Below are 144,179 nucleotides of genomic sequence, written 5' to 3'. Positions count from 1 at the left end.
CCAAGCTAATGCCATCAAAGAAAAGTGAGTCAGTACAGGTAATTGGAATGAACCTCCAGGGGGTATCCCATAAATAAAGTGGGAAAACCACGCAAACCATCTCTGCAAGAGTCTGTGAGCCCTCACAAAAACTCAACAAAAGGGTTAGTGAAACACGATAAGCATTTTTTTTCATGAATAACAGTATGGTTTCAGAAACCTCAAACCCTGTGGCATACATTTCAGAAATCATGTGATTAAACATTCAAGGCATAGGTTTCACCCATTCATGCATAATTAAACCCGTGGGCAAAAACATAATGAAATTCATCCATCATACCTCATACATTCAGATGATCCAAATTAAGAGCATAAAATCATGGGAATGAGGCAAACCTGATGGGAGAGACCGGTTGAAATCAAATGGCACGGCTGGGTTTGCAAGGCAATGAAAGTGTGTGAGTCGGATTGAATTTTTCAGAGCTGCCTGGGGGTTACTCTGAGTTCTCTGTCAGGTTTCTCTCCAGGTTTTGTCAAGGGTTTTGTTTCAAGGAAACCTCAGAGTATTTTGCTTCTCTTCCTTTTTCTCAAGTGAAGCCTTGGTATTTATAGACTGAATTTCATGGTTTTGTGGGCTCAAATGAGAGAGACCCAAGTCCAAAATTTTTTATTATATTTTATTTATTTTTTATTATTATTTTTATTTATTTATTTTTTTTGTAATTTTTTTTTTCGTTTTTTTCGTTTTTTTTTTCGTTTTTCGTTTTTTTTTTCTTTTCGGATCTAATTCTGATTGACATGATGAAATGCAATATGAAATGAATGCATGAATGAGGAGGGCAAATTTTGGGGTGTGACAGCTGCCCCTATTCAATCATCAGCTAAACCGAGTAGGATGAAAGCGAACAGCTTATCAGACAAACGGGGTGAGCTCTGATTGAATACCAAAGATAGACCGAAAATTTGCGCTCCGAGAATACCACAAAAACGCGGAAATACACCGTGTTGTTTATTTTTCTTCCGATCCTCTGGCTTAATCTGGAGTTTCGATCCTCTGGCTGGATATTGATTTTGATCCTCGGGCTGGATATAATTTTGATCTTCTGGCTAGATCTCCTTCGTTTCGATTCTCTGGTTGAATCTATTTCCTTTGATTCTCTGGCTGAATCTACTTCGATCTTCTGGCTAGATCTGAATTGTTTTGATTCTCTGGCTGAATCTATTTCCGGTCTTCGGGCTAGACCTGACTTCGATCTTCTGGCTAGATCTTCTTCGATCTTCTGGATAGATCTCCTTTGTTTCGATTCTCTGGCTGAATCTATTTCCTTTGATTCTCTGGCTGAATCTACTTCGATCTTCTGGCTAGATCTGAATTGTTTCGATTCTCTGGCTGAATCTATTTCGATCTTCTGGCTAGATCTGGATTGTTTTGATGATAAATTCCCATCATTAGGATCCCGCATCTGAGGCATGCGCTGGTTGACCCTCTTTTGAAATCTACACCCAACCTTCATATTAGATATGCAGCTTCGAGCATATTCCACTTTTGGGCTTCGTACATATTCTTCGGGCTAGAACATGTTGTAATGACTCCTCAATTAGACTTGCTGGGGAAATAAAGCTTGTAGGCGACTTCACTGGGAAATCTTCGAAATGACCCTCAGGATGGATCACTGGAACACGATTCTCAGGCTGAATCTTCGAAATGACCCTCAGGCTGGATCACTCACGCTTGATCCTCTGGCTGGATCTCATGACCTTGGTTGTAAAGTAATTCTTCAGTCTGCTTGGAAGAACCTGTTTATCAGCTTATGTGTATGCTTGATATGATATGCATGCAAATGCAAATGTTATGCATGGTGTAAAAAGAAATCTGCTTGGGGAAGCAAACTCCGGTAGGGAACAGATCGCTGTATCAATCCTTGAATGCTTTGTGGGGAATGATCCGTCTACCGGGACCAATGAACCACCAAAAATAAATTGGCTGCTTGAAAAGTTGACCTTGCGGGGGGAGTATCAACTATGGAAACTTTTCTCGGCGAGGCTCTGTGAGGAGAGTCTGTGGGGAAAACACTTCCTGGGGAAATGTCGTAGGAAACGACCTTTGCTGGGGATATGAACTTGCTAATCGTCCTCAAGCTGGGGATTAGAACAAATCTGTTAGAAATAATCTGCTGGGGATGAGATGAACACTGAGAACACCACCCTCTTGTCCGTTGGGTATGCAACCACTCCGCTGTTGCTAGGAAGATACAGTCTGACACTGTCAACTCCGCTGGGGATATATAGTCTGGATACTGTCAACTCTACTGGGGATAGACAGTTTGGATACTGTCAACTCTGTTGGGGGAACATGCTCTGCTGAGGAGAGACTTTGTCAACCGCTTGGGGATGAGGATTCATGACTTGGCATCCGGTTCCTGTGACCTGCAACCAAAAATACACGTATGCCTCGGGGGAATTACTCGGTTTGAATTCACCGTTCGGGATTAAGCATATTCAAAGCAATTTTAAATGTTTTCCTGTGCAAATCATCTGCAAAAGCCACCATTATGTTCATATGCAATATGTTTTATCAAAAATTCGGACACTTTTGCAAACAAACTGATAAATGAAAAATAAAGAGGCTCTTTAACTGAATTATTCGACTCTTAATGGGGAGAAAATTTGTGCCAGGAATAGGCGAGGGTATCAGGAAGCTGATCCCTGAAAAGAGGTGATCGCTATAAAAAGAGAACTATCCTAATGGCAATGGGGATACGGGGTCCCACCGAGTTTCGACTCTGCTATGGCTCGTATGTCCTCAAGACGCTCTGCTCATCTTGCTTTCTGAAGTGGATGATTAGTCGATCTTTAATCTTCGAAGATTGCCGGATTGAATCAAACGGTGATATAACACTGATGAACTCAGATCACAGTCATTCGCTTATTCCCTAACTTTTGCGTGGATCGCCCCTTTTTCGGGTTTTCAATCCACCGGGATATCCCTTTTTGCCTGAGCCGCCCTTTTGGGTTTTCGACTCACCGGGTGTACTCTTTCTTATATCCCTAATTTTTGCCCGAACCTCTTTATTCTTTTTTTTTGGTTCGTCGGGATGCCCTTTTTTTTGCCTGGACTATTCTTTTTATCGTCCAGCGGGTCTATTTTATGCGAAGTATTTTTTTTAACTGCGTCTGAGTTGACAGGGGACGGGAAGTCTTCGCCATCCATGGTTGTTAGCATCAGAGCTTCGCCAGGGAAACTCTTTTAACCACGTATGGACCTTCGTTGTTCGGTGTCCATTTGCCCTTGTGATCTGTGTTGGGAGGAAGAAATATTTTGAGTACCAATTCACCGACTTGATACCCCCGAGGGCGCACTTTCTGACCAAATGCTTTCTTCATTCGTCTCTGACCGAGATACGTCAATTCTGGGTACGTAGTTCCAGCATAGCACCATTTCCTGTTGGTTTGATTGATGACCAAAGCTGAATCCCCGTATACATCCAGGGTTTTAATCTGTATATTGACGGCTTCCTCAAGTCTTAGGATACAAGCTTCGTATTCGGCTTCATTGTTGGTGCAGGGAAAAGTTATTCTGGCACCAAATGGCATATGAACCCCCTTCCGGTGTGATCAACACTATACCAACTCCGCGACCATTGACGTGGACCGCCCCATCAAACATCATAACCCATTTGGATTCAGGGTTAGGCCCCTCCTCCGGGAGTGGTTCCTCTCAATCTTTCGATTTGAGAAACATGATGTCCTCATCAGGAAAGTCAAACCTCATAGGTTGGTAATCATCAATCGGTTGCTCTGCAAGATAGTCTGACAAGACACTTCCCTTGATGGCTTTTTGTGAAGTGTATTGGATGTCATACTCTGTCAGTATCATTTGTCACCTAGTAACCTTTCCGGTAAGTGCTGGCTTTTCAAAAATATACTTGACTGGATCCATTTTTGATATCAATAGAGTCGTGTGAGTCGACATATACTGTCTTAGTCGGCGAGCAGCCCATGCCAAAGCGCGGCAAGTTTTCTCGAGCAATGAGTATCTTTGTTCACAGTCGGTAAACTTTTGCTAAGGTAGTATATTGCATGCTCTTTTCGACCTGACTCGTCATGCTGACCGAGCACACAACCCATTGACCTTTCTAACACAGTCAAGTACATGATCAACGGTTTTTTTCTCTCGGCCTGTAGACTGGCCTCGATCTTGATTTCTTTCTTGTCGTCTGCGGTACCGATGTTGACGGTCTCAATCACCTCCTGATAAGGTGTAATAGCTCGGTCCTCCTGTTTCAACAATCTGGCTAACCCTTCAGGCAATTCACAATCTTCCTCAGCCCCTTCTTCGGCTTGATAGATAGGATTGTCGAAGTCATAGTTGGCCATAGTAGTGTCGTTAGCAGTGAGATCCGAGTGGTCGGCTCTGCATGATGGAGGATCATGCTTTACCTTAGAATGAGAGATTTTTTTTTGAAAGAAAGGAAAAACGAAAAAAGAAACATTGCCATTTTTTTTGTAAAAAGTAAAAAAAACTGAAAGAAAGAGAACACAAAATTGTTTGCAAAAGCCGTCCTTTATTGATGATGAAAATAATTGCGAAACGTAACTAAATGGATGGCCCTACAAATGAGCCGTTACATCTTGGGCAAAGTGTAAGACTTTATTATGCATGTAATAAAGGAAAACAATAAAAATCACTCTTTCAGTAGAGTAACCCGGACGGTTTTTTCAGACGACCAATTGTCGAGCTTTTCTCCTGGGACACACGGGCGAATCCAGCTATCAAAGTCACAGTCGCTGTCAGCCTTGTCTTCATCTGCAGCATTGACGATGTGGGGGGAAACCAAACCCCCGCTGGAGAGAGTACCAGTTTCATTCTTCTGAGATCCCGGAGCATACCCCAATCCAAACTTGTCTTCTTTGATGACTGGCTCCACAAATTTGCCCCAGCCTTGGGCATTACCAGCTTTAACCACTTCGACAGCTTGCTTGTATGAAGAGATAGAAGTCCCGACCTTCTCAAACTCAGGTGAAAAGATAGATTCGGGCGCAACCTCATTGATGTTTGTAGTTTCGAAGCCCTGACACAACATCTCATGCATCTCGCCGTCCAACTCTACATACTTAAATGTAGACAGGTGGCTAACAAAAATATCCTCTTCACCACAGACAGTGACGACCTGACCTTCTAGTTCATATTTGAGCTTCTGGTGGAGGGTAGAAGTAACAACACCGGCAACATGAATCTAAGGCCGACCTAGCAGACAGTTGTAGGCAGGCTGGATATCCATCACATAAAAGGTGCTCTTGAACACCTGCGGTCCAATCTTAACTGGCAACTCAACTTCGCCAAAGACAACTCTCTTAGAGCCATCAAAAGCCCTCACAACTAAGTTACTTGGCCTCAGGATGATGCCATCGCAATCCAACTTCATTAAGGCTTTCTTTGGAAGAACATTCAGAGAAGAGCCTGTATCAACCAAAACATGGGAAAGCATCACCCCTTTGCACTCCATTGTGATATGCAAGGCTTTGTTGTGATTCCTGCCCTCAGGCGTCAGGTCATTATCGGTGAAACCTAGTCCTCGGCTAGCGTTTACATTGGAAACTACCGACTCCAGCTGGTTAACAGTTATCTCTGGTGGAACATAGGCCATATTCAGTACTTTCAACAAGGCTGCTCTGTGCGCCTCAGAGCACAACAATAGTGAGAGAATGGAGATCTTTGAGGGTGTCTGATTTAGCTGGTCGACTACCTTGTAGTCACTTTTCTTGATAATCCTCATAAACTCATCCACTTCCTTCTCGAATGCGGTCTTAGGAGGATCTTCCTCAATAGTAACCTCTTCGGTGGATACCTGTTTCCCTTTAGCCTTGGAAGCTGCCTCGGCTTCAGTATTCGCGCGTAATGTTGATGGTGCGAATAGGCGTCCACTGCGAGTGAAGCCACCAACCCCTCCAACATTGTCTACAGCGGAGCTACCAATGTCAATGTCTTCTTCGTTAACTTTCTGCCCCCGGCAGTAGATATCAGCCCCATAGTGCCACGGGATAACACTGTCTTTCTCATACGGAACAGGTCCTGGTACCGTGATGGTGACTGGACCAATCAAAGTCGGTTGAGGGTTGTCAGAGTAAATTGGTGCTGGACTTTCTGGGAAATATATTGTCATCGGAGCGGGTCTCTCGGGAACATATATTTCTTCAGGAGTGAAATAAAACGTCACCGTCGATACATCATTCTTCACCGGACGGGCCTGATCGAACTGAAGACAACCTTCATCTATCAGCTGCTGAATACCCCTTCTCAAACTGTCACATCCGTTTTCGGCAGCTTGACAATTTCTGCATTCTTCCCCACAGCCCGGGAAAATCTGTCCTTTCAGAAGTCGATCTTTAACCACCGATAGCGAAGTCTTCACCTTAGTCACATCAGAAACCAAATTCAAAGTTTCCCCACTATCAACAGCATTAATCCTCTGCCCGCCGTGAGCCGACATCAGGTTCTGGATAACATTAGGCACCGGAGCAAAATTGATAGCCTGGGCATCTCTCAAATCTTGTACCTTTAACTAGAGAGCCTTGCAATTATCTGTAGTATGGCCAGGTGCGTTGGAGTGAAAAGCACATCTGGCGTTGACATCATAACCTCTAGGCAAATTATTGGGATCGATTGGTGGGGCCAGAGTTCTCAACGTAACCAGATTCATGTCAATCAGCTTGGGAAGTAATACTGAATAAGGCATTGGGATTGGCTCGATGACCCGGTCCGTCTGCCTTGGACGTTGTTGATAGTGTCTCTGCTGACCCGAATTACCTCCTTGTTGTTGATTGTTGTACCTGGGTTGTGGTTGCGGATGATATTGCGGTTGAGGACCAGGTGTTGGAATAGTGACTGCGGCCACTTGATCTTGATAATAATTAGGGCGTCCTCTACCCCTGCCTCTGCCGGCATACACAACGCTTGCCTCGCCTTCTTTTCTTCGCTGACCGTTACCAGCAAACGGTCTCTTGGGACCTGATGGGTTGGAAACACTATTGTCTTGAATTCGGCCCATCTTCAACAGACTCTCGATTCTTTCTCCAGCAATTACTATCTCTGCAAAGCTGATTGACGGGCAAGCAGCCAATCTCTCAATATAATTGCCTTGAAGAGTGTTCATGAACATGTCCGCCATCTCCCTTTCAGACATAGGGGGTTGGACGGACGCAGCAATCTGTCTCCAACGCTGAGCATATTCTCTAAAGGTCTCCTTGGCAGTCTGGGACATACCTTGCAACAAGGTCCGATTCGGAGCCATGTCCAAGTTGTATTGATATTGCTTGACAAAAGCCTCTGCCAAGTCTTTCCAGCTCTTGATGGTAGTACGAGACAAATGAGAATACCATTCACGAGAAGCTCCAGTTAGACTGTCTTCAAAATAGTACATCCACAGCTTTTCATCTTCCGTGTGAGCTCCCAACCTTCCCAAATAAGATTGGAGATGAGTGCGTGGGCAAGAAGCCCCGTTGTATTTCTCAAAAGTAGGGGGTTTGAACTTGTGAGGAATCTTTACTCCCTGAACCAGACCAAGATTTGTGACATCAAAGCCTAAGGAATTTTGGGACTCCAAAGATTTGAGCTTCTCAGCAAGCTCATCCATACGGCGAGTGGTCTCGAGGGCCTCGTCGTGCAAAGAAAATTGATCACACTGATAATCTTCAGTAACGGGGCGCCCGTTAATCCGAATTCCTTGATTCACATCGTACCTTCCGCCAATACCATTCCCAACATTCCCTGTGTTGCCAACATTACCCGGGTTTCCATCAGCATTTGCGTTACCCGCGTTACCAGTGTTCACAGGGTTATCAGCGTTCCCAGGGTTACCAGGGTTTCCCTCAGCATTTGGTATCTCCACCTTCGGATCGGGTCTCGGTTGCTCAACCAATTCCCTCAGCTTCGTTTGGCCTTCTGCCATACCAGTCATCAATGTCATGAACTGATCCATCCTTTCACGCATATCAGCCATCTCTTTCTGTACTTGGTCCATCGCTAGCTGTGGACGATTTTCCTTTGTCGGGTACCTGTGGACTCGCTTGGGACCAATAACTGCCTGATACAGGGAACAAACATTAGACACTGCGGTGACACCTGCAAAACAGACAAGGGTTAATATGCATGGTATGCGATGCACTGCTTGTTCAGTTTTAAGGCACCCCCGTTTTGAAAGGGAATACCCTGCAAATGAATAAGCATGAGATGTTGGATGCAAATATGCAGATGATGTTATGCAATGCAAAGGCATGTCAATCAGAATTGATGGATCCGCTTGAACATCTGTCAGGTTGCACTGCCTGGAGAGAAATTCACTGAGGAATATAATACAAGACCAAAACTCTGCTCTAGAAAACCGGGTTGGTTGGAGGTTAAGGTTTCCTGAATTTAGCCCACCCCTCACTGGTAGGTTCTAAGAACAGAAGTTCGTCAGCTTCAGCCCTTCAGTCGCGAATAATACGTTTACCACTGAAGGTTTGGCATTATTACGGGATAAAAGACCTCCACTGACTCCCCTCAACAGGACATCCTAAAGCAAGTTCCCAGTCTCGGGGTCCTCGGATTGATCAGCGAGAATGCGCCCACCAGAGCTAACATAATCACGTCTCGGAGGAGAGGCCTCGACTGAGTTCTCAGGAAATGGTCACCAGAGTCGACGATTTCTAAAGGAACACCATGTCGTTACGGAACATCCGTAGGACATAATATATCCAAAAGAAACCTCGTCTGGGTGTGGTTCTTCACGAACGACTTAACGTAGCAACACGCCACGCAAGCATCATGATCATCCACTCGAAAACCTGTGTGTACACTCAAGCCTGGGTAATGGGCTTATCTCTCATAGAACATCCCATCCCAACAAACAAACAAACAGATCCAATAGATACAACAGATGCATGCAAGCAGGTAAGCAAATAAATGTACAAAAGCATGAACACCCAATAAACAAGAAATCACACAAGCTAGGAGGGACTCGCTTAGGGAAGATGGACCAGCAAGAGGTCAACTTCTTATTCCCCAGCAGAGTCGCCAGCTGTCGCAACCTGAAAAATACAGTGCGCGAAAAAAACAACCGGCGAAAGAAAATGACAGAAGAGTCGCCACCGTGCGTTATTCATCCCAAAGGAGGGAAAGGAAACGCTCGAAGTAAACCTGAAAAAGGAAAGGACAAGACGGGGTCTCGCAACCAAATCTTGGGTTCGGGAGTCCGTTATGCGAAGGGAAGGTATTAGCACCCCTACGCATCCGTAGTACTCTACGGGATCCACTTTTGTAGTTCTTGTCTAAAAGGTGTGGGTTTATCTTGTGCTGTTTGCCAAAAAAAAGGGTTAAATGAAAATGACTCGCGCGGATGTCGCATCCACTGCATACGTATCTCATCTGAATATGAGAATCAGAGTCTTCGTAGCTCGGCTACCTATGGGTTGGGGGGATGTGTGCTCGCTAAGACATCATGTCTTATGCCTACGTATCTCATCTGGCCTGAGAATCAGAGCAAAACGTAGTTCGGCTAACTATGGGGTTATGGATTGGGTTTTGGACGAACGACGTCACTACGCAATCTACCGGATGCTCGACCTTTTGAGACTTACTCGCCTGTAGTAGAAGGAGTTAACGTGTTGCTTTGGGTTTTAGGGTTTGGGATGCTCAAGGGCAAAAAGGCAGTCCTTGATGAAGGAACCGCGCTACCTGCAGGGATACAAACACATACAAAACAAACATGTATAAAGTAAATGTGCCAACAAGGGGCTCAGAAGTAAATAAACAAAAGAAAACAAATGCCTCCTATCGAGGTCTTCCAGCTAAGAAAGCGATAAAATGCGGAAAAGAGGTAAAAGTACCACACGGATGAAGATCCGAAGTAACAGCAATTAAAGGAGTAAGAAACCCAGGGACCTCCCAAGCTAATGCCATCAAAGAAAAGTGAGTCAGTACAGGTAATCGGAATGAACCTCCAGGGGTATCCCACAAATAAAGTGGGAAAACCACGCAAACCATCTCTGCAAGAGTCTGTGAGCCCTCACAAAAACTCAACAAAAGGGTTAGTGAAACACGATAAGCATTTTTTTCATGAATAACAGTATGGTTTCAGAAACCTCAAACCCTGTGGCATACATTTCAGAAATCATGTGATTAAACATTCAAGGCATAGGTTTCACCCATTCATGCATAATTAAACCCGTGGGCAAAAACATAATGAAATTCATCCATCATACCTCATACATTCAAATGATCCAAATTAAGAGCATAAAATCATGGGAATGAGGCAAACCTGATGGGAGAGACCGGTTGAAATCAAATGGCACGGCTGGGTTTGCAAGGCAATGAAAGAGTGTGAGTCGGATTGAATTTTTCAGAGCTGCCTGGGGGTTACTCTGAGTTCTCTGTCAGGTTTCTCTCCAGGTTTTGTCAAGGGTTTTGTTTCAAGGAAACCTGAGAGTATTTTGCTTCTCTTCCTTTTTCTCAAGTGAAGCCTTGGTATTTATAGACTGAATTTCATGGTTTTGTGGGCTCAAATGAGAGAGACCCAAGTCCAAAATTTTTTATTATATTTTATTTATTTTTTATTATTATTTTTATTTATTTATTTTTTTTGTAAAAAATTATTTATTTATTTATTTATTTTTTACTTATTTTTTTTTTCGTTTTTTTTTTTTCGTTTTTCGTTTTTTTTTCTTTTTTTCGGATCTAATTCTGATTGACATGATGAAATGCAATATGAAATGAATGCATGAATGAGGAGGGCAAATTTTGGGGTGTTACAATCAGTAATGATTTTTTCGGTAATCCCATAACGACAAATGATTTCTTTCTTAATGAATCGGGCAACCACATGTCTGGTGACCTTCGCAAGTGACGCTGCTTCGACCCACTTGGTGAAATAGTCGATGGCAACAAGGATGAAGCGATGCCCATTGGAAGCAGTCGGCTCAATCCTTCCAATCATATCAATGCCCCACATAGCAAACGGCCACGGCGAAGACATCACATTCAGAGGATTTAGCGGCACATGCACCTTATCAGCATAAATCTGGCATTTATGACATTTCCGAGCATATTTGAAACAATCAGATTCCATGGTCATCCAGTAATAACCCGCTCTCAACAATTTCTTAACCATTGCATGTCCGCCGGCGTGAGTACCGAAGGAGCCTTCATGAACTTCCTGCATCAACATGTCCGCTTCGTGTCTGTCCACGCATCTGAGCAAAACCATGTCGAAGTTCCTCTTATACAGCACATCGTCTTTGTTCAAGAAGAAACTGCCTGCCAATCTTCTCAAAGTCTTTCTATCATTGTTGGATGCCTCTGTAGGGTACTCTTGATTCTTCAGAAAGCACTTGATGTCGTGGTACCAGGGTTTGTCATCAACTACCAGCTCAGCAACAAACACATACGCGACCCTGTCAAGGCGCATAACATCGATCCTGGGAGCATGGTTCCGTCTAATCACCTTGATCATGAAGGATAGAGTAGCAAGAGCGTCTGCCATCTGGTTCTCATCAAGAGGTATATGATACAACTTTACTACTGTGAAGAAAGTCAACAGTCTTCTCGTGTAATCTCTGTAGGGGACCAGAGTAGGCTGGAGAGTATTCCAATCACCATTCACTTGATTGATCACCAGAGCAGAATCTCCGAAGATATCCAAAGTCTTGATTCTCAAATCAATGGCTTGCTCAATACCCAAGATACAAGCCTCATATTCAGCTTCGTTATTGGTGCACTCGAAGGTCAGACGAGCGGTGAAAGGCATGTGGGCACCTTTCGGAGTAGTAAGGACAACACCAATTCCACTTCCTCTGGCATTGACAGCCCTATCAAACGTTAACGTCCACTTTTCATCAGGATCAGGTCCCTCCTCAATAACTGGCTCTTCACAGTCTCTCATCTTGGGGAACATGATGTCTTCATCTGGAAAATCAAACTTCATTGGCTCATAATCATCAATCGGCTGCTGAGCAAGATAGTCTGACAGAATACTCCCCTTGATGGCCTTCTGAGATGTATACTGGATGTCGTACTCTGTAAGTACCATTTGCCAACGAGCAACCCTTCCAGTGAGAGCTGGCTTCTCAATTATATACTTGACTGGATCCATCTTGGAGATCAGCAAGGTTGTGTGAGTCAGCATGTATTGTCTTAATCGCTTAGCAGCCCATGCAAGTGCACAACATGTCTTCTCAAGCATTTGATATCTCAACTCGCAATCTGTGAATTTCTTACTCAGGTAGTAGATGGCATGCTCTTTCCTACCTGTTTCGTCGTGTTGACCGAGAACACAACCCATGGAATTATCAAGTACTGTCAAGTACATAATCAGCGGTCTCCCTGGGACTGGAGGCATAAGGATATGAGGATTCTGCAAATACTCTTTTATCTTTTCAAAAGCCCTTTGGCAATCATCATTCCACCTGATAGCCTGATCTTTTCTCAACAACTTGAAAATTGGCTCACACGTGGCTGTTAGGTGAGAGATGAACCTTGCAATGTAGTTCAACCTTCCTAAGAAACCACAAACTTGTTTTTCTGTTCTTGGCTCAGGCATTTCCTATATTGCTTTTACTTTGTCAGGATCCACCTCAATCCCTTTTTCGATAACAATAAAACCTAGAAGTTTTTCCAGATCTCACTCCGAAAGTGCACTTGTTCGGATTAAGCCACAGCTTGAACTTCCTCAACCGTTCAAACAGTTTCCGCAGATTCACCAAATGTTCTTCTTCTGTCTGAGATTTGGCAATCATATCATCAACATAAACCTCGATTTCATGATGAATTATATCATGGAAAAGAGTTACCATAGCTCGTTGATATGTTGCCCCAACATTTTTTAGACCAAACAACATCACCTTGTAACAGAAGGTGCCCCATGGGGTTATGAAAGTTGTCTTCTCCATGTCTTCTGGTGCCATCTTAATTTGATTATAACCAGAAAAACCATCCATGAAGGAGAATACCGAGAACTGAGCCGTGTTATCCACCAAAACATCGATGTGAGGTAATGGGAAATCATCTTTAGGACTAGCTCTGTTCAGATCCCGATAGTCAACGCACATCCGTACCTTTCCATCCTTCTTAGGTACCGGAACGATGTTTGCAACCCATGGCGGATAATTGGTAACTGCTAGAAAACCCGCGTCCAACTGTTTCTGCACTTCTTCCTTTATCTTGACAGCCATCTCTGGTCTTGTTCTTCTGAGCTTCTGCTTGACCGGCGGACAATCCTCTTTGAGAGGCAAACGGTGCACCACAATGTCTGTGTCAAGCCCTGGCATATCCTGATAAGACCAAGCGAAGACGTCAACATACTCTTGCAGCAGTTCAATCAACCCCTTCTTCACATCATCTTCCAAAGCAACCCCTATCTTGATTTCTCTCTTGGCGTCCTCGGTGCCGAGATTAATCACTTCAGGAGACTCTAAATGCGGTTGAATGACCCTTTCCTCGTGTTTTAACAGCCTGACAAGTTCTTCAGGGAGTTCACAGTCTTCATCACCCTCTTCTTCAGCTTGAGATATTGGATTTTCGAAGTCGAAGCGAGCCATAGCAGAACTGCTATCAATAGGATCCGGTGACGTGCATCTGCATGAGTGATGGTATGTGCTTATGAGTGTGAAAAAAAGTGAAAACTAAACAAACATTGCCAAATATTATTATTTATTTATTTTTTTGAAAACTGCAAAAATAGAAAGACAGTGAACAAAATATTTGAATGCAAAAAGACGTCCTTTATTTATGATAAAAATGCAGGTAATCACATAGATGAACCCTACAATGAGTCATTACGCCCTGGGCGGAACGTAAGACTTGGACATGCATGAACAAACAAGAAAAATTACTCTTCAAGAAGAGTGACTTGGACAATCTCTTCAGAAGACCAGTTGTTGATGACTTCACCCGGGACCCTCGGACGCACCCAGTTGTCGATGTCGCAATCACTATCCCCATCTTCTTCATTGATTGCAGAGATCTGGCCATACTGAATGATGCCAACACTGGAGAAAGTAATCGGCCCCTGACGAGTCTAAGGCGCTGAAGTTGTAGAAGTCAGAGCTGGCTGATACCCAATCCCGAACTTGTCTTCTTTCATCGGTAACTCCAACAGACATCCCCAACCGGGAGCAACACTTGAATTCACCACGGCTTGTGCCTGCTTGAAGGACAAAATAGAGGCACCCGCTTTAACCTCTTTCACTGGAGCTGGATATATGTAATAATCCCCATTATCCTCTCCGAACACCTCTTCAAGTTTAGACCTCTTCAAACCCGCCAGCACCTTGAGTTCTTCAATCTGTTCTTGAGCCTTGTCGAGTAGATCTCTGATGTAACCATTGGTCGAACGGGCGCACAGAAGCTCATTGTTCTTCTCCTTCAGCAGAATCTTCAATTTCTCCATCTAACAAGTCAGTTGGGCTACCATCTCCTCCTCTTTTGCCTTCCGAGAAGCTGAAAATACATCCCATTGCTCTTGCCACCCAGCTAACTTACCATGGGCATCTGTTATTTGCTGCTTGACTCGCCTCAACTCAGAACTGGATGACCCCAAGGCTTTGTCTGTCTTCCTGAAGAAGTTCACCTCCACAGCCAATTTCTTCTCTGCTTCCTCTTGCAATTTGATAGCTTCCCTCCTATGATATTCCGCCTCATGGCACAGATGCATACAGTCTTGCAATTTCACACTCAACTCCGAGTTTTCAGTTTGAAGTTCCTTCATGGCATTCTTCAATTTGTCATACTCCTCTCGGCTCACCATCGTTGACTGCTCAGGAGTTGGTGGATACAGAGGTTCTTCAATAGGAAATGGAAAACCAAACTCTTCGACTCTTCTCTAAAGCCACTCTTCATACTGAGGATAAGTCCTGTAATCTCCTTTTCCAAGCACGGTCCTTCCTCTCTTGATCACCTTGAGCCAGGCCTCAACTGCCTTGTGGGATACAGTCATATCAGATGAAGAATGAAAAAATAGAGATTCTTCCACATCCTTTTCCAAAGGCGGAGTTCTTAAAGCATATCCAAACAGTCTGACTGCTAGAGAAGGATTGTAGTTGATTCCTCATCTTCTTCCTACCAACGGTACATTCGGGAAGTTCCCACAATTGTGAATGATATCTGTCTGAAGCAAGTTCTGGTCAACCCACCAAGAAATATCTTTAACTCTTAAACCCATCAACCTCTTCGACCAACTCAACGGGTCCTTGAGATCAACAAACGCTCCTGACTTGGGTAGGTGAGAACTGAACCACTTATAAAATAAGGGTGCACAACAAATCACGAATCCTCCTTTTCTATTCTCATTCCTGTGATGCACTGAATGAAAGAAATCTCCCAACAAGGTCGGCACTGGATTACCCAACACAAAGAGGCGTAAGGCATCTACGTCCACGAATTTCGCAACATTAGGGAACAAGACAATCCCATACACACAAAGGGCCAACACATCATTGAAACCCTTCTGATCACCATCTTCAAGCTTCTCCTTGGCTTCTCCCACTAAGAAACTCAAATGAAAACCACTGACTCCTCCCTTCTGACACATATTAGACTTCAAGACTGATTTCCCCAAATATGTGGCTGAAGCAACCATGCTGAGATCGGGCAGAAACTCTGAGCTGTAGAATAGCAACTGCGGCTTGATAGGAACTTTGAGAAAACTAGCAACCTCCTCCAAAGTAGGGACCAAGATATAATCCGGGAATGTGAAACACCTCAATGGAGGGTCATAGAACTGCAGCAATGTAAAGAGAGCATCGTGTTGATCTTTGGAGAGAACCGTGACGAAACTTAGAATCAAACCGTACTCCTTCCGTACTCCTTCTATAGAATCATGATCCATTAACTTCATCAATTGTTGAATAGGCTCCAAACAAACCACAGGAAACTTGTAGGCGACATGTCTCTTTCTACCAATGTCCATCTTAGGAGAACCAGAGAACCCCGACCGAAATCAAGAAGAAGATATAGACCCCTAGTAATGGATAAACATGTGTTAAATGATATGAATGCAAAATGATGTGATGCAATGCAGTGACATGGAAATCAGGATTGTTGTATCTGCTTGAACATATGTTGGGTTGCACTGTCTGAAGAGAAACCCACTGAGGAATATAATACAAGATGAAAGCTCTAATCCAGAAAACCGGGTTGGTTGAAGGTTAAGGTTTCCTGAATTTAGCCCGCCCCTCACTGGTAGGTTCTAAGAACAGAAGTTCGTCAGCTTCAGCCCTTCAGTCGGGAGTAATACGTTTACCACTGAAGGTTTGGCATTATTACGGGATAAAAGACCTCCACTGACTCCCCTCAACAGGATATCCTAAAGCAAGTTCTCAACCTCGGGGTCCTCGGATTGAGCAGCGAGAATGCGCCCATCAGAGCTAACATAAACGCGTCTCGGAGGAGAGGCCTCAGATGAGTCCTCGGGAAATGGTCACCAGAGTCGACGATTTCTAAAGGAACATATGTCGTTATGGAACACCCATATGACATAATATATCCAAAGAAACCTCGTCTGGATGTGGGTCTCATGAACGACTTAACGTAGCAACATGCTATGCATGCCTCATGACTATCCATTCTAAAACCTGTGTGTACACTCAAGCCTGGGTAGTGGGCTTATCTCTCATAGAGCATCCCACCCCAACAAACAAACAACCCAACAGCAGAGCCAACAGATACAAGCAATGATATGTACACAAAATGCAATAAGATAAAGCAAATAAATGCTGAAAAATAAATAATTGTACAAAATAATAGACACCCAACAGACAAAGAACTACAAAATCTAGGAGGGACTCGCTTAGGGAAATCGGGTCCCCAGTAGAGTCGCCAGCTGTCGCAACCTGCGAAAAAATAGAATGCGAAAAAACAACCGGCGAAAAAGAAATGACAGAAGAGTCGCCACCGTGCGTTATTTATCCCAAAGGAGGGAAAGGAAACACTCGAAGTAAACCTGGAGAAAGGAAAGGAAAAGACAAGGTCTCGCAACTAAATCTTGGGTTCGGGAGTCGATTATGCGAAGGGAAGGTATTAGCACCCCTACGCATCCGTAGCACTCTATGGGATCCACTCTTGTTGTTCTTGTCTAAAAGGTGTGTGTGTATCTAATGTATTATTTACTAAAAGAAATGGTCAAAATAAAATGACTCGCACGGATGTCGCATCCACTGCATACGTATCTCATATGAATATGAGAATCAGAGTCTTCGTAGCTCGGCTACCTATGGGTGAAAAAGATGTGTGATCGCTAAGACATCGCGTCTTATGCCTACGTATCTCATCGGGAATGAGAATCAGAGCAAAATGTAGTTCAGCTAACTACGGGAATAAGGGTCTCGATTGCAACTAGGGCAAGAGAAAGGGAAAGTCTCGATCGCAACGAGGGAGAGAGAAAAAGAATCACAACGAGGGCAAAAGCAAACAAGAATTAGTTGTTAGTTGTCAATCAAACTCGGCAAGACATCGCATCTCGTGCCTACGTATCTCATCTGAACATGAGAATCAGAGTTGTCGTAGTTCGGCTACATAGGGATTGCCATCTGAACATGGACTTACAAAGGAGGACACCAGTTGTGTCAAAGGAGAGTGGGCAATGTGTTCACGTCCTAGCAGCAGGTGTCGCAGCTCGCTGAATCGAGTCTTAGGCATTACCTCTTTGCAATAGAACGGAGTGACATGCCACAGGATCGGAGACGCACGGAAGGTCTAAAAAATGGGGAAGCTTTATCCTAGAGTTGTCATGCGATGTGGACCTAAGTGTTAGGATTTATAAATGGGAATATCTACCTAATGTTAGCATGCAAAGAATAAGGGAATTCTACCTATGTAATCATACAAAAGAATATAGAAATTCTACCTATGTTATCATACAAAGGAATGAGGGAATTCTACCTATGTTATCATACAAAGGGTTCTACCTAATGGGTGTTACCTAACCGAAACAAGAATCGACGAATGGAGCAAGGAGAGGAACCAGGGGTAAGGGTAGATGGCGATGCATGAAGCAATCGACTTACAGGTGGTAGATGGCGATGCATGAAGCAATCGACTTACAAGAGAAATGACGATGCCTGAAGCAATCGACTTACAAAAGAATGGATGAATACGTGCTGGTTATGTTAAGTTTGGAAAATGATTACTCGACATTGGATTGAGGTTTTGATCTTGTTTTGAAATGGTTATCGGATGTTTGTTTTAACTCTGGTATTAACAGATGAATAAAGATTGAAAGAATAAACATTATACACTTCATGGGAGATGGGTACATTTGTTATGAATGGGGGTTGTTCATGGCAATCAAACAATAGTAATATATGCCTCATACACCATACAAGTAGGCCACAATTATCAAATAATCAGATAAGCAATCAAGTATATGATCAAGTCAAAGAATTAAAGAATGATATAATGAAGCATTAGACAATGCATGAGAAGTATAAACATGTTAAGCAATCAAACAATAGAAGCATGGATGAAAGAAACAAGTATAAAAAATATCAAATGAGTCAAACAGGTGAAACTATGCACACAAAGGATCACTGAATAATTTAATCGGGAAATGATGCAAGGATCAAATAAAATCAAGGTGAGAGGCCTCTAATACATGACCTATGAGATGAACAAGGGAGGATCAAAAGATCTCTTCAATTGCCCTAAGCAATCCCTATGTCAAACATCAATCATAGAAAAGTCAACTGAAAAGTCGAGTCAACTTGAAAATTATCAAATAAATAGTAAATTAATCAAGAAATTTATGAAAAATTAAACTAAGGTGGGGTCAGGACATCATCATCCCCCAAAAAGATTTCAAAAATAATGAAAATTGGTTATTGAATTAATTGAATCAAAATAAAGGTCAAACCAAAAGTCAAACAACAAGACTAGGTTAGAAATAAATCAAGAATAAATAGTAAATTAATCACAAAAATTATGAAAAATTAAACTAAGTTAGGTGGGATAAGGACATCATCATCCCCCAAAAAGATTTCAAACATAATGAAAATTGGTGTATAAATTAATTGAAATAAAATAGAAGTCAAATGAAAAGTCAACCAAACAAACTAGGTCGAAAATAAATCCAAAATAAATTGAAAATGGGAAATAAAATTCCAATAAAAGGTCAAGTTGACCATGAGACATTGGTCAACCCTCATCCCAAAAATCAGAAGTTAAAAAAAATTCTAAGTCATGAAAATAAAATTAATGAAAAAATGTGTGTCAAAATGAACCATTTGAAATAAATAATTGAAATAAAATATTAACATTAAATAAAATATGAAAATAAAAATTAAATAAATTAAATAAAATATTAAGAAATGTGAAAAATATTTTTTGGTATTTTTATGAACAAATAAAATTTTTTTATTGATTAAAAAGCAAAACAGAAAAATAAAATAAGAATTAAAAAAAAGAATGAAAATAAATGGAATGGACAATGGGCCTGAGTGTGAGGGGCGGATAGCAGCAACGCATAGGCCCGGTCCACAATAAACAGTCAGCGTGACATATTTAAATGAAATGAACAAAATTAATTAAATATGCTATGCAACAAGGTATCAACCGGTCAAGGGATTTTTAAGTCATATATGACAAAATAAACAGCGGATGGTTGAGATCATAAAACATGCGCACGATCCAAGGGTCGCTGGCGTGACACATGGACGTCTCTTCCATGCAAAATGAAAAAAACCTAACAGCATGCAGCACACGCGAAAACGTGGCCAGATTTTCTCCAACTTCCAATCAAAATATCTCATGCTATGGTGCTCCAAATGAGATGATATAAAAAGCAAAGTTTAAGTTTGAAATGAGTAGAACACAATGGTGCTTTGTCTCGATGAAAATAATGGCTTTAGCATGTAGAAAAGCAAACAACAAGGGGGCCTCGTGCACACAGATTCAACCGAAAATAAAGTCACAAGCTCAAAGCTTAATGAACATGCCTCATGTTGAGGGCTTTACAAACAATCATGGCATGGTATTAACATGGAAAATAAACATGGAACAAGAATGGCATAAATGAAAAATAACATGAAGTATGGATGGTAAGCATGAAATGAACATGGAAAATATGATGAGCAAGCATAGCATGAGCATGGAAGAGAGTGATAAAATGTTTACCTAGTGGATGCAAGGTCCAATGCCTCTTGATTTTGGAGAGGATGGAAGAAAAATGGAAGCTTTGAAATTTCAAGAAACTTGTGAAAATGGAAGGGAATGCAACTTGGTCTTTTTCCTCTTGCATTGCCTAGCTCGAAATACAGCAACCTCTATCTTTCAGATTAGGGTTTCTGAGCTTATATATATAGGGTTTAAAATGTTTAATGGGCTTGAAATATTTGTTTGGATTCATGAACAACATGTGTGAAAATGAGGTGTGAAAAGAAATGGCTAAATGTGGCAAAACTTAAGTGAGTGAACATAAAGAAAATGGTCAAATGAGGTAAAAAGTGTGTTGGTTAGTTTTGTGGTCTGACTTGGTTTTCTTGTGCAGCACAAAAACAGTCCAACATGGTGACTTTGAGGCTTTGTATCTTGATGAATACATGTCCAAATGGCAAGACAATGCAAACAGTAGAAAGAGGGCATGGAGCTTAACATCTTTCATGTTGAACACAAATTGAAATTATGAGTGGAAAGAGGTGAAAAATGGCCATAAAGTGCAGGTCTCACAACTGCAGAATGGTTGGGCCAGTTTGGCCTAAATGCTGTCAAAAAAATCAACCCATGAGGCCAACTTTAGATGAGTGTATCTTTCAAACCAATGATCCAAATGGGATGATTCCAAAAGGATGTGAAAGAGGAAATAGAAAGGTACAATTGTCATGAAGAAAGTATTTTCAAAAGATGCCTTGAAGTGCATGAAATCCGGCCCATAAATCTTGACAAATTTTACAAATTTTGGACTTAGAAAATTTTCTAAGTGTCCTAAAATAATGTCCCACTTTAACCAAGCATAACTTTTTAAATTTTAATCCAAATGAAACAAACTTTATATCTTTAGAAAGCTTGGAACAAGAGGGACGACTTTCATGTTGGAGAAATGTTCAAATGGAGCTTTCATCTTGGTGGAAAATGGGCTTAAAGTGGGTGCAAAAACCATAAAAACTTGCCCAAAATGGAAAGTCAACTATTTCCAAATTTGATAACTTTTCCAACTCCTGATTAAATGATGAATCCATGATCCAACCTTGATCAAATTTCACATGTAGGCTCCTTTAGGCATGAATTTTGAGATTCCACTTTCAAAATGTCAGGAGTTGACTTTTCTGGCCCCACAGTTGACTTTTCCCAAACTGTCTGATTCCCGATTCCATTGATCAATTGAAGCACCTCTGGCTCAAATAAAGAGCTGATTTTTTGTATGTATACCCTTATGGACATATGGAGGGCCATTGAAAAGAGTTTTACCCAAGGAATCAGAAATAAACCGATTTTATATCAAACCGTAGTTTTAGGGCAAAATGGTCAAGAACTACTTGCACTGATTGCCAATGGATCTTTCTGAGATAATTGTGGATCTTCTTAGGCCAAGATGCCTCTATAGTAATTACATGAATGAGACCCTTCACTTCCAACCAAACCTTGCCCGTTGAAGATAGCCATGAAACCCTAGTTTTTGATTAAATCCAAATGCACACTCTAAGAGCCCTGAATCTTCCACTGATGAACTGGGGACCATAATAAGACATATGGAACCCCTTGAGACCCTTGAGACTTGTATATTTGGAGAATAAAGTCCAATTCTCAATCTTGCTTTGTGTGGGCTCCTTCTGGTAAGGAGTGATCAATCAAACCCTGATTTCCCAAGTCACTAATGCAGTATGCAATGAGTATGACCTAGTATGATGCTAATGCAGTGTGAAACATAATCCCATGCTTCCAAGAAAAAGTGAAGGGTAAATTTTGGGGTATTACAGCTACGAATGAAGGCTTTGAGTGAGAGAGTGAGAGAGAGAAACGAAATTGCAACTGCTAAATGCTTCTACACAAGGTTTCTATTTATAGAACCACTTGTGTGGGCTTCAAGCTAAAAAGCCCACTTAAGTGTATGTGACCCATATCTTATAATATGCCAAATTCACTTAAGCGCGTGGTACCTTACCATATTTCGTATTCTACTTAAGTACATTGTACCTTACGATGTTCTACAATTCACTTAAGTGCACCGTACCTTACGGTGTTCCTTAGTTACTCTATCTCTCATCAATCCATCCTTTGCGTGTGACCCTGTAGGTTTTCGCGGCATTAACAATTATATTAAATCACGTATTTAACATAATAAACAGTGAGCAGTATCTAGCAACACATCACTATTACCCAAGACACGAAAATATTATGTGATATGACAAATCCTTCTGTGATAATAATAATGTGCACAATTACCCTTTTTGCCCTTATGTCTATATTGAACACAAGGCATAGACCGTGTCATCCTTGTCCAGTTCAATATTGGGCCCATAGACATTTATCCTGTTACGCAGGATGGGCAAATTCCATCTAGGTCACTCATGTCCCTTAGCATGCTTCGTGGAGTACCCATCAACTGTCTTTATGGTCATCCAATTACGGACAACGTTTGATCAGTAATAAGGCACTCGACTCTACATCTAGGGTCCATAGTGGTTTCAGGTCGAAGGGTGGTATACACCATTATCACCATGAGAATAACTTATGACACTTTGCATAACATTCTATATAGTATTCTCATAGCGGGTCAATCCAGGTAAATATTACTCCTAATATTCATACCTATGTTTAAGACTTGATAACTCCTTATCCATGATCCATGAGATGTGATCATCGGTCTATAAACATAATAGTCTTCATGCTTTAATGTTATCCCACTTCACAATAAAGCTCGACTACGGATACTTTAAGATTAATGTCCTTATGTTTAATGTGATCTCATGATTAAGTCATGCTTGATACATTAAACGGACTTGCTATTCTAGGGACTTTATTAAACAAACATAATAAAGAAAAAGCCTTTTATTATTAATAAATAATTCGATACAAGTACCAAAAGTATTGGCCTCTAGGGCTTACACCAACAATCTCCCACTAGCACTAGAGCCAATCAGGCATTCCCCTAATGCCCATAGATCTAGTATGGCCATCATGCTTCTGCTGCGCAAGAGGCTTTGTCAGTGGGTCAACAATATTGTCAAGTGTAGGTACTCTGCATATTTTCACATCTCCTCTATCTATTATCTCTCGAATGAGGTGATAACGCCTAAGTATGTGTTTGGATCGTTGGTGAGATCTAGGCTCCTTAGCTTGTGCGACAGCACCATTGTTATCACAATAGAGACCAATGGGATCCACAATGCTAGGAACTATGCCAAGTTCACTAATGAACTTTTTGATCCAAACAACTTCCTTTGTTGTACTTGAGGCAGCAATATACTCGGCCTCGGTTGTAGAATCAACAACTGTATCTTACTTTGAACTTTTTCAGCTCACAGTGCCACCGTTTAAGCAAAACACATAACCAAATTGCGATCTAAAGTCATCCTTATCTGTCTGGAAGCTAGCATCGGTGTATCCAATTACAACCAACTCTTCCTGACCTCCATATATCAAGAATGAGTCCTTAGTCCTTCTCAAATACTTAAGGATATTCTTGACAGCTACCCAATGAGCATCACCAGGATCAGATTGGTACCTACTCATTGCACTTAAAGCATACGAGTCATCTGGTCGAGTACATAACATGGCATACATGATAGATCCTATTGCATATGCATACGGAATTTTATTCATGAGATCCATTTCTTCTTTAGTTGAAGGGGATTGTGTTTTTGATAGACACATGCCATGTTGCATAGGTATGAATCCTTTCTTGGAGTCATGCATATTAAAGTGTCTCAGCACTTTATCTATGTACGTACTCTGACTCAGGCCAAGCAGTTTTTATGATCTATCTCTATAGATTCTGATTCCTAATATATAGGTTGCTTCACCTAGGTCCTTCATAGAAAAGCATTTCCCCAACCAAGACTTTACTTGTTGCAGGGTAGGGACATCGTTTCCAATGAGTAATATGTCATCTACATATAATACCAGGAAAACGATCGTGCTCCCACTAACCTTCTTGTAGACACAAGGCTCATCTTCGTTCTTGATGAATCCATATTGTTTTACCGTTTCATCAAAACAAAGATTCCAGCTTCTGGAAGCTTGCTTCAATCCATAGATTGATCTTTGTAACTTACATATCTTTTGGGATTCTTCTGGTATGTCAAATCCTTCAGGCTGTGTCATGTACACATCCTCAAGAAGATTCCCATTAAGGAAAGCAGTTTTGACATCCATCTGCCATATTTCATAATCATGATATGCAGCGATAGCAAGTAAAATCCGAACAGATTTAAGCATTGCAACTGGTGAAAAGGTTTCATCATAGTCAACCCCATGAATTTGTTTATATCCTTTTGCAACCAGTCTTGCCTTATAGGTATGTACCTTACCATCCATGTCAGTCTTCTTTTTGAAGACCCACTTGCATCCTATAGGGTTAACTCCTACAGGAGGCTCTACCAAGGTCCAAACTTGGTTTGTTTACATGGAATCCATTTCAGATTTCATGGCTTCTAGCCACTTCTCAGACTCGGGACTAGTTATGGCCTCTTGGTAGGTCACAGGCTCATCTTGATCCATGAGTAATACATCACCTTGATCAGTTATGAGATATACATATCTTTCAGGTATGTGACGTATCCTGCTTGACCTACGCTGGTCTTGTTCTACTTGAGCAGGTTGCTCTTCCATAACTACTTGTGTTTCCTGCTCTAATTCCTCCATAGGTGTGTCGATGCTTTGTGATTCTTGAATTTCTTCAAGCTTTACTTTCCTCCCACTGATTCCTTTGGAAATAAAATCTTTTTCAAGGAAAACTCCAGTTTGAGCGACAAACACTTTGCCCTCAGAAGGATTGTAGAAGTAATACCCTCTTGTTTCTTTAGGATACCCCACAAATAAGCATTTGTCAGATTTGGGCTCAAGCTTAGTTGAAATTTATCGTTTCACATAAACTTTGCAACCCCAAATCTTCATGTAAGACATATGTGGTTTCTTACCACTCCATATCTCATATGGTGTCTTCTCAACCTTTTTAGATGGAACACAGTAAAGTGTGTAAGCTGCTGTCAATAGTGCATGTCCCCAAAAGGAGTTCGGAAGATCGGCGTGACTCATCATGGATCGGACCATGTCTAACAGGGTTCAATTTCTTCTCTCAAATACACCATTCCATTAGGGTGTTCCAGGAGGAGTAAGTTGGGATAGGATCCCACACTCTTTCAGATGGTCATCAAACTCTAGGCTTAAATACTCACCACCTCGATCTGATCGAAGAGTTTTGATATTCTTTCCTAGTTGGTTTTGTACTTCATTCTTGAATTCCTTGAACTTTTCAAAGGACTCTGATTTGTGTTTCATTAAATACACATAACCATATCTACTGAAATCATCAGTAAATGTGATGAAGTATTGAAAACCTCCTCTGGCTGGTATGTTCAGTGGTCCACATACATCAGTATGTATGAGGGCCAAAAGACCATTAGCTCTTTCACCTTTTCCTGTGAATGGAGACTTTGTCATCTTTCCAATTAAACAAGATCTGCATGTCTCATATGATTCATAATTAAAAGAGTCCAAGAGTCCATCTTTATGGAGTTTGGAAATGCGTTTCTCATTTATGTGGCCTAATCGACAATGCCAAAGGTAAGTTGGATTTAACTCATTAGGTTTCATCCTTTTAGTATTAATGTTATAAATAGGCATTTCAAGATCAATGACATATAGTCCATTGTTCATTTGTGCAGTAGCATAGAATATATCATTCAAATAAATTGAGCAACAATTGTTCTTTATTAAAAATGAAAAACCAAACTTGTCCAAACAAGAAACGGAAATAATATTCCTGCTAATTGCAGGTACATAATAATAGTTCTCTAACTGAATTATTAAACCACTAGGTAAAGTCAATACATAAGTTCCTACGGCTAAAGCAACAACCTTTGCTCCATTGCCAACTCGTAGGTCAACTTCACCTTTTGCCAAATCTTTACTCCTTTTTAGTCCCTGCACATTGGTACAAATGTGAGAACCGCATCCAGTATCTAATACCCTTGATGCAAAAGTAGATAAATTAATTTCAATAACAAAAATACCTGAAGTTGAAGTCTCTACTCCATTCTTCTTATCTTCCAGGTACTTTAGGCAGTTTCTCTTCCAGTGTCTGGTCTTACCGCAATGGAAGCAAGTGCCTTCTTTTGTTATGCCTCCACTAGGCTTCAAAATAGCAACAGTGGGTTTGGGCTTGGCAACTTCCTTGCCTTTCCCTTTATCACCCTGCTTGGTGGGCCTTTTGTTCTGTCTCTTTCCATTTCCGACCATCAGAATGGACTTCCCTTTTGACTTCAGATTCTGCTCAGCAGTTCTTAACATGGCTAGCAGTTCAGGAAGAGATTTGTCCATATCATTCATATTGAAATTTAGGACAAATTGACTGAATCTATCTGGCAACGATTGCAAGATCAAATCAGTCGCAAGTTCCTTTCCGAGGGGAAAACCCAACCTCTCAAGGTTTTCCACATACCCAATCATCTTGAGCACATGGGGACCTACAGGGGCTCCCTCAGCTAACTTGCCTTGAAAAAGGGCTTTTGAAACTTCAAACCTTTCATGCCTTGCTTGCTCTTGATAGAGCATCTTCAGGTGTTCGATCATATCGAATGCTGCCATGTTCTCATGTTGCTTTTGCAACTCTGAGTTCATGGTAGCTAGCATGAGACAAGCAGTTTCATTGGCATCATCGACATGCTTCTTATAAGCATCTCTTTCTGCCTTAGGTGCAGAACTAGGAGGTTCCTCTTCAGGAACAAGTTTCTCCAAGACATACAGCTTTCTATCATGTTTGAGGATAATCCTCAGATTTCGGTGCCAATCCAGAAAATTTGTCCCAGACAATTTTTCCTTGTCAAGGATTGATCGCAAAATGTTGTTAGAGGTGTTTGTTGTCATGGTAATCTACATGAAAATAATGAAAATATAAGTATCAATAACATATTTAATTAGGCCTTTAATTAAATATGCTCCCACTATTTTACTCAAAACAAATGACCCTCACCATTTGATTCGGAAAATCCCGTTGGAAGATTTTCTAGTGGGTCGAGATCCATATTTCACTTTGTTTTAAGTCCGCATAGGCGGATTACACAAAACTAGGCTATTTAGGTAGGAGCTCCTTCCAATTGTATCTAATACAACTCTCGAATATTTTAGTTGGGTGAATAACTCCTTATTCTAATCCATCACATGGATCATTTCCAACTCTTGCTTCTAAACATATATAATCTTATTATAATTTGTTTAGTTAAGTTTGACCCATTGTTTTAACAATTGGATATTACAATTATCCCATCGCACCTTACTAATATAGAACATGCACCTCGCGTAGGCGAAACCTACATTATCCGATATTAGTCTTGATGAGTGTTATAACTTGGAAAGCATAAACTTAATATTTAATTTAAGGGAATTTGCAATTATACTGATCTCACCGACTTATTTATCATATAAATCGTCTCTCACATGCATCAGCATACATTCACATGCATCAACATACATACATAATGAAACAATTATGGCCCCTAGCGCAATTGTTCTCCCAAGCCAATGAGAGAACCTAAGCTAACCTAATAACGATCTAAGCTTCTCCAAGGAAGATCTTCAAGGTTGTCCTCCTTTGGTATTGAATTCTTCTCTTTCTTCATAACATTACATTACATAAAAGAAACTCATTTTACATACGAGGGAGTGAGATGAGAAAAGAAGTTACATTAAGAGATTAAAAGAGAGGCACGACACGCAGGTTGTATTTTGAAACCCAAAACAAAATAAAGGAAAACTAAGGCCATAACCGATCACCACAAGACAATTATAATAAACACATTATTATTATTAATTTTAATTCTTTTAATTAATTAAAACCAAATTAAATTTCGGCGACCGATCACACTACGCAGAGTTAGCCGGGGGTCCGCTGCCCGGTCAACACTTGATACTTTAAAGCACAACTCTTGCGCAATCACAACCCTAATCGCATAAATCTTTGATAACACAACCCTTGTGCCGTCATTAACCCTAATGCACCAATTTCAGACCGTCAAACACATCTCGATTATTGATTCAGTATGATTGATCAATACGTCATTGCTTCACCATACTAATGTCGGATCAAGAAGCAAACGACCATTGATCGCTCAAAGGAAAACAACCATTAAGTGTTTGAATGAACGAAACTGAAACAGTATATCATCTATAACGTATTTTGCATCAGGACTACTTATATCATATATATAACTTGATCAATCTCAATTTAATTACTCGTTTATTCAATGATTCATTTTGTCTTTTAATCGTATTAATATAGAAAATACAGAAAATAATCAGCTATCAGATGCATGGTTTCGTAAGTGGCTCTGATACCACTGAAGGAGAAGGGCGATCCAAAATGCAACGGAATTTAAAATTTCTCCTTTAATGATCCTTACGAATGGGCATGATCAGTGATAGAATCATTACCTCTTGTGGCGATTGTAACCTTTGATGCAGATCTACGGAGCGATCACGAACGTTGAACATTGACAACGCCTCTACTCAGTCCACACGAACTGATTCCTTCAATCTCAGTGCTAGCTGCTACGAATGAAGGCTTTGAGTGAGTGAAAGAGAGAGAGAAACGAAATTTGCAATTGCTAAATACTTCTACACAAGGGTTCTATTTATAGAACCACTTGTGTGGGCTTCGAGCTAAAAAGCCCACTTAAGTGTATGTGACCCATATCTTATAATATGCCAAATTCACTTAAGCGCGTGGTACCTTACCATATTTCGTATTCTACTTAAGTACACCGTACCTTACGATGTTCTACAATTCACTTAAGTGCACCGTACCTTACGGTGTTCCTTAGTTACTCTATCTCTCATCAATCCGTCCTTTGTGTGTGACCCTGTAGGTTTTCGCAACATTGACAATTATATTAAATCACGTATTTAACATAATAAACAGTGAGCGGTATCTAGCAACACATCGCTGCTACCCAAGACACGAAAATGTCATGTGATCTGACAAATTCTTCTATGATAATACTAATATGCACAATTATCCTTTTTGCCCTTATGTCTATATCGAACACAAGGCATAAACCGTGTCATCCTTGTCCAGTTCAATATTGGGCCCATAGACATTTATTTTGTTACGCAGGATGGGCAAATTCCATCTAGGTCACTCATGTCCCTTAGCATGCTTTGCGGAGTACCCATCAACTGTCTTTATGGTCATCCAATTACGGACAACGTTTGATCAGCAATAAGGCACTCGACTCTACATCTAGGGTCTATAGTGGTTTCAGGTCGAAGGGTGATATACACCATTATCACCATGAGAATAACTTATGACACTTTGCATAACATTCTATATAGTATTCTCATAGCGGGTCAATCCAGTATAAATATTACTCTTAATATTCATACATATGTTTAAGACTTGATAACTCCTTATCCATGATCCATGAGATGTGATCATCAGTCTATAAACATAATAGTCTTCATGCTTTAATGTTATCCCACTTCACAATAAAGCTCGACTACAGATACTTTAAGAATAATGTCCTTATGTTTAATGTGATCTCATGATTAAGTCATACTTGATACATTAAACGGACTTGCTATTCTAGGGACTTTATTAAACAAACATAATAAAGAAAAAGCCTTTTATTATTAATAAATGATTCGTTTAAATTTCCTGAGGATGCATCTTGATTGATATCACCACTGTTTTGTTCATCATTTTGTGCGGGTCCTTGGTCTTCACTACCTTCTTCGTTTTCTTCTTCTTCCCAATCTAGAACATCAACTTTGCATTCTTCTTCAGTTCTTCCCTAGTCCCAACTCTTTTCTTCTTCAAACACTACATCTCTGTTCATAATGACTTTCTTTGCAATAGGATCAAATAATTTGTAAGCTTTTGACTCATCACTAACTCCCAAAAATACACACCTTTTACTTTTGTCGTCTAGCTTGCTTCTCTTTTGGTCTGGTACATGAGCATGAGCTACGCATCCAAAAATCATAAAATAGTCAACTCTTGGTCTTACACCAGTCCATGCTTCTTCAGGGGTTCTGTGATCTACTGCTGAAGTTGGACTTCTATTTTGTACGTGAACACACCATCTAACAACTTCAGGCAAAAGACTCTCGGAACTTGTCTCTCATTCAGTACAACTCTTACTGCATTCATGATCGTCCTGTTTTTTCACTTGGAGACTCCATTTTGTTGAGGAGTATATGTAGCCGTCAATTGCCTACAGATTCCTTGATCCTTACAGAATTTTTCAAACTCATTCGAGGTAAATTCACCACCTCTATCAGTCCTTAAACAAGTGATGAATGCACCCACTTCTTTCTCAACATATGCCTTAAAAATTTTGAACATACCAAATGCTTCTGATTTTTTATGTAAGAAATAAATCCAAGCTTTACGAGTAAAGTCATCAATAAAGCTTAACATATATATCTTGTTACTGTTTGAAGATGGCGTGATCGGACCACAAATATCAGCATGAACTACCTGAAGCTTTTTTGAGGCCCTCCATGAGCTTTTCTTTGGTATTGACTCTCTATGTTGTTTTCCAATTAGGCTCGTAGTGCATATCTTCTTTGGAGACTTCAGGGAAGGTAATCCAATGACCATCTTCTTGCCCGAAAGTGTATTGAGCCCCTTGTAGTTAAGGTGTCCAAAGCGACAATGCCACAATTGAGTTTCTTTCTCCGACACCATTTCAGCTTATAGACACATGGCATTTTTGTTTGGTGCTGCAGAAGCTGTCAAATAGAACATCTTATTTCCCTTCATATTAGTGTGCATAATTAAACCTTTATCCGGATGAAATACTTTGCAGGTGCCATTTTGAATTAAAATTGCCAACCCTTTTTTCTTGGAGTTGTCCTAAGCTTAGCAAATTGTTCTTAAGCTCAGGAACAAAGTAAACATCGGATATTACCTGAGTAATGCCATTCATTTGCCCATGTATGCTTCCTTTTTCCACAACATTCATTGTTGTATCATTTCCAAGCTTCACAATTCTGCAAAATCCTTCCTCCATTTCTGAAAACCATTTTTTGTTTCCCGTCATATGATTGCTGCAGCCGGAGTCTAAGAACCAAGCTTCTTCTTGTGTGGGTTGACACATCTCTTCATACGCCATTAATAAGAGTTCTTCTTCTTCCTCCAGCTCCGCATAATTGGCCTTCTTCTCCCAATTAGGGCACTCATACTGAAAGTGACCCAACTTGTGACATTTAAAGCACTCAACAATTGCTTTGTTTAGAGATAGTCTTCCTCTTCCTCTGCCACGTCCTCCTTTGAATACACCTCTACCTCCTCTGCCTCTGATTGATCTATCATCACTGGTTATTTTCAATATATGTTCTTTTGTCTGAAATCCCTGCATTCTTTGCTCATGAACAAGGAGGCTGCCATGCAGTTCATCAATACTCAAGGTACTCAAATCATTTGATTCCTCTATTAAGCACACAACATAATTGAATTTAGAGGTCAAATATCTGAGTATCTTGCTCACCACCGTACTTTGCTCCATTGTTTCACCATTTGATTTCATCTTGTTTACCACATTGAGAGTCCGTCCCAAGAAGCTATCGACCTTCTCACCTTCTTTCATGGTCAATAGCTCGAATTCTCTTCTCAACGCTTGAAGTTGTGCTCTTTTCACCTTTGTGGATCCTTGATACTTCTGTTGCATGGACCTCCATATTGCCTTTGAAGTTCCCTTGTCAAGAATCATTTCAAGAATTTCTTTGTCAATAGCTTGAAACAGATAACTTTTGACCTCCAGATCTTTAAGCTTTGCCTCTTCCACACTCTTTCTTTGCGCTTCACTTGTTGATGAAGTTCCAATTACCGGTGTTGGGACTCCTTCTTCTACGAGGTTCCACATCTCTTTACTTCGTAGAAAATTCTCCATCGTCATTGCCCAAAAATCATAATGACCATCGAACCTTGGAATGGCCGGCTGTACGAACTTTTCAGATGTAGACATGTTGATCCTTTGGTGTTTCTTCTCTCTCTCTCTCACACACACACACACACACTTTTACTCCCTTAGTGTTTCCCCTCTCACACACACACTCCCAAACAATATCAGGCCCCTTGTGGAGCTCTGATACCAATTGTAAGAACTAGAAATAATAGAAACATTGAGAGGAAAGTTGTGTTATTCATTAGAAATTGAAAGCAGGCTTATATAGCCTTTACAAATGGAATTAGTCAAAAGCCAGTACTGCATGGCAATAAAATAGGAATAAAAGAAACTGATCCTAAAATATAAGACTTCCTCCTAAAGAATCTAACTTCCCTTAGGACTAGGATTTATTAGTAAACATGGACTGAATTAAAAAATAACTTTAACTAACAGTTTTGCCCCAGTAACTCTGCAATCTCTTCCGTTTTATTCCTTTTAATTCTTTTATGTGCTTTACTTCACAATTCACATCACCTAGTCTGACTCGTTTGCACCTGCCGCGAACCTGTGAAGCACGGGTACTCCATTTTAAATAAAGTAATGATATCGGGCACGGTACTCGTACGGTACGCACCGAAGCCGTATCAATTTTTTTAAGTTGGTACACCAACCGGTACACATTTGGTACCACATGCTCAATTTTTTTAAAAAAATCGATGGTATAAATAAAAATTAGATTAATTATTATATTTAGAAATAAAAAAGATCTTTCACAGTCAAATTCTTTATCTTATGTGGAGAGAAAGTGGAACACAATTAGATTTATTCACTCATTGAAAAAGAATAGACTCAATCCAAAGAGGATTTAGAATTTAAGTTTTGTTCATACAAATCTTTGTATTATCATATTAAGGTTTATAATGAAGGAGCAACAAAAATGTGGGATACTGATGTAGCAGATATTTTTGAAGTTGTTAATCTTTCTCTCGATGAACCTGAACTAGAAACCATTCTTTTTAATGATACTGAAGAGAAAAATATTGATATTCAGCAATGATTTCATGATTTATGGATACTTTTTAAGTGTAATTTATTTATGTTATTGCGCATATATTAACTTTTTTTTAACAAATTGTTTTATAATTTTAATGTTTGGTTGTCATTTAAACAATATAACTCCTTTGTTATTTTTATAATTGTATTTTAAAAAATTATACTAACGATTTAAAAAAATTATACTATCATATCTGTATCTTAGATTTTCTAAAAATGTCATACTCTATAACAGTATCCGATAGGGATACTGGGTACATACCCGTACCTATGCAACACAGCCGCAAACCCCTTTCATCTTTGTATTTCCATTGGAAAAAAATGCAAAGATGACCCTGCTTGTTGATGGGATTTTTTCTAGGAAATTAACTCCCGCCACACTGGTATGTTCGTGACATAACTTTATATCCAAAGATGATTTAGAGGTGGGATTTGGGGAACTCTTGGTATGTCGGAGGTTTATTTGGTGATGCTATGTGGGTGTTTGCTGGGGGCGGTTTATTTGGCGATGCTATGAGGCTGTTTCATGATGTCGCCGTGCGATGCAATTGAAACTGAGAGCTTAAGTTTTCCGTACTTTGGAACTCTATGTACCACAGTTCCAAACACACCATTTAGATGGTGGAAACACAGAGCTTGGAATGCAGGGGTTATGGAAGGCATTTTAGTGAGGAATGCTCTGGGAGTAGTTGTTGAGACTATTGTTGTCTTTGATATGCGGAGAGATAAAACATATGTTCAGTTTCACCTTTTCAAAGGGGGTAAAATGTATTTCCTTATTTAGCTTATATTCTGATCTATTGAATTTTAACTTGTTCACTGTTTTAACTTATCTATCAACACTCGAAATGTCATTCCTGTTAGACGATAGTACCGATCTAGAAAGGGGTTTGAATAGATCAGTTTTAACTTTAGCGCTTTTTAAAAAAGTTTTCAACGGTTGCGGAAGCACCCTAGATTGTAATCGTCTAAACAATCCATTAATGGAAATATCGTATATACGTGAAGCAAAATGAAATAACTTAAGATAGAGAATATCAACCCCTATCTAAATCAATCGATTAACCACTATGATCCTTGATATTGTTACCTCTAATAATGCTTAACACAATAAGAGATCAAGGAAAATATTACTAAGTTTATTTGAGATTAATTTTATCGAACACTTGGTGTGCACATCACACCAAGTTTCAATTTCACTCAAATTGAATGTGCAGAATTTTACTCAGTTGCAATCAAAGTGATTGCAATAATTTATCGAACAGTTGCTATGCACACCAATCAAGCGATATTGATTTTACAATTAATTTCACACAAACCATAATTAATGCATAATTTAAAGAGTTAAGGGATAAAGAGAACAAGACCGGATTTGTTGAGGCAGTTCCCCTATCGTCCTCGCTTAAGGTACGTCTGCCCTCAATTCTAAATCTAGAATTCAGATGTTTTTATTAACATGTTGTAAAGTCAATACAAGAGAACAAATGATCACCACCAATCAACCCCTAGAGTTATTGCAGATCTTATTCTATTCTCTCCCCTTGATTCGAGTTGAACCAAGTTCTTCAAGCGCTTCGAACAAACCTCTGGTTACCACTACCTTATTGCAAGAACGCCACGTTCTCCAAAACTTCAGCTCGGCTAATTTCGAATGCAAGTCGCTTGAACCCTAAGCTTTCTTCACAATCCCCCGTTTGCTGCTACTTGTTTGACTGAACCTTCCATTCTTCAAACGTTTCACTCGGCTGAATCTGCGAAGCAAAGGTTAATGCAAAACCCCTAATTCTTGGAGGACAAAACCTCAAGGGTTTTATTCAAGAAAACCCCACACAAAGTCTCAACCCAAACTAAGATAATCCAATCTTATTTGAACGTCATCACAGTTGCAATGCAAAATGATTAACAATGATTATTTTGTGTGATTATTGAGAAATGCAATAAAGAATGAAGATGATGAGCACTTTGGTGTATATCTTTCACTTTTCTTGTTGTTTTCCTGAAGAAGAGACATTTGAATATTTATATGATGCATGGACAAATAACTAATATAACAGAAATATTTTACAAAGTTACACAGCAGAAAATTAAGTAAAACAGACGATGAGTCGACTCAAACAGGGGATGAGTCGACTCAAACAGAGTTTATTTCAGGGTTGAGTCGACCTATGACTCAACCTGTTCGGACCCGTGGCAATATGGTTCAAATGAAAGTGGAAAATGAGTTGACGTAAGTAGTGGATAAGTCGACTCATTCAGGTTTTCCAGGAATGAGTCGACCTGTGACTCGACCTGTTCGGACCCGAAGGTTTTGCTCCGAGTCATGAGTCATCTCACATCGCTTAAACTTCCAAAAATGAGTTTTGCAACGTATTATGACCAATTTAAATCGATCTCCTATGAACCTAGGATATTTACTATGATTAAGTGCATGATTCACATATAAGATAAGCATCTATATGCTTGGCACACTTAACCTATATTTCGAACATGTTAAAGGATGAATGCTTTCTATGCTATGATGATATTATCCAAAGACACGTTGTGGGCGACTAGAGAGGTTTGAAATCATTAAAATAAGGATTAGGCATATTTTCCCTCACACACTCCCCCTTTTTGATGATGGAAAACCGTGGCACAAACGCGTACTTTGATGGATATCCTCCCCCTGATTTTATGCATGCCTTTGAACATTCTGCTACTATCCATCTACTAAATCTGCTGTTTTGTTTGTTTCCATTGCTTCTCCCCCTTTGACAACATCAAAAAGAGACAATGAAACGGTCAACATGAAACAAAAATATTCATAATCACTTAGACAACGACTTTGCAACATATATTCATCAACAACCATGCACATAACAGGCAGTCAATGGAATAAGTATAGGCATAATTATCTCACGGAGCAAAACACAATAAGTAAATAATATTACAATAAGTGTTCAATGGATACAATAAGACAAATAAGTAATTAGAATAACATGCACACATAAGAAAATAGAAATGCGTTGAATTTGAAAAATCATCTAAGGTCGTCATCCACGAAACGGTTCATGTTTGCCTCTAGTACCGGAAGGTGGACGCGAAAGTTTGTCTTCTTCATAGAGGCTGGTTAATTCAATGATGTTCATGTTCAGTGTGGTTACGGAGCCTGCAAGAACGCGATTTGAGCCATCAATCCTTTGTAGGATGATGGAGAAAAAGGAGTTGAAGTTGTCACTGTGAGTTTGAATTTGACTCCTTAGGTCCGCATACCGTTCCTCTTAGATGGAAGCAAAAGGTGCAAAGTTGTCACCTTGAATCTGAATTTGTTCTTGCAAGGCTGTGAACCTCTCCTCTTGAAGTGTAGCGAAGTTTTGCTGCTGGATTTGCATGGTTCTTAACATTTCCATTACTTCAGAATTTTCCGATTGAGAAGAGGGTGTAGGCATATAGGATGAACGATTTCTGGTCCATCCGGTGTGTTGCCATTCACCCCATCCTTGATTATTGGATGGATGTTGTCCAGGAGTAGGACCAAGCCAATCACCATGGTCAGTGACTTGATGGAAGTGCTTCATAGGTTGAGAGTTGTCTTCATTATTCTCTTCCTCTTCTTCACCTTCATCATCATCATCATCATCATCATCATCATCATCATCATCACCCTCACATTCTTCCACAGGCCGAGCATTTGTGCCTGAAACTGGTTGACGGGTTTTGTATAGTCGCGCTGAGTGATCCCAAGTGTAGCCCATCAAACTCAAAGTTTTCTGACAAAATTCTTGATGTACAGTTATGGATTTGTATGGAATTCCTTGAACTGAAACATTTGTTCTATGAAGTATACTTTGAATAAACGAGGGATAACAGAGAGCAGTGCCTCTACCTGACTCTTTCAGAGCAAAGATCCTACTTGCAACGTAGTGCAGCCAATTTACTTTTATTTTGTGTTTCAGCACATAGACCAGGTGTACTTCGGCCTTGTCCACTCGGGAGTAACCGCCTTGTTTAGGGTGCAGAATATGCGTCACAATCCAGTGTAAAATCCTGTCAAGAGGCTTCAACTGACCGTAGTCACATTAATAGGGAATAGAGTGCTCTGGACAACATCTAGAGAAAACGGTTTCCTCAGCATTTGGTTTAAGGCAGTCCTAAAATCATAGTCGGAAGCATACACACTGTCGGTAATCTTGAGGTCATTTGGAGACGATAGTGGAGAGATCTCAAATAGAGATTTCCACACGTCATCATTCACTTCAACAACATTATTACCAATGTTGCATGTAAACTTAAAGCCCTCGAATTTTTCAGCCACGCCGGTATAAAACAATTTGACTAAATCCTCATTATACTCAGTGATGTAGTTTAAGAATAAATCAATTCCTTGAAAACTAATACATTCAACAACGTTTGGAATGTGCATGCGTCCAACCACTAACGGTGACTAAACGTATTGCTTTATAACAATTCTTTTTTTGAACTTCTTTTCATAGATTTCAGCAGGATCATCAGAGAGTAAGGATAAAACGGTTACCGGAACATGTGATCGAGATGGTGCATTCCCAGTGTGAGAAGAGGATCCTCTAGAAGATCTTTTTCTAGATGCTCTTGAAACCATTGGAGTGTTGTTAGTAAGAAGATCTTAGGGCTTTTGTGTGAAGGAGAGTGATATAGAAAGGGAGAAGATTGATTAAACAACTGAATTAATGATGCAGAAAAAGTGAATTCTTGATAACTGAGTCGACCAGATGGAGAGATATATGTGCTATATCCAACAATGAAGAGTCGGCACATGGGTCAACGTAGTGGGACCCGAAATAAATGTAGTCTCTGTATTGGGCAGAGAAGAGTCGACTCACACGTGTGATGAGTCGACACATTGATGTTTGAAATCCCAAAAAGTAGATATGGGTAGCGATGAGTCGACGTATAGGTCGACCTGTTGGGACTCGAAGAAAAAACAAAGATTGATGAGTCGACTCATAGGTCGACCTGTTGGGACCCGAGGAAAACGCAGAGATTGATGAGTCGACTCACTGGTCGACCTGTTGGAACCCGTGTTACTAGTTAGATGATATGAGGTTCAAACTAATTTTCTTAATGCATAATGCATGATAAATGAGATACCTAAGCAAGTTCAAGCATAATTCAAGAATATAAATGGATCACACCTAGTTCAAATCAATCAATCATGAATATCAAAACTTAACAAGTATATATACATACATAATTGACCAATATAGGTCAAATGGATAGGAACAAAATTATCTCCAATGTTGATAGACGACAAGTGCCCTCATATAGCCCTCACTTATAAATCACGAAATGGACAGGCATGATATATATATATATATATATATATATATATATATATATATATATATATATATATATATATATATATATATATATATATATATATATATATATATATATATATATAAACGTGATCTGAGATATCGAGAACACCAAGTTCCCTACGAATGTGGAAGAAAGGCTCTGTTCCAAGTGGTTTTGTGAAAATATCGACAAGTTGATTTTTGCTATCAACATGCTCGAAGACAACATCCCCTTTCTCAACACGATCCATAAGGAAGTGACGTCGAATTTCAATATGTTTAGTGCGCGAATGTATTATAGGATTTTTGGTTAAATTGATGGCGCTTGTGTTGTCACAAAAAATGGGAATACGCTCAAGTTGAACATCAAAGTCGAGTAATTGTTTTTTGAGCCACAAAATTTGAGCGCAACAATTACCCGCATCAACGTATTCCGCCTCGGCGGTTGACAAAGCAACTGAAACTTTCTTTTTGCTGTGCCAACTTACCAAGGAATTTGAATAAAAATGACAAGTGCCACTGGTGCTTTTCCTATCCGATTCGCAACCGGCAAAGTCCGAATCGGAGTAACCAACCAAAGAGAAATCACTTCCCTTAGAGAACCAAAGCCCATACTTTGAAGTACCACATATGTATCTAAGTATGCGCTTGACGACTTTTAAATGTGATTCCTTGGGACATGATTGATACCTAGCACACATACATACACTAAACATAATGTCTGGTCGAGATGCAGTAAGATAGAGGAGAGATCCGATCATACCTCTATACCTTTTGATATCTACGACCTTACCATTTTCATCCAGATCCATGTTAATAGCGGTAGGCATTGGAGTGTCGATCACTTTGGAGTTTGCCATATCGAAGCGTTTAAGTAGCTCATTACGATACTTCATTTGGCTCACGAAAGTTCCTTCTTCAAGTTGCTTGATTTGAAGTCCGAGGAAGTGATTTAGCTCCCCCATCATGCTCATTTTGAATTCTCCCTGCATCAACTTAGAGAACTCCTTGACCAAATTAATTTTAGTAGATTCAAAAATAATATCATCTACATAGACTTGAACTAAGATGGAGTGTTTTCCTTGACGCCTAATAAAAAGGGTAGTATCAACCTTCCCTCTTGAGAATCCTTGCTCTAGTAGGAATTTTCTAAGACGCTCATACCATGCCCTATGGGCTTGTTTGAGGCCGTACAAAGCCCGCTTGAGCTTACAAACATAGTTTGGATGCTCATGGTTTTCAAAGCCGGGAGGTTGAGATACATAAACCTCTTCATTTATGTGACCATTAAGGAAAACGCTTTTGACATCCATTTGAAATAATTTGAAATTTTGAGAACACGCATAGGCAAGCAAAAGGCGTATAGCCTCGAGTCGGGCAACCAGAGCATAAGTTTCCTTATAGTCTATGCCTTCCTCTTGGTTATACCCTTGAGCAACAAGGCGAGCCTTGTTGCGAGTTATGACCCTGTTTTCATCTAACTTGTTCCTAAACACCCATTTAGTGTCGATTACTCGATGGTCTCGCGGAGGGGGAACAAGATCCCACCCCTCATTTCTTTTAAATTGATTAAGTTCCTCTTGCATAGCTAGAAACCAATTTTCATCGAGTAATACATCTTTGGAGTTTTTAGGCTCATTTTGATAGACGAAAGCGAAATGATAACAAAAGTTACTTATCTTTGACCGTGTGGTAACTCCCTTTGAGATATCTCCTAGAATATTATCAATGGGATGATCCTTGGAAGATTTTCATTCCAAAGGAAGATCATTGTTATTGATGGAATGATCCTCCTCTTTCTTTTCGGAATTAAGATTCGGCTCCTCCTCAGTCAGCTTTTTCTGGATGGGTTTAAACATGATTTTCTTCTTGATCTTTTATTATGTATTCCGAAGGAACACCTGCACCATCAACAATACTACCTTCTCCGACAGCTTTCGGATAAGACTCATCGAAGGAAACATGCACGGATTCTTCAACAATAAGTAACCTTTTGTTGTATACTCTATATGTTTTACTAGATTGAAAGTATCCAAGAAAGATACCTTCATCAACTTTTGAGTCAAATTTACCAAGGTTTTCTTTACCATTGTTTAATACAAAACACTTACATCCAAAGATATGAAGATGTGAAACATTTGGCTTCCTTCCCTTTAGCAATTCATAATGGGTTTTGTTTATAATAGGGCGAATGAGTATCCTATTCAATACATAGCAGGCCGTGTTTATGGCATCGACCCAAAACTATTTATGAAGGTTGTTTTCATTGATCATAATCTTCCAAGCTCTTCTAAAATTCGATTTTTACGTTCTACAACTCCATTTTATTGTGGAGTTCTTGGAGCAAAAAAATTATGATCAATGTCGTTTGTTTCACAAAATTGCTCAAAGAGGTGGTTTTCAAATTCACCTCTGTGATCACTTCGAGTAGTAACTATGCTAGTGTTCAATTTGTTTTGTAACATCTTGGCAAATTTTTCAAAAGCAGAAAAAGTGTCGCTTTTACTTGCTAAGAAGATAGTCCAACAAAATCTAGAGTAGTCGCCCACTATGGCAAAACCATAGTAGTTTCCACCTAGACTTTTAAGTCTAGATGACCCAAAGAGGTCCATATGGAGAAGTTCAAGGGGTCTCGTTGTGGAAACAATATTTTTAGATTTAAATGAGATCCTTGTTTGCTTTCCCATTTGGCACGCATCACATAAGTGATCTTTTGAAAATTTGATTTTGGGAAGACCAACTACTAGATCTTTTGAGACAAGTTTATTAAACAAGTCAAAGTTGACATGCTCTAATCGCCTATACCAAAGCCACGGGTCTTCACTCATGGAGACGAGACATTTAGTGCTTTTCGAGGATACTTCATTCAAGTTAAGCATGTATACATTATTTTCCCTCCATCCCTTAAGCACATCATTCTTATTATCATTATGTTCAATCATGCATCCGTCTTTTAAAAACGAGACTTTATACCCTTTATCACATAATTGACTAATACTAATGAGATTGTGCTTAAGGCCTTTAACTAAAAGGACGTCTGAGATAGTAGTAGATGAGGGATTACCTACACTACCTTTTCTGAGTATAAATCCCTTGTTATTGTTACCGTAGGTCACAAACCCTTTCTTCTTAGCCACAAAGTCAAAGAATAAGGAAGAGCCACCCGTCATGTATCTTGAGCATCCACTATCGAGAACCCATGTTCTCTCCGTATCCTCAAGACATTCCACCTACAAATTTAAACAAGGGAAGGAGGTACCCAATTTTCGTTGGGTCCTAGTGTGTGAGTGAAACTTTGGTTGCATTTGGGCAACCATTGAAAAATGCCTTTAGGAACTAAAAATCTCCTAAATCGATATTTAGCAATAATATGCCCCTTTTTGCAACAATATAGACAATTTAAGTTCGAATGAAAGTTGCTTTTTCTAACTTGATCCTTAACCACATAAGTGTATTTTTGATAAGGATTATTCATATTGCTTCTAAAATGTGATTGATCAATAGCAAAGGTAACTTTAGGTTGTAAAGCCTTGTCAAATTTAGCTTGGAAAGTTCTAACCTCTCTTTGCCAAATGTGACAAGTTTCACATCCAGACCATCTAAACCAAAATCCCTTATCGTCTTCTGTTTTGCCTTTAGTAGCCTCTATCATAGATTTCTTAAGAGTTTCTAATTTCTTTTCGGAATCAAAAATCTTCTTTTCTAAATGACTAAAAATTTTCTTAGTAGAGGCCAAGCGTTTAAAAGCTTCCTTGGCCTCGTTGTGTAGAGTACTAAAGGCATTTTGCAAATCAGCATAAGACATTTTATCAGTATGATCATATTTGGAATGACTTACATTATTTTTCTTCTTTTGATGAGCTATAGACAAAGATTGACAATTTCTTCTTCATCACTTGAGTTATCATCGCTTGAGGGCTCGCTATCGCTCTCCCATGCGATGTATGCTTTTCTAGATTTGCTAGGTTTGTTATGGCGTTTGTATTTTCCTTTGTCTTTATTCAATAAGGGACACTCCGACTTATAGTGATCGACCTTTCCGCAATTAAAGCATGATCCTTTTGACTTGTTTGTCTTGCCTTCCTCTCGATTCGGGAATTTTGATTGTCTTCTATAGTTGATAAGATTTTTGTCCGAATGTTGGACTTCATTTTTTCTAAGGTATTGGTTGTACCTCCTAACGAACAACCCCATGTCTTCATTCGAATATTTATCATCATCACTTGATTCACTTTCACACACATCATTGGTGGATGACTTATATCTTGAAGCCTTTAAAGCAATAGACTTCCTTTCGGTGTTCTTGTCTTTCTCCTTCTTCTCCTTATTTTAATTCTTCTCATGTTTCTCAAGATTCATGAGCTCTTGTTCATGCTCTTGAAGCTTGCCAAACGATGTCGTCATGTCCAATGTTCTTAGATCATTGGCTTCCTTGATCGCGATGACTTTTGGTAGCCAATCCCTGTTAATACATCTTAAGAATTTTATTAGTAGCAACATCATTAGGGGTATTCTACCAAGAGCATTTAACCGATTGATTAGATGAGAAAATCTCTTTTGCATATCGGCAATGGTTTCACCATCTTCCATATGAAAAAGGTCAAATTCTTGAGTTAGGGTGTTGATTCTAGCTAGTTTGACATCATTGGTTTCCTCATGTGTAATTTGCAATGAGTCCCACATAGCTTTAGCACTAGTACAATGGGAAACCCTATAATACTCATCAACACCTAAAGCGGAAATGAGCATATTTCTGGCTTTCCAATCGTAGCTATACTTTTTCTCATCTTCTTCATTCCATTGTGCTTCAGGTTTAGGTACAACAAAACCATCCACATTGGTCATGGTTATTTCCATAGGACCATCTTGGATGACTTTCCATACTTTCCAATCAATAGAGTTGATATGTATATGCATACAATCTTTCCAATAACTATAGTTTTCCCCGGTAAAAATAGGCGCCCTATTGTACGCCCTTTTTGGATCGTTACTCGTTTTCTAAAAAGTTATATGCGAAGCACTAGATGAATCGGCGCTCGTGATACCACTTGTTAGACGATAGTACCGATCTAGAAGGGGGGTTGAATAGATCAGTTTTAAACTTTAGCGCTTTTTAAAAAAGTTTTCAACGGTTGCGGAAGCACCTTAGATTGTAATCGTCTAAACGATCCGTTAATGGAAAGATCGGATATACGTGAAACCGAATGAAATTACTTAAGATAGAGAATATCAACCCATATCTAAATCAATCGATTAACCACTATGTTCCTTGATATCGTTACCTCTAATAATGCTTAACATAATAAGAGATCAAGGAAAATATTACTAATTTTGTGTGAGATTAATTTTATCGAACACTTGGTGTTCACTTCACACCAAGTTTCAATTTCACTCAAATTGAATGTGCAGAGTTTTACTCATTTGCAATCAAAGTGATTGCAACAATTTATCGAACAGTTGCTATGCACACCAATCAAGCGATACTGATTTTACGATTAATTTCACACAAAACATAATTAATGATGAATTTAAAGAGTTAAGAGATAGAGAGAACAAGACCGGATTTGTTGAGGCAGTTCCCCTATCGTCCTCGCTTAGGGTACGTCTGCCCTCAATTCTAAATCTAGAATTCAAATGTTTTTATTAACACGTTACAAAGTCAATACAAGAGAACAAATGATCACCACCAATCAACCCATAGATTTGTTGCAAATCCTATTCTATTCTCTCCCCTTGATTCGAGTTGAACCAAGTTCTTCAAGCGCTTCGAACAAACCTTCGATTACCGCTACCTTATTGCAAGAACGCCACGTTCTCCAAAACTTCAGCTCGGCTGATTTCGAATGCAAGTCGCTTGAACCCTAATCTTTCTTCACAATCCTCCGTTTACCGCTACTTGTTTGACCGAACCTTCCGTTCTTTAAACGTTTCACTCGGCTGAATCTGCGAAGCAAAGGTTAGTGCAAAAACCCCCAATTCTTTGATGAAAAAACCTCAAGGGTTTTATTCAAGAAAAACCCACACAAAGTCTCAACCCAAACTAAGATAATCCAATCTTATTTGAACGTTATCACAGCTGCAATGCACAATGCTCAACATAGATTATTATGTGTGATTATTGAGAAATGCAATGAAGAATGAAGATGATGAGCATTTTGGTGTATATCTTTCACTTTTCTTGTTGTTTTCCTGAAGAAGAGACATTTGGATATTTATATGATGCATGGACAAATAACTAACATAACATAAATATTTTGCAAAGTTACATAGCAGAAAATTAAGTAAAACAGACGATGAGTCGACTCAAATAGGGGATGAGTCGACTCAAACAGAGTTTATTTCAGGGTCGAGTCGACCTATGACTCGACCTGTTCGGACCCATGGAAATATGGTTCAAATGAAAGTGGGAAATGAGTGGACCTATGACTCGACCTGTTCGGATCCGAAGGTTTTGCTCCGAGTCATGAGTCGACTCATATAGCTTAAACTTCTAAAAATGAGTTTTGCAACGCATTATGACCAATTTAAACCGATCTCTTATGAACCTAGGATATTTACTATGATTAAATGCATGATTCACATATAAGATATCCTCCTATATGCTTGGACACACTGAACCTATATTTTGAACATGTCAAAGGATGAATGCTTTCTATGCTATGATGATATTATCCAAAGACACGTTGTGGACGACTAGAGAGGTTTGACATCATTAAAATAAGGACTATGCATATTTGCCCTCACAATGCCTACTAGATTTGGCTAGCTTGATGGAGCAAAATCTGATTGTTGCTGCCTGCTGTTGTGTTAGCTAATTGGATTTGAGAGGGAAAAATGCAGAAGGTGAGGTTTTCGGGTTGTAGAGGATTTGTAATAGTGGCATTGGACAAAGATACAGTTTTCCGCTATATCCAAAAATATGCTTCATGAAGTTTTTGTTGGTTTGCAAGGGATAATGTGCTCATGAAATGTAACATTTCTGGACAAAAGAAAATCTTTTGAGGTGATATCTAATCGAACATTACCCTTCATAGAAAAATGGATTTCCCCGTTTTATGGTTAAGTGTTTTCCTATGAACTTGTAAAGTGGATGCATAACATAGAAAGCCACATTCCCAATTTATGTCTGGTGTTTTGTCATACATGATTTGATATGGTGATTTGTGTTGTAAGATGGGGAGTAGGGACTCTGTTGATGATGAATGTGGCAAATTTGATGGCATATGAGTAATTTGCTTTAAGAAATTTGGATTGGTATAAAAGAGCTTTGCTAACATTTAATAAGTGTTGGTGCTTTCTTTCAACTCTATTATTTTGTTAGGGAGTTTCAACACAAGATTTTTGGTGAATGATGCCTTTTGACACATAGAATTGGCTTAACATGAACTTAGGACCATTGACTGTCCTTAAAAGTTTAGGTGTAATGTTAAATTGGTTAGTAATCATGGTTATGGAATTTTGGACATGCCGAAAGAACTCATACTTGTTTTTTTAACAGTATAGTCCATACAAATTTCTCCGGATTACTTTCTTTTTTAATCAAAAGTGAGTAAATGGGATTAATAGAGGGTGAATGCTCTATGAATAAAACTCGAGTCTTCACAACAAAAAATGTTTCATTCAAGCATGTCAAGAATTGAATGGTTGTGTTCTCAAACAAGTTGCAGAGGAACACATTTGCATATATGAACACAAGTATAAATAGGTAGAGGTCGATGGAAATTGAGTTCTTCCCACAAGCTTTTCAATTAAAGAAAATATTTTATGACATATCTTGAATTTTTCTTGAGGTCGTTGATGGAAGAATGAAGAGTAGCAATTTGAACACGACCAACTTTTGAGAATGTTTCATAAAGATCATTGCATACATCCAAAGTATTTTCGTGAATAACGATGGTTGAAACAATTTGATATGAGACAGAGTTAATGATCTATGAGTGAATGAGATGGTTATGATGTTCCCATCGAGTATAAATCATCCGGTGCAATAGTTTAATCGATGATTTTAACTTATTTTTGGTTAACAAAGTTTGTTTCATAGATTTTCTTCAAGCTAAATAGTTTGAACCATCTAAATTTGGATTGACATTGATTATATTTGGATCTTCATTGGGATGAACATAGTAAGCTGATTTAGTATCAATTTAACGATTCTAAAGTGCTACGCGTGGATGCATGTTGGATAGAAGATGACGATGCATAGAGTGCAGAAATAATGAAAAAGAACAAAGAAAACAATAAAGAACTAATGCGAATAGATTTGCCGATCAACAACAAAGATGAATGAAGAAAATTGAAAGAGAAAATGTTGATTCTAAGTGTTGGCAACAATTTTGGTAAAACAAAGAATGTTCACAAGATGTTATGTGTGATGTCTTAACATGAGATATTCTATGTACCTGCTGGAGTTCAAGAATATGTTCATGCAGGATTGTTTCAGAATGCCATATACAATGCCATGGCTTATGATATTGGATGTACCTGTTGGAGCTTAAATGAAAGACATGTTCATGTAGGATTGTTTCAAGATGTCATACACAAGGTCATGACATCTGATATGGTTGTACCTGCTAGAAGTTATAAAAGGAATTATTGGATAATGCAGGATTTTTCCAGGATGTCAGACCCGATGTCATGACATCCTGTACATAGAACATTCAGTGTGAATGTCTGGTGTTTTGTGATTGCACAATTAATGGCAATCTTTGTATGATTGAAGATCTGATTAGCTGGCGCATTCAATCCTGGATTACAACCAGATTTACTTATTTTCCAAGGAGATCTAACCAGCTGTTATAAAAAGATTTGATTGGAAAATAGATTTAGGGTTTTCAAGATTTCCAAGCCCAGCTGGATGCTTCTATAAAAAAGGACTTAGAAAACCTGTTTGAATACACAACCAATACTGAGCGAAATATAGAGAGAGAGCTAGGGTTTGTGTCTGTTTAGTCGTGAGACTTGTAAGCCATTCAAGTCATCTTTTGATGATTGAGTTGGACTGATTTGTGGTTGTAATTTGTCACTCTAAAGCTGTTAAGCAAGAGTGTGTGTCTACTTGATCAAAGCTGTGAAGCAAGATCAAGTGTGTGTCTACTTGATCAAAGTTATGAAGCAAGATCAAGTGTGTGTCTACTTGATCAAAGTTGTGAAGCAAGATCAAGAGTGTGTCTTCTTGATTGAAACTGTGAAGTAAAATCAAGAGTGTGTTATTGAAAAGTGTTTTCTTTTCTCAAGGGATTGTTGTTTAAGATCACATGTGTGATTGTAGGGAAGTGAGTGGGTTTTCATATCTAAGAGTGCTTAGGTAGAAATTGCACGGGTAAAGATTAAGTGAGAAAGACTGTAACTTGTTGAAGTGTACGGAGAGTCTTTGAACTGATTCTATTATAGTGAATTTCCTTCCTGGCTTGGTAGCCCCCAGATGTAGGTGAGTTGGACCGAACTGGGTTAACAATTTCTTGTGTCTCTTGCATTACTATTCTCTATCTTTATCCTATTTGCATTACTCAGATATTAGTGTCGTGACATTACCTTCGACATCTCATATCTGATACCAGAATTTCAATTGGTATTGGAGCAGGCATCCTGCTCTGGTTCTGGGTGAGATCTAGGGACGATACTTTTTGGTACTATGGAGAGAGATGGAGGATCTGTTCACAGACCACCTATTTTGGATGGATCCAACTATGACTACTGGAAACCTCGAATGATAGCCTTCCTAAAATCTCTGGATAATAAGGCTTGGAAGGCTGTGTTAACAGGCTGGGAACATCCAGTTGTTACCAAGAATGGAGAAGTTACTGCTGATAAGAAGGCTGAAGAACAATGGACCAATGAGGAGGATGACTTAGCCCTTGGGAACTCTAAAGCATTGAATGCTATGTTCAATGGTGTAGGTAAGTATATCTTCAGATTGGTAAACAACTATGAAGTGGCTAAAGATGCTTGGGACATTCTCAAAACCACTCATGAAGGCACCTCTAGAGTGAAGATGTCTAGACTGCAGTTGCTCACTACCAAGTTTGAAAATTTAAGGATGAAAGAAGATGAAAATATTCATGAATTTCATATGAATATCCTTGAAATTGCTAATGCCTCAGGAGCCCTGGGTGAGAAGATGTCAGATGAAAAATTAGTGAGGAAAATACTCAGGTCACTCCCTAAGAGATTTGCCATGAAAGTGACAGCCATAGAAGAGTCTCAAGACATTTCCAGTATAAGAGTTGATGAGCTAATTGGATCCCTTCAAACATTTGAGATGGGAATGTGTGATGGATCTGAAAAGAAATCCAAAAGCATAACATTCAAGTCAAACACTGAGGAGGAAGAGGAGGAAGGTGGTCCAGATATTGATGAAGATCTGGAAGATGATGTAGCAATGTTGGGAAGACAATTCAACAAGCTAGTGAAAAAGATGGATGAAAGATCTAAGGCTAATGTCAAGAACATCGCATCTGACATCAGTAAATCTAACAATATTGGAAGAAGAACAAGGTCAGATGAAAATCCCAAAGAAGAAAAAGGAGTTCAGTGCCATGAATGTGATGGGTATGGACACATTAGAACTGAATGTGGGACCTACCTCAAGAAACAAAAGAGGAGTCTTGCTGCCACTTGGTCAGATGGAAGTGAAACAGAATAATCTGCAAATCTTATGACTGCCTTAACTAGAAGATGGGATTCTGATGAAGACTCAAGTGATGGTGAAGTAACCTTTGAAGAGTTGGCCACTACCTACAGAAAGTTGTGTCTCAAAAGTGTAGAGTGGTGTAAACAGGTTGAAATCCAGAAGAAGGAAATAACTCAACTTGAGAATGAGAAGGTAGAACACTTGGAAACCATCTCAAAATTAAAAACAGAAGCAGTGGTTCTGAAGGCCAAGATAGATGAAAGTCAACAAGTTGAAAGCCAGAAGACAATACAGCTGGAGAATGAGAAGGCAGACCATGTGGAAATCATCTCCAAGTTAAAAACTGAAGTTATGTTCTTGAATTCTAAACTAGAAGAGATGACCATGTATGTAAGAATGTTAAACAATGGATCTGACTCCCTAGACAAGATTCTCCAAATTGGAAAAATAACAGGAGACAAATCTGGCATTGGGTATAATGAGTCTAAGCCTGAGTGCAGTTACACTGGTAGCAAACCTCAAGCCAAACCTAAATGCAGCCATAGTAAAAGCAAACATGTGATGTCACATCATATGTCACAACATCAGAAGAGAAGACATCAGAAAGGGAAACACCAAAGATGGAGATGCCATTACTGTGGGAAATTTGGTCACCTTAAGCCCTTCTGCTATAAGTTGTATGGTTGTCCTAGCCCTGTTCATCATCAAACTCACTATCGACCCAGACCCAAATAGCACAGGCCTGTCAACAAGAAGCAATGGGTTCCTAAGACTAATGTTACAAGTCTAATAGCTCACATTCCCCTCAGAGTCTCAGCCAAAGAAGAGTGGTATTTTGATAGTGGATGTTCCAGACACATGTCTGGAAACAAAGACCTGATAACTGGACTTCATCCTCATGCCATAAGCTATGTAACCTTTGGTGATGGAGCAAAGGGTGAAATCAAGGGTATATGCAAACTTGATTGTCCTAGAGTGCCTAAACTTGACAAGGTCCTACTGGTTAAAGGCTTGACTGCAAATCTAATAAGCATCAGTCAACTATGTGACCAAGGTCTAAATGTTAACTTCACTAAAACTGAATGTCTGATTACCAACAAAGAAAGTGAAGTAATCATGGAAGGAGTCAGAACCAAAGACAACTGTTACATGTGGAACTCTCAAATTAGTTACTCCTCAAAATGTACCTCATTCAAGGAGAAAGGGATGAAGTTGATTATATCTGCTAGAGAAACTCCCAAATTAAAAGTCTGTGGGAAATGTCAGACAAGGATGTCACACCAGAAACTCAGACTTAACATCACTTCCAAAGAGTTGAAACTCCTCCATATGAAGTTGATGGAACCCATGCAAGTGGAAAGCCTTGGTGGAAAGAAGTTTGCAGCGGTGGATGATTTCTCCAGATACATCTGGACCAAAAACAAATCTGATGTGGTTGAAATCTTCAAAGATTGTTGTCTGAAACCTCAAGGAGAAAAGCTCATGGTGGCTCAAACAGATATGGATAATATTGGGTTTGGTAGGTGGTCAGATCAGATGGTAGAACATGTTGCTCATCAAGTGCAGTCTGAAGTTGGGAAGAGCTTTGTTGGACTTGGGCTACAAGTCAAGTAGATAGAAGAGTCTATTTTTCTATCTCAAAGCAAATGTGCCAAGAACAATGTTAAGAAGATTGGAATGAAGAGTGCAAGGACTCCTGCTCATACACATTCGAATGTATTCAAAGATGAAAATGGTGTTTGTGCTATATATAAAGCTGAATACATAGCAGCTGGAAGTAGCTGTTCTCAACAGGGTTGGTTGAAACTAATGGTGACTGAACCCAATGTCACACAAGATGTCAGGACAATGTACTGTGACAACCTAAGTGCTACAACTATTTCCAAAAATCCTGTTCAACACAGCAGGACAAAGCACATTGATATTTGTCATCACTTTATTAGAGAACTTGTGGAAGAGAAAATCATAGCACTGAAGCATGTTACTACTGAAATGCAATTAACTGACATATTTAGAAAAGCTTTGAATGCTAATCAGTTTGAATGTTTAAGAGGGAAATTGGGGATTTGTATTCATGAGAATTTATAGCAATTAAAGTGGAAATTTGTTATACAGAGGAGAGTTGTTGTAGAAAGGAAGCTAGGGAAGGAGGCTGTAGAAGTGAAGGAGGTTATGGAATTAATCAAGTTTGTTGGTTTGATGAAAACAGTTAGTGCATTACCCCAATGTTTTGAAGGTTTAGTGGAGGAGTTTGTGGTGAATATCCCAGAGGATATTTCTGACAAGAATAACAAAGAATTTTGCAAGGTCTTTGTTAGAAGAAGGCGTGTAAGGTTCTCCTCAACTATAATGAATAAGTTCCTAGGGAGAGGAACAGAAGGAGCTGTTGAGTTAGATGTCACAGACAATGAAGTCTGTAGGACAATCACTGCTGGTCAAGTCAAAGAATGGCCAAGAAAGAAGCATGGCACTGCTGAGAGAGTAATTGATTTGGAGGAAGAGAGTTCAGAAGAGGAAGATGACACCTTGGTTCATCACTTGAAACCAAGTGTTACAAAGAAAATGAAAACCAGGAAAGGCAAGACTGTGGCTGAGATGTTGACAGCTAGAACTAGTAGGAAGGCTGCTGCTGTAGGTCCTTCTAAATCATGGAGTAAAGTAGAGGTTCAGAAGAGGAAAATCAGAGAAAGCTCTGATTCTGAAGATGATGTCGAGGACGGTGTCCTAGACATCTCACCTGCTAAAAGGCAAACTGTTAGAAAGTCTCCAGCTAAGGTTGCAGCTGTGCATTTTGACAACATTTCCTTCCATCTAGAAGATGGTGAAGCCAAGGAGTCAGATGCCCATACCTCAAGTAGATCAATCTAGTGGCAGTTCTGAATCTGAAAGTGAAGAAGATGCTACCTCCTCAGACTAAGTTGTGGTGATGGTCCCCATGTTATGATGACATGTGTGCTGTTCTGGATGCTGTTATGACTGTTTTGGAAGCTTGGATGTTTTGTTTCTGTTGAAATGTTTGTATTTTGTGGCAGTCCTTACTGATGCCTTGATGTAAGATTTGGGCTCTTAATGAGTTCCATGGATTTCTCATTATCTCAGCTGTCACAGCTATGTATGATGATGGTTTGTATCTCCTAACAATTATGTTTTAACATTTTAATGTTATAACATCTGTTGTGACATTCTCTACTAGGCTAATTGACATTTATTTTGTCTAATTGGTCACCTTTGGTCAATTTTGACTAAAAAGGGGGAGAAGTGTTTATGTGGAGAGCTGCAGGTGTTGTGGTTACATATGCTGTTATTTTCATGGAAGATGTTTGATGTATGCACAAATTTAGGGGGAGAAGGAGTACCCTTTTGCATTTGTGTGTCTTACTAGTTGCATCCATAACTAGTAATTCTGTTTTTGTTGCACAAATTTAGGGGGAGGAGAAGTACCCTTGTGCATGTGTGTATTACTAGTAGCTATAGCTAGTAATTGTTTTGCTTCTGCTGCTGTTTAAACTACTGTTAAGTTGTTTAACTGTTGATAGTTTACCTTGTGAACAAAAAGGACAGATATATGTTTTAGCCAAAATTTACCAAAGGGGGAGTTTGTTGATTCTAAGTGTTGGCAGCAATTTTGGTAAAACAAAGAATGTTCACAAGATGTTATGTGTGATGTCTTAACATGAGATATCCTATGTACCTGTTGGAGTTCAAGAACATGTTCATGCAGGATTGTTTCAGAATGCCATATACAATGTCATGGCTTCTGATATTGGATGTACCTGCTGGAGCTTAAATGAAAGACATGTTCATGCAAGATTGTTTCAAGATGTCATACACAAGGTCATGACATCTGATATGGTTGTACATGCCGGAAGTTATAAAAGGAATTGTTGGATAATGCGGGATTTTTCCAGGATGTCAGACCCGATGTCATGACATCCTGTACACAGAACATTCAGTGTGAATGTCTGGTGTTTTGTGATTGCACAATTAATGGCAATCTTTGTATGATTGAAGATCTGATTAGCTGGCGCATTCAATCATGGATTACAACCAAATTTACTTATTTTCCAAGGAGATCTAACCAGCTGTTATAAAAAGATTTGATTGGAAAATAGATTTAGGGTTTTCAAGATGTCCAAGCCCAACTGGATGTTTCTATAAAAAGGGACTTAGAAAACCTGTTTGAATACACAACCAATACTGAGCGAAATATAGAGAGAGAGCTAGGGTTTGTGTCTGTTTAGTTGTGAGACTTGTAAGCCATTCAAGTCATCTTTTGATGATTGAATTGGACTGATTTGTGGTTGTAATTTGTCACTCTAAAGCTGTTAAGCAAGAGTGTGTGTCTACTTGATCAAAGCTGTGAAGCAAGATCAAGTGTGTGTCTACTTGATCAAAGCTGTGAAGCAAGATCAAGTGTGTGCCTACTTGATCAAAGCTGTGAAGCAAGATCAAGAGTGTGTCTTCTTGATTGAAACTGTGAAGTAAAATCAAGAGTGTGTTATTGAAAAGTGTTTTCTTTTCTCAAGGGATTGTTGTTTAAGATCACATGTGTGATTGTAGGGAAGTGAGTGGGTTCTCATATCTAAGAGTGCTTAGGTAGAAATTGCACGGGTAGAGATTAAGTGAGAAAGACTGTAACTTGTTGAAGTGTACGGTGAGTCTTTGAACTGATTCTATTATAGTGAATTTTCTTCCTGGCTTGGTAGCCCCCAGATGTAGGTGAGTTGGACCGAACTGGGTTAACAATTGCTTGTGTCTCTTGCATTACTATTCTCTATCTTTATCCTGTTTGCATTACTCAGATATTAATGTCGTGACATTACCTTCGACATCTCATATCTGATACCAGAATTTCAGAAAATGATAACGTTTCTAGATACCAGATTATGAAACCAAAATTGAACTATATTTTTTTTTCTTCATAAATTAGATCATCAACCGTGATCAATTATATACAAATTGTTGTGAATTGCAACATAAGCAACAGTAAAAAAAACTACTTACAATTGTTACTTAACAAACTTAACTAACTTAACTAACTTCCTAACTAAATTACAACTGAAAATAACTATCTACGACTGTCTAATTAACTTTGTCTTCATGTTTTAATATTTGTCATGCCTATTCTAACAACCAACATAATTAGTTGCAAATCACACCACAATCTAATATTAATGGCATTCCTTGTCAAGTAGGTTTGCATTTACTCGTCCCTTGTCCAATTGTCCCCACATACCAAGTTTGAAATGGGAAGAAGGTAAAAGAATAATAAAATAATAACACTTATAAATAGTAATAGCAATAATGATAAAAAAGATATCAACTTTTTTTTTTCTTCCATCTGTTCAAAAAGCATACACAAATAAATTGTATATTATGCGGTTCTAATAAATATATTAAAGTTTGACGTGTCTAAATAATACAACTTTTGAACATATTAAAGAAATAACCGATAAAAACTTTGTAAGATAACCATGTTTTCATCGACTTGGATCTAATAATAGTAATAAAAGAATTTTTATTCTAGCATCTTCTATATTCTTTGGTATGATTTCTTGTAAAAACCAATTGATAATAATATTAATATTAAAATAAAAACAACTTTTGATAACACTTAGTACTATGTTGTTGTCAAATGTAAGAAACAAACCGAGGTTTTTCCACAACAAGTAATACCAGTAACAATGGAAAAACCTCGTACTTTGGTTCATTCTTCTACACTTTTTCTTCTTTTGTTTCTTCTTCATCTCACTGTTTCGGAGGCATCATCACCAACATCAGAATCAGTGTATACCTCATTCCTTCAGTGTCTAACAAATCACACAAACCCTTCAGACCAAATATCCAGCATAGTATTTTCACAAACCAACTCTTCTTTTTCTTCTCTTCTTCAAGCTTACATTCGTAATGCTAGATTAAACAAAACTTCTACTCCAAAACCCTTACTAATCATCACTCCTCTGCAACAATCCCATGTCCAAACTACCATACTTTGCTCCAAAACTATTGGAATTCAACTCAAAATAAGGAGTGGTGGTCATGATTTTGAGGGTCTATCCTATGTCTCTAATATTCAACCTTTTATTATTCTTGACATGTTCCAGTTCCGGAACATTACTGTTGATATACAAAACGAGGTTGCTGTGGTTCAATCTGGTGCAATACTTGGTGAGGTTTATTATAGGATTTGGGAGAAGAGTAAAGTTCATGGCTTTCCTGCTGGGGTTTGTCCTACTGTTGGTGTTGGTGGTCACTTGAGTGGTGGAGGGTATGGTAACATGATGAGAAAATTTGGGTTGTCGGTTGATAATGTTGTTGATGCTGAAATTGTGGATGTTAATGGTAGGATTCTTGATAGGAAATCAATGGGGGAAGATCTTTTTTGGGCTATTAGAGGTGGTGGTGGAGCTAGTTTTGGTGTTATTTTATCATACAGTATTAAGTTGGTTCAAGTACCTGAAGTTGTTACTGTTTTTCGCATTGCGAAGGGTTTGGATAGTTTGGATCAGAATGCTACTGAGGTTGTGTTGCAGTGGCAGCAGGTTGCGCCACGGACGGATGATAGGCTTTTCATGAGGCTGCTGATTCAGCCTGTGAGTTCTAAGGTTGTGAAAAAGGAGATAACTGTTAGAGCAACTGTTATGGCTTTGTTTCTTGGAGGTGCTGATGAAGTTGTTACGCTATTGGGGAAGGAGTTTCCTTCTCTTGGTTTGAAGAAAGAAAATTGTTCTGAAATGAGTTGGATTGATTCTGTGCTTTGGTGGGCTAGTTTTGGAAATGACTCGAAACCGGAAGCTCTTCTTGACAGGAACATTGATTCGGCGAAGTTTCTCAAGAGGAAATCGGATTACGTGGAGAATCCAATTTCAAAAGATGGGTTGGAAGGGATATGGAAGAAGGTGATTGAATTGGGAAAAGTAGGATTGGTTTTCAATCCTTACGGTGGAAAAATGAATGCGGTAGCTTCTGATGCTACCGCGTTTCCTCACCGTGCAGGGAATCTGTTCAAGATTCAGTATTCTGTGAATTGGGATAAACCAGGAGTTGATGCAGAAAACAATTTTACAAATCAGGCTAGAATGCTGTATAGTTACATGACACCTTTTGTGTCCAATAGTCCAAGAAGAGCCTTCTTGAATTATAGGGACCTCGATATTGGTACCAACGATTTCGGAAATAATAGTTACGAACAAGGACTTGTTTATGGAATGAAGTATTTCAATAACAACTTTGAGAGGTTGGTCAAGATCAAGACTGAAGTTGATCCAGAAAACTTCTTCAGGAATGAACAAAGTATTCCAACTTCACTGATTACAGGTTTCAACTCGAGCGCCGGTACATCTAGTGCTGACAAATTGTTCCTTTCAAGCATGTGTGGGAAACTTATGGTAAAGGTGGTAATTGTATGGTTTCTCATCCTTGAATTCTTCATGTGACTATTGTAATTATACACATATTTAGATTAAACAAGTACTTAACTAGAGTGAGTTATGGTAATGATAGAATCACATTCCTAGAGACAGAAACAAAGTGCAAACATTAAAGAAATACAATTATTAGTGATATTGCTCTAGACATGTATTGCCCTTGAATTATTATATAGTATTGTGAAATCTTTGTTCTGTGCTTGTTCTGAAATTCAAATATTCGGTGGGATATATGAGAATAAACTACACCGATAATCTAGAAAAGGATCACTGTAGGAGAAACAATGACACATATAATTGTAGCTTTTTTGGCCAGATAGACTTGAATGAGCTGGAAAAATCAAAATGATCACAACTCAAAATTATTTATTGCACACTAAAAGCCATAAACTTGTGTGGTCCTATAAAGTCCTACCCTTTACAACCCTTTCATTTATGTGTCTTTACTTTACTACCATTTTTAGAATTGCAATGGATAAATCAAAACTTCTGCAATTTCTTTCTGTTATAATTATACTTGTTCTATATGTTTCTAATTCTCATGCAGCTTCATCAAGTGAGTCAATTTATGTAACTTTTGTTCAATGTCTTAAAAGTCACACAACACCACAAGATCAAGTTTCCAACATAGTTTATGCCCAAACCAATGCATCATACACCTCTATTTTTCAAGCCTTTGTTAGAAATTCAAGGTTCAACACCCCCTCCACCACAAAACCATTACTTATCATCACCCCGCAGCATGAAAACCATGTACAGGCAACCGTGCTTTGCTCCAAAACAATTGGTCTTCATCTCAAAATTAGAAGTGGAGGCCATGATTTTGAAGGTATTTCGTATATCTCTGACTTGCCCTTTATTATCCTTGATATGTTTAATTTTCAGAATATCAGTGTTGATATACAAAACGAGATCGCTGTGGTTCAAACCAGTGCGAGTCTTGGACAGGTTTATTATAGGATATGGGAAAAGAGTAAAGTTCATGGCTTTCCTGCCGGCGTTTGTCCAACTGTTGGTGTTGGTGGACACTTGAGTGGAGGAGGTTATGGTAGCATGATGAGAAAATATGGTTTATCTATTGATAATGTAATTGATGCTAAAATTGTTGATGTCAACGGTAGAATTCTTGACAAGAAAACTATGGGGGAAGATCTGTTTTGGGCTATTCGAGGTGGTGGAGGAGCATGTTTTGGTGTCATCTTATCATACACTATTAAACTTGTTTCCGTACCGGAAAAGGTTACAGTTTTTACGGTTGACAAGAGTTTGGAGAAGAATGTTCTTGATATTATTGTCCAATGGCAACAAGTTGCGCCACAAACCGACGATAGGCTTTTCATGAGACTACTTTTACAGCCTGTGAATTCAAAGGTTGTGAAGGGTCTAAAAACCATAAGAACTTCAGTTCAAGCTTTGTTTCTTGGAGGTGCTGATGAACTTGTTATGATATTAGGGAAAGAGTTTCCTTTGTTGGGACTAAAGAAAGAAAATTGTTCAGAAATGAGTTGGATTGAATCTGTGTTTAATTGGGCTAATTACAATGATGGTTCTTCTTTAACTGCACTTCTTGACAGAAACCATTACAAAGTGCATTCCAGCAAAAGGAAATCTGACTATGTAAAGTCACCAATTCCTAAAGATGGGTGGAAATGGATAATGAATAAGATAATTGAGCTTGGAAAAGTTGAGCTTGATTTCAATCCTTATGGAGGAAAAATGAATGAGGTAACTTCTGATGCTACCGCGTTTCCTCACCGCACAGGAAATCTGTATAAAATTCAATACACTGTGAGTTGGGAAGGATCAGAAGCTGGTTTAGAAAATAATTTTATAAGTCAGATTAGAATGATGTATAGTTACATGACACCATTCGTGTCAAAGAATCCAAGAAGTGCTTATTTGAATTATAGAGACCTTGATATTGGTATCAATAGTCATGGTAAGGATGAATACAATGAAGGAGTGGTTTATGGAAAGAAGTACTTTGGTGAAAATTTTGAGAGGTTGGTTAAGGTTAAGACTCAAGTTGATCCTCAAAACTTTTTCTGGAATGAACAAAGTATCCCGACACTGCCAAACAAGGCTTAGGCAACATGGCCAACAGAAAATGATTGAATGGGTCATTTGATCAACTTTTGTTACTTCTTCTGGCCCTATGTTTATTAATGGAGTTCTTTAATTTCATATTCAATGTTTAAAATATCAGTTAACCACTAATTTTATATTTTTATTTTGTTAGTATGTCAATTTATGTACCTACTCAACAACACTAATTCATTTGATCTTATCATAATTCCACAATTAGGCCTACTTAGATGGGAATAGTACTAGAATTTGCGACCTTTTAGAAGTCATGGTGTTGTAGCTCTTCTATTTTGTGGAGGTTATGGAAGGGATTTGAGAGATCATTACACTGCTCAATAGCAATCAGACAGAGAATTTTTAAACTAAAATTTTAGGACGACATAGGGTGATGGTAAACACACTGAAAAGTTCAATTTTGTTCCTTTTGTATTTTTGGACTCACCCAATAAACACAAATTAAAAAGGTGTTGCAAGTGAGCCACATCTCGTTTATGCCAAAAATTAATCGAGAGATGTATCTCTCCGGAATTATTATTGAATGTCATTGATGATGTATTTAATTGATTGAGTTAGTTTATTCAACTCAGTCATAATTCTGGAGATGCATTTTCGGAAATGTCAACCAAAAAATTTAATAAAACACCACACTTACATGTTCTTCTTCTTAATGATCAAACACCACTTTTTTTTATCAAAATCCTTAAACAATTTCTTTCCATTCTCAATCGACTTTTGCACTCCAAAATAACATTTTTGTGTTTTATCACATCAAAATTAGCAAAAGAAACTGCAATTTAAGGTAAAGGGCATATATTTTCTTTCACATTACTTGCATTAATTTGATTTTTGCTATGTAAAAATGAGCAATAAGCCCGAAGATGGATCTCCAGATTACGGTACATGGGTTCCGGATATGCACTTCTGAATTGTTCTAAAGTTGAATTTGAATATTTTTTTCCTATTATGCTTAGCTGTAGATATGATGCAACATGATATTTTTCCTAAAGCTACTGTATATATAGATGTTAAACCGAGTGATGTCGAAGATGATATCAAATCGATTGATGCTGAGGTGGATGTTAAATCGATTGTTGTCGAGATAGATGTTCGTGAATAATTTACAACTAAACAGGAGTTTGTTAAGTGTGAATATATCCTCCAATGAATCCGCACGGAGGCCCCTAAACTTGGATTTGGTGTCGTAATCGGAAAGTTTGATAATAGTTATGATAGAAGACATACATTTGTAACAATGATATGTGAGAAAAGTGACATTTACCAACAACCTATTCAAAAGTTGAAACATGATGATATCGGATCGAGAAAGTGTGATTGTCCTTTTAAGGTGCGCGGATATCGTAAGACAAATATTACATGGAAATTTAATGTAGTTTCTGCTATACATAATCATTACTTGTGTCACAAATTAGCTGGTTATCTCATTGTATGTCGCCTTTCAGGAGAATGAACTTGTTTTTGACATGACATTGAATATGGTGCCATCCAAAAATATACTTGAAACGTTGAAATGGAAAATACTTCAAAATGTCTCGAATATCAAAAAAATATATGATGTTCGTGTCGTAAACATCAAGGCGATAAGAGGATCAAAAACTGAAATAAAACAACTATTGAAACTTGTCGGTGATGATCACTATGTTTCTAGGTACATAATATGTGAGGATGGAGTTATTATTCGAGATAGATTTTGGACTCATCGTGATTTCATTAAGTTATTCAACATATTTCCTAATATATATGCTTATAATTGATTCAACCTACAAAACAAACAAGTATAGACTTCCACTTATGGACATTATTGGTGTTATTTCGAAAGAGATGATTTTTCAGTGGGTTTTGCATTTGTTGAAAGCAAAAAGGAGGGCAACGCTACATGAGTTTTGGAAGTGTGCAATATAACACCCCAGTTTTTGAGTTATTATTTTAATTGATTTAATTTAATTTTAAATAATTAATTATTATGTGTGATCATTGAATAAGTTTGGGGGATGAGGGTGTGTGACCTTGAGGTGAGGGTGTAGAGAGTAAGTAGATGCTAATAAAGTTTATTTAAGATAATTGAAATTTACTTTAATAACTAAAGTAATACTATTTTATTAAACTTATTTAATTAAAATAAGAATTTAGAGAGTTTGGATTCAAATTGTAAATTTAGAGAAATAAAGGGGAATAAGAAGTAATAGTAGTTGTTAGCAGGGGAGAAAATTCTAATTATGAATATATTATCCTAATTATATAAACTAAGACATAACCTAGGTTTAGGGAATTTTTATCAGTATGTGAAACAAAGATTAGAGGTACAAGGAAGATAGAAGGTTAGAGCTTTGAGGCGAAGGGAAGAACAACTAAAACTAGAATTTTCATTTCTGCTAGGAAAACCAAGTAAGGGGAAAGAATTGATTGAATAATGAGTATATGCTTGAGGGGTATAATAGAAGAGTCTTTAACCTCCATTAGGACAATTGGGATTTTGATTTAATTCTGCATTTGATAATAAATTGTTGTTACCTGGTGATATTAATGGTGAAATTCGTGTACAATAATGTGTGCTAAATTTTGTTTTGATGTGTTAAGGTGTTTTGACTATTGATGAACTTTTGAAGGTTTTTGAGTAAACATGATTTAATGGGATTAATTAATTGAATATGGTAAAGCTATTGAATGAATCTGTTATGAATGTATTATAACATGTAAGATGTATTTTGGGTCAAATTTGAGAGTTTGGAAGTGATTTTGGGAGATCCCATAAGTCTCCAGCTTCAAAATTACATTTATGGTGTTGCTGCAGGTCGCTGACGGGCATCAGCTTGGTGACGCCCAGGGCATCGTGCCTTTGAAGCGCTGATGGGTAACTCGTCATGATTCCCAGTCGCGCGTGTTGATACAAAGCGTCACAGTAGAGACAGGTTGATTTTAGATGTTGGTGACGGACGTCATGCCTGTGATGCCCAGGGCGTCATGAACTTGGGAGTTGCATAATGGGTCTTTTTTTATAATAAATTATTGAATTCAACTTTTGACTTTTGTTGAGTGATGATGTACTGTTAGCTATTATTTGATGTTGCTTTGATAGAAGTTGATGAAAAAATCTAAATTTAATCGATGTTACAAAATTATTGTCAAAAGATGAAATATGTGAAAGTGATGATAATGTTGTGTTGAACATTGTGAGTTGTGATATTGATATGTTACTGTATGAGCATGATTTATATCGTTGAATTATGATTATGTTGTTGTGGGATGATAGTTCGGGAGGGGAACTATTATCGTTGGCTCAATGCATGTTTTGTTTATTGTCGATAGGGGACTTTAAACATTATGTTGTTGTTGCATTGATGTGTTGTGACATGCATTCATTATGTTGTTAATGTTATTGTTGTTGATGAAAAGGCAAGTTACAATCTAAGCTGGGTGAATTGGTGACTTGTCCTGAATTCGAGTAGGGATTCGGGGTTCGAGTAGGGTGAACCCGTTTCTGAGTGAACCAATAGATGATGATATGATACCACATGCATATGAGTCTAGTTGAAGTTGAGAGTCTCATTGCATGATTAAATTATGAATATGTATTTGTTGTATATGTTGATGGATTATATGTGAGAATGATGTTGTTTGATTGTTGTTGTATTCGTAGGTGTTTGAATTCTACCTTGCAGTTTATACTATTAAATTATTGATGTGAATTTTCACCCATTTGCTTTGATGTTGTCCATCATGTACGTCTCTCAGTTAATCAGGATTAGAAGTTACTGTTGTGAGTGGGGAATAGCTCTTGGAGCTATTTCCATTAGTTATCATTTTTATTATTAGTCATCATGCTCTAATTCTGTAACACTAGGGGCGAACAATATTTTTGTTACCATGTTTGGTGTTGGTGTGCCTATTTAGACGAAGTTTAACAACTGTCATGTTGAGATGTTTTTGAAGCTATCTAATGTTGGATATTGAATTTCTTTTCGAGTTATTTTGTGAAAGGCGAGTCTTTGTTAGACGAGAATTGAAGTTAAATGTTTTATTACTGCGATTTAAAATGATTCTGCTGTGTTGATATCCTAAGTGAAAGTGAGTATGCGATGACATGTGTTGTATGATGATTGTTTTCCGCTGTGTCTTTCCTAAATGAATAGGTTTTGTTGAAGGGTTGTCGTTGGTTATGCCTTAAATTGTCGAGTAATTCTTCATTTATAAGTTTCAGGGTTTATGGTGTTACAATAGAGTTTGCAGAAAGCTTTGGGTACGAAGCTGCGTTTGAGTTCTCCTTATCATCCGTAGATGTGTGGTCATACGGAGATGACTATTCAATTCCAAGAAGACTTGTTGAGGGCTTGTGTGCTAGAACAAGGAGGTTCTTCAGATATCTTTTTTTATCTTCAACAACAATTTCCATTCGAGCATTGTAATAGTACCGTTTGAGGCATTGTATGGTAGAAGGTGTATGACACCTTTATGTTTGTATGAGTCAGGAGAGGGTGTTGTGATTAGATAGGGATGACAATGGGTACCCTTTGGGCAGGATACTATAGTGTCCGTCCCCATACCCATATTTTAAAAAGGCGCCCGTACCCAAGCCCATACCCTCATGGGCAACAATTTTAAAGTCCGTCCACATGCCCTTTGGGCATCTCAGTGCCCGTCCCCATACCCATTACCCGCAGTTTAACAAAAAAAAACAATAAATAAATAAATAACAACATGACAACTAAATTTAAATATGATTCAAAATCCTTCAAATTAACTCATAAAATATTGTACGTCATAGTATTTAGAAAAATAAAACTCATGACAAAAATGTAAATAAAAGTATATATTGCAAAAATATGAAATGTAATAGAATCATGTAATAAAATATAGAATATAGTCATTAATTTGTGACTCCAGAACTTGCATTCTCCATATCCTGAAAAAAAATACTTATATTAAAAAGTTGTAATTAATATTTAAAAAGTATAGTCATAATAATATTTTTTTTAAATTATTTTACCTCTTCTTCATAATCAGAATCTTGAAAAGAATCCAATCGCTTATCTTTCACATGCAAATATTGGTTTGGTCCGATCATACCAATAGAAGCTGGAAAAAAAAAAGACTAAACAAAAATTTCATTGAAGAAATATATAAATGTAAAATTTTTACCTTTCTTTTCATTCTTCATCCAACTTTGTGCACACATAAGTGCCTCCAAAGTATCTTCATGAAGCTTAGAACGGTGAGGACACAATAACCTGCCACCTGTGCTAAAAGTAGATTCTGAAGCAACCGTTGAAATTGGGATGGCTGAAATATCCTTAGAATTTTTTTGCAAAGTCGGATACTTAATCCCATTTGTTTTCCATCATCCAAGTATATCAAATGTAACACTCCTAGGTAATACCTTCTCTTCCAAGTAGATATCTAGTTCAGATTTTAATTGTATATCACTAGTATCATTGACAAATGAGTCATAACCACTAAGATAATTGTTATTAGAAACATTATCTAAATATGAATCAATATAATTTGACTTTTCTGTTGAAGTTTCAACCATCATGTTGATTTGGACTTGATATTCTTCAAACAATGAGAAGTATAATTGTTTGATGTTGTTAATTTCAGTTGAAGATGTACTTCCATAAAGTAAAGGAAAGAAGTACTCTAATAACTTCATTTTATATCTTGGATCCAAAACAACTGCAATGCCCATAATTCCATGAATAACCAACCAATATTTGTTAAACTTACCTATCATTTTTGAATACATATTTCTAATTGCCTCAATAGAGCAAGTCTCCCACTTCTTCAAAGATAGTTTTATTTCACAAACTAAAGAAAAAAATATGTTTGTTGTGAGATATTGTGTACCTGAAAACATCTTAGTTACACGACTAAAGACTTCTAATCTATTACAAATTTCTTTTGCAGTTTCCCACTCGCTTGTTGTAGGCAAATATATATATACGAATTCTCTCTTTTAATTAAACAAATTCAATAAAATAGTATTACTTTAGTTATTAAAATAAATTCCAATAATCTTAAATAAACTCTACTAGCCTATACTTAATCTTTACACCACCACCTCAAGGTCGCACACCTTTATCCCTCAAGCCCATTCAATTATCACACATAATAATTAATTTAAAATACAATTAAATAAACTAAAATAATAACTCGAAAACTGGAGTGTTATAACTCTCCCTCACTTAAAGTATTTCCACCCTAGAAAATTACCTTAACTAAACAGATTCGGATACAACTCCCTCACATGACTCTCAAGGCCACTTCTCCCATCCTCTTCAAGATCTAGTATAGATCGATGAAATGCGGAGTGAGCTTTCAAGAGTTCAACGCTCGACCAACACCAGTTACGTGAGTAACTCTAAGAAACATGTGATCCCCCTCTTGGAACTCAAGTGTTTTCCTTCGCTTATCATGATAGCTTTTATGGCGACTCTGCGAAGCTCTCATATTCTCTTGGATTACTTTGATCTTCTATGTGGTTTGTTGTACAATCTCTGGTCTAATCATAGGGATGACAATTGGACCCAAGTCCATTGGGCATCCTTAAAAATTACCCGCAATGGGTAGGGTAAATACCCGCTTTATTGGGTATGGGCACGGGCTCGGGCAATTATCCGCAAATTTAAATGGGTATGGGCGCGGGTACGGACACTCTAGTACCCAGCCCGCCCCAACCCGCAAGTATATATATTTATAATTTTATTTAATATTATAGTTATAATTGGTATATTAAGATCTAAACTATTGTTATAAATATTAAAACCTAAACCTAAAAATTTCTTAAGACAAATTGCCGTCATATTTCCAATTTATGTATGAAGTATAATCTAACACAGGTAACAAACTTTTTATTTGAGTATTTCTTTTTTTTACATGATATATATCTTTATTGTTGCAGTTCCTTTGATTTGCTTATGAAAATATAGAATGTCTATCTTTTACAATATGATTATATATCCTATACATGATGTATATCTTTTACTGTTGTAGTTCCTTTTTTACATGTGTATATGATGTATGATACAATCTCAAATTTACAGTATGATTACCTTTTCATGTTTCTTTATATATATATAATGCCTAATTCACATTTGCAAAATCTTAATTTGTGGATTCATATAGAATATCATAAAATTAAAATTGTTTATATGGTCGGTATAATAGTCATACATGTTAGTGCCATAAACTAAATAATTTTGTAGTCTGATTTTAATTGGGTCAATGTCAGGAACATGTATATATAGCAGAAGTAATTAGAAACCATTAACATTTGACTATTATGTCAACAAAAATGTCATTTATTGACTAAAAGTATTAATTTTGACCCATATATATATATATATATATATATATATATATATATATCATATTTTACTTTAATTTCTAGTATTCTTTATTTTTATTTTTATTTTAATATATATTAATATTAAACTTGTTACTTTCTTCCAAAAAGTGATTTAAATTGCGTAGCAAGAATTTGCTCATTTAAAAAGTTCTTTTTTAAAATTTGATATAGGTAAATTTTTGTTTTGGTCTTTATAAGTATATTTTTGTTTGTATGTGAGCCAAAACATAATACCAATTATTAATAATTATTTATTTTTAGATGGAAAATTCTTTCGGTATCATCCAATCAAGAGAATTGGAAATTAGCTCTTCTCCCATACAACCTGAAAACACTCCTATGAATAGCATGAGCAATTCTGAGAATGATCTATCTCAACCCGCATCTGATAGTGTTCCTCCTATTACTGGTGATGTTGATGCTTATGAAATGACCAAAGATGGCAAAAGAAAACTGACGTCATTTGTTTGGAATCACTTCAAAAGAAAAATAATTAATGGAGAGGAAAAAGATATGTGTAATTATTGCAATAAAGCTTTGACGGGTAGAAGAAATGATGGAACTAAACATTTGAGTAGACATTTTGAAGCTTGTAAAAGAAGGCCATATAAAGATATAAGACAATCAATCTTGACGAGAGAACATAAAAAGGTAGATGGGTCATCTAGTTATCTGAGTAACTATCATTTTGATCCTGAGAAATCAAGAAATGACCTTGCTTCTATGATAATAATTCATGAATATCCACTTTCAATAGTTGATCATTTGGGTTTTAGAGAATATTCAGAAGGTCTTCAACCTTTGTTCAAAGTTCCTAGTCGAAACACAGTTAAAAGTGATATTATTAAAATATATGAAAATGAAAAGTTGAAAACTATGAGACTTTTAGACAAGATTGCGAGTAAAATTGATTTAACGTCAGATATGTGGACTGCTAGCAACCAAAAGAAAGGGTATATGATGATTACAGCTCACTACATTGATGATGACTGGGATATGCAAAGTCGTATTTTAAGGTATGATATTTATAAGATTTTTGTTAACTTTATCTTACACGTAGAATCTCAAAGTGTATTAATATCTAATAAATTATATTGCATAATAGGTTTGTGTATGTAGAATGTCCACATACAGCTGAAATCATCTCAAACAAGTTGTTTGAATGTGTAATGGCTTGGAATATTGATAGAAAGTTGTCAACCATCACTTTGGATAATTGTAACACTAATGATTGTGTTGTTGGTATGTTGCTAAACAAGCTTGATAGCTATACTCTTATGCTTGAAGGTCAGTTATTTCATATGGGATGTTGCGCTCATATTTTAAATTTAATTGCTCAAGATGGTTTGAGTGTTCTTGGAGATGGCATAGAGAAGGTTAGAAATAGTGTGGCTTTTTGGACAACCACACATAAGAAAGAGTAAGAGTAGTTGTTAGTAGGAGATAGAATTATAATTATGAATAAATTACCCTAATTATATAAACTAAGAAATAACTTAGGTTTATGAAATTTTTATCAATACGTAAAAAGGAGATTAGAGGCACAAGGGAGATAGAAGGTTAGAGCTTTGGAGAGAAGGGAAGAACAACTAAAATCAGAATTGTCAATGCTGCTAGGAAAATTAGGTAAAAAGGAGAATTGATTCAATAATGCGTATATGCTTGAGGGGTAGAATTGATGAGTTCTTAACCTCCATTAGGGCAATTAGGATTTTGATTTAATTATGAATTTGATGATGAATTGTTGTTACCTAGTGATATTAACGGTGAAATTCGTGTACAATAATATGTGTTAAATTTTGTTTTGATGTGTTAAGGTGTTTTCACCATTGATAAACTTTTGAAGCTTTTTGAGTAAACATGATTTTATGGAATTAATTGATTTAATGTGGCAAAACTATTGAATGAATTTGTTATGAATGTATTATAACATGTATGATATATTTTGGGTCGAATTTGAGAGTTTGGAAGTTGATTTTGGGAGATCCTATAAGTCTCTACCTTCAAAATTGCATCTCTGGTCTTGATGCAGGTCGTTGATGGGTGTCGGCTTGGTGACGCCCAAGGCGTCATACCTTTGAAGCGCCGACGGGTAACCCGTCAAGGTTCCCAGTTGCGTGTGTTGATGCAGAGCGTCACAATAGTGACATGTTGGTTTTGGATGCTGGTTATGGGAGTCATGCTTGTGACGCCCAGGGTGTCATGAACTTGGGAGTTGTGCAGTAGGTCTGCTTGTTTATAATAAATTACCGAATTCATTTTTTTTACTTTTGTTGAGTGATGATGTATTGTTAGCTATTGTTTGATGTTGTTTTGATGGAAGTTGATGATTAAATGTAAATTTAATTGATGTTACAAAATTGTTGATAAAAGATGAAATATGTGAAAGTGATGATAATGTTGTGTTGAACGTTGTGAGTTGTGATATTGATAAGATACTGTATAAACATGATTTATGTTGCTAAATTATTATTATGTTGTTGCGGGATGATAGTTCGAGAGAGGAACTATTTTCGTTGGGTCAATGCAAGTTTTTTTTATCAAGAGGGGACTTTAAACATTATATTGTCGTTACATTGACGTGTTGTGATATGTATTCATTATGTCGTTGTTGATGATGAAGATGCAAGTTGCAATATGAGCAAGATGGATTGGTAACTTTTCCCGAATTCTAGCAGGATGGATTATGGGTTTGAGCAGGGTGAACCCGGTTCTTGAGTGAACCAATTGATGATGATATAATACCAAATGCATATGAGTCTAGTTGAAGTTGAGGGTCTTATTGCATAATTAAATGATGAATATGTGATTATTATGTATGTTGATGGATTAGGTGTGAGAATGATGTTGTTTGATTGTTGTTGTATGCGTAGGTGTTTGAATTCTACCTTGTAGTTTATATCGTTAATTTATTGATGTGAATTATCACCCCCTTTGCTTTGATGTTGACCATTATGGACGTCTTGCAGATAACCAGGATTAGAAGTTGTTTCTATGAGTGGGGAATAACTCTTGGAGTTATTTTCATTAGTTATCGTTTTATTATTAGTTGTCATGCTCTGATTCTGTAACACTAGGGGTGAATGATGTTTTCGTTACTATGTTAGGTGTTGATGTGCTTATTTTGCTGAAGTTTAACAAATGTCATATTGATATGTTTTTGAAGTTATCGAATGTTGGATATTGAATTTCTTTTCGAGTTATTTTATGAAAGATGAGTCTTTATAAGATGAGAATTGAAGTTAAATTTTTTATTGTTGTGATTTAAAATGATTCTGCTGCGATGATACTCTAAGTGAAGGTAAGCATGCGGTGATAGGTGTTGTATGATGATTATTTTCCGCTGCGTCTTAAATGTATTGGTTTTGTTGAAGGGTTATCGTTGGTGACACCTTAAATTGTTGAGTAATTATTCAATTATAAGTTCTGTGGTTTAGGGTGTTACATGCATGACTACGTTGAAGGACCAAGAAAATATGCCAAAGCTCATTATAATCGATCGCGATACTTCAGTGATGAGTTCAGTTGCAAAGGTGTTTCCCACGTCCTATGCATTATTTTGTAGAATAAAAACCGCAAGCCAAACTGAACCACGCGGTTTTGCTAAAAATGATCCAAACACATCTGAACCAAATGCCATTTTTTTAGGTTTTCGGTATGGTTCAGTTTGCAGTTTTCTATTGGGTAGGTATGGTTATGAACACCCCTAATTGCACACATGCTAGAACATCGTGTTCCACGTGTTGCACCAATACATTCAAATTAACTCTTCTCCATGACTTGTAGGTCTTCTATTTTAGAGAGAATCTTGGATAGAATAATTCTGAACAAAAACTACAATACCATTTGCCTGCTTCCAGAGACCAGATAGTGCAACACACATGTTGGAACATCGTGTTCAACATGTGTCCCTTCTGTATGAGAACCAGCTTGAGCAAACTCCATGTTGTTTTCTATAATGCATAAAATCCCAAAAGGACCAACAATTTCCCCCTTCAGCAAATTTCGGTAAAACAACTCTTCAAGCAGAAATACAACTAAGTATCGAAGATATACTTAGACCAAACATCAGCAGCATCAGAACAACAGAGCATACATTAGCAACAATAAAGAACAGAGAAAAATTCATAAATCATGAGGTAGTTACACACACACACACAAATGTCTTAGAAGCCTCTCTATTTTTAAAAAATCCCTAGAAAATATTTCACGCAAGTAGCTAGTTAGTTACTAGCTTGAATAATCCTTATGAGTGTAGTTTACACTAGATACTCGACTAGCACATTAGGGTTAACCAGTTACATCTTTTGTAATGCCTCATAATTTACTATTAGGGCTTCAAATCGATTAATGACATTGGCGTTTAATTTTTTTTTTATATTTGAACTATATAATTTATTATGTGATATGCATAATTGATTATGAGTATTAAAAATCCCGTGGATTATTTTCCTCTTTGAACTATATCATTTCATATATAAAGTAGTCTTCTCCTCATTTCAAATTACACAAGAATTCAAATTTCTACTATCCTTTTTTTTCTTTCTCTTCTCTCCTTTTCTACTCTTTCACTAAAGTTGTCTTAGTGCCTTATGAGTGAAAAATAGTTCAGAGGGGTGTTTAGTTATACTGGTGTTCATACTAATTTTTTTCATCAAGAGTGTGATACTATTGTTTGATATCATTGGTTCTTGAGATTATCCGTGTAAAACCTCTAGATGGTTCTTGAGATTAGTCGATAAAATCTCTGTTTGTTTTGTGAGCACAACTGTCAAAAGATTTGTTTGGTTTAGGGGATTAACTTGTGTAAAATCTCCCATCTTTGTAATAAGTTTCATGGGCATATCCATAAAAGCTCAAGATATTTTATAGTGGAACTCTCAAGAAACATTTCTTGGAAAGAGGAGACATGCCAAATGGTTAGGCGAAATCTATATAAATCTTGATACAATCTCTCTATCCCCGTCTCTTTTACTTTTATTAATTTATTTTATTTCCTCTATATTTATTTTTCTCTTATTTTCTACTGATTTTTATCTCTGCACTAACATAAATCATTTTCAAAGTAATATATATTTTTAATTAGTCACAATTTCTACATTTCATAAGTCACCCCCTATTTAACAAGTGGCATCACAATCTAACACCCATTCAAGAATAAACTTCCTAGGAGGAAGAAAATGACTTCAAACGACTCACTTAAAAAAAACCTATCCTTTAATGGGAAAGGGTATGCTTTGTGGAAAGAGAAAATGAGAACATTTATAGAGGGGATACATTTTGAAATATGGATGGTTGTGATAGGTGGTCCGTTTGTAATCACACGGAAATTCAATGATGTTGTGGTAAACAAAAAATAAGAAGATTGAACCAAATAGGAAAAGGAAAAAGTGTAGTGCAGTCTGAAAGCTAAAACTATCATCGCTATCTCTCTCAATATTGATGAGTTTTAGCATGTTTTATACTGTGAGACTGCTAAGAAAATGTGGGACACCATCCAAGTTTCCCATGAAAGTAATACTGATATAAAGTGGGCAAGGATGAACACATTTACTCATGAATATAAACTCTTTATAATGAATCCTGAAGAAAATATTGATTGAAATTATGTTCCTGAGGGGGAAAATGGCGGACACGATGTTGGGACAACTGGCCTAACTTCTTAAACCAGAATGGAAATAATAAAAACTATAATGCAGAAGACAATAAAAACATAAGAGATTGGTAACCCATTTCGTTGAAACCACACCTACGTCTGAGAGGAACTCTACCCAAGAAAGGAAATTTACTACTTTGAATTAAAACAATTAGTCTTATAAGAACCTTACAACCCTATGAAGTTGTATTCCTCCCCATAATCCTAGTGACTTTATATTCAACGCCCCTTCTAAATATGAAAACTTACTCACTTTCTTCAACCACTAACCCCTAATGATCAACCTTAATAACAACTCTATTTATTGTTGAATTTAAAATTCAACTAAGACAAACAAATAACTATGCCAAGTTACTGAAATATATAGTAGTGTACACAAGCATGTTGAAATTACAACCCAACTAAGGCAAACCAACAACTATGCTAAGTTACTGAAACATTGTATCGTGTATAACAAAGATTCAACAATAATCCTTAGGATGGAATTCAAGACTCAAAAACCTAAGACACAAAGAAATTAATCTTGTATACAAACCCTCAATAAAAACATGAGAATTGAGTCTCCTTATATAGCAATGTCTTTTGTGATTAGTTGCTCCAGAATAATAGAGGATATTGTTGGAATTGATTTCTCCATAAAACTCTCAAAAACATATGATTTGTTACATTCAAATTAAAATTTAAATCTCCATTTAAATCTGATTTGATCTTCAACAATTGTCAAACAAATCAACCATACATTGCTAACAAATCTGATTAAAATCTGCCGCATCGCGAAAAATACAGAGTTGCCACCGAACTTTATTTATTCCAATTGAAAGGGAAAATATCGATAAAACCCGAATAGGTAAATAAAATGGTTGTCGTAACCAAGAGAAAATTTGGGAGTCGGTTATGCCAGGGGAAGGTATTAGCACCTCTCACATCCGTTGTACTCAACGAAAACCGTTTTGATTGTTTTGCGTGAATGTGTGTTATTATCTAAAGGTTACTTGCGATTGGTTTTAATTAAGGGGGAAAAAGTAAGTTTTTAATTAATGTGCTCACGAAGATTTTGAAATCTTGTGCCTACGTATTCTCATGGTGCAATGAGAAAATCAGAGCTCCATAGTTTGTGGTAGAAAATACAGATTTGTTGGTTGTTTTTATTTAACATGTTAACGTTCACGTTCTAGCAATTAAATATTGTTTGTATACTCACGCATGAGAGACTTAAGCGTTTGTTTGTAGTAGAATGAATGTGCTTGGATCGCATTCTAGCAGTTAAATGTTGCTTGTATGTTCGCGTATATGAGGCTTAAGCGTTCTTTGTATTATGGTAGAATGGAAATAACATGTCCTTTGTGAAATTTTTGTTGGAATGCCCTAAGGCAAAAAATTGAATTTGATTGGTTGTGATTGATTTTAAGTGGGAGACAAGTATTAGACTAGAATCTAAGTACAACTAGAAATCTAAGTACTCGGGAGCTGAAAGGACAAATGCATCCTAAAATCTATTTTTCATCCCAAAAAGTTTTTTTTATGAAATTTCTGAGCAGAGTTTAATCGTTGATACTTAGAGGGACACAAGCATCTAACCACAAGCTAAGTGCGACTAAAAATCAGAATACCCGTGAGCTGAAAGGACAATTGCATCATGTCCTCTCTTTTTCACCCTATGAGGACCGAATTAAATTCATTTATTTAAAGCGTTTTGGATGGAAGACAAGTATTGAGCCACAAGCTAAGCACAACCGACAACCCAAGTACTTAAGAAATGGTGTGCACAAGTACGTACACCCCATCCTTTTCATCCGGTTTATTGTAAAAATATTTTGAAAATGACTTCACGTTGGATCAAGTATTTGAGGTTGAAGATGACAATTGTGTGAATTAAATGGAAGAGGTACTTGACATTGGATCAAGTACTCGAGTCTCATTCAATTCAATTTGCTTTGGAAAATCACTTGACGTTGGATCAAGTTTATTTTTGTTCTTTTGGAAAAAGATTCTTTTTAACTGGCTTTTGATTATTTCTAAGTTAATGGGCGAGTGATTGATCTAAAGGATCAAGTATGGGATCAACTAAAAGATCTAATCTAATTTAAGTGATCAAGTTTTGTGATCACTCAAATAGATGAAAACCCAAGGGAACATGCAATTGTTCATGAGAAGTTATCCAAAAGGTCTAATTCACAATATGTAATTAATCAAAATTAAATTGATCAACTAATCAACAAGAATAAGGGGTCATGTTAACAATCACACCATAAGCACATGAGAAAAAACAATGGTATTAAAAAATGAGCTTAAGAAATATTAGCCTTAATTTCTAACTAATTATGAAGTGAAAATGAAAGAAATTAACGATTAAATTTCAATTAAAACTAATCCTCATTAAATGAAATTATAAAATAAATTCTAACAAAATTAATCTAATTATAAGAATTAATCTAATAAAACATGTATGAATATCTCTATTTAATTGTGTTAGAGAAAAAATGATTAAAAGAAAAAAACAACAAATAACTATTAAAAAAAAGCAAACTGCCAGGGGGGTATAACCCATATAAGGGTGTGTGGACAACAAAATAAAAAAGGCCCAATAGGGGTGCAGCAAAAAAGCCCAACCTAGTAAAAAAAGCAGCAGTCAACATGCCTCACTCATAGTCAACACGGAGGCAAAAGGGGAATGATGGTCGTCTGATGAACAAGCGCGTTGATCTTATGGTTGTTGGCATATGTGTATGCTGCACCCATGCTTCATGGAATTGACCTGTTTTGTCTCCTAGTGTTTTTGTCTTATTTGATCATGCAGAACCAATCACAACGTGCCATGTGGCGATGTCCAGAAAAAGGGAAAAAAGAAAAAGATAACCAATGACATGTGTCACAATACTGTAGTTTCTTGGCTTATGCATTTAGTCATCAATTGTTCATTAATTTTGCACACATCCATGAATTTGATCTACTAAAATTATTAAATCAAATAATTAATATGTAAATTATATATCATCGGACTCGATTTTCCGCAAGGAATCCAAATGTGCGATCGAAGTTTACGAATGAGCCACGGATTTTGAAAAATCGAGCGAAAAAGTGAGAAATAAAGTGTAAAGAATCGATCGATCCACATTCGTTATAATGATTCGTGAAAAAGTAATCACATATTCAGAACCGTGACGAAAAATTGATTCACATAATATCTTCACATGTAATTAACAGTTAAGAATTAAAAAATCACTATTTTCAAGTTTATGCTTTCCATGCAAAAATAAGTGATTATCTAATAAGAAATTCCAAAACAGTAGGTTAAATCAATCAACCATCAAATATCCAATAATTCATGGCAAGGGTGTGAAAGAGATAAAGGATTACCGACGAAATGGAGGTTTTCTTCAGTTAGTGTTGAAAATCGGAGTGTCGAAGAGAAATACGAAATACTTCAAGAATAAGCTCTTTTAATCCAATTAACTTTCAAGCTTTGATAATTATTCTTGATGATGAATGAATGTAGAAGATGAATCTTGAATGTAGAATATTGATGAATATGCTTGGATTGATGAACTTTGAATGATGATTATTGATGAAACTTGGTTAACTTTAGATGATGATTGTTGATGATAATTGATAAACTTTAGGTGATGATTGTTGATGATAATGTAGAAATTGTTGATGGATGATTGTTGATGATAATGTAGAAATTAGATTATGGCTAAATTTCACCATTTTCGAACTTCAATGTGAAGTTCTAAATGGTAATGAATATGAACATTGGTGAGGGTGAAGGAGAAGATGAATTAAGAGAGAATTTGAGAAGAAAAAATGGTGGAAAAATAATGGTTAATTGTGAATTTTTAAAGTTAGGTTAGGTAACCCAAAAAATGTGAAAAATGACATGTTTATATAGATTTTATAAATGGATAATCACCCTTAGATTGTGATCCAAGTAAGAGTTTTATCAATGGTTAGAAATTAATGTAATCCTTAGTTGTGGATCGCTAATTTCAACCCCTGGATTAATTGTTAAGAATGGTTAGGATTGAAGGAAAATTGGATTGAACATGGAAGTTGGAAGTTGTGTTTGTTTGGAAGTTTTATGTTAGTTTAAAATTTGTGGTAGTTAAGAGTTAATTGAGTAATTGAATGATTGTTATGAATGAGGTAGTTGGAGACCAATGATGTTGGAGTTTAACAAAAGTACCAAGTTGGAATGTAAGGAAAATGGTCACTAGTAATTAACTTGAATTTGAATGCTTTTGCCTTGATTTTTCTACCATTTTTTACTTGAATATTTAGTGAATAATCCCATGATTTTAAATGCTTTTTAGTAGGGGTGTTCACGGTGCGGTTTGAGCAGTTTTGACGATAAAAATCACCCGAACCACAAGAGAAAAAAACATGTAGTTCGGTTTGGTTCGGTTAACTTTTAAAAATAAAACCAAACCAAAGAAAACAAATGCGGTTTGGATTGGTTCGGTTGGTTCGGTTTTTTCAACATGTTTATTAAGCCATACAGACACCTATAGAGAACAAAATAACTTTGTGTTAAGTCATTCATAGATTACTAAATAACATCAAAACTCATCATATTTAGACAAACATTTCTCATTCAATATAAAAAAAAATCAGATTAGACAATAGTGGAATAAAAAGATATATAAAATAGTAGCATAAAATAATATCAAAGATATTATAATAAAACATTAAAAAACAGATGTGAGGAGAGAATATAGAAGATGAAAAAAAGAACAGAAGAGATGCGAGATTTGAGAAGAAATGTGCGATAAAAACGTAATTGGAAGAGAAAACATTAACATAAAAATGTGAAGATGAAAAAGAAAGTACATAAGAGAGGAGATGTTAGAGTAGACGTACATTGCAAAGAAGATGAGAAGAATGTGTGATACTACTATGAGAGATTTAAGAAGGTTGAAACTGAAACCATAAGTGAGAGTAAGAGAAAATCATGTGTAATTGTAAGGTTAAGACATAATATGTTTGAGTTTTGGGTTAGATGTGGGATAAGTGAAGTCTGGGTTGTAACATAATGCGGTTTGGTTTGGTTTAGTTCGGTTTGCAAAATACAAACCGCAAACAAACCAAACCGTGCGGTTTTGTTAAAAAATGACCCAAACGCATCCGAACCAAATGCAGTTTTTTGCGATTTCGGTTTGGTTTGGTTTGGTTTGTGGTTTTCTATTGGGTTGGTTCGGCTTTGAACACCCCTACTTTTGAGAAGTGATTTAATGTTGAAAATAAACACTTTTGAATGGTTTAAATTCATGGATCAAATTCTGAATTTTTTTGACATGGATCAATGTTGAAAAGTGTTGAAAAACAAGTATAGATTTTGTTGAAAAACTAGCATTTGACATAATCATGACACATGTCGTTTGTGATGAATGATGATGAATCTCTTGATTAAAAGCTTGTAGAATAAGTCTTAGAAAATTCAGGAGTCAAAACCGAGTCAATAGTCAACAGTTGACCAAAAGTCACCCGTTGAAGAAAAAGTCAACTATTTGATCAAAAAGTCAACTATTGGACCAAAAAGTCAATTGTACCCAAAAGATGTAATTTTTTACCCTCTTTTCTTGTAATCCATTATTTTGACCTGTATCTCAAAAAATATGCGTTGTAACATGAATTTCCAATAAATGAATGAAATCTTCTTTTTATTCCAACTTTGCCCTTTTATTTGAATCCAAGCAAACCTCCGAATTAAGTGACCATCAGTCCAATCTCCCAGCTAACCATGAATCTCAAATAAAGAGATGATCCATACCATAAGTAATATGAGAAATAAACCCAAATAATTATCAAATAATATCCGCCTCCAAAATTCACTTAAACCAAATAAATCCATTATTACCGAACCTTTGGCCTAAATTTGTTACAATATGCAAATGCCGATGAATGACCTAAATGCATGATCAAATGAACAAAACCATAAGCCTAGCAAATTGAATGAGGAGGTAGGACAAATTTAAGGGTATGACAAAATTCAATCAAAAAATTCTCACCAAACAACATCCCTTATGGCCTGCTGAACAGGGCCAGATGTTGCACTGCACATAGAGGTGTTCGCGATGCGATTTGGGTGGTTTTTAAGTTAAAAAATATGAACCGTAAGAGAAAAAAGCGTGCAGTTTGGTTTGGTTTGGTTGGCTTTTAGAAAAAAATTGAACCAAACCAAACTAAACCAATACGGTTTGGTTTGTTTGCATCGGTTTTTTATTAAAAAAATTATTGAGCTATACATACACATATGGAGGACATGACTTTGTGTTTTGTCATTCATACATTACCAAATAACAACAAAACTCATCATATTTGGACAACAACTTCCCATTTAATATATAAAAATTAGATTAGACAAAAGTGGAATAATATACATAAAACAATAACATAAAAAAATATCAAAAAATTATAATAAAACAAAAAAATAGAGGAGATGAGAGATTAGTGAAGATGAAAAGGAAAGAACAGAAGAGAGGAAAAATTAGAGAAGAAGATGTGCGATGAAAACGAAATTGGAAGAGAGAATAATAGCATAAAAATGAGAAGATGAAAAAGAAATAATATAATAGAGTAGAGATTGGAGAAGAATGGTGAGATATACATAGAGAAGAATGTGCGATACTGCTACGAGAGATTTGAGAAGACTGAAACTGAAACCTAAGTGTGAGGAAGATGAAATCGTTTGTAATCGTAAGGCTAAGGCATAATAGGTTTAAGTTTGAGTTGGATGTGGCTTAAGTGAAGTTTGGGTTGTAACATAATGCAGTTTGACTTAGTTTGGTTCGGTTTGAAAAATACAAACCACAAACAGAACCGAACCGCATAATTTTGTTAAAAAATGACCCAAACACATCCATACCAAATGCATTTTTTTTTTGCGGTTTTCGGTATGGTTCGGTTAAGTTTGCAGTTTTCTATTGGGCCGATTTGGTTATGAACACCCCTAAATGTACACATGCTGGAACATCGTACTCCACATATTACACCAATATATCCAAATTAACTCTTCTCCATGACTTGTAAATCTTCTATTGTAGAGATAATCTTGGATAGAATAATTCTGAATCAAAACTACAATACCATCTGTCTGTTGCCAAATACCAGATGTTGCAGCACACATGTTGAACCATCGTGTTCAACATGTCTCCCTTATGCATGAGAACCAGCTTAATCAAACTCCATGTTGTTTACCATAATGCATAAAATCCTAAAAGGACCAACAATTTCCCCCGTCAGCAAATTTTGGCAAAACAACTCTTCAAGCAAAAATACAACTAAGTATCGAAGATATACTTAGACCAAACATCAGCAGCATCAGAAGAACATATCATACATTAGCAGCAACACAGAATATAACAAAATTCATAAATCATAAGGTATAGTTATACACACACACAAATGTATTTGAAGCCTCTCTATTTTTTATAAAATCACCAGACAATATTTCACGCAAGTAGCTAGTTGGTTACTAACTTGAATAATCCTTTATGAGTGTAGTTTACACTAGATAATCGATTAGCAACATTAGGATTAACCAATTATCTATTTTGTAATACCTTAAAATCTATTATTGGGGTTTCCAATCGATTAATGACATTGACATTTAAATTTTTTTCATATTTGAATTATATAATCAATTATGTTATATGCAAAATTGATTATGAGTATTAAAAATCCCATGGATATTTTTCCTTTTTGAGATATATATTTTCCTATATAAAGAAGTCTTCTCCTCATTTCAAACCACACAATAATTCAGACTTCAACTATCCTTTTATAATTTTTTCTCTTCTCTCCTTTTATACTCTTTCACTAAAGTTATTTTAGTGCCTTATGAGTGAAAAATACTTCATAGGTGTTTAGTTGTACTGGTGTTCATACTGAATTTTTTTCATCAAGAGTGTGATACTATTGTTTGACATCATTGGTTATTGAGATTGTCCGTGTAAAATCTCTAGACGGTTCTTGAGATTAGCCGATAAAATCTCAGTTTGGTTTGTGAGCACGACTGTCAAAAGCTTTGTTTGGTTTAGGGGATTAACCCGTGTAAAATCTCTCATATTTGTAATAGGTTTCATGGGTATATCCATAAAAGCTCAAGATATTTTAAAGTGGAACTCTCAAGAAGAAGTTCTTGGAAAGAGAACGCATGCCAAGTGGTTAGATAAAACCTATATAAATCTTGGTGCAATCTCTTTATCCCTATCTCTTTTATTTCTATTAATTTATTTTATTTCCTCTATATATTTTTAATTAATCACGATTTCTGCACTTCACAAGTCACCCCCTATTCAACAAGTGGCATCATAATCTAACTCCTATGCAAGAATAAACTTCCTTGGAGGAAGTAAATTACTTCAAATGAATCACTTAACAAATCCCCATCCTTTAAAGGAAAAAGGTATGCTTTGTGATTAGAGAAAATGAGAACCTTCATAGAGGGGATGGATTTTGAAATAAGGATGGTTGTGATAGGTGGTCCGTTTGTAACCACACAGAAAGTAAATGATGATGTGGTAAACAAAAAATAAGAAGATTGAACCAAATAGGAAAAGGAAAAAGTGTAGCGTAGTCGGAAAGCTAAAACTATCATCACTACCTCTCTCGGTCTTTATGAGTTTCAACATGTTTCACATTGTGAGACTGCTAAGAAAATGTGGGACACCATCCAAGTTACCCATGAAAGTAATATCGAGATAAAGAGGGCAAGGATAAACACATTTACTCATGAATATGAACTCTTTAGGATGAGGCCTGAAGAAAATATTTATTGAAATTTTATTCCTAAGGGGACAAATGTCGGACACGATGTTGGGATAACTGACCTAACTTCTTAAACCAGAATGACAACAACAAAAAGTGTAATATAGAAGACAACAAAAACACAAGAGATTGGTAACACAGTTTGGTGAAATCACACCTACGTCTGGGGGAAACTCTATCCAAGAAACATATAGTAGTGTACACAAACGTGTTGAATTTACAACCCAACTAAGACAAACCAACAACTATGCTAAGTTACTGAAACATAGTATGGTGTACAATAAAGATTCAACAATAATCCTTATGATGGAATTAACATGGAATACAAGACTCAAAAGCCCAAGACACAAAGAACTTAATCTTGTGTACAAACCCTTAATTAAAACACGAGATTTAAGTATCCTTATATAGAAATGCTTTTTTGGATTGATTGCTCCAAAATAATAGAGAATTTTGTTGGAATTGATTGCTCCATAAAACTCTCCAAAACATATGATTTGTTACATTCAAATTCAAATTTAAAACTCCATTTATATTTGATTTGATCTTCAACATGCATCAAACAAATCTACCATACATTGCTGATAAATCTGATTAAAATCCAATCAGAAAGTTCTCACCAAACAACATCCCTTATGGCATGCTGAATAGGGTCAGATGTTGCAACGCACACATGTTGGAACATCGGGTTCCACATGTTACACCAATACATCTAAATTAACTCTTCTCCTTGAATTTTGGATCTTATACTATAGAGAGAATCTTGGATAGAATAATTCTGAAACAAAACTGCAATAGCATTTTTTTTGTTACCAGAGACCAGATGTTACAACACACATGTTGGAATATCGTGTTCAACAGGTGTCCCTTATGCACGAGAACTAGCTTGATCAAACTCCATGTTGTTTTCCATGATGCATCAAATCCCAAAAGGACCGACAATCTCCCCCTTCGACAAATTTTGGCAAAACAACTCTTCAAGCAGAAATACAACTAAATATCTAAGATATACTTAGACAAAGCATCAACAACATCAGAACAACATAGCATACATTAGCAGCAACATAGAACAGAGAAGAATTCATAAATTATGAGGTAATTACACACACACACACAATATCATGAGTTTGCTACACATAATTCTCCATAAACAATCAATATGCATTAATTCAAGATAACTTAGTCATGAATGTACACACAGTTAATAGTCAGTAGTTAGAGGTCAGAAACTACTACTAACATATAGAGTAGTTAGCACACACAATCACACCAGATGTCAGGCAGATGCATCAACACGTGTGGACACAGAAATCAGATCAGGATCATATCATACACCATTTATTCCCAACCACACAAGTTAGTACGAAATGCTACTAAGCACAGTCAGTAGTTGTAGGTAGTAACACCACTATTCTACTACACATCATTTCTTCCCCTTTTTCCCATAATCTGGTAAAACTTCAGTACAGATAGCAACAACTTGGTCAGTATTAACCATGAGGACAGTCAGTGAATTTTCCATTCAAAAACACACAAAATCAGGAGTAGAAACTATCAATAACAACCATGAGCATAAATGTTGACAGAAATCCAGAACACCGGGACTGAAGCTAGAACACCAGAATAGAAAGCTACAATATTGTTGAAAGGTATATCTTCGACAAATATTTTTATATCGTATCCACAGAGATTGGTTGATATTACCGCCGTTCTATAATCCAAATGTTGTAAGTTTAGAAAGTAACAAGGTTGTTTTGGTTGGAAAGTTATCTTGTGAGTAAATGTCACTAAAAACAGTAAAATGGTTTTAATCTAATGTAAAAGCTTGGCAAGATTGGAGTTCACTATTTCAAATGCTTATGATTCCTTATGATAAATAAATAGATTCAAGATTATTGATGATGTCCAAGTATCCTCTCAAAGTCATTTATGTCTAAATGATATTGTGATAATCACTATATTGATCCTTAGACGATCTCTCCACCTAACTATCAATATAGCAATCTTTAATGCTTAATACCAAAGAAGAGTAATGAATAAATCTATCTCTACAACTTATTCACTACTTGAAAATCTGTTTTATGTCAAGACTCAAATAATCTCTCTCGACAACTACTCAAATCTGGTTTTCAACTTAGGGCAAAAACAGTATTCAATACATCAACAATCTTTATCATATATATAAATCAAATGGAATACATAAACATATGAGAATAGCTACTACCTCCAATCTTGACAAAAGGGAGTTTAGCTCCTCATCATCATTGTTACAAAGCAGAAGCTTAAAGAAGAAAAACTCTGTTTTTCTCTCTTACAAAAATCTCTCAATGTCAATGTGTGTAGTAATGAATGAATGCCCTAGAATAATGTATTTTTCTTTACAAAAAAGGTTGACATTTCCTTAATTGGTCATTATCATCCAAAGCAGGAAAGCTATTCCAAGGCAGACACCAAAATGGCAAACAACTTTTTCTGCAAGACAGCACTTTTGGCCCTCAATCAGCTTGCTGGATTCGCAGCCTTCGCGGCGCGAAGGCAGTTCGCGGCGCGAACTGATGCTATCCAGCTTCCTTGTTTTGCAAGCTTCATCCAAGATGTAGTGTTGCATTCCAAAAGCTTTTTCATCCAAAAATTCTACAAAACTAACAAATATGTGAAATAACTATTCAAAACAAAATAAATTAAACCTAATTGCATTTATACAAAATAGTGAGAATAAAAGTGTGTAATTACATCAAAACTTGGTAAAAGGGACCAATAAAATGATATAAAAAGTAGTACTAATTGGTCCCTAACAAATATCTCTTGATGAAAGATGATTAAACCAGTCTTCATCATCATCTGAGTAAGTTTATCTTTAATGCATATCCAATCCTCCAAATCTTCTTAATTAATCCAAATCTTTCTTTCAAAGCAACTACATCAGAAATTTGGACTTGAAAACAAATCTTAAGTGCATAAGAATCTAATCAGTATAAGACGCACCCCAACATGTTCGAGAAATCTTGCTTTCCATTTTTCCTATAAGTCAATTAAAGAAACAACATTCCCCCTTTGGATATTTTTCGAAAAATCATATATTAAACACTTCTTCATGATTGCATTAAACTAGTGCTCAAAAGCCAAACAATATCAAAGGCAAACATTATCCAAAAAGCGTGCCCTTTTTCTTTTTCTCCCCCTTTTTTCCCTAATAGAGACAAAGGACATAAAAAGTACCATAAATAAAACAACAAGCTTCTGGATCCATAACACAAGATTGACTTGAACATCAGTCAACCAGACCAGCACACATCATTAGTCAAAGGTCCTCAAATTTGGAAAAAGGTACCTAATAATCTGACCACATGAGCACATACAACAATGAACACCAAACTAGCAGTAGCAACAACAACAACTTCAAAAAAATTCCATCAAAACCAGATCATATTCATCAACTGATACACATAAGTTGGACATAATGTCTGAGACATTAAACCCAACAAATGGCTTATGACTGAATCTCAGCAACCCTCAATCTCCTTAATCTACCTAGAATAACAAGATCCAACATTCAACACTATCTTCAACAACTAAGCTTCAACATGAAGCTCCATAAATCAAGATACACCAGTGCATCAACAAAAATCTTCTACATCTTTATTTGCAGATTCTTCTTCTTCCTCAATTCTCATTTTCTTGGTCAAATTCTTATTAATAAAGGGAACCCTGCTTCCGCCTAATTAATTAATAGTTGAAGGTGAAGGCTTCACACCCTTTCCAGTATCATACACTTTTATAAGCTCTTTGACCATCTTTTCATACCATCTCCTCTACCTCTTCTTGTTGTTGTTTCTGCTATTGATATTGTTGTAGGTTGTTGTTGTATGGTATTGTTTCAATTTCAAGCCAATTTTCTCCTCCTGTTCTAAATTTATAGTGAAAGTTTTGAAGTTTTGATTTTAAAGCTCATTGAATACCTTCTATTTTGGTTTGGGAAAGATTTTGATTTTGTTTCCCTTCAATTCTGATTATTTTTTTCACCTATTGATTGGAGTGGATTTGGTTTTGGGATGTTTTGATATGAAAACACTTTATGTCATTCTTGTGCTGATTTTGGAATGAATTCAATGCTTGATTCTAATTATGTTTTTTTTTTTTACATTTTAAGTAATAACAATTGACACAAATGTAAATATAATATTAAGTGAAGCAAGTAGAGATCTCACTGATCAAATAAATGTCGTATGTGTTTCGATCTCACTGATCTAAATGCACAATTCCCTAAAGGTCAATATCCATTGCTCAACATTCACATGCTAATCGATGTATCTTCAAATTATAAGACTTTGAATTTCATGGACGCTTACTTAACCACCAACCCACACTATATTGCAGTATTATATAATTAAAAAATGTGTGAAGAAAAAGAAAAAAACAAATAAAAGAAACATTGCAAAAAGATAAAATTAAGTTTCACTAAGTAGATTTAAATAACCTAAAATATATAATAATATTTTTAGTTTTCTATTCAGTATTAAAATATTAAAATCCATAGTATTTTTAAAAAATATTCTTAACTTTGAATATCATTAAAACATTATAACAAATCCGATATACATATATTTTTTTATAAATAATATTAATCATTCCTATAATTGTTGTGTCTTTAGATAGAAAATTTTCAAAAATAAAGTTAATAACATTCTACTAATGTTAAACAATTAATTAAAAAACTGTAAGAAAGTAAAAAACTCAAAAAGTTAGTTTTTAAATGCAAATATTAGTTTAGTTAAAAAATTATTATTAACAATTTAAAATGTCTCTGAATTTGTATTCGATCCTAAACTTGTGCAATTTCAGAATTGCAATGGATGAATCAAAACATCTGCAATTTTTTTCTGTTATAATTCTACTTGTTCTACATGTTTCTAATTCTCATGCAGCCTCGTCAAGTGACTCCATTTACGTAACTTTTCTTCAATGTCTTCAAAATCACACAACACCACAAGATCAAGTTTCCAACATAGTTTATGCCCAAACCAATGCATCATACACCTCTATTTTTCAAGCCTTCGCTAGAAATGGTAGGTTCAAGTTTAACACTCCCTCCAATGTGATAAAACCATTACTTATCATCACCCCTCTGCATGAAAACCATGTACAGGCCACTGTACTTTGCTCCAAAACCATTGGTCTTCATCTCAAAATCAGAAGTGGAGGCCATGATTTCGACGGTATTTCGTATATCTCCAACTCACCCTTTATTATGCTTGACATGTTTAATTTTCAGAACGTGACTGTTGATATACAAAACGAGATCGCCGTGATTCAAGCCGGTGCGAGTCTTGGACAACTTTATTATAGGATATGGGAGAAGAGTAAGGTGCATGGCTTTCCTGGTGGCGTTTGTCCGACTGTTGGTGTTGGTGGACTATTGAGTGGAGCAGGTTATGGTGTCATGATGAGAAAATTTGGTTTATCTATTGATCATGTTATTGATGCTAAAATCGTTGATGTTAATGGTAGAATTCTTGATAAGAAAACTATGGGGGAAGATCTGTTTTGGGCTATTAGAGGCGGTGGAGGAGCGAGTTTTGGTGTGATCTTATCATACACTGTTAAACTTGTTTCTGTACCGGAAAAGGTTACGGTTTTTACAGTTGACATGAGTTTGGAGAAGAATGTTGTTGATATTATTGTCCAATGGCAACAAGTTGCGCCGCGAACAGACGATAGGCTTTTCATGAGACTAATTATGCAGCCTGTGAATGGTGAGAAAACAAATAATGTTTCGATTAAGGCTTTGTTTCTTGGAGGTGCTGATGAAGTTGTGACATTATTAGGGAAAGAGTTTCCTTTGTTGGGACTAAAGAAGGAAAATTGTTCTGAAGTGAGTTGGATTGAAGCTGTTTATTATTGGGCTAATTACGATGATGGTGCTTCTTTAGAAGCACTTGTTGACAGAAGCCATTACACAGTTCATTTCAGCAAGAGAAAATCTGATTATGTAAAGTCACCAATTTCTAAAGATGGGTGGAAATGGATAATGAATAAGATGATTGAAAATGAAAAAGTTGAGCTTGATTTTAATCCTTATGGAGGAAAAATGAGTGAGGTAGGTTCTAATGCTACTGCTTTTCCTCACCGTGCAGGGAATCTGTATAAAATTCAGTATACTGTGAAATGGGAAAAACCAGAAGCTGGTTTAGAAGAGAATTTTTTAAGTCAGATTAGAAAGATGTATAGTTACTTGACACCGTTTGTGTCAAAGAATCCAAGAAGTGCTTATTTGAATTATAGAGACCTTGATATTGGTATCAATAGTCATGGTAAGGATGAATACAATGAAGGAGTGGTTTATGGAAAGAAGTACTTTGGTGAAAATTTTGAGAGGTTGGTTAAGGTTAAGACTCAAGTTGATCCTCAAAACTTTTTCTGGAATGAACAAAGTATCCCAACACTGCCAAAATACGCATAGGCATAGACTACCTATCCGATAGAAAAATAATTGAATAAGAACTTATAAAAAATTGATAATTAAAATATTCAATTTATTATTATTATTATTATTATTATTATTATTATTATTATTATTATAATTATATTTAGTCTTTGATATAAAAAGTTTGTTTTTTAAATTTATTGTAAAATTAATGTATATAGTTTTTTATATAAGAACTAGAGGAAGTATTATACGACTAGTCAAAGTTTTGTTGAATAAATGGTTTTTAATTGGAACAAGACATGTGTCAAGAGATCAACATTGTCCGAGATGACAAAAAAGCCATAGTCGTTTCTTCTTTCTCTCTTGTGGTCTCCTTCCCTACGTCATTCTTAGTAGATGTAAAGTCGTACCACCCTCACTCTCGTTTCAACAATTCGTAGGCTAACTTCAATCACTATGGTAAGTGGTGTTACAATTAATGTTAGCTACCGACATCACTTTTTAATCACCTTTTAAATTTTAGCTTTATCTTAATAAAAAAACACATTCTCACAAGGAATCCTTAGAGAAAAAAAGTTAGAGTAAATATCATATAATATTTATTATTATGTGGGTAAGAATGTGATTAACAATATAATAAATAAATAGAGTAGAGTTTAAGAGAGGTCACACAAGAGATTTATCCTGGTTCATCAATACGGTTAGTCTAGTCCTCATAGTTTCTGAGATTTCTTTATTGATACTTGACAACTTTTCTTCTTGTGTACACCTTTACAACTATGTATTTTTTTAGCCTCATCAGACTTATAATACTAATTAATATGATTTTTGTAAGCTTACAAAGTAATGAACAAGATTTTGTATCACTTGATGATATACGATTTTGAGAGAGTTTGTTTGGATCAAAGAAAGACCAAAACTTCAATATATGAGAGGTTTGTAAAAATATCTTTAATGAAATATGATGATGATTCTTGAGGTGTGATGAATTTTGGTAAGAAAGATAGTACGTATCAGTTCTTGAAGAATTTATTGCTTCTTTCAATTTTTCTATGTAATGCCACACTTTTCGACAATAACGAAGTGTTCCTTTTATATATGAGATTTGAATCAAGAGACTGTTGCAACTTGTTGGAGATGAATCTATCCATGAGAATCAACTTTAGTTACTAATATGTCATTTAAGCATTTTGACTCCTCAAATGGTTGCCCTCAAGTTTGCACATTTGTATTCTCGGACTTGTTGAGTCCTCAAATTGATTTATGCCACCTCAATCAATATAATATTAATTTTCTCAAATCTTGGCGACCAAGCCAATATTTATGTCCTCAAGTGTTTTTTGGTCCTTAAGTGTGTTTTGTTCATCAAGTGTGTTTTGATCCTCGTATTTGTTTGAGTCCTCATATTGCTTGTTATGAATATTGTCACTATTGATCCTCAGACTTGTCTGATCTTCAAGTGTATTTCAGTCCTCAAACTTGCCTTGATACTTGCACCTCCAAAAGGAAAACTAGTATTATTATTTGTGTACTTGATGACATAAAGTGAAGAGTATTTTGTCACATCATTATTTAAAATATCTTTTATGTTACTTGGTGCCCAAGTAACTTTTGTATCCTCACACTTATATCCCTGACACCTGTATCTTCAACACTTGTATCCTCGACACTTGTATTCTTGGTGTGTTTGTATCCTTGGAGCTTGTATCCTAAGTGTTTGTATCCTCAAATAACTTTTTCTTTTCTTTTCATCATGAGGAGTGTTATTCTTTTAAGGATCATTATATCATAGTATAATATATTGAGTGAAAATGAATGAACTTGTCTTATTTATTTCCACTCAAGAAAACACATGAAATAATAAATAAGATCATAATCTTAATTATAGTTACACAAGAGTTTGTTATCTTCAAAACATAAAAAATGATTTTTCCTCAACAATATCACCCTTTTTTATGATGACAAACTTCTTGTAATTGAGATTTTGATTTTTCAATTTGAAGAAATTTCGTGCTCCCCCTCTATTTATGCATGAATAAAAAGATTTTGCTCCTCCTCAATTTATACATAAAAATTGATGATTTATATATATATATATATATATATATATATATATATATATATATATATATATATATATATATATATATATATATATATATATATATATATATATATATATTTTGATTTTAAATAATTTCTCCCCTAGTCATTCTCCCCCATTTTGTTATCTTTCCAAAAGTAGAGGAAAATACATGCAAAAACAAATGGGTAAGACATGCAATATCATGGAGAAATAGAGAAATCATCCAAAACTTTGAGATAAATGCATATAAATAACATGTACCTCCTTTAGTGATGTTTCTTACTTTTAGTATCAAGGGTTAAAACATCTTAAAAGTTGTATTTTAGTCTCTCCCCAAGCTCATTTGTTGATTTTAGCTCAACCGAGAGAAAATGCCATGTTGTTTGGATCTTCTTTAAAAAATTATCTTGTTCTGACTCCATCCGAAAATTTTCAATAGTTTGATCTTGAGGATGATATTTGACAGTTTTCCAACACCTTAGAGGATCTTGAGAGGGTGTAGTTAGTATATCCTACCCATTTTTGTTGATATCAAAATTGTAGTGTTGTTTATCCTCATCATTATTTTCCATTCTTTTATCATCAAAGTCATTAAATTCATCAAAAATAACATGCATATTTTCTTATACAATTTGCTTTTTGAAATTGTATACCCTATATTTTATGAGTGCAAATTTTCGTTAGATATATTTTGTATGATATCAAAACTAGGATACTTTAGCGTTTATGTATATTGGACGGTATCATCGGAGTCTTAATGTGCATTTTAGCATTAGAAAGCATAAAAACATTTTGAAATGAGTTAGAAAATGTTTCATGCATTAAAAAAAAGTTTTTATGGGAAAAACAATCTATGTGTCGATACATACGTGTTATAGGTCGACACATAGAAGAAAACTATTCATATGACTCGATTTATGGGATAAACAATCTATGTGTCGAAACTATACGTGTTATGAGTCGACACATGTTTCATTTGCAAATTGTTGAATTCATCGATTGTGCGATCAAATGTTTGGTTAAACCTTTTGATAAATTTGAAAAAGGTTTTGTTGAGTTGATCACAATCTATTAGATTGTGGTTGGATTTGAAGATCAACAAAACAATACAAAATTCTAAACGAAATCGATTGCACACAAGGTGTTCGATAATTTGTCTAAACTACATTTTTGTGTATTTTATCATTGGGAATAGACTCTACTTTTATTATAGCATTCAATTGGTTGTGGTTGAGAGTATTTTGATCAAATTTGTGTTCATTATCATACTTTGATTTTATATACACATATTCGAGCTTTTCGATAGCGGTTCGGTTTAGACTATTCGATCCGGGTCACTTCCGCTAGCCATTAAATCTTTCAAAATGATTTTTGTTAAAGTTTTTACTTAGGATCTATTCACCCCTCTAGATCGAAGCCTATCGTCTAATAAGTGGTATCACGAGCTCAAGTTTATTCCGTGCTTCAATATTATCTTATTAAAAAATGGCCATCGAACCTAAAGGCGTGCACAATATAGCGCACATCTATGGTCCTAATCAAATTACAATGACCAATGGTGAAGGTGTCGTCGTACCAAAACCGGAATATCAGTGGAATGATAATGATAAGAAATTATGGTCACATGATTGAAAAGCACAAAATATTCTCATATCCGCACTTGGCGTTGATGAATACTTTCGTGTTTCCCATTTTGAAACCGCCAAAGTTGTGTGGGATGCATTAGAATTTGCCCATGAGGGAACTAATAAAGTCAATAAGTTAGGATCAATACCTTAAATTAAGACTTTGAACTATTTCGCATGAAGCATGGTAAAACCATTGCCGACAAGCAAAAGAGGTTCACACATCTTATAAATCGGTTGAATACTCTAGGTAAGCCTATTTCCAATGATATTGCTACTAATAAAGTTTTAAGGTGTCTTAATAGAAAATGACAACCTAAGGTCACCACAATCAAAGAAGTGAATTATCTTAAAACACTTGATCTCACAACTTTATTTGGCAAGCTAGAAGAACATGAGCAAGAACTCACTTGCTTAGAAAAACATGAAAAAGAGCATGAGAAGAAGATAAAGAAGGAGAAAGGTAACGAAAAAGAGGTAGAAAAGAAGTATATTGCTCTAAAGGCTTCAAGTTCAAAGTCCTAAACCAAAGAGAAAAGTGATTGCGAAACAAGAGATGACGAGAACTCTAGTGATGAAGAGACGGGGTTGTCCGTCAAAAGGTGCCATAAGTATACAAGGAAAAATGGAGTCAAGCACTCCGACAAGAACCTAATCAACTTTGAGCGAAGATTCTTGGTTATGGCGTAGACATCTAACTCATGTCAACTTTGATTTACTAAACAAAGTGACTTCAAAATATTTAGTAATTGGTCTACCAAAAATAAAGTTTTCAAAAGACCATTTATGTGATGCATGCCAAATGGGTAAGCAAACAAGAGTCTTGTTTAAATAAAAAAATATTGTTTCAACTTCGAGACCTCTTAAGCTTCTTCATATGGATCTCTTTAGTACCTTAAGAACTAAAAACATTGGTGGTAATTACTATGGTTTTATGATAGTAGACGATTACTCGAGATTTTGTTGAGTCATGTTTTTGTGTAGTAAAGGTGAGACTTTTTCAGCTTTCACACAATTTGCAAGGTTATCCCAAAATAAGATGAATTTAAAAATAGTTGCTATCCAAAGCGATCATGGAGGTATACTTGAGAACCGACTCTTTGAGAATTAATTTGAGAAACATGGCATTGAGCATAATTTTTCATTTCCAAGAACTCCAAAACAAAACGGTGTTGTGGAGCGTAAAAATCGTTTTTTAGAGGAGTTGGCTAGAACTGTACTCAATGAGGGTAATCTACCTAAGTATTTATGGGCCGATTCCATTAGAACGCCATGTTATGTATTAAATAGGATACTAATACGTCATTTTTTAGATAAAACTCCCTATAAACTACTAAAGGGTAGAAAACCAAATTTGTTACATCTTCAGGTTTTTGGATGTAAATACTTTGTTTTAAATCATGGAAAGGATAATCTTGGAAAGTTTGATGAGAAAGCCGATGAAGGTATCTTCCTTGGGTACTCTCAATCTAGAAAAGCTTATAGGGTTTATAAAAAAAGATTACTTATTGTTGAAGAGTCGGTACACGACACTTTTGATGAATCTTATCCGAGAAATGTCGGGAAAGGTGTCTCTTTTCATGATGTAGGTGTATCTTCACAAGACATTCTCAAAGAACCCAAAAAAGGAATGGATCAGCCTAAAGTAGTGGAACATGAGAAATAAGAAGATAATGATTGTAAAAAAGAGAAGGTTGAAAGTCCAAATGCAGTGAACGATATTCCTTTGGCTCGGAGAACCTCTAAGGATCATCATATCGACAACATACTTGGAAACATCACCAAAGGCATGAAAACACATTCCAAGATAAGTAATTTTGTTATCACTTTGCATTTGTTTCACAAGTTGAACCTAAAAAATGCCAAAGATACCTTACTTTATGAGAATTGGCTTATGGCCATGCAAGATGAATTGAACCAGTTTAAAAGAAATGATGTTTGGGACCTTGTCCCTCATTTGAGAAATCATCAAGTTATTGGAACCAAATAGGTTTTTAGATATAAATTTGACGAAAACGGAATGACAACTAGGAACAAAGATAGGCTAGTGGCTCAAGGTTATAACCAAGAGGAGGGAATTGATTATGAGGAAACTTATGCTCTGGTTGCTCACCTCGAGGCTATACGCCTTTTACTAGCTTATGCTTGCTCCAAAGATTTCAAGTTATTTCAAATGGACATGAAAAATTATTTACTTAATGGATATATTAATAAGGAAGTGTATGTTTCTCAACCTCCCAATTTTGGAAATCATGAGTATTCTAATCATGTTTATAAACTAAAATGAGCTTTGTATGGTCTCAAACAAGCACCTAGGGCTTGGTATGAGCGACTTAGTAAGATTTTAATATATCAAGGATACTCTATGGGGAAGGTAGATATTAAACTTTTCATTAAGCATCAAGGAAAATATACTCTTCTGGTTCAAGTTTATATCGATGATATCATATTTGGTTCCACTAACATGCAACTAGTCTAGGAGTTTTCTAAGCTAATACAGGTTGAGTTTGAGATGAGTCTAATGGGGGAGTTTAATTACTTACTTGGTCTTCAAATGAAGTAAATAAACTAAGGGACATTTGTGTGTCAAACAAAGTATTGCAATGAATTGCAAAAGAGATTTGGTATGGAAGATGCAAAATCAATTGACACTCCAATGCCCATAAATGGAAACTTGGAAAAAGATGAAAATGCTAAGGATATTGATGTCAAGAATTATAGAGGTATGATTGGATCTCTTATATATCTTACTACATCTAGGTCGGACATTATGTTTAACGTGTGAATGTGCGCTTGTTATCAATCGGCTCCTAAGGAATTGCATTTAAAAGCCGTAAAATGCATCCTTAGATACCTTCACGATACATATAAGTATGGGCTTTGGTATTCCAAGGGAACCTATTGTAGTTTGGTTGGTTATACCGATTTTGATTTTTCCGGTTGCAAATCGGATAGGAAAAGTACTTGTGGAACTTGCCACATGTTTTCAAACTCTTTAGTAAGTTGGCATAGAAAGAAATAGGTTTTCGTTGCTTTGTCAAATGTTGAGGCGGGGTACGTCGCATCAAGTAGTTGTTGTGCTCAAATACTGTGGCTCAAAAACAACTACTTAATTTTGATGTTAAACCACAACATATTCCTATCATGTGCGACAACACTAATGCTATTGATCTAACCATAAATCTGGTGTTTCACTCTCGCAATAAACATATTGAGATATGTCATCACTTCCTACATGACCATGTTGAAAAAGGAGACGTCTTGTTTGAGGATGTTGATAGCAAAAATCAACTGGAGGATATCATAATAAAACCTCTTGCGAATGAACCGTTTTTCAACATTCGAAGGGAATTGGGCATACTTGATATCTAAAATCTTGCTTAAATATGATTTGTTGCATGAACTTTATATACTTTTGCTCTAACTTTCCTTGGAAGTCCAATCACATATGAGTGCATCCTTCATCAATTCATACATGAGGTAATATTGTTCCATTTTCCCTCTTTGAAAGTAAGCCTTTTACTTTTGCATGTTATCTATGTTCCAAATGTTTGATATGCTTGATGTATGAAATAATTCATGAATGTTCACTTTCAAAAATTTCAATGGAGTATTTCAATTTATATGCTTATAGTAACTTCATGGTATTATTCTTCCATACTTGAAATATGTTCTTTGTGTATAAGCATGTTATCTATTATTAGTTCTTGCATGATATATGTGAGATTGTTGTTTATCTATTCCGGCATGAAATACGTTTGAACATGTTATAATGTCAACAAAATTCTTGTATTGTGTCATGGTTATGATAACATTTTTGTTTTTGTTTTGAGTTGTGATAAATCTATAAAATCGCCTTGCGAGCACATGTGTGTGCATCATTCGGGAGCACTAAAAGTATAAGTCACGTAAACGTGTCGCTTTTGAAGCAACTCAATATTTTTTATTGCATTGTATCCTTCATATTTCATGTTTATTGTATATGTTATTTGGCATGAATATATTGTTGCTTTAAATGTTTTTATTTATGTTTAGGCATTTTTTTTTCAATATTTACATCATTCTATGTGAGTGTTATTTAATGATGATCTTATCTTTGCAAACGCCTCGATACGTTATATTGGTATATGTGTAATATAAGATACTTCTCACAGATTGCTTTATCTCTTTTTGATGTTGTCAAAGGGGGAGAAGCATATGCAAGATGAAGTTGGGATGCATACATTCAGGGGGAGCCTTCATGAAGACACGGAACACAATGTCTCAAGTTTTTCCATCATCAAAAAGGGGGAGTATGTGAGTGCAACTTTCCGTTAGATGTATTTTGTATGATGTCAAAACTAGGATACTTTAGCGTTTATGTATATTGGACGGTATCATATGAGTCTTAATGTGCATCTTAGCATTAGGAAGCATAAAAACATTTTGAAATGGGTTAGAAAATGTTTAATGCATTAAAAACAAGTTTTTATGGGGAAAAATCTATGTGTTGACACATACGTGCTATAGGTAGACACATAGAAGAAATGTTTTCTTGTGAGTCGACACATACGAGTTTCAAGTCGACACATGTAAGTCATTTATAAAGTCTGTAGCTTTTATTTGATGTGTCAACTTTATGTGTCGACACATGACCTATACAAGTCGACATATGACTTATACATGTCGACACATACATTGAAATGTGTCGACTCATGACTTACATAGATTGACACATGCAACACATTTTTCCAAAAATTCATGATTTTTTCAAATCCTTTGCATTCATTTTACCCCCAACTTGCATACATATAAATACTTCATACATGCATAATTTATTCAAGTGATTTTGAGAAAATCACATACGAAACTGGGATTTCAAAGAGTTCTTTTCATCTTCAACCTACGTTTTATGCATACACACAAACAAACTACACATAATCATTCTTTGTTTGGGTGCCAAATAAGAAAAGCAATTTGTGGTTTTCCTTCAAGATCAATTAGGGATTTGAAGCTTTTGGAGAAGATTACGCAATTTGAATCTGATCAAGTGAAAGCTTTGAAGAACGGGGGTTTCTTGCAAAGGAGTAGCGTGAGACGGTGGATCATTTGGGTAAATCTTGGGTTACAACAATTCAAAATTTGGATTCGATCGAGAGAAATATTTGAAGAAGTGAGGGTTCTTGCAAAGGAGTGGCATGAGACGATGAATCAAATTGGTATTGTTGGGTGACTTGATCAAGCTCAGATCAAGGGAAGAGAAAATGTTAGAATCAACATCAAACATAGGGTTTGTAGGGTTGGATTGCTACATTTCTCTTGTATACGACTTTTGCAAAGTAAGGTTAAATATCATTATCTCAATTTGAATTCGAATTAAGGGAAAACATACCCATAGCGAGGCCAATTGGGGAACTTCCTAAACAAATCCTTGTGTAATTTCTTTCTCTCTCTATCTCTTTTACGTTTCATTTGCAAATTATATTGATTGTGCGATTAATATGTTTTGTGAAACCTTTTGATAACCATTTGAATTGTTGAGTTGATCACAATCTATTAGATTATGGTTTGGTTTGAATATCAACAAAACCATACAAAACTCTAAACGAAACCGATTGCACACATGGTGTTCGATAATTTGTCTAAATTGCATTTTTGTTAATTTTATCATTGGGAATAGACTCTACTTTTAGTATAGCATTCAATTGGTTGTGATTGAAAGTATTTTGATCAAATTTGTGTTCATTATCATACTTTGATTCTATATACGTATATCCGAGTTTTTCGACAGCGGTTCAGTTTAGACGATTCGATTTAGGTCACTTCCCCCAGCCATTAAATTTTCAAAACAATTTTTCTTAAAGTTTTTACTTGGGATCTATTCCCCCCCCCCCCCCCCCCCCCCTCTAGATCGAAGCGTTTCGTCTAACATATTTTTTGAAATATGTAGAATATCCTAAAAATATGCCTTTGATTGATTTTGAGTCAAACTTTCTTTATCATTTAAAATATATTCCACCCAAAAATATGAATGTGTGATATGTATGGTTTCTATTTCTCAAAAGTTCATATGGGGTTTTATTTAAGATATATCTAATTGAAACATGATTCAAAATATAGCAAGTAGTGCTAATGAATTTGATACAAAATTGTTTTTCAACATTTGATTCAAATAAAAAATTTATAGTCTTTTCTTGCGAGGTTCTATTTTTTCCCTCAACAATTCCATTTTGTTTGGAAGTTCTTGGGAAAGAAAAATCATGAGTGATCTCATTTTCATCAAAGAAAGATTTAAAGGATGAACTTTAAAATTCTTTCCCACGATCACTTCTTATAGATATGTAATTGTTTTTCATGCAAAACCCTTTTGCAAATATTTTGAAATGCATCAAAATAATCATCTTTTTGTTTTAGAAATAAAACCTAAATAAACCTAGAGAAATCATTAACTATCACAAGACCATATTTCTTTCCATTGATAGGATAAAAAAGATCAATGTAAAGAAGTTCAAGAGGTTTATTTGTAAAAATTATATTTTCAGAATGAAAACTACTCTTGACTTGTTTTTCTTTGATGCAAACTATACAAAAAAAAATCTTTATCAAAACTGATTTTGAGAAGAACTTTAACCAGATGAAGATTGGATAATTTAGAAATAGTTTTTATACTTATATGACCAACTCTTCTATACCAGATCCATCTTTATTTTTCAATGGATATGAAGCATGAATCAATTGAGAGTTCATTTAAGTATAATATATACAAAACTTTCTTTCTTGATCCAAAGAAAATGGTTTTTCTTGAGGATGATTGTTTTACCTCACACATGTTAGGTCTGAAATAACTTCAAAGTCATTATCACATAGTTGACTTATACTTAGCAAGTTATATTTCAAACCTTCCACGTATTGAACATCCTCAATCTTAACAGAGTAAATCTTACCAATGATATCAATACCTTTGATTTTGGATTTGACATTGTTTTCAAATGTTACTGATCCACCATCTTTTTTCTTTGAATGATAAGACATATCTTTTATCTTCTGACATATGTCTTGAGAAGCCACTTTCCAAGTACCCGATATTTTTTTCGTTTTCCAGAAGATATTCATGTATCACAAGTTAGTAGTGATTTGGGTACCGATAATGATTTGGGTCCTTGATGACTAATGCCTTTATGGAATATTTTCATATTATAAATTTTTCGATTCATGATGACCATGTTTGTCACAAAAAGAACATATTCTCTTAATTTTCTCAAAAAGTTTATAATAACACTTTGACTCATGATGGTTAGGCTTGCCACAACATCCCTTTTTAAAACTTTCAAATTTTTTCTTATGATAGCAATCTAACACAACACGTCTAGATTTTTTTTTCATAATAAGAGCATATTTTTTTTGAACTTTAGATCTTTCTTTTTGGGTACAAAAAAGTTTTCATAGAGGTTATTTTTGTGAGGTTCTAAAACATATCTCAACTTTATCAAATATTCCAACTTGGGATCCCATTATTTTTTGAAATGTCTCTATGGATTTCACAACTTTTGTTTTCAAAAAATTGTTATCTAATTGAGTTTCACAAAGACTTTGAGGATGAACCTCACTTGTCGTCTCATTGAGGATCTTATGTTGCTCGGACTTTTTACGATGAGTCCATTGCATACTTTTAATGATTTTAAGATACTCATCATTCTTAAATTGCAAATTCTATTTTTCTTTATTTATCTCATAAAGTTGGTTTTTAGAGATAAACATTTTTTAGACAAAGTGTTTCATTCATTTAAAAGATTATCAAACTCTATTTCAACATGTTTACATAAAGAGAAAGATTGAGAAATATCTACCTCTTTGATATCTAAGTTGTCCTTTACTATATTGGCTTCCTTCTTTTCTAATTTTGAGGATGTCATTTTATGCATTTGTTGAATTTATTTGGAACTCACTAAGTTATTTTCATCATCAATATGTTGAGTGTATCATTGATACTATGTATTTCTATTTATTTGGGAGTGTTTTTTATTCTTAACCATTCCATTTGAATATGTTGTTCTACTTGAGGATGGAACCACGTGGACACACTTTGTTGGTTTTGAAATTTCTTCCAGGATCTTTTCCTCTTACAATGTTAAAGGTTTAATGTAACACCCTAAAAATCCATCACTCTATTTAAATAAATTCACGAAAATAAAATATATTTAAGCGCCAAGGGTGTCACACATCTCTTTAACACAAATATGCTTCTCAAAATAATTTCAAAAACACGCAGCGGATAATCTCAAACAGGTTCAATTGAATAAATCCAAACAAATAGTTCAATACTCAAGCATGAGGAAAGTAGTCCCATAAATCTCAGAAAAATAAAATACAAAACAAAACAAATCTCGTCCCAATGTTACATATCAGAGTGACACCGCAGAACTAAATGAAACTCGAAAATGTAAATAAAGAAGAAGGAAATATGTGTCATTGTCTAACGCACGACTACTGCCCACTACCCGTATCTGCAACATAGGCATAACAAGCCACACAATAACAGAAAATGGGCGAGAATACTTTTACAAAAGTTATTGGTGTATTAGTCAGCAAGGATAACATACATAAACATAACACAATCATACACAAACAACAACAACAAATCACAATGCAGATGTATTAATGTAATGTATGAAGGAAAATTGTGATCCATAAGGCAGCGGAAATTAAAAATTCTCCTTTAGTGATCCTCATAAATGGGCATGACCAGTGATAGAAATCGTTACCTCTTGTGGCGATTGAAACCTTTAATGCAGATCTAAGGAGTGATCACGAGCATTTAATGGTGATAACGCTTCTACTCAGTCAACATGAACGGATTCCTTCAGTCTCAGTATTAGTTGATATGAATAAAGGCTTTGAGTGTGTGTGCGTGTGTGTGTGTGTGTGTGTGTGTGTGTGTGTGTGTGTGTGTGTGTGTGTGTGTGAGAGAGAGAGAGAGAGAGAGAGAGAGAGAGAGAAACAAAATTTCATCTAATGAAATGCTTCTACACAAAGGTTCTATTTATATAACCACTTGTGTGGGCTGCAAGCTAAAAATCCCACTTAAATGTATGTGGCCCATATCTTAGGATATACCAAAAATCACTTAAGTGTGTGGTACCTTACCATATTTCATATTCTACTTAAGTGCATCGTACCTTACGATGTTCTACAATTCACTTAAGTGTACCGTACCTTACGGTGTTCCTTATTTACTCCATCTCTCATCAATTTGTTCTTTTGTGTGTGATCCTGTAGGTTTTCGCGACATTGACAATTATACTAAATCACATATTAACATAATAAACAGTGAGCAGTATCTAGAAACACATCATTGCTACCCAAGACACGAAAAGCCATGTGATCTGACAAATCCCTTTTTATGATAATATTTATGTGTATAATTACCCTTTTTGCCCTTATGTCTATATTGAACACAAGGCATAGACCGTGTCATCCTTGTCCATTTCAATATTGGGCCCTTAGACATTTATCATGTTACGCAGAATAGGAAAATTTCATCTAGGTCACTCATGTCCCTTAGCATGCTTCGTGGAGTACCCATCAATCCAGTATAAATATTACTCCTAATATTCATACCTATGTTTAAGACTTGATAACTCCTTATCCATGATCCATGAGATGTGATCATAAGTCTATATACATAATAGTCTTAATGCTTTAATGTTATCCCATTTTACAACAAAACTCGACTACGGATACTTTAAGAACAATATCCTTATGTTTAATGGGATCTCATGATTAAGTCACACTTGATACATTAAACGGACTAGCTATTCTAGAGACTTTATTAAACAAACATAATAAATAAAAATCATTTTATTATTAATAAATAATTCGATACAGGTACCAAAAGTATTGGTCTCTAGGGCTTACACCAATAATGTACTCCTCCTCCAAAAATGCATGTGGTACCAAAAGTTTGAATGTCCGAGTTATTTTATAGAGTTATCCACATCTCTAATTCCTCTCTGGAAAATGTTTTCTCTAAACAATGAGACCGTCATTGGCTCTCTCTGAGTGTTGGACTTCGTCATTGACTCTCTCTGAGCACTAGACCTCATCAGACCGAAGTCCTACTTATCTCCAACATACACAAACGCATGAACATATAATATCAATCACAACTCATAATCAATCAACAAATGTCATCTCGTATCTCGTAATAATATTCTCTCTGAACAAAATCCTTTATGGACAAGGTTCTCTCTGAACCACAAGTTGCCAATGCAAGACCAACATAATAGTTTCCTCTGAACTATACAAAAAAATAATGCTATATAATTAAATCTCAATAATTACATAAAAAATAACAGAGTAAAATTATATTATTACGCAGCAACTCAAAAACATACAACAACTCAACCTCCTCATCAATGCATAAGATTAGTCAAAAACATATTGACCGAGTAATAGTTATATTTCATACTCGCAACTCATCAAAAGGGTAATAATTCTTATCTTTTACTCAATAGAGTTCTCAAAGGAACTCTAAACAACTCTACAACAATCTCTACAAATCTAAAACAACTCTAAAGTACTCTAAAGGGCTCAAAAGACAAATGTTGCATATAAAGATAACTCTTATGAACTCTATTGGCTGGCGTCCTGACTCAAATAATTATGAAACGAACCTAAGGTCATAATTTTGTCTCTCCAACTTACCAAAAGATTAGGGAAAGGTCACTGAACTCAAAATTACTCAAAAAAATCACTTATTGGACAACGAACTCGAACCCCAAACCTATTTTTCGATTTATACTTAGATTGTCAACAAAACCCCCCAAAAGAGGGCAATACCACAGATAAATAACAATAATATCATCATAGATTCAAAACAACTCAATTCAATGTAATATAATCAAATTGTTAATTCAAAAAACCCTTTTGATCACAAACATACGATCAAAGCAAAACACAACAGGGAAGGAGAAGACAAGAGGATTAAGATCCCTCGCCATCTGACTGCCTAAACACCCAACATGTAAATAATTCCCCCGACCCCCTTACCTCGAATGTGATGATCGTTGAGTTTTCCTTCTGTTGGGATTCTACCTCACTCTTCTTCCTGCGATCACTCCCCTTAGGTTTTTCTGTCGCTTTCCTCTTTTCAACAATTTCACGTTATGTCGAGAAATTCCTTCTAACTTTTCTATTTAAATAACCTAAAATTTCAATTATTTACCTCACCCTCAACCCCTCTATACACCTTAACTAAAATTCAATTATTTTAATTATTTCAATAAATTAATTATTCACTTAAAATAATAATTCTATTATTCTCACTAATCCTCACCACACCCTAACTCTTACTCCAAACACCCTTCTCTTTCTAATTTAATTAAAAACTCTATTTTCTCTTAATTATAACATGTCTCTAATGTTTTTCTTAATATTAGCTAAATTATCAAAATACCCATCAATCATACAAAACACATAAATCACTCAATAACATAGAATAAATTAATATAAACTTCAATTAAAATAATTAACTAAAATTGGGGTGTTACGTCTCTCTCCCATTTAAAAGATTTTTGCCATCGAAAATTACATGACTAAAATAGCTCCGGATAAGACTCTCTCATCCGACTCTCCAGCTCCCATGTCACGCTACCTCTAACAGATCCTCCTCACACTACCTTCATCGAACTGATCTCTTTACCCCTCAGATACTTCACCTTTAGATCCTCTATCCGCACAGGTGATGCCTAAATAGTCAAGTTGTCTCTCACTTGCACATCATCAATTTGGATCACATGAGACGAGTAGTACCCTAAATTTTGCCCATCTTTTTACTATTATATGGGTTTGAGTGAAATTTTATCTAGAATGAATGAGATAGCCCATTTGTTAATAAAGTGAGATTAAAGGAATTATAAGCATGAGGTCATGAGTTTGAGTCTTACAATTCCCATTTTTATGTTTTTCTCTTTTATTCGTTTTTTACCCTTATTTTCCAAAAATAAAAATGAATTATTTTCCATTTTTAGTGACCTAATATGTCCTATAAATAAGATTCTTTTTCTCACAGTGAAGGACCAATTAGAAAGAATTACACATAATTTCGCACATGATTTCACACAGAGTCTCAATCCCATTTTTTTCACAAGGGTCCCAACTTTTTTTTACGTTTTAATTTTTTATATTTTTTAATTTAATTTTTTAACCTTATCATGATGATAATCTGACGATCATCTCTTTAAGTTTTCTCATTATTTTATTATAACTTCCATTTATTTTATTTTTTTATACACTAAATCTATTTCTTGGGCATGTTTTTCAATTATTTTTTACCTTTGTTTTGTGACTAACAATACACAAACCAACAATTTTCGCTTATGTCACTATTCTTTTCGGTGTTGTTATTACTATTTTGAACGTACCTTTTGTTTTCTACAAAATACACTTACACCACTAATGGATTATTCATAGGATTTGGTTTTGTTTATTTTGCTTTAACAAGGGCTTTAGTTACTTTGGTTTTGTTCTATTCAATGAATAAAATGCTTAGAGAAAGTAAAAAATTCCTTTTTGTCCTAATTCTTTGGTAGGGTTGTGCCACTGTTGTTGATACAGTTTCACTATTGTTAAAACTTGGTAAAAGCTTATGGATTTTATTTAATAGTTTGAGACAAACCAAAAGTGGATTTTTTTTTAAATAACTATTATTTTTAAATTTAATTCCTAAATAACCAATTTTTAAAAAAAATAATCAAAATAATCACTATTCTTAACTGAATTGGCGCATCCAATTAAGCATCAAAGGAGACGCCATTATCCTTGACACATGCATGCAAAACCAATGCATATAGGCGCCACATGCATTGGTGCATGCATGTGCGCATATGTATATGCGCCGCCACATGCATTGGCGCATGCTTGTGCGTGTGTTACATGTGTGTGAAGCCTAGTGTTTTGGCGCATGCATGGTTGGGTTCTTCTTTAAATACCACCATGCGCATCTCCCATATTATTTCACATAACTTCTTACCCTCCTTCCATTTTTCTTCAACCACCTTCAATTTTGTTTTATTTAATCATGTCTGAATACATTCACAAGAGAAATGCCGATTTAATCTTTTCAACAGTCGCACCTCAGATAAAGATTCTGCTTTGGAATATATATTCGTTTGAACGTCTTAATCGGACGTTGAACCATTGGTTAGATGGAGAAATTGCAGATGGTGAAAGGATTAGAAGAATTCAATGGCTTGAGTCCACGTTCAACCAAAATGGAGAAGTGCATGAATGAGTGGATATTAAGATCGACAGAGACGTTAACGGGATGATGTATAATATGTTCAAAATTGTTTTGATGGTTATAATCGCTTAGTTATAGTAATGGTATTTTAATTGTTGTAGTTCTTTGTGTTGTTGTTTATGTGTTGGTTGTGTGTTGAGTATGTTGTATTTTTGTGTGATGGTATTTCCTCACAAAGTTATCATATGAAATAAATTTTGTTTTTAATATAAAGCAAAAGAGGTACATGTAAAATTATCTTGTTGTGCTTGTTCCAACACTAAGATAGTTAGTACGATTGTGACCTGGATAACGACATGAATTACATAATCGAACCATTTTGTTTGCCTATCCATTTCGGTTCGAATACGGGTGTTGTTTGGGCGACCCTTTTTCTTTCTTCGTATAACTTCATTGTGCCAGAGAATGTCCCTTTGATATGCAGGCCAGTAATCCTCTTTTGCAACAACTGAAAAACTAATTTTGTAAACATTGGATAGGCTTATGACTTTATAAATGTCAGATAGTAAGTAGGATGAATCCCTTCGAACCTTTGAACATGTCGTAATGACATGGGAGGAAGGCATACGAAAGGATTGAACTTTCTGCAGTCGCACCAATCACTATCTAGTTCCACTCTGTATTGTCCCATCAGCATGCCTTTATTGTGATCCATGGACTCAATAACACTGTACCAACCTTTAGTACAATCAAACACCATGACCACGTGTGTGTTAGCTTTGGCAGCTTCGTGTCTAATGAATTTCATTGAAGCATCACTGAACAACTACCTAGATTGCAACATTGAACTCCATATGGAAAGTTTGGTCTCAAACATCACCCCTAGCCTGAAATATGTTGCTTGCACTAAAGAGGTTATAGATAGGTTTCAGATTCCTTTGAAGATAGAGTTCATTGATTCCACAAGATTTGTTGTCATGTGGCCCCAACGTTGACCATTATCGTATGCCATAGTCCATTTCTCCAATGAAATATTGTCGATCCATTGTACTGCATCGCTAATGACAGATAAAATTTCATCGCATATTAACTGAGAGCTAAGTTTCTGATGGTCTTACATTGGGTTCATGAGCATGCATGTGTGAACTGGACCCATGGATCCCATCTTCCCATAATCACTCCTTTCTGATACGAAGCTGACAGCCTGAAAAGGTAGTGCTCATTTCGACAACAAATCTTGTATCTCATTGCATTAGTTCAATCAACTCTGTAATCAGCTGATATATCCATATGACACTTTTTAATAGCTTTTACACAATCTTCTTTTGTGCAAATGTGTCTCCTTCTTTCAATGATCCTTGAATTTTCACATAAGGATTATAAAATATATCTAATGAAGGTTCATCGGCACCCAAATTCAAGCTTGTCATGTGTTGAGGTGGACAATATACATGACTAGCTGGTAATGGATCCTCTTCTTCTTCATCGTTCACCATTGAATCAACCAATAACTCGACTCCTTCTTCTTCCTCATCAACAACATTAACCTTAACTTGTTCATTGTCATCAGTTTCACAAAACACTTGTGACTGATCAATAAACTGAGACACTTGTTATTTATCCAAAGGAGGATTAATCCTTTGATTCTTGATGTTATGAAGAAGGAGGTAACCAAACTCTTGCAAGCAGGTGTCATTTATCCTATCTCTGACAGTAAATGGGTAAGCCCAGTGCAGGTTGTACCTAAGAAATCAGGACTCACAGTGGTAAAAAATGAAAAGAATGAACTTGTTCCCACTAGAGTTCAGAACAACTGGAGAGTTTGTATTGATTACAGGAGATTGAACCAGGCTACGAGAAAGGATCACTTTCCTTTACCGTTCATTGACCAAATGCTTGAACGGCTTGCTGGTAAATCACATTACTGTTTTCTTGATGATTTTTCAGGTTACTTTCAGATTCATATTGCACCGGAAGATCAAGAGAATACCACTTTTACTTGTCCCTTCAGTACTTTTTCTTACAGGAGGATGCCTTTTGGTCTTTGCAATGCTCTTGGCACTTTCCAGCGATGCATGATTAGCATTTTTTCTGATTTCATTGAAAATTGCATGGAAGTCTTTATGGATGATTTCACTGTCTATGGTTCCTCTTTTGATGCATGCTTGAGAAGTTTAAGCTTGATTTTAGAAAGATGCATCGAAACTGATCTCGTTTTAAATTATGAAAAATGCCACTTTATGGTTGATTAGGGAATTGTATTGGGTCACATAATTTCATAAAAAGGAATTTTTGTTGACCCTTCTAAAATAGATGTGATTTCTACATTGCCTTACCCTTCTTGCTCGCGAGATTCGTTCTTTTCTTGGTCATGCAGGTTTTTACAGGTGTTTCATCAAGGATTTCAGCAAGATAGCTCTTCCGCTGTCAAACTTGTTGAAGAATGATGTCACTTTCAACTTTTATGACAAATGCAAACAATCGTTTGACTTCTTGAAGAAAGGATTGACCTCCGCTCCCATAATCCAGCCACCGCACTGGACCCTCCCTTTTGAGATTATGTGTGATGCTTCTAATTATGCTGTTGGGGTTGTCCTTGCGCAAAGAGTTGACAAGGTTGTCCATGTTATTTATTATGCTTCTAGGACTTTAGATTCTGCACAGTCAAATTACACCACCACTGAAAAAGAACTTCTAGCTATTGTTTTTGCTCTTGATAAATTCAGATCATACTTGCTAGGTTCCAAGGTTGTTATTTTTACTGACCATGCAGCTTTGAAGTACTTGTTGAAGAAGCCGGAAGCAAAATCGAGATTGATTCGATGGATGTTATTGCTCCAAGAGTTTAGTGTAGAGATTAAAGACAAAAGTGGAGCTGAGAACTTAGTGGTTGATCACTTGAGCAAAATAGAGAGAGATGAAGATCATTTTCCTATTCAGGATGACTTTCCTGATGAGCAGCTTTTTCTTTTACATGGGATTACACCTTGGTTTGCTGACATTGTTAATTTTCTTGTTGATGGTGTTTTTCCTACAGGTGCATCTAGATCACAGATTCACAAACTCAAGAGTGATGCCAAATATTATGTTTGGGATGATCCATATCTTTGGAAGTTTGGTAGTGATCAGGTAATTAAGAGATGTGTCCCCGACTATGAGATTGAATCCATTTTGAAATTTTCTCATGCATCTCAAGTCGGCGGACACTTTGGTCCGCAAAGGACTGCAAGAAAAGTCCTTGATTCAAGTTTCTATTAGCCAACTGTTTTTAAGGATTCTTATGAGACTTACTGCACTTGTAAAGAGTGCCAGATAGCAGGTACAAACATCACTCGCAAGAGTGAAATGCCTCAGCAGCCTATGCTTTTCCGTGAGGTATTTGATGTATGGGGAATCGACTTCATGGGTCCCTTTCCTGTATCATTTGGTTTCCTTTACATTTTGCTTGTTGTTGATTATGTTTCAAAGTGGGTGGAAGCTATCCCCACTAGGACTAATGATTCTAGAGTTGTTGCGGATTATGTCAGGTCTAATATCTTTTACAGGTTTGGAGTACCACGAGCTATCATAAGTGACCAAGGCACTCATTTCTGTAACCGCACCATGGAAGCTTTGCTCCGGAAGTATGGAGTTGTGCATAGAGTCTCTATTGCATATCACCCACAAACTAATGGGCAAGCTGAGATCTCAAACAGGGAGATCAAACAGGTTTTAGAGAAAATGGTGCAGCCAAACAGGAAGGACTGGAGCCGTCGTCTAAAAGACGCACTTTAGGCCCAAAGAACAGCTTTCAAGACACCCATTGGGATGTCTCCTTATCGACTTGTTTTTGGTAAGGCGTGTCATCTTCCTGTTGAGATAGAACACCGTGCTTATTGTAACACCCTTCTAAAATACCCCAAATATTTAATTAAAATAGCAATATATACATCAGAGTAATTATGCAATTAAGGGTGTCACACAATCACTTCACACCATTCACCATAATAACTGTCATGCTCTTTTATTAATTCAAAACATAAAACATTTGCACAATACGCAGCGGATAGAAATCAAATCAATCTTGCAAAACATGTAACACATTACATGTAAACTGGTTCACAACCAACAATAAAACATTTAAAACATCCCATCCCGATGTTACATCTACCAGAGCATGACCCACTAAGGAACTACACTAGACTCCAAGCACTAGCTCCTACTCAATCACTGTTCGTTACCTGAAAAATAGTTGTAAGGGTGAGTTCCTCAATCGATATAATAAGCATTATAAAATATCATGCAATGTTAAGTAATTTAACACATTTCATCACCCTAATCATAACACACATTCAGTAACGGCACATCAACTCAAATATCATACTCAACACCAACATAAGGCACACGTATAATCTCAATTCACACTCAACACCAACACAAAACACACATATAATATTGGAATACATCCATTCATATTATACGCCATACATACACTATGCAATGAGACTCCATGCATGCGGTACCGACTATTCGTGAACATATAGTTCAACCTCACCGATCAAATCCAGATACGGCTACCAAGCCCACTAGTCCCACTCATTTGAGACCTAGTGACTCACTCACTAATTCCTCACCATGGGAATTAGCTACCACCCCAAGGGCTATGCTATGCACGCTAATCACCTAGCATGCAAACATCAACAACAATCCACAATGATTTACTCACTAATTCCTCACCATGGGAATTAGCTACCACCCTAAAGGCCACAATATGCATGCTAATTCACCTAGCAATGCAACATCATCAATAACAATCCACAATGGACATATGCTCACACTCTAAGCCATAAAACAGTCCATTCACCAACACATGCATAATATATACATTCACAACATTATACATATTTTCACACATCATCTGCATATTTAACACATAATCATATCATGTCATGCCAATTAATCAATCGCAGTATTAGCACACTCTACTAATATCTATACTGCTCAAAACAGCGGGAAATAATCCCTACTATATCACACATCGATATAGGCCAATCACCAATTATGTTCACAACATTAAAATATCAATTTTTCCAATTTCCAACAGTGTTAACCGGTTAACGCCCTGGGTTAACCGGTTAACGCACACAGAACACGCTTTCTGGCAAAACTCAACAGTGTTAACCGATTAACGCCATGGGTTAACCGGTTAACGCAGACAGAACAGCAATTTCTCAGAAATCACAACAGTGTTAACCGGTTAACGCCCTGGGTTAACCGGTTAACGCAAGCAAAACAGCAATACCTCAAAATTCCTAACAGTGTTAACCGGTTAACACCCTGGGTTAACCGGTTAACGCAAGACAGAAAGTTGTTTCTGCGCTAACACGAAGCAGAATGCAGAATTCTCCGCATTTTCCGCCGTTGGAGGACTTCCGGACCTCCGATTCCGATTCCGTAAAAAGCTATACGTTCGGGAAATCACAACTCACACAAATACAGATTCAATTACAGCTTTAACACAACTTATCCAACACAATTTCTCAGCATTCAACATCCCAATTAGGGTCAATTCAACGGTTTATCACTACCCATTGCATGTTAACCCATAATACCCATTAAACGACGATAAACCCCCCTTACCTGAATTAATCCGGCGAATCTTTAAGCTTCAAGCTTTTCTCTTCTCCAACCTTCTTCCTCTTGCTCTGTCTCTTTTCCCTTTTCCTCTTTTTGAGCCGCTTCTCTGTTTTCACGTGAAAACTCTTTTTACCAAAATGGAACTCTTTTTCCTTATTTCCAACTTATATATATTTTCCAATAATAATTATTCCAATAATAATAATAATAATCCAATAATTCCAATTATTTAATTAAATTAATAAATATAATATTAACTTAAATTAAATAATTAGCTTATTTTTATCGGGGTGTTACAACTCTCCCCCACTAAAAGAGTTTTCGTCCTCGAAAACATACCTCAAGCGAATAACTCTGGATAGGACTCCTTCATCTGACTCTCAAGTTCCCAAGTCACATTGCCACCTGCTGGTCCTCCCCAAGCTACCTTCACCAAGGCAATCTCTTTACCCCGCAACTGTTTCAACTCTCGATCCTCGATCCTCATAGGTGATGTTTCAACAGTCAGGTTATCTCTCACCTGTACATCATCCACTTGGACCACATGCGACGGATCAGGAATGTACCTCCTCAACTGAGACACATGGAAAACCTCATGCAAATTCGCAAGTGACGGCGGTAAAGCGATACGATAGGCTACCTCTCCTATCCTCTCCAAAATCTGATAGGGACCAATAAATCGAGGTGTCAACTTCTTCGACTTCAAAGCTCGACCAACCCCAGTTATCGGAGTAACACGAAGAAACACATGATCCCCCTCTTGAAACTCAAGTGCCTTCCTCCTCTTGTCGTGATAACTCTTCTGACGACTCTGAGCAATTCTCATCTTCTCCTGAATCATCTTAATCTTTTCCGTAGTCTGTTGAACAATCTCCGGTCCAACCACAGCACTCTCACCGGACTCATACCAACATAAAGGCGTCTGACATCTCCTACCATACAAAGCTTCAAACGGTGCCATACCAATGCTCGAATGAAAACTATTGTTGTAGGTAAACTCAATCAAAGGTAAGTAACAATCCCAAGCACCTCCCTTTTCCAAAACACAAGCTCTCAAAAGATCCTCCAGTGACTGAATCGTCCTCTCAGTCTGACCATCAGTCTGCGGATGATATGCAGAACTCAATCTCAGCTTAGTTCCCAAAGCCCTCTGCAAACCTTCCCAGAACTTCGATGTAAATCTAGGATCTCTGTCCGAAACAATACTCGACGGAATACCATGCAAACTTACAATCTTCTCAATATACAACTCGGCTAATCTCTCTAACGGATAATCCATTCTAATCGGAATGAAATGAGCCGATTTCGTCAGTCTATCGACAATCACCCAAATAGCTTCAAAATTCTTACTTGTCCTCGGTAAACCAGAAACAAAATCCATACTGATACTATCCCACTTCCACTCTGGAATAGCCAACGGTTGCATTAGCCCAGACGGCTTCTGATGCTCAATCTTTGACTTCTGACAAGTCAAACAAGAATAAACAAAACTCGCAATTTCTCTTTTCATTCCCGGCCACCAAAATAACTTTTTCAAATCATGATACATCTTCGTAGCCCCAGGATGAATACTCAGGCCACTACGATGTCCTTCCTCAAGAATACTCTTCTTAAGCTCGGTAACATCCGGAATACACACCCGATCACCAAATTTCAAAACACCATTCTCATCAACTCTGAATTCGCCACCTTGACCTTGATTCACTAAAGTCAACTTGTCCACCAAAAGCACATCGGATTTCTGACCCTCTCTGATCTCATCCAGAATACCACTCGTTAACTTCAACATTCCCAATTTAACACTATTGTGAGTACTCTCACACACCAAACTCAAGTCTCTAAACTACTCAATTAAATCCAATTCTTTAACCATTAACATAGACATATGCAATGATTTCCGACTCAATGCATAAGCCACTACGTTTGCTTTACCCGGATGGTAATTCAAACCAAAGTCATAATCCTTCAGAAACTCTAACCATCTCCTCTGTCTCATATTCAACTCTTTCTGATCAAACAAATACTTTAAACTTTTATGGTCACTGAAAACCTCAAATCTTGACCCGTACAAGTAATGCCTCCATAACTTCAGAACAAATACCACAGCTGCCAACTCTAAATCGTGTGTCGGATAGTTCCTCTCATGAACCCTCAGCTGTCTCGAAGCATAAGCTATAACCTGCTTATTCTGCATTAACACACCACCCAAGCCCAACAATGACGCATCGCAGAAAACCTCAAATGGTTCCGACGGACTTGGTAATATCAGAATAGGAGCAGTAGTTAACCTTCTCTTTAACTCTTGGAAACCTTCTTCACATTTTGAGTCCCAAACAAACGCTTGCCCCTTTCTAGTCAACATCGTCAACGGTAACGCCAACTTAGAAAATCCCTCAATGAACTTCCTATAATAGCCAGCCAAACCAAGAAAACTCCTTATCTCCGAAACTGACTTCGGAGCTTCCCACTTAGATACCGCTTCTATCTTAGAAGGATCAACAGCAACACCATCTCTTGAAATCACATGACCAAGAAAACTAACCTCTTCTAACCAAAATTCACACTTAGACAGTTTAGCAAATAACTTCTTTTCTCGTAGAACTCCTAAAACCACTCTCAAATGCTCAGCATGCTCTTCTTCAGATTTCGAATACACCAAAATATCGTCAATAAACACCACAACAAACTGATCTAGGTACGGATGGAAAATCCTATTCATATACTCCATAAACACTCCAGGCGCATTAGTCACACCAAAAGGCATTACAGAATACTCATAATGTCCATACCTCGTTCTGAAAGCAGTCTTCTGAATATCCTCAGTTTTCACACGTATTTGATGATATCCCGACCTCAAATCTATTTTGCTGAACACACTCCCACCAACTAACTGATCCATCAAATCATCAATCCTTGGCAAAGGATACCGATTCTTGATCGTCACTTTATTCAGTTGCCTGTAGTCCACACACAACCTCATAGTACCTTCTTTCTTCTTAACCAATAACACTGGTGCACCCCACGGTGACACACTCGGACGAATAAATTTCTTATCCAACAGATCTTCCAACTGACTCTTCAATTCAGTTAACTCAACAGCAGACATACGGTACGGAGCCATCGACACCGGCCTAGTACCAGGTACCACATCAATCGAGAACTCAACTTCACGCTCTGGCGGTAATTCATTCACTTCTTCCGGAAACACATCAGGAAAATCACACACCACAGCTAGATCGCAAATCACCAGTTTATCTTTAGCCTCCAAAGTCGCTAACAGCATAAACAACTCTGCTCCATCTACTACTGCCTCATTCACCTGCCTTGCTGATAGAAACAAACTCTTTTCTTCCTCAATCTCAGGAAAAATCACAGTCTTATCAAAGCAGTTGATATAGACTCGGTTAGACACCAACCAGTTCATACCCAGAATAACATCAATCTGCACTAGTGGAAGACACACTAGGTCCATCCCAAAGTCTCTACCAAAAATACTCAAAGGACAGTTCAAACAAACTGAAGTAGTAGTCACTGAACCCTTCGCAGGAGTATCAATCACCATACTTCCATGCATCTCAGATATCTCTAACTTAAGTTTCACAGCACAATCCAAAGATATAAAGGAATGAGTCGCACCTGTGTCGATAATAGCTACAAGAGGAAAGCCATTAATATAACACGTACCTCGGATCAAACGATCATCTGCAAAAGTCTCAGAACCCGATAAAGCAAAGACCTTGCCTCCCGACTGGTTCTCTCTCTTCGGCTTAGGACACTGTGGACTGATATGACCCACCTCTCCACAGTTGAAACAAGTCACAGTCTTCAACCGGCACTCTGCAGCCAAGTGCCCACCTTTTCCACACTTAAAACACTTCTTCTCATTACTGGTACACTCATGGATACGATGTCCAGCCTGTCCACATCTGAAACACTTAGCAGAGGCACTGGAGTCTCCCCCACTAGGCCTCTTCATCCCACTCTGTCTCTGGAAACCTTTGTCAGCTGCATACGGTTTCCCACGATCATTCTGATTCTTGCCTTTTCTATCAACCCTCTGCTGATAGCTCTCCGCTCTGGCCTTGGTATCCTGTTCAAAAATCCTGCAACAGTCAACCAAGTCAGAAAACACTCTAATCCGCTGATACCCAATAGCCTGCTTGATCTCGGGACGTAACCCGTTCTCAAACTTCACACATTTTGAAAATTCTCCAGTAGCCTCATCATAGGGAGTGTAATACTTCGACAGCTCTGTGAACTTAGCAGCATACTCAGTAACAGACCGGTTGCCCTGCTTCAATTCCAAGAACTCTATCTCTTTCTTTCCTCTGACATCCTCTAGAAAATACTTCCTCAGGAATCTCTCTCTGAACACAGCCCAAGTGATCTCAGCATTCCCAGCAGATTCCAACTCAGTGCGGGTAGCAACCCACCAATCATCTGCTTCTTCTGACAGCATATGCGTACCGAACCTGACCTTCTGGTTATCGGCACACTCAGTCACTCGGAAGATCCTCTCGATCTCCTTCAACCACTTCTGAGCACCATCTGGATCGTATGCTCCCTTGAACATTGGAGGATTGTTCTTCTGGAACTCACTCAGTTGACGAGCAGCTCCCATTCCCACAACATTCGGATTCCCTCCAAGTACTCCAGCTAGCATACCCAGAGCTATTGTTTTTGCTCTTGATAAATTCAGATCATACTTGCTAGGTTCCAAGGTTGTTATTTTTACTGACCATGCAGCTTTGAAGTACTTGTTGAAGAAGCCGGAAGCAAAATCGAGATTGATTCGATGGATGTTATTGCTCCAAGAGTTTAGTGTAGAGATTAAAGACAAAAGTGGAGCTGAGAACTTAGTGGTTGATCACTTGAGCAAAATAGAGAGAGATGAAGATCATTTTCCTATTCAGGATGACTTTCCTGATGAGCAGCTTTTTCTTTTACATGGGATTACACCTTGGTTTGCTGACATTGTTAATTTTCTTGTTGATGGTGTTTTTCCTACAGGTGCATCTAGATCACAGATTCACAAACTCAAGAGTGATGCCAAATATTATGTTTGGGATGATCCATATCTTTGGAAGTTTGGTAGTGATCAGGTAATTAAGAGATGTGTCCCCGACTATGAGATTGAATCCATTTTGAAATTTTCTCATGCATCTCAAGTCGGCGGACACTTTGGTCCGCAAAGGACTGCAAGAAAAGTCCTTGATTCAAGTTTCTATTAGCCAACTGTTTTTAAGGATTCTTATGAGACTTACTGCACTTGTAAAGAGTGCCAGATAGCAGGTACAAACATCACTCGCAAGAGTGAAATGCCTCAGCAGCCTATGCTTTTCCGTGAGGTATTTGATGTATGGGGAATCGACTTCATGGGTCCCTTTCCTGTATCATTTGGTTTCCTTTACATTTTGCTTGTTGTTGATTATGTTTCAAAGTGGGTGGAAGCTATCCCCACTAGGACTAATGATTCTAGAGTTGTTGCGGATTATGTCAGGTCTAATATCTTTTACAGGTTTGGAGTACCACGAGCTATCATAAGTGACCAAGGCACTCATTTCTGTAACCGCACCATGGAAGCTTTGCTCCGGAAGTATGGAGTTGTGCATAGAGTCTCTATTGCATATCACCCACAAACTAATGGGCAAGCTGAGATCTCAAACAGGGAGATCAAACAGGTTTTAGAGAAAATGGTGCAGCCAAACAGGAAGGACTGGAGCCGTCGTCTAAAAGACGCACTTTAGGCCCAAAGAACAGCTTTCAAGACACCCATTGGGATGTCTCCTTATCGACTTGTTTTTGGTAAGGCGTGTCATCTTCCTGTTGAGATAGAACACCGTGCTTATTGTAACACCCTTCTAAAATACCCCAAATATTTAATTAAAATAGCAATATATACATCAGAGTAATTATGCAATTAAGGGTGTCACACAATCACTTCACACCATTCACCATAATAACTGTCATGCTCTTTTATTAATTCAAAACATAAAACATTTGCACAATACGCAGCGGATAGAAATCAAATCAATCTTGCAAAACATGTAACACATTACATGTAAACTGGTTCACAACCAACAATAAAACATTTAAAACATCCCATCCCGATGTTACATCTACCAGAGCATGACCCACTAAGGAACTACACTAGACTCCAAGCACTAGCTCCTACTCAATCACTGTTCGTTACCTGAAAAATAGTTGTAAGGGTGAGTTCCTCAATCGATATAATAAGCATTATAAAATATCATGCAATGTTAAGTAATTTAACACATTTCATCACCCTAATCATAACACACATTCAGTAACGGCACATCAACTCAAATATCATACTCAACACCAACATAAGGCACACGTATAATCTCAATTCACACTCAACACCAACACAAAACACACATATAATATTGGAATACATCCATTCATATTATACGCCATACATACACTATGCAATGAGACTCCATGCATGCGGTACCGACTATTCGTGAACATATAGTTCAACCTCACCGATCAAATCCAGATACGGCTACCAAGCCCACTAGTCCCACTCATTTGAGACCTAGTGACTCACTCACTAATTCCTCACCATGGGAATTAGCTACCACCCCAAGGGCTATGCTATGCACGCTAATCACCTAGCATGCAAACATCAACAACAATCCACAATGATTTACTCACTAATTCCTCACCATGGGAATTAGCTACCACCCTAAAGGCCACAATATGCATGCTAATTCACCTAGCAATGCAACATCATCAATAACAATCCACAATGGACATATGCTCACACTCTAAGCCATAAAACAGTCCATTCACCAACACATGCATAATATATACATTCACAATATTATACATATTTTCACACATCATCTGCATATTTAACACATAATCATATCATGTCATGCCAATTAATCAATCGCAGTATTAGCACACTCTACTAATATCTATACTGCTCAAAACAGCGGGAAATAATCCCTACTATATCACACATCGATATAGGCCAATCACCAATTATGTTCACAACATTAAAATATCAATTTTTCCAATTTCCAACAGTGTTAACCGGTTAACGCCCTGGGTTAACCGGTTAACGCACACAGAACACGCTTTCTGGCAAAACTCAACAGTGTTAACCGATTAACGCCATGGGTTAACCGGTTAACGCAGACAGAACAGCAATTTCTCAGAAATCACAACAGTGTTAACCGGTTAACGCCCTGGGTTAACCGGTTAACGCAAGCAAAACAGCAATACCTCAAAATTCCTAACAGTGTTAACCGGTTAACGCCCTGGGTTAACCGGTTAACGCAAGCAAAACAGCAATACCTCACAATTCCTAACAGTGTTAACCGGTTAACACCCTGAGTTAACCGGTTAACGCAAGACAGAAAGCTGTTCCTGCGCTAACACGAAGCAGAATGCAGAATTCTCCGCATTTTCCGCCGTTGGAGGACTTCCGGACCTCCGATTCCGATTCCGTAAAAAGCTATACGTTCGGGAAATCACAACTCACACAAATACATATTCAATTACAGCTTTAACACAACTTATCCAACACAATTTCTCAGCATTCAACATCCCAATTAGGGTCAATTCAACGGTTTATCACTACCCATTGCATGTTAACCCATAATACCCATTAAACGACGATAAACCCCCCTTACCTGAATTAATCCGGCGAATCTTTAAGCTTCAAGCTTTTCTCTTCTCCAACCTTCTTCCTCTTGCTCTGTCTCTTTGCCCTTTTCCTCTTTTTGAGTCGCTTCTCTGTTTTCACGTGAAAACTCTTTTTACCAAAATGGAACTCTTTTTCCTTATTTCCAACTTATATATATTTTCCAATAATAATTATTCCAATAATAATAATAATAATCCAATAATTCCAATTATTTAATTAAATTAATAAATATAATATTAACTTAAATTAAATAATTAGCTTATTTTTATCGGGGTGTTACACTTATTGGGCGGTGAAAAGTTGTAATTTGGAGATGCAACAAGCAGGTATTGAAAGAAAACTCCAATTACAACAGCTGGAAGAGCTTAGACTAGAGGCTTATGAAAGCTCTAAGATTTATAAAGAGAAAACTAAGCACTTCCATGATAAAATGATTTCTAGGAAGGAATTTTCTGTGGGCCAACAGGTTTTACTATTTAACTCATGCCTTAAGTTTATGGTTGGGAAACTTCGATTCAAATGGATTGGCCCTTTTGTTATTACTAATGTTGTCCCTTATGGTGCAGTAGAAATAAAAAGTGCAGGTACTAACAAGACTTTTAAAGTCAATGGGTAGCGCTTGAATCTATTCCATGAAAGTTCAATGACTGAAGATGTCAGCATAAAGGAGCTTTCTTTGGAAGCACCTAACTGCCCTGCAACTTGATCAGGGAGTCTTTCTTTCCTTCTCTCTACTTTATTAGTAATGTCTTTTCATTGAGGGCAATGCTTATTTTAAGTGTGGCGGAGGGAAATCATTTGTTCGTTTGTTTTCCTTGTTTTTGTTAGTGTTATGTTTGTTTTCAGTCATAAAAAAATAAAAAAATGCATCTTCTTGAAAGTTTTAGGCTATAGACTGACTAATTTGAGATTAGTTTGCAGAGACTTGGGAAAAATTCGCAAGATCGGTATCGTCTTAACACCGTAAGTCTCATGCATATGGAAATTGATTCGAATTCTTATTATGTTTTAGCCTTAAATTCTCATTCTCTGGCAGCTCTTGAGTAGTTTATTTCAGCAGTCAGCACCATCTTATACACACTCTACGCAGGGAAGCCGATGAATATAAGTGAGTGTTCTGAAAAACGAAAAAAAAAAAAAAAGAAAAGGGAATGCACCTTCTAAGTTTGGTGACCCTCACCCGGTCACTTAACCCAACGGATGTAGAACCTTCAAAAAAATTGAAAATAAGACTCGTTTTCAGTTGGTTCAGCGGTTTCTGGTGCTGAACTTGGTAGGGCGGATTACGGTCTGATCCCCCGCAACTACAACTGAGTAAGCAAAGGGTTATGCCACGTAAGTACTAGAATCCCGTGCAAAAAGGATCAGAGTCTATAACCGGTCACCTTGCTATGGGTGTGTGTGTCGCATCTCGAAAAATACGATTCCTCGCGATGGTCGCGGAAAATATTTTGTTCGAACAGAGTCGCCACCGAACTTTATTTATTCCAATGAAGGAATAGGAAAATATCGATAAAACCTTTAAGAAATAGAATAATGGTTGTCGCAACCATATTCGGGTTCGAGAGTGGATTACGTAAGGGGAAGGTATTAGCACCTCTTACGTCCGTTGTACTCAACGGGAACCTTTTAGTTCTAATGTGTGTTTCGAGTGTTAATTTATGTTTGTTTGTTATCTTTAGGTTATAAAATTATTTTAAAAAAAAGAAACGGATGAGAACCTCAGAAAGGAGAAAAGGGAGGTTTTTCATTAGTGTGCTCGCGAAGATATAGCAATCTCCTGCCTACGTATCCTTATGGTATAATAAGGAAATCAAAGCATTCGTAGTTCGGGGAACTACGGTTGGTTGGTGTTTTTTAATGAACAACTGTTTGGATCGCATCCTAAAGGCTAAACATTGGCCTGTCTACTCTCGGTGGAGGCTTAAGCATTGGTTTGTTGTGCGCATTAGAAAGGATTAACAATGTTCTTTTTGAAAAGAGTTTTGATCACACGGAGGTGACAAGTTGGATTAATATGTTTGATTGGTTTCGATCGCACGGGGCGAGGGCAGATAAATGTGATGTGTTGAGATATTTTTGTTGGATGAGGATTACTCGGATAGTCAAGTAAGACAACTCGTATCCTGATAATTGGGAAAGGGAATAGAAAACTCTATACCACTTTCTTTTTCCTCCTTAATTATAAAATGTTTTGATAATAGTTAATGTGTTGTTGAATGGATGACGAATACTCGGATAGCCGAGTGAGACAACTCGTATCCTAATAATCGGGAAAGGGAATAGAAGACAATTACTTGAATGACTGGGTAAGACAACTCATATCCAAGCATTTGAGAAGAGGAATTGAAAACTCAAGACCATCTTCCTTTTCGTACAGTTTATTATGAAATGATTTGACTTACGGTATAAGTTGGTGGAAAAATGACAATTGTTCGACTGACCGAGTAAGAGAAATCGTATTCAAACAATTGGGAGAGAAGTTGAAGACTCAAAGTCATCTCCTTTTTCATTTCGTTATTATGAAATAGTTTGATTTAAACGAGTTAGGAAAGTCTTTAAGAGAGATGACAATTATTTGACTAACCGAGTAAGAGAACTCGTATTCAAACAGTTGAGGAGAGAAGTTGAAAACTCAAAGTCATCTCCCTTTTCATTTCTTATTACAAAAATGATTCGGTTTGATTGTGCTTAAATGGATAGAAGTGACGACTATTTGACTAACCGAGTAAGAGAACTCGTATTCAAATAATCGAGGAGAGGAATTGAAAACTCAAAACCATCCCCCTTTTCATTTCCAAATGAAAGGGTACTCAATTGTGATTGTGTATTTTAATTTGATTTGAATAAAAATAATCGACATTAGATCGAGATTTGAATTTGTATTTGCGGATAAATTGGATTTTTATTTAGTGAATCAATCATCTACTCGATTAATTAAAATCGAATAGGTCTCATTGTAAGAAAGCCCAAGAGTAAGCCATGTGAGGTTGATGGCGATGCTTAAAAACAATCGACTTACAAAGGTGTTTGTAAATGGGATCAACTTTGAATCGAGAATTGTGCGATTTATTTGTGGTTTTGGATTGATGATGAAATTGAATGAAATCGAGTGTATATTATGAAATGATAATGGAAGAAATCAATCAATATTTAATTATTAATTTATTAAAATTCGATTAAATTGATTAATTAAGATAATTAAAATTAATTACCAAAATTATTTAATTAGATCAAATAATCAGGTTAATTAAAATTAATTAATCCAAATTAACTAACTAAACAAAATTTATTTAATTAAATAATTTGATTAGAGTGGAAATGGAATAAGTAACCGATGGAATTGTGAAATGATTTATCGTGATTTGTAACATACCACTCATGTGAAACCAATCAATTTATACACATGAAAAATCAAGCACAAATAATACTTCGTATAGATCTCTAAAAAGAGGGTGGATAAATTATCTAAATTATATTAAAAATATATTAATTAATTAAGTTGATTATTAGACAAATTATGATAATAAAGTTTTTTTTATAAAAAAACTCATGTTTAAATCAAGTAAATTCAGCAACTTAAACGTATGCTAACCAAAATAAAATAAGGAGATATATCAAAACAAATGGGCCCAGAAGGCCACCAAAGCCTGCTAAGGCGAATAATAGAAAAGGCAAAAAGGTGGACTGAAACTCAGGAGGGACGCATCAACTTTACACTAACGTATCTGAAGAGAGAAAAACAATTTGCGGTATGCTGGCTTATAAATAATGTCGACTCTGCAAACCAAACCTAGTTTTCAAAATGCAATGGAAAAAATAGCAGCTCACCAAAGGTTACTACAATATCACCGAAAAAAAAGAAAAAAAGCTAAACAAACCAATTTCAAGATGTAACAGAGTAATGTAGCAGCAAACCATTCATCAAAAATAGAACTCGCAGAATGAAAATGACATAAAAACTTTGACATTACATAAATATGCTGAAAGAAAAATCAACAGAGTGAAATCCACCTATTGAACCCGGCTATACCGGCAACAAAAATAAAAGCAAAATAGCAGCTCCGCACCATCAATACGACTTGGTAACGCAGAAAAGTTTTTAGAAAATAGCAACTTTCGAAGTTAGAAGATACCAACACAGTTAAGAAAAGTTCACCTTTCGAAGTTTTAAGAAAAGTTTTAAGAAAAGTTTTAAGAAAACAGCAACCTGTTACGTGAACGCTCGCAAGGTTCACAAGACACCAACACAATTCATCACTAAATCACACCTAATCTAACAATTAAAAACGCAATCACAAAAATTAATCTTTCAAAGTGTTACCAACGTTGTCAAATGATGTCAATGCTGTTGCGATATTGGGCATGCCGAAACTTCAATTGAATCCAACACGCGCCGCCTCCTTGATGTAGAGAATTAAGTCATGTGCTATTATGGTTTCCGCTTTTTACGAACATCTAAAAGGCCAAATCCTTGCTTACGCTCCGCTTTTTTTAACCTGCACTAGAGTTCACATAACAGTAATAGATATTTCTCCTTCTCATGAGCAGTGATACGAGTTGAAGCTTATGACCGGTCCACAACTGGTATATGCAAATGAAGGTGAGCGAACTAGTAGCAATATAGATTGAATAGATTGAAGGTGGTTTCAAGGGTATGTAATGGTGAAACTGTGATGGTGGAAGGGTGAAGTTGAAATCGAAATGGAAAAGTAGATCGGAGATGCGAGTCGCGTGTGTGGTGGTACGGCGGTCGGATTTTCCTTGTTGGCGAAGGAGATTCGGAGAAGGAGGGTTTGTGAGGGTGAAGCGGAAGAAGGGCGTTGCGATGGTGGTGTTCGTCGGCTTTAGGTCACGGCGGTTGGAGAAGGATTTTTGCCGGCGACGTGTGTTGTGTGGTTGTTTGAGTCCGCCGACGTGTGGGTTTTTGCGGTGGAGATGAATGATGAAGATGGGTTGCGGACGGAGAACGGTTACGTGGAGGTGTTGGCAATGATGGAAGTGGAAAGGGGAGCAGCGGCGGTTGTCGTTTTGTGTGGGTGGCGAAGAAGGAAGGAAGGTGGGGGAGGAAAAGCTGTACAGCTTTTCTCTTTTCCTTTTTTCTTTTCTTTTTTCTATGGAGAGAGTGAGTGGTGTATGTGAATTTTAGCAGAGAGACGTTGGTGATGACTCCTGTCACCGTGCCTTTTTTTTTTATTATTTTTATATCCGTTGGAGGCAATGTATTAGAGAGAGAGTTTTTTTATTTTATTTTATTTATTTTCAGTTTTTTCTTAAATAATAGTATTCATTAAATCCTAATTTTTGATTGGATAAATGAGACAAATGTGGATTGCTAATAATAGCCACCGATTAATTCGAATTGATGGCATGGATCGAATCAAAGAAACACACCAAGAAGCACACACTATTTAAATAAATTAAAATGCCTATAATGTTGTTTTTAGATAACTTAATCATTTTAAAACAATTTTAATCAATTAAATCAAATAAAATTCACAACTTTTGAATAATCATGATAAAATTAAAATAATAACATGGAAAATTTTATTTATTCAATCCGACTATTTTGACAAAATAACGAAATTAAAACGACTAAAAATGAATAAAAGTTGGGCAAAAATTTACTCAAAAAATTAAATCGGATGTATGAAAATGATCAGTGCAAAATATACTTATTGAAAAAATACAGCGTTTCTTCAAATGCTGAAATAAATTTTCACCGGTTAAAAGGCTTAGGCGGGTCAAAATGCAACCGAAACAGTCGCTGAAAAATATAACGAGCACACCAGGTTAAACTACGTGAACCGTAGATTAATAATACTAGTGTCTGTAATTTTAATTTTGAAACATTTTACCCGCTGATTTTGTCCGTACTTGAGGAAATGATTCAACCGATTTGTCTGTATTTTCAATAAATTTATTCTGACTGATATTTTAGTTATTATTCATGATGGAATGCATGTCATACTGTGCATATGATGCAAATTAAAAATGAAATCGATTTTACAAAAATTTAAATATGTCCGGACAAAATTGGGGTATGACAGTGTGGAGATAACGGGCTTAATGTGATTGCGCCTGAATGAAAAAGAGCAAAAAGAAGGATGAGTAAGTTAGGCTTTAACATAATAACATGATTCGAGTTGATTTGTGTATTCAGGAGGTTTATGACTGCACAATTGTGGATTAGTGTTCCTACGATATCCTTAGTGTGCAAGATTAGTACATATCGATGCAAACTTAACCGAAGAAGACTTGTAGCCTAGGATGAGTAACTAATGATGTGTTTGAGTTTTCTTTGTTTTATTTTAAATGTTGCTCGGAGTGCAAAAGTTCAAGTGTGGGGGAATTTGATCAGTGCATTTTGATGCACATTCTTCTATATTTATACTTATGCATTTCCATGTTTTAGTTTGGTTATTTTTCCCTTTTAATGTGTTTTTATAATTTATCTTATTTTTACACTTATTTGTTTTTCGCAGTTTATTTTCAGCATTAGCGGCCTGCACAAATAAATTCATAACTGGATCTAGGAGTATCGGATCGAGGCGTGCTACCATTCGTTGGAAAGCTAAGAGAAAGAGCCACGACTTTCATGAAGAAGTCAGAAGCTAATTCGGGCTGTAGAATGGTTGAAATATCCGTTGAATCCTTCAGCACTAGATTTATATTTTGTGTCGGGTTATTTAGTTTGGGTCTGAGTTATGTTTTGACCAAATTAGGTTTATTCTACTTTTCCTATAACCTAGGCAGACGAAAAGAGTAGACGGCATCACTATTCATGATAATTTGAAAGCTTGTACGAATTCCATGGAGAATTAATCCCTCTGATTCGATCTGCCATAATTCAGGTTCCAAAACTTGAGATTATTATAATGTTAATTTTAGTTTAATTCCTTTCAATGATATTTTGTGTTCTTGTATGCTTAATTTGATTGCATGAAATATATTGATTCAATTTGGTTGATTGTATGATCCTAACATAGGCACGTCATGTTTGCTTAATTCGTTTTTGTGTCTGATCAATCATGTTTGCTTAATCCATGAAAACTTATCCCGTTTGCTTGTCATTGAGTTTGTATCCAAATAGGAATAGACAATCCGCTTAGGGTATTAAAATTATATTAATCGATGATAGTAGGAACTGAATCGGTAGATTGAATTATTTCATAATCACTTATTTCATAACAGCTTATTTCAAGAATTGCTTTTAATAATCACTTTTTTCTTAATCGAACACCAAACCAAACAACCCCCCCCCCCTTAATTCGATTTACCTTTGGATAATAATAATCAAGAATCCTTGTGAGAATGATATCCGAGTTAAAATTATCGTCGTACTACGTTTTTGAAAAACACTCGTTTTGACCTGCGCGCGACAGCGGATCATCATCAGTTTCACAAAACACTTGTGACTGATCAATAAACTGAGACACTTGTTATTGTTGTGGTAATATATATAACTCTATATCATTGTACTCGAATTGTTCATGATTGACAAACATATGATGAACATCGTCATCATCTTTAATCTTTAACTAATAAAACTTTACCTGGTTGTCTGTAAACCATACTGGATTTTTATAGATGATTTGTCCCACCGGACTACACTTCAATTTATTTTCTATTCTTTGTTTCAAATGTGAAAAAATTCGATCGTCAATTTATTGTAAATCGAGTTACTTCTGTGTTGCGAAAACAAAAACCGAATAGTTGATGCTCAAATATTTCACTTTCGGTATGGGAACTGATCATGTAATATGGTGAGGAAGATATTTTTTTTAAATGTAACTTTAGTGTTTCTACTGATCTATATGGGTACTGATGGTGAATGCATTGATCTGTTATTCGCATGCAGTTAAATAGGGGAGACGGTGTATGTACTGATCACGCAATTAATCTACAAAGACAAGACAATGCAATGCAAAGAATCCATGCAGAAACACGATAATGCAAAGCATGCGCTTGCAAAGAATCTCTGCCCTAAGAATCTTTGCCCTAACACTACAAGCATGCACCTGCAAAGAAGATGCATATTCCCTAATAATCTAAGGCAAGCGCCCTTTCCAATGGCACATAAAGCAAGGCATGCTCCCTAACCTTAGGCGTCTTTTCCTTGCATCCATAAAAAGGCATGCATGCGTCATTAGCCTTGGCGCATGTGATCATGCATGTCTTAAACAAAGCATGCTCCCTAGACTTAGAATCATACACCTATCCTTACATGCATGCACCTTATCCCATGCTTCATATTCATATGATGTAACATTATCTCATATATAAATAGGGCAACAACTTACAAGACTCAACATCTGCAACACTAACAATCAACCTCTGCAACACTCCACCTTTACAACACTCAACCTCTGCAACACTCAATCTCTGTAGCATTATGTCTATATTGACTATGGGTGATGAACATCGATGAACAATCGACAATATCACGACATTTGTATGTTATTACTTCTTACTTATTCCATACTTATTTCTTATTTATGTGAATATTGTATATTACTTCTTCTTATTTTATTTCTTACTTATGTTTTATTAGGACCCATAAATATTTCGATATCGTGTACATGAATATGTACCCCACGATCCTTTGATAGAACCATATAATCGAGGATGTGGTTTTGGTAATATCCTTAACATGGTCTCATACTCGGTTGACTACAAATTTATTCTTGCTTTGGAGAGATGGAGATCGGAGACCCACACATTTTACCTTCCTTTCGGTGAGTGTACCGTCACACTTGAGGATGTCTACATGTTGTTGGATCTACGTATCGATGGTAAGGCCGTAAATGGTAGAGTTAACCAGGATAACTCTATTTGCAATGAATTGTTTGGTGCCCCTTTGTGTGACGACCAAGCTATGGGAGAGACTTCTGGTCAAGCTAGGGGTCAAGGTATTAACTTAAAATATCTCAAACAATATTATGTGAATATAACATTGACCGAAGAATCTACCGAGTATGAAAAAATAATTAAAGCTCGGTGTTATATTATGATTCTATTCGATAATTTTTTATTTCCCGAAAGTATAGGTAATATGGTAAATATTATGTATTCACCGTTGTTACGAAACACAAATAGTTGGGGTTCAGCTGTTTTGGCTCATCTATATAGTGTGTTGTGTAAGTATGCAAAAAAAATACTTGTACATTTTACTCATGCGCATATTTGCTATAAGCATGGGGTTGGTCAAGAATGTCGTCACTCGCACCGGTAAATGAGAAGCCATTTGTATTCCCTTTTGTAACAAAGTAAGTTTAAAATTTTACCATCTAATTATTAGACTTTATATTACAACTAACTCTAAATAATATTTTCTTCAAATGTTTTTGATTTAGGTGGTCAGTTAGAGAGATGAACTACAACAGGTGTCTGAAACATGATGTAGTAGTCTATCGCAATCTATTGGACCACATTGGACCAGATGATGTAATACCCCAACACAACTCTATTTTGATTAAAAAATAATTATCAAATTATTTATCATCTAATCAGGTCATATTCTTGTACAGTTTATCTGGAGGCCATATCCGGGTCTTGATCATCAGGTTAACCATGATGATTATGCAGTTTGGACAGCAAAAACACCAATTATCGGTTTACTACTGTGGAGATGCACCAGAGTGACCGGGTAAAACTACAGTTCGGCATGCAGCAACAAATTACAGAACCTCCGATGTGTTTGGGAGATTGGCATCAATAGAGAGTCGATGCCCAATGGGATTATTCTGACTGGAGGGACTTCGCAAAAGAGATGTGTCATCATTGGAGGAATCGATGACAACACATCTTAAATGAACCAGTCATACATGGTGCTAGACCAACTCAACATTATATGGCATGGTTTAGGTTGGTTACAACGCTACAATTTGTGTCTGAGCCAAGGTATTTGATTGATCCGCACCAACTAGCTTCGTCATCATACGCCCAACAACAAATCCCCGTCCAAGAACAATGTCAACCCACCCAAACCCAACGACCAACCTACCATGTACACCCAACGACCAAACATCCAACCTCACAACCCATTCATGCCACACACCCAACCTCAAAACCAAGAATCAAACCCTACCCACCAACAACCATACACAGCCACCATAACAGTCTATAGCCCAGTTGATTCATACAATTCATGCCATTGTAGCCCCTCACCAATGACCATCCAAACATCATATCGCCATAACACCCAACCATTGTTTGACTATAGTACACCCCATGAACCATTAATTCGTTTCCAAACCGATTCAATGTCCCAATTCGGGAAACCATATCGTCCATAATTCACCCAACCACAACGACCCAACTACGACAACATGGGCACCAAGCTCAATTACGGAAGCGTCGTTGGCGAGAACCCCCCAGCCATTGGGAACAAATGATGACACATCTATCAAATACCACTGGACCTTCCACCAGACCTTCACACCAGCCACTAATGGAACATGTCAGCACTCAAAGACCTCAAACACCTCAGGAAAATTCTGGGGGACCTCGAAGACAGACTAACACACCTGGATGTGGAACATGGGGCGTTCCAATCAGGCCGGTCATTGAATTTCTTATTAATTTCATGTAATTTTTCATTATAACATAAATATAATTTTTATTTTCAGTCTTTTTTTTTATTTGTAAAATTAACATTTAAATTTTAAAAAAAAAATTAAAGGTGAATGCGCCACATGCATTGGCGCATATACTATGTAGTGTATGCATGAGCCAATGCATGTGGCACCAAGGCATGCATGTGCCAAGAGGCATGGCGCCTAGGTGCTACACCATTGCATGCATGCGCAAAGGATAATGGCGCCTCGTTTGATGTTTAATTGGATGCGTCAGTTCAACATATGCATCAGTTAAGAATAGTGATTATTTTGATATTTTTTTGAAAAATTGGTTATTTAGGGATTAAATTTGAAAATAATGGTTATTTAAAAAAAATCCTCAAAGTAACAATCTTTTACATTTAAAACACTACACACCATAATAGTTTCATTCAAACAATGTTACAAATACAACAACAATTCTCAATAGAAACAAAAAATGCCACAAATTCACTAAGCAATCTTATTCAAAATCTGTTAAAGTTTTGAGCACTTTTATTCGTAAATGAAGAAAATTCGGAATCTCTTATGATTCCAAGTAGAACAGCCTCATCACCCTTGAGCCATCACCAAAACCATATCCCACTTTCCTCCGATTTGAACTTACTGAAATCCTGAACTAAAATCACGCAGAAAGGTGTTGAAATTCGCGTTTACCATAATTTTTGAAGCTCATCGGAATCTTCAAGCTCGTCGGACAAACATGCCGAAAAATTCATCTTCGTCGGATTCTGCAAATCGACACTTATTATTTTATCTCATTTCTGATAGCTTGAACCAAAATTGAGATCAGAAACCAAACCTAACATAGTCACAAATAAAAGAATCCAAACAAAATGGAGAAGAAGAGATTTGAACAGCTCCACTTCCCCTCCTCTTTCGCCGCCACCATCATAGAACCAATTCTCTGTTCGTTGTCGCACCCGAAAATTCCAACGAAGCAAATTCGCATCCATAACATCCGTGAATCCGCCTCCGATTCAGACCACTCCTTCCTCCATGCTACCACGATGTCACACCCTCCACGTTCTTGTTAGTTTTTTTTCCCTTTTTTTCTTTCTCATAACTATGCAAATTAATGATTGTGGTTTTATGATGATTGTTATATTTGTATTGATTTTTTTGGGAGATTGAAAGAAATTGATGAGAGAAAGAGGAAGGAAATGATTGGATTGAGAGAGAGATATTTCAGTGTTTTTTTTCATCTTTGTTGAAAACACGGTTGAGAAGGTAGATTGGGTGGACAAAGAATATTGAATGGAATGGGAGGAGGTTAGTGTGAAAACAATCCTGAGTCTTACACTCTTTCTTCCCCAAGAGCTATATATTCTTATTTTTTCATATTTTTTTTTTCTTATTTTTTGTTCTAGTCTGCCACGTGTCAGACCCTCATTGGGCCAAGATGGAGAAACTACATTGGAGGCGGCGCCTTGCTTTCTTTCCTCTCATGCTGATTTTATCCCCCCCTTATATTTATTATTATTTGTTTAATTCATTAGGGTTTTGTTGTGGAAGTTGGGTCTTAGGCTCATCTATACTTTGACTATTAACCTCATATCCATGTTAGTTCAATTGCACCCCTCTTCTTTCCTCTTGTAATTAGTAGTAGGCATGACAACGGGGCGGGGCAGGGACGATTTTTACCTTTCCCAAGCCTAAATCTGAATCCCCAAACAATCCATATTCCCCGCCCGAAACCTAAACGAGGATGGATAATTAAAATTCAAACTCGTTCAAACGGGTTTGGGTTAAGTTCGGGTATCCCCATCCCACCACCATCCATTTAGTAAAATCAATTTTTTAATAAAAATATTTTTTTTAAAAAAATTCAAATTACATTACAAATAATAAAATAAAACAGTCTAAAAAAATTTTATACTTACATTTCGAATATTTTAAATAATTAATACAAATTAAAATATCAAAATATTGACCACTTATTTAATATTCTAAATTATCAAAAATAAATAATAATGTACATAATGAAATAAACGGGGCGGGTTCGAAGTGGGTACTAGTATCCCCATTACCAGTCTCGTCCCCATATTTTATAATCGGGAAAAACTCAAACTCAAATCCAAACCCAAACCCAGCCAAAGCAGGATTTCCCAATTAACTTAGGGGCGGGTTCGGATGGGTACCCGCAGATACGAGTTATGTTGTCATGCCTAATTAATAGCTTAATTAGTCTTAGCATAATTTTAGTTAATTAATCTTTTAGTGTGTTAATCTAATTTGCCCTATTTCCAAACTTTATTTTATTAATTATGACATGTCATTTATTTTAATAATAAAAAGTATGAATATAAAAATATATATATAAAAATACAAAAAAAAACATGTCTTATATTTTAATTAGTTGATTTGTTTCATTAGGTTAATTAAATTAATTATTTGTACACATTTATTTTAATTTTTTGATTGAATTCAAATATTCACATTCTCTTGTAAATAAATCATCACTTTGTAAATAAAATCGCAATCATTAACTTGTTCAATATTAAATTTTTCATAATCAAACTAATCTTAACATTTTTTTATATAAAGAAGGGGGTATACAACCACAACTTAAAATCAAATCAACTAAAAGCAACACAATCCATCAAATCACTTTTTGTGCCATTGTGCACCATTCATAAATCTTTTCATAAAAGGATAGTCCGAGTTACGTTCAACGTCAAACAAAAATAAGCGCTTAAGCCTCCATCGTGCGAGCAATACAAGCCAAGTTTAAACGCAAGAACAACTTTAACACTATTTTATAAAAGCAACTAACACACAAACTTTTTTTAGTCGAACTACGTAGACTCTGATTTTTCTCATCACCCGATGAGAAATACGTAGGCACAAGGTTGTGAAACCTTGGTGAGTCTCCTAACCTAAAACTAAATTTTCCCCATTTTACGCTTTTGAACCTTTGTAAATAAGTAAAGCAAAAAATAAACAATTAGGCAAACTTTTGCAAACGTTACCCTTTAACAAACAATCTCCCTTAGAATTGTAGGAGGTTCATGTTGAGTACAACGGAGGTGAGAGGTGCCTAACACCTTCCCTTCACTTAACTGACTATTGAACCGATATTCAGTTGTGATGATCGTCTTATCTTTTCCCTTAAGGTTTTATCATTATTTCCCTTATTCCTTATGAATGAATAAAATATGGTGGCAATTTTGTGATTTTTCCCGCCGTGACCAGACGGATCAGGAATATACGTCCGCATCTGAGACACATGAAAACATCATGATGGTTTGAAAGACATGGTGCTAAGGAACCTCGATACGCAATAGCTCGAACTCTCTGGAGAATCTGATAAGGATCAATAAAACGAGGAGTAAGCTTCTTAGACTTCAGCACACGCTCAACACCATTCTTCGGGGTGACTCTCAAGAACACATGGACACTTCTTGAAACTCAAAAGTCTTCCTCTACTTGTCATGGTAACTCTTTTTTCTGCTCTAAGATGCCTTCATCTTCTATTGAATCATCTTGACCTTTTCGGTAGTCTACTGAACAATCTTAGGCCCGAGCACTACACTTTCTCCAGATTCTACCAACACAAGGCGTCCTGCATCTCCTGCCATACAAATCCTCAAAAGGTGTCATTCCAATGCTATAATAGAAATTGTTATTGTAGGTAAATGATGCGTGCTTTTCGTAAGTATGCGAACGCGTCAGAGTAATATAAAAGATTATCGAATCCACAGAGACCAAGTGTCAATCTATCGTTATCTATTGTTATGGTGTTTATCAAAGGCAATCAAAATAAGTGTTTTTGGAGTGTGCAATAAAAAATAAAATGTTGAATAAAGATTAATTAATAAAGACAGGGTCGAATGTAATTCACGTAATCAATTAATAATCCAAGTACTTGCTAATAGAGTTGCTTATGGGCAATGTTTTCTACTTTAAAAAGAACTAATTTAACAGGAACTGTCGCTTTCGCGTATTCAGAACCGAGTTGTACTCCCTAATCAAACCCTCTTATTGTCACTTATAAAAAGGCGCGCATTGCGTTAGATTAGTAAACCTATTTTTAAGAAATATAGTATCTTGACTAAGTTGAAAAGTATTATAACCTGGATTTCTTAACCAAAAGAGGTTCTTACGAACTAGACTCTAAACTTATAAACGCGTCCGAAAATAGTTTTAAAATCTCTTTTCTTCTTAATGTTAAAATCTCCTAATGAACTAAACAAAGCGCTTTCGCTATTTTTGAAATAGTTAAAAACAATTAAGTTTAAATAGACGTTGGACGGCTTTCGATCTTACCCAACGGAATTGAAGTGCGGGAAAACTTAAGTTGAAAGTTAAAATAGCCCTTAAGTGTTTCTACGAACAATTGTACGGATTATCGGTTCAATTACGATCCTTACATTCTAACCTTATAAATTTAGTTAGACATGGTAAAGTAAAAGTGCATTAAAATAAATAAAACTAGTGTGAGTGCGGAAAGTAAATAAAAGTAGTGCGAGTGCAGAAAATAAATAATTTAAAGCGAGTGCGAGAAATAAATAAAGTAAAGCGAGTGCGAGAAATAAATAAAGTAAAGCGAGTGCGAGGAAATAAATAAAAGTAAAGCGAGTGCGGGGAAATAAATAAAGTAAAGCGAGTACGAGGAAATAAATAAAGTAAAGCGAGTGCGAGGAAATAAATAATTTAAAGCGAGTGCGGGAAAATAAATAAGATAAAGACAAGTAATAAAAACCTGCTCCAATCGGAGGGTTGAATAAATTGCAAAGCGGAAATGAAAATGGCGGCAGGATTAACTTCCTTCCAAAGTGCTCCAAACTCGATTACAGACTCTATCACAGACTCGATTACACAATTGTGGTAACACTCCAATGCGAAGCGATTACCACTTTAAAATACTGAATATATGCCTAAGTGAAACAAAGTTGCTCTGAGTTTGCCTCTGCTCTAAGTTTGGATGATTGTAAAAGTGAATTCGAGTTTCTATTTATAAGCAAGTAAAAAGATGGAAATGACTTGGATGCCCTTCAACTTGAAAATGGAAGGGAAACTATTTTCCTCTTGTGGCGCCTGCCACAAGGCCATGGCGCCCACCACAAGCACAAAATGAGGCGCCTTAGTGGAAGTAGTGGGGAACGTGGGAGTTGAGGGAAGTTGAGCTTGGACACGTCATGGCAGGGTCTATGGCGCCAACCATGGGGTAGGCCACAAGTACAAAATGCTGAATTTTAGGGTTTTTGGCTCTTTTTCGCTCCTTTTCTCGATCGGGGCTCCGATTAAAGTAAAAACCTGAAAACAAAGAAAAACATAGCAATAACACAACAAAATGATAATAAAACAACTAGAATGCATGTGAAATCGGAGTCAAAAATACGGTAAATTTTAGTGTTATCAAACTCTCCCACACTTAAACCTTTGCTTGTCCTCAAGCAAAACATTAAAAAGCTCATAAAAGAAAATTTGTGTAAACGAGTGTTTTAGGTAAAAAAATTAAGTTCAAGTCGGGATGCAGTGATAGGTACTAACTCAGTGAACTAAGGGTATCATGATGACACTAATCTGCAAATACGGACATAAACTTCATTCCTATATTAACCAACCCATATTATCCCACAATACCTAGGCCTGCCTCTTCATCTCTTTTTGTGTCCTTTTCATTCAGGCGCAATCACATTAAGCCCGTTATCCGTACATGCTTCGTAGTAGAGTGGTCTGTTAGTGATTATGATCTGAGCATGGGGTTTCTGGCACATAAATATGTGTAAACCCTTTTATTGGACCCAATTGTAGTTGTGGGGGATCCGATCGTAATCCGCCCTACCGAGTTCAGTGCCAGATACCTCTGAACCAACCAACAGTGGGTGAGTTTCTTTCTTTTTCTTTTTCTTTTTGTAGCAATTTTTATAATTCTTTGGTTTAAATGACTTTGTGAGGGTCACCTATACCGGAGTTGCCTTTTTGCTTTATTTATTTTTGTTTTTCTGGATCATTCACTTATTTGCATCGGTCCCCTACGTAGAGGATGCATAGGTCGGAGCTGACTGCTGAGATAAACTACTAAGGACTTATATGGAAATGATGATTAAGGCCATGGTATATGGGGTTTCGGGAATGATTCCTATATTTACGAAGCTTATGGTGCTAAAACAGATACTGATGTTTCGCAAAGTTCTCCCAAGTCACCGCATCCTTACTCAAAACATGTCTTTAAAACCTGAAAACTTTCAGAATAACACTATTTTCTTTTGCAAAAAAAATTGGTGGGGCTAAAGGTATGGGGAGGTAGGATTGTACTAAAGATCTACTATATTTGGTGACTCGTCAGAGTCATGCATTATACTAAAAAGCAAAATAAATAACTAGAAGGAAATAACAATAAATAAACTATCTAAAAACAGCAAAGAAAAATTGATAAAGGAAAAACGAGAAAAGCAATAAAGAAAAGACGATAGAGTCTCCTCCCACACTTAAATCAAACATTGTCCCCAATGTTTCGAAATAAGATAAGGGAAGAGTTACCTGACAACCTAATGCTGACCACTAGTGCCCTCGCCATCCTGAGGTGGACGACGAGATCGGGTACGACGACGGTCTCTCTGATCCATCCTCGCCTGCAGGGCATCCTGAGCGGTCCTCACCTCTCGAAGGTTACCTAAAATGGTACCCTGAGTGTTTTCTATGAGAGCAATATGCTGACGGTGGTGGTGTTGCTGACGGGCTTGTGTATCTGTGATCGTTTGCAGGGACTGTAGAACAGTGTCGTAGGACCTGTTTGTCCTACGCTGCGACTCTTGCATGAAGTTCATGTTATCCGTCATTTGTTGCTGGATGGTAGAGAGGAGGTCGTCACGCCTTTTCTCTCTAGCCATGTGGTCACGCCACATCTCCTCTGTAATATAGAAGCTAGGAGTGGTGCCTGAAGAAGAAGAAGATGGTGCGGTGTATGGTGGTGAAGGATGATGGGGGGACACATGGGGTACGGGAGATCTCTCTCGCCGATCATATTCATCATCAGTGTCATGTCCCGCCTCATCAGGAATGTTAGGAGGAAGAGGACCCAAAATAGGTGGAGCATCTAAAGCGTAGGTCCAATTCCTTTCATCTCGTACATCTGTACGTCTAGTGCACGGTAAAACAACAGACGGGATGGCTACACCATGAACCATAAGCATATAGCCTCCTTCTCTCCTCGAGCGGCACAATTTCATGTCTCTCAGAAATTTTAGGTTAATTGTACGAGGAGGTAAGGGGTCTAGGGTAGCCATCTCATTGTTCAGGTTAAGCGCCCGAGCAATAAATGTAATCAATCCACCAAAAGAAATCGGTCCCGCTTTATTCAAAGTTAAAGTCATATGAGCAAGCATGAACGGGACCGAATTAATACGTCTATTTGTGAGGCTTCCTTGTAAAAATAGAAGCTCTCTAGCATTAACCTTATTTGGATTCTCCCGGCCAAAAATAATGCATGCCAACAGATATCGAAAAACTCTGATGGCCGGGTTATGGATAGTTGAGGCAAGAACTCCTTCAAAAGAGTTTATGGAAGTGTTTGATAAACGCTTCCAGAAGGAAAATACTTCAACAGACCATTCGGAATCCAAAGGGGCCTCACAAATAGCACCATCCCCATGAGGGATTCCTAACAAGCTGGCTAGTTCGTCGGTACTGAATTGGTATTCAACAACAAACATTCTAAATTTGACAGTACCAACTGTGCTAGCAGTGTTAGGGTTGACAATATAAATTAAGGAACTCAAAAATTCAATTGTCAACCACTCATAGATAGGTTCTTTATTGGAAAAGAAATTATGCAACCCTAAATTATCTAATAAATGAAATATGCTATGATAGATACCTAAAATGTAGAGACAGTTTTCGTCAACATACCTTGTCGGGAGTATTTCCCGATTTTGCAACCGTTCAATAATTTTTCTTTGTCTATCCCCCGGTTTCCCTCCTCAAAGAATGAATCCATTAAACTCCATTTGAAAAGCTCTTGAAAAGTGATGAAGAAGATGAAGTGGTTTGTGAAAAGGTTGGATTTTTACAAAATCCGACGGATGAAATCGAAAATGGAAATTGGAATAATGATTTGTGTGGTGTGGTGGTTAGAAAAGTATGAGCTTTTTGTGGGTTCAAGGATGTTTTTCCAAGGTGAAAAAATGGGTTTGGAAGGTTGTAAGTTGCAAAAATGGTGAAGAAAGGGGTTCTGCCCCGACCTTTTACATACGCTGTGGCGGGCGCCACAGGTCCTATGGCGGGCGCCACAAGGCAAAACATGGCTGGGCCAGATTTTGGTCCTTTGGCTTAGGCGTCTCTTGTCTTTTGGCTTTGAGGGGTCCGGATAGCATTTGTTTTGTGATTTTCCTAGCATCATTGGCTTGCATAATTTTATAAAGGTAAAAACAAAAATAAAAATGAAACAAAAATTAAATATTAGACTAATAAATAAATAAATAACTGAAAAATAAAAAATGCAAATAAAACGAAAAATAAGACATATATAGATAAAAGTAGAAATATCAGTGTATAGAAGTAGTTTATATAATATTCCAAATGCGATAATATAAGATGAGTTATGTAAATACGAAAATAAAATAAAATAAAAGAAAGATAAAATAAGATGGAATGGTGAGATCATATAGTAGGAATGTCATCTTCCTGAGAGGAACCACGGAGCATGGCTACTTCTTGCTTGAGCTCTGCGATCTCCTGATATAGACAGTCGGCTTCAGTAGCATGGGTGAGATCAGACACTCTCATCTATAAAGTGAGGTCAGCCACCTCCTGTCTAAGCGCTGCGATCTCTCTACGACACTCAGCAATCTGAGTGCGGGTGTCGGGTGTCTGTAATGAAAGATTATTAGAGAAAATAGTGATTCTGGGAGATGGTGGTGTAAGCGTGTATTCAACAATGGGTGGTGATCTCGGTTCCTCAACGGTCTCTCCCTGGCCCTCTAAAGCATAACTCCAATTCGCTGGATCATGCACACTTGTCATCATAGGATCTGGCAATGTGAAATAATGGATAGCCTCACTGTCGACTAGCAATTGGAACTGACATGGGTGGAAAGAGGCTCTTCTCATCAACCCTCTGGTCAAACAGAAGTCGATGTCCATGGTAGTGTACCCACAGTAGGTCCGAAGATGTAACAGCTTGCGAGACAGACCTAAAGCAACAACAATCTGTGTGATGATTCTGCCAACATGGATGACTCCTTCGGTGGATCTGGAGATACCGCTGAGACTGTATAATAAAAAGTTCCCACATGCTACTGGGCGAGACTGGGATGCACAAAATAATAGGAAGATCTCCTTTTCACTCAGTAGTGTCTCTGCATCCGGTCTTCCCAGGAAGGAATGTGCTAATATCATCTGAAAGTATCTAAAGGCGGGGTTATGTATGACATGAGACAGCTGCATAGATGGATCCTGGCTTCCGCCACCTGATATATCACTCCAAAACTTCTCAACCTCCTTACCCAGGAAATATCCCATAGGTGTCTCCGGGATAGCATCAGGAGTGGTCTGGAAGCCCAAAAGGTCGCCGAACTCTTTCTGGCTGAAAGAGTACTCAACTCCGAAAAGCCTGAAAGCAGCATACCCATCCGGTCCAGAGTATGGGTCATAGTCGAATGAACTCAGGAACTCCAAAGTCAGGTTCTTGTAGGTGTTACTCAAGTCATCAGCAAACTCGTCCCAGTGAAGCTGGTGGCTAAGGAATCGGATACTCGGCTTGATACCCAGTGCCTCCATATAGTGCTGATCAGGATAACGCATGGGTGCCATAGGACGCTGATACAGAGCGATGTAGCGCTCCCTCTGAGCATTATCTCTATAGGCCACGTGCATGTCATCAAAATCCTGCATCCTGTAAAAGTTAAGAAAGTGATCCTGAAAATACAAACCATTCAAATCTTAGTCTTAATGCAAAATATGATAAAATAAAATAAAAATAAAATTAAATAAATGCGAAAAACTAAAATGAAAGAAAAACCATGGGTTGCCTCCCACGCAGCGCTCGTCTAACGTCATTAGCTTGACGATTAGAATTTATACACCTGTAGTAGTAGGACTCGGTGGATCAATCAGGGTGTGGCTTGAGTAGTATGCTGGAATGTCTCCTTCTTCGTAGAGCTTCAGTCTTTGTCCATTTACAATGAATGGACTACAGGTATCGTTCTTGATTTCTACGGCTCTGGATCTCAGAATCTTGGATACTTCGAAAGGACCAGTCCATCTTGAACGTAGCTTTCCAGGGAAGAGTCGTAACCTAGAGTTAAAAAGGAGAACAGGATCGCCTATATTGAAATTTTTCTTTACTATTCTTATGTCGTGATAGGCTTTTGTCCTCTCTTTATATATTTTTGCATTCTCGTAGGCAGATTGCCTAAGTTCTTCTAATTTATGAATGTCTAGGGTACGTTTTTCTCCAGCGGCTAGGTAGTCTAAATTCAAAGTCTTAATGGCCCAATAGGCCTTATGCTCTAATTCGAACGGTAAGTGACAGGATTTTCCATAAACTAGCTGATAAGGAGTAGTTCCTATAGGGGTTTTGAAAGCGGTTCTATAGGCCCATAATGCTTCTTAAAGCTTCTGAGACCAGTCTCTCCTAGAAATAGAAACAGTTTTCTCTAGGATTTATTTTATCTCCCTATTAGATACTTCTACTTGGCCATTAGTCTGTGGGTGGTATGGTGTTGCTACTCTATGCCTAACTCCATATTTTCTTAAAAGTTTGTCAAATATTCTCGATATAAAGTGTGATCCTCCATTGCTTATGACTAAACATGGTGTTCCAAATCTAGGGAATATATAGTTTTTAAATAATTTGATTACTACCCTAGTGTCGTTTGTGGGTGCAGCTATAGCTTCAATCCACTTAGACACATAGTCTACAGCTACTAAGATATACCTGTTTCCTAAGGATGGTGGAAAAGGTCCCATGAAATCTATACCACATACGTCAAAGAGTTCTACTTCCTGAATGTTTCTTAGAGGCATTTCATCACGCCTTGAAATGTTTCCAGTGCGTTGGCATCTATCACACTTGACAATGCAAGCATAGACATCGCGCCACATTGTAGGCCAGAATAGGCCAGCTTGAAGAATCTTGGCGTATGTCTTAGATGTGCTCGCATGTCCATCATAAGATGCAGAATGACAATGCTCGATAATATTATTTACCTCTTCTTCTGGAATGCAACGGCGAAAAATGCCATCTTTACCCCTTTTGAAAAGGAGCGGTTCGTCCCAATAGAAGTTTCTCACATCGTGGAAGAATTTCTTCTTGCGGTGGTAGTCAAGATCAGGGGGTATTATATCAGCAACTAGGTAATTAACGAAATCTGCATACCAGGGTACGTTACTTATTGCTAAGGAATTTTGAGGGTGCACATAAGGATCTAGGTTATTATCTTCAATGGTTTCTACTCTAGCGATCAGTCTATCATAGGCAAAATCATCATTTATGGGTACTAGTTCAGGTTTTAGATGTTCTAACCTAGAAAGGTGATCGACTACTACATTTTTAGTGCCTTTTTTATCTCTTATATCTAAATCAAACTCTTGTAGTAATAGAATCCATCGGAGTAACCTGGGCTTGGCATCTTTTTTACTTAATAGGTAACGAATGGCAGCATGATCGGTGTAAACTATAATTTTTGCTCCTACTAGATAAGATCTAAATTTGTCTATAGCGAAAACTACAACGAGTAATTCTTTTTCAGTTGTTGCGTAGTTAAGTTGGGCAGCATCTAGGGTTCTACTGGCATAACAGATGGCATGTAATTTTTTATCTTTCCTTTGTCCTAGAACAGCTCCAACTGCATAATCACTAGCATCGCACATTATCTCAAAAGGTTCTGACCAATCAGGTGGTTTCATAATGGGTGCTGAGATTAACACTTGCTTTAAAAGATTAAATGCGTCATTACATTTTTCATCGAAAATGAATTCAGCATCTTTCATTAAAAGTCCAGTTAAAGGTTTAGTTATTTTGGAGAAGTCCTTAATGAAACGCCGGTAGAATCCAGCGTGTCCAAGGAAGCTTCGGACTTCTCTGATGGTTTTTGGGGGTTTTAGGTTTTCTATAACTTCTATTTTAGCTCTATCTACCTCTATACCTTTTTCGGAAACTATATGTCCTAAAACTATTCCTTCGGTCACCATGAAATGACATTTTTCCCAGTTTAGCATGAGGTTCACCTCCACGCATCTCTCCAGGATTTTCTCAAGGTTAGCAAGACAATTGTGGAAATCAAATCCGCAAACCGAGAAATCATCCATAAACACTTCCATGATACCATCTAGGTAATCTGCAAAGATTGACATCATGCAGCGTTGGAAAGTAGCTGGGGCATTACAGAGGCCGAACGACATTCGTCTGTAGGCAAAAGTTCCATAAGGGCATGTAAAGGTAGTTTTTTCTTGATCTTCGGGGTGGATAGGTATTTGGAAGAACCCAGAGTATCCATCTAGATAACAGAAGTAAGAGTGTCTGGCTAGACGCTCCAACATCTGGTCTATAAATGGTAAAGGGAAATGGTCCTTCCTAGTTGCTTTATTTAATTTTCTATAATCTATACACATCCGCCATCCTCCTTCTAAACGTTTTGCTACATGTTTGCCTTTATCGTTTTGCACGACTGTGATGCCTCCCTTTTTAGGTACTACATGCACAGGGCTCACCCACTTACTATCCGAGATCTGATAGATGATTCCTGCCTCAAGTAACTTAAGAACTTCCTTTTTAACGACATCACTCATTATAGGGTTTATTCTTCTCTGATGTTCCCTAGAGGGTTTTGAATCTTCTTCGAGCGAAATCCGATGCATGCATACGGATGGACTTATACCTTTCAGGTCAGAGATATTATATCCTAAGGCTGAGGGATATCTTTGTAAAACGTCTAAAAGTTGGTTCGTTTCCTCTTGGCTCAAGGTAGCACTAACTATAACTGGACGGTTCATCTTTTCATCGAGGAACTCATATCTCAGGTTCTTAGGCAGTTCCTTAAGTTCTAAGATGGGTTTCTTAGGGCATGGCATAAGATCTGGTGTAAGGGATAAACATTCGTAAAGGTTATCATCGATGTAGGGTTTCTTAAAGTCATCATCTTCCCTTATGAGAGTTGATGGTAACTTAATTGTTTTTATAATTTCTTTTTGTTCTAATTCTCTAACACATTCATCAATGATATCTAAGGCATAACATGAGTCTCCCATCACAGGTGCCATAAGAAATTTCGAAAGTATAAATTCTATTTTCTCGTCACCTACCTCAAATGTCAAATTTCCTTTCTTGACATCTATTATGGCTCCTGCAGTCGATAAGAATGGTCTACCTAGAAGGATTGGTATATCATTGTCCTCTTTGATGTCCATGATAACGAAATCAGTAGGGATAAATAACTGACCTATCCTAACAGGAACATCTTCTAAAATGCCTATCGGATACTTAACAGATCTATCGGCTAATTGAAGTGACATCTTAGTAGGTTGTAATTCTCCTAAGTTTAACCTCTCACAAACTGCTAAAGGCATTAGGCTCACACTAGCTCCTAAGTCTAGAAAAGCTTTTTCGATGACATGATTACCTAAAAGGCAAGGAATGGAGAAATTTCCAGGATCTTTATCTTTCTTTGCTAATTTGTCCTCGAAAATAGCATTACATTCCAAAGGCTTCGGAATGTCAAGTCTACGTTTGTTGGTAAGGATGTCTTTGAGAAACTTTGCATAAGAAGGTATTTGGGTGATGGCTTCTGTGAAAGGGATTTCTACATGAAGTTTTTCTATAACTTTAATAAATTTTTGATACTGTTTATTGATTTGGGTTTGTTTGAGTCTTTGCGGATACGGTATAGGTAGTTTATATGGCGGGGGTGGTACGTAAGTTTTATCTTTAGGTTCTTCTCCTTTTTCTCGACCTTCCTGGTTTTCAGATTCCTCTGATTCCTTTACTTCGTCCGTGGTTTGGTACATTCCTTAGAAGTTTCGGGTTCACTCAATCTAGGGCTTGGTGGCTCATCATAAGCGTTCCCACTTCGTAGGGTAATGGCATTGGCTTGTCCTCTCGGATTTTGTTGAGGTTGTCCAGGGAATTGTCCTCCAGGTGTAGTCTGAGGGGCTTGGTTTAAAGCTACCTAGGAGATATGGGTTTCAAGCATCTTAGTATGAGTAACTATTTGGTCAACCTTGGTTCCTAACTGAGTAATCAATTCGTTAACATGAATGTTTTGGTTCATGAACTCCTTGTTTTGTTGGGTTTGAGCGGTGATAAAATTTTCCATAATTTTCTCAAGGCTCGGCTTTGGTGGTACAGGTTGCATAGGTTGATTTGATCTAAGGGCTCGATAACTAGGTCTCGGAGGTGCATTATTTTGGATTGGGTTATTGTTTTTATAGGAGAAGTTCGGGTGATTCCTCCATCCAGGGTTATAAGTATTCGAACATGGGTTCCCTTGGGTGTAGTTCACTTGCTCAGAGTGGGTTTCGTTTAATAGACTGCATTCTGCATATTGGTGTCCTTTGGTTCCACATATCTCACAATCCGACGAAACTGCGGCTACAATATTCGGGTTTATGCACATATGCTCGACCTTAAGAGCTAATGCGTCCATTTTAGCTTGCATCATGTCTATAGAGCTTAGTTCATGCACTCCTCCTTGGGCTTCCTTCTTCTCAACTGTCGCTCGTTCGACTCCCCATGATTGATGGTTTTGAGCCATATCTTCAATGAGGGCACTAGCTTCAGGATAAGGTTTGTTCATCAGAGCACCGCCTGCGGCAGCATCGATTGTCATCTTTGTGTTGTAATGAAGTCCATTATAGAAGGTTTGAATGATTAACCAATTTTCTAAACCATGATATGGGCATGCTCGTAACAACTCTTTATATCTCTCCCAAGCTTCGAACAGTGACTCTCCTTGGTTTTGGGTAAATCTAGTTATATGGTTTCGGAGAACGGCGGTTTTACTCGGGGGAAAATATCTAGCAAGAAAAACTCTTCTAAGGTTATCCCAAGTCGTAATGGAATTGGGTGGAAGGGAATCTAACCATGATAGGGCTTTATCTCTGAGGGAAAAAGGAAATAATCTTAAACGTATTGCCTCAGGAGAAGCTCCATTGGTTTTAGAAGTGTCTGCTAATTGAAGAAATATTTTTAAATGTTGGTTTGGGTTCTCAGTAGCGAGACCCACGAATTGTCTCTGTTGCACTAGTTGCAACAGGGATGGTTTAAGTTCAAAATTATTAGCTGGGATGGTTGGGTTTACTATACTAGAACTAGTTTCTTCATTAGATGGTTGAGCGAAATCTTTAAGAGGTCTTTGATTTTGATCTTCGGCCATATCTCTCTTAATTCTATGAAAGAATAAACGTGCGCGAGCGTAACGTTCAGGTTCCGCCAGAGGGTATACTAAGCTTAAACTTCCGGTGTTGCGAGTTCTTCGTATTGACCGGCGGGAAATAGCCTAAGTTTAAACGATATAACAACAGGAAAATGAAATTTGACGAAATTGGTCCCCGACAACGGCGCCAAAAACTTGATGCGTGCTTTTCGCAAGTATACGAACGCGTTAGAGTAATATAAAAGATTATCGAATCCACAGAGACCGAGTGTCAATCTATCGTTATCTATTGTTATGGTGTTTATCAAAGGCAATCAAAATAAGTGTTTTTGGAGTGTGCAATGAAAAATAATATGTTGAATAAAGATTAATTAATAAAGACAGGGTCGAATATAATTCACGTAATCAATTAATAATCCAAGTACTTGCTAATAGAGCTGCTTATGGGCAATGTTTTCTACTTTGAAAAGAACTAATTTAACAGGAACTGTCGCTTTCGCGTATTCAGAACCGAGTTGTACTCCCTAATCAAACCCTCTTATTGTCACTTATAAAAAGGCGCGCATTGCGTTAGAGTAGTAAACCTATTTTTAAGAAATATAGTATCTTGACTAAGTTGAAAAGTATTATAACCTGGATTTCTTAACCAAAAGAGGTTCTTACGAACCAGACTCTAAACTTATAAACACGTCCGAAAATAGTTTTAAAATCTCTTTTCTTCATAATGTTAAAATCTCCTAATGAACTAAACAAAACGCTTTCGCTGTTTTTGAAATAGTTAAAAACAATTAAGTTTAAATAGACGTTGGACGGCTTTCGATCTTACCCAACGGAATTGAAGTGCGGGAAAACTTAAGTTGAAAATTAAAATAGCCCTTAAGTGTTTCTACGAACAATTGTACAGATTATCGGTTCAATTACGATCCTTACATTCTAACCTTATAAATTTAGTTAGACATGGTAAAGTAAAAGTGCATTAAAATAAATAAAAGTAGTGCGAGTGCGGAAAGTAAATAAAAGTAGTGTGAGTGCGGAAAATAAATAATTTAAAGCGAGTGCGAGAAATAAATAAAGTAAAGCGAGTGAGAGAAATAAATAAAGTAAAGCGAGTGCGAGGAAATAAATAAAAGTAAAGCGAGTGCGGGGAAATAAATAAAGTAAAGTGAGTGCGAGGAAATAAATAAAGTAAAGCGAGTGCAAGGAAATAAATAATTTAAAGCGAGTGCGGGAAAATAAATAAGATAA

General features: G+C 36.8%; 4 protein-coding genes, 1 long non-coding RNA gene, 1 other non-coding gene and 1 pseudogene across 8 annotated transcripts; 6 read left to right on the top strand and 1 right to left on the bottom strand.

Moving 5' to 3' along the window:
• The first annotated feature begins 54,657 nt into the window (after positions 1-54,657).
• LOC127108513 (berberine bridge enzyme-like 21) lies at positions 54,658-56,625 on the top strand. Its single transcript, XM_051045992.1, has one exon. It carries the CDS (start codon positions 54,735-54,737, stop codon positions 56,484-56,486), a length of 1,752 nt encoding a protein of 583 aa, XP_050901949.1. The 5' UTR covers positions 54,658-54,734; the 3' UTR covers positions 56,487-56,625.
• A 63-nt stretch (positions 56,626-56,688) lies between these two features.
• LOC127108514 (berberine bridge enzyme-like 21) lies at positions 56,689-58,699 on the top strand. Of its 2 annotated transcripts, XM_051045994.1 has the most exons (2): positions 56,763-57,306; positions 57,426-58,699. In XM_051045994.1, exons 1-2 carry the CDS (start codon positions 57,112-57,114, stop codon positions 58,563-58,565), a joined length of 1,335 nt encoding a protein of 444 aa, XP_050901951.1. In that variant the 5' UTR covers positions 56,763-57,111; the 3' UTR covers positions 58,566-58,699. The 2 variants fall into 2 exon arrangements, with proteins under 2 accessions (XP_050901950.1, XP_050901951.1); XM_051045993.1 differs by having other exon boundaries at positions 56,689-58,699.
• Positions 58,700-59,814: 1,115 nt separating this feature from the next.
• LOC127102617 (uncharacterized) lies at positions 59,815-60,334 on the top strand. The gene is made up of 2 exons (XM_051039965.1): positions 59,815-59,907; positions 60,023-60,334. The coding sequence occupies exons 1-2, from the start codon at positions 59,815-59,817 to the stop codon at positions 60,332-60,334; spliced, it is 405 nt and encodes a 134-aa protein (XP_050895922.1).
• A 5,849-nt stretch (positions 60,335-66,183) lies between these two features.
• On the top strand, positions 66,184-67,084 carry LOC127102616 (zinc finger BED domain-containing protein DAYSLEEPER-like; annotated as a pseudogene).
• An 18,071-nt stretch (positions 67,085-85,155) lies between these two features.
• On the top strand, positions 85,156-86,928 carry LOC127108512 (berberine bridge enzyme-like 21). Its single transcript, XM_051045991.1, has one exon. The coding sequence runs from the start codon at positions 85,194-85,196 to the stop codon at positions 86,802-86,804; it is 1,611 nt and encodes a 536-aa protein (XP_050901948.1). The 5' UTR covers positions 85,156-85,193; the 3' UTR covers positions 86,805-86,928.
• A 20,786-nt stretch (positions 86,929-107,714) lies between these two features.
• On the bottom strand, positions 107,715-122,182 carry LOC127108511 (uncharacterized). Of its 2 annotated transcripts, none has more exons than XR_007796054.1 (3): positions 121,324-122,182; positions 116,982-117,084; positions 107,715-107,921 (listed from the first exon to the last, which is right to left on the bottom strand). It is a non-coding gene; the product is annotated as an uncharacterized LOC127108511 (long non-coding RNA). The 2 variants fall into 2 exon arrangements; XR_007796053.1 differs by lacking the exon at positions 107,715-107,921 and adding an exon at positions 115,307-115,510.
• Positions 122,183-142,443: 20,261 nt separating this feature from the next.
• LOC127109271 (small nucleolar RNA R71) lies at positions 142,444-142,550 on the top strand. The gene has a single exon (XR_007796599.1). It is a non-coding gene; the product is annotated as a small nucleolar RNA R71 (small nucleolar RNA).
• Positions 142,551-144,179: the final 1,629 nt, after the last annotated feature.

This window comes from Lathyrus oleraceus, chromosome 7 (assembly GCF_024323335.1).
Source record: "Lathyrus oleraceus cultivar Zhongwan6 chromosome 7, CAAS_Psat_ZW6_1.0, whole genome shotgun sequence".
NCBI lineage: Eukaryota > Viridiplantae > Streptophyta > Magnoliopsida > Fabales > Fabaceae > Lathyrus > Lathyrus oleraceus.
Note: the sequence above shows the minus strand (reverse complement) of the source record. Positions and strands in the feature narration are given on the sequence as shown.

Coding starts and splice junctions, on each gene's coding strand:
- LOC127108513 (XM_051045992.1), top strand. CDS start 54,735: ATGGAAAAACCTCGTACTTTGGTTCATTCTTCTACACTTTTTCTTCTT.
- LOC127108514 (XM_051045993.1), top strand. CDS start 56,823: ATGATCACAACTCAAAATTATTTATTGCACACTAAAAGCCATAAACTT.
- LOC127102617 (XM_051039965.1), top strand. CDS start 59,815: ATGATATGTGAGAAAAGTGACATTTACCAACAACCTATTCAAAAGTTG. Junction 59,908..60,022: donor AGTGTGATTGTCCTTTTAAG/GTGCGCGGATAT, acceptor GTCGCCTTTCAG/GAGAATGAACTTGTTTTTGA.
- LOC127108512 (XM_051045991.1), top strand. CDS start 85,194: ATGGATGAATCAAAACATCTGCAATTTTTTTCTGTTATAATTCTACTT.